General features: G+C 40.6%; 8 protein-coding genes across 13 annotated transcripts; 2 read left to right on the forward strand and 6 right to left on the reverse strand.

Annotated features, from left to right (window-relative positions):
- Positions 1-1,003: 1,003 nt before the first annotated feature.
- On the reverse strand, positions 1,004-11,028 carry LOC119741793 (3-oxo-5-alpha-steroid 4-dehydrogenase 1-like). Its single transcript, XM_038217689.1, has 6 exons — positions 10,745-11,028; positions 9,088-9,261; positions 6,490-6,656; positions 5,542-5,643; positions 3,411-3,564; positions 1,004-2,566 (listed from the first exon to the last, which is right to left on the reverse strand). Exons 1-6 carry the CDS (start codon positions 10,897-10,899, stop codon positions 2,500-2,502), a joined length of 819 nt encoding a protein of 272 aa, XP_038073617.1. The 5' UTR covers positions 10,900-11,028; the 3' UTR covers positions 1,004-2,499.
- Positions 11,029-14,417: 3,389 nt separating this feature from the next.
- On the forward strand, positions 14,418-31,333 carry LOC119741867. Its single transcript, XM_038217789.1, has 5 exons — positions 14,418-14,738; positions 17,493-17,775; positions 19,549-19,761; positions 28,295-28,515; positions 30,460-31,333. Exons 1-5 carry the CDS (start codon positions 14,544-14,546, stop codon positions 30,703-30,705), a joined length of 1,158 nt encoding a protein of 385 aa, XP_038073717.1. The 5' UTR covers positions 14,418-14,543; the 3' UTR covers positions 30,706-31,333.
- Positions 31,334-45,513: 14,180 nt separating this feature from the next.
- LOC119740387 (metabotropic glutamate receptor-like) lies at positions 45,514-58,134 on the reverse strand. Its single transcript, XM_038215663.1, has 5 exons — positions 57,326-58,134; positions 55,482-56,468; positions 54,296-54,661; positions 53,763-53,873; positions 45,514-48,218 (listed from the first exon to the last, which is right to left on the reverse strand). The coding sequence occupies exons 1-5, from the start codon at positions 57,866-57,868 to the stop codon at positions 47,718-47,720; spliced, it is 2,508 nt and encodes an 835-aa protein (XP_038071591.1). The 5' UTR covers positions 57,869-58,134; the 3' UTR covers positions 45,514-47,717.
- Positions 58,135-62,789: 4,655 nt separating this feature from the next.
- LOC119740483 (metabotropic glutamate receptor-like) lies at positions 62,790-80,895 on the reverse strand. Its single transcript, XM_038215807.1, has 5 exons — positions 80,142-80,895; positions 78,329-79,315; positions 70,783-71,148; positions 70,255-70,365; positions 62,790-63,404 (listed from the first exon to the last, which is right to left on the reverse strand). Exons 1-5 carry the CDS (start codon positions 80,682-80,684, stop codon positions 62,904-62,906), a joined length of 2,508 nt encoding a protein of 835 aa, XP_038071735.1. The 5' UTR covers positions 80,685-80,895; the 3' UTR covers positions 62,790-62,903.
- Positions 80,896-82,356: 1,461 nt separating this feature from the next.
- Positions 82,357-88,482, reverse strand: LOC119741571 (cytochrome P450 2J6-like). 4 transcript variants are annotated; one of them, XM_038217377.1, is made up of 7 exons: positions 88,263-88,480; positions 87,219-87,422; positions 86,449-86,677; positions 85,930-86,075; positions 84,354-85,167; positions 83,963-84,120; positions 82,357-83,339 (listed from the first exon to the last, which is right to left on the reverse strand). In XM_038217377.1, exons 3-7 carry the CDS (start codon positions 86,649-86,651, stop codon positions 83,155-83,157), a joined length of 1,506 nt encoding a protein of 501 aa, XP_038073305.1. In that variant the 5' UTR covers positions 86,652-86,677; positions 87,219-87,422; positions 88,263-88,480; the 3' UTR covers positions 82,357-83,154. The 4 variants fall into 4 exon arrangements, with proteins under 4 accessions (XP_038073305.1, XP_038073303.1, XP_038073302.1 ...); XM_038217375.1 differs by lacking the exon at positions 87,219-87,422 and having other exon boundaries at positions 86,449-86,670; positions 88,263-88,482; XM_038217374.1 differs by lacking the exon at positions 87,219-87,422 and having other exon boundaries at positions 86,449-86,674; positions 88,264-88,480.
- A 3,310-nt stretch (positions 88,483-91,792) lies between these two features.
- Positions 91,793-97,012, reverse strand: LOC119741572 (cytochrome P450 2J6-like). The gene is made up of 6 exons (XM_038217379.1): positions 96,868-97,012; positions 95,726-95,954; positions 95,212-95,357; positions 93,792-94,605; positions 93,383-93,540; positions 91,793-92,676 (listed from the first exon to the last, which is right to left on the reverse strand). Exons 2-6 carry the CDS (start codon positions 95,938-95,940, stop codon positions 92,492-92,494), a joined length of 1,518 nt encoding a protein of 505 aa, XP_038073307.1. The 5' UTR covers positions 95,941-95,954; positions 96,868-97,012; the 3' UTR covers positions 91,793-92,491.
- Positions 97,013-98,913: 1,901 nt separating this feature from the next.
- Positions 98,914-105,814, reverse strand: LOC119740340 (cytochrome P450 2J6-like). 3 transcript variants are annotated; one of them, XM_038215602.1, is made up of 6 exons: positions 105,632-105,814; positions 103,596-103,820; positions 103,088-103,233; positions 101,663-102,476; positions 101,262-101,419; positions 98,914-100,384 (listed from the first exon to the last, which is right to left on the reverse strand). In XM_038215602.1, the coding sequence occupies exons 2-6, from the start codon at positions 103,808-103,810 to the stop codon at positions 100,200-100,202; spliced, it is 1,518 nt and encodes a 505-aa protein (XP_038071530.1). In that variant the 5' UTR covers positions 103,811-103,820; positions 105,632-105,814; the 3' UTR covers positions 98,914-100,199. The 3 variants fall into 3 exon arrangements, with proteins under 3 accessions (XP_038071530.1, XP_038071531.1, XP_038071532.1); XM_038215603.1 differs by having other exon boundaries at positions 103,596-103,824; XM_038215604.1 differs by lacking the exon at positions 105,632-105,814 and adding an exon at positions 103,949-103,978.
- A 26,088-nt stretch (positions 105,815-131,902) lies between these two features.
- LOC119740713 (cell division control protein 42 homolog) lies at positions 131,903-141,971 on the forward strand. Its single transcript, XM_038216095.1, has 3 exons — positions 131,903-132,736; positions 135,124-135,182; positions 139,518-141,971. The coding sequence occupies exons 1-3, from the start codon at positions 132,361-132,363 to the stop codon at positions 140,004-140,006; spliced, it is 924 nt and encodes a 307-aa protein (XP_038072023.1). The 5' UTR covers positions 131,903-132,360; the 3' UTR covers positions 140,007-141,971.
- The last annotated feature ends 2,208 nt before the right edge of the window (positions 141,972-144,179 follow it).

Raw genomic sequence — 144,179 nt, forward strand, 5'->3', positions numbered from 1 at the left:
GTTCTTTCAGCAAAACGAAAACAATTCACACACATCCCTATGTGATTTGTTTTTGTTTTGCTGAAAGAACACTGAACTTTTTTGTGATCCGTGGACAGAACCTTAAAACGGTGGTTGCGTTTAAAATTCCGTAACTTGAAAGTACGTGAGTGATTCCAATGATTTTTAAACTGAAACCAAGCTTATGAATTGAGCTTTCATATCCTAGATTTTGCAAGTGCTACATGCAGAACTTCACTTAAACAATGGTCCCGACATGTGGGTTTCCTGTTTTCTGACTCACCCTGTATTCGCCATTAAAGAGGGCCTATGTACATGAGTGTACAGTGTAGGTTATTATGGCTGAGTAGTTAAAAGAGGGTCCTGGATGAGTCCCAATCCCTCTAAAGTCTTTTTTTTGGGGGGGGGGGAGGTATTAATGCATGCCTTCAGTCATGTTCTGTATAATGTTTGATGTAATGTCTTAAGTACCAACAATCCATTTACGCAATCATTAACTCTCTACTGCGGAGCGTCTTTGTATAATTTTTAAATTGTTTTTAATTTTTAACTGGTTCATTTTTCTTTTAAGCGCCTTGATTTTCCGTAAATTTTGACGGATTTAGCGCCATACAAGAATTATTATTATAATTATTATTATTATTATACGTTTAAAGGTATCACCAAGGAGACACGTTATCGTAATTTCTTCGCACGATGGGAAACATCGGTCTGAAGGGAGACATTTTCATGTCTCCCTAATGTCAGAGCCCCCCTTTAGAGGCACATTTTTGCTGTCGCAATTAATTTATTAATTTATAATTGTTGCTCGTGATCTAATTTGTAAACATACCGAAATTCGTGGGAAAAGGACAAGGAAACAAATTTGTGCACAGGTCTAAGGGAATATCTCCCAAAATTAATGTCCAATCCAGGGTAATCACTATTATTACTACAGATTTTCACGAACAGCACAGCTGTGTTGACTTTATACAGAAAATGTATACATCCAAATCCACCTGATTCTCCATGTTTCCTTTTAAAACCTGTTAACGAGGCCGTTCTGCTGCGATTTCAGTCTAAATAATATTTTTGGAGGGAAGGGGTGTCAAGAAAAGAAGTTATTAACGGAATCCGTTTTACAGTGGTGGTAGGAAAACAACATTTAATCAAATAATTACTTATGTGCTAAACTCTTGTAACTTTCAATCAATCCTGCACGATTGTAATCATTTTTTTAAAGTGTTGAAAGCGCCGTGATATTTCAAACGTGTCGATCCATCGATTGAAATTTTAAAAACTCGTTATGAGTTACACCATGAATGTAATTCATTTCTCGCTTGCTTTAGAATTGCATACATTCCGTAATTAACATTTAATGCAATGTAATTGAAATAACACTCTAACGTTGTGTACAGTACCCAACTCTGATCTCAAACTTGTTACTGCAGTACGACGATAGTGTGAAGTAATTACATCTGGGGTACACATTTTGGTGGCTCAAAGTACAATATAGTCATGTCTTTGTATTATTGGCCTACGGTTCCACTGCACTAAATACGTGCTAATAGGAAACAACGCAAAATCTGACACAAAGAGCGCCGCCTTGTGAAGCTCAGGAGCAAGGCGGCAACCTTTTTTTTTAAACTGGAAATTAAAGATTACTACTTCTAGAACGATTTTCTGTACAATTATACCAGAGGTAGCTCGTCATATTTTTTTATATTCCCTCTCCCAAAACCAACCCTAAAACGGTTGCCTATCCTGGGCCCAGGCCTAAGTAAGCCCCCCCCCCCCACCTTTATGCGAAATACACCCGTAAGTTGGGCTTTATTCGAGCAAAACTATATACCCGAGTTAGAAGCCACGAGTCACAAAGTAATGCCTGATCTCTATAAATATTTGTGCAATCAATATCCCAATATAGGCCGCAAGGCCCTTTTAATCAAAATTATCTGTGGGATTACAAAATATTTTTGAGCTCGCGCGCAGGAATTTACAGCTACATCGTGTACTTACTTGCGTGCAGCCTTAGGTTTAAAAAAGTACTTTTTAACTGATTGCTGATGGACATGCAAATTTGACATCAGATGAGAGGAAATGGTTTTAAATATAATACTTAATATTTCGAAGAAAAAAATGTTACTTGGGTTTTCACCAGAAATGTTATGGATTTCTGATTACGAATTTTATCAACATCGATGAAACATAACTAAAATTAAATAGCTATAGAAGGATATGACAAAGTAGCATACCTCTTTCTGATAGAAGATTAGGATGCTTTCATGCAGTATTTAAATTCACCATTTCGGGAGTTTAGGGAAAATACGTTGAGGAACAGCTAATCTCCACTTTTTTTCGCTTTCGTTTTTCAGATTCCACATTAGAATTAATTTTCAATAACATGCGTAAGTATAGCCTAAGAATTTAATCCATTTGACAACCAGTAGAAGCCGTAACGTTTCTGTCAAACGTCATGCCATGTGTTGATCCAGCTAGAAGTGAATATCTCCGGCACGGTCAAAGAAGGAACGGAATGAGGACCTTTCTGTTCTTAGGGTAATCTTCAAATTTGTCCAGGTACCATCTGCAATTAGACACAACAAAATAAGGAAAATGAACGTATAGATATCAACCGATCGAGGTCTTTGAAATTTGCTGCTGCGTTCAGCTTTGGTTGTGGTTTTTGTTTTGGCTTTTGGATTTGCTTTGCATTTCGCTTTTCTTTGGTTATGGCTGAGGGGTTTGATTTGGATTTGGATTTGCCTTTTGATTTCAATTTGGCTTCGGACTTTGATTTGAATTGAGATTTGGCTCTGGCTCTGTGTTTGGCTATGGATTTGGCTTTGGTTATGGGTTTGGCTTTGAGTTTGGATTTCAATTTGGCTTTGATTTGGATTTGGATTTGGCTCTGACTTTGGCTTTGTGTTTGGCATTGTGATTGGCTATGTGTTTGGTTATAGACTTGGCTTTGAATTTGGCTTTGACTTTGTATTTCAATTTGGCTTCCGACTTTGATTTTCATTTGGATTTGGCTCTGACTCCAGCTCTGTGTTGAGCTATGTGTTTGTTTATGGATTTGGCTTTGAATTTGACTTTAGATTTCAATTGGGCTTCGGACTTTGATTTGGATTTGGATTTGGCTCTGACTCTGGCTTTTGCTTAGCTAAGAGTTTGGTTATGGCTTTGGCTGTGTGTTTGGTTATGGATTTGGCTCCTGATTTCACTTTTGATTTAACTTTGCCTTTGGCTTTATCTTTTGCTTTAACTGTGACTTTGACTTAACTTTGGGCTCAGGTTTTTTATAATTTCGTTTTGCCATCAATGACTTTGCCTTTGGTGTTGGTTGATATATTTTGAAAAAGGCTTGCATTAAAAAAGGATCGGACCTTGTATTTTCAATTTCATATTTTTTTTTATTACACTCTTACCGATGATGAGCAAACGCCTTGATCAGCCCGATGTAGCCAGCCGTGAAGAAGGCGAACGCCACGCTATGCAGTGTCCAACAGGCTAAGGCGAAGCCGCTCCACTCCACAATCTCACCGAAGTAATTGGCTCCTGAGACATACTCGAACAATCCGCCTACAGGGACGGTAATGCATCAAATTAATTGGCTTGTGAACTATAGAGGCGCTTAAAGGGAAGATACAACATTTGCTAACGTCAAAAAACGAAGTAATCAAATTATCACGAAATATCTTACTGGATTGTTAGGGAAATACATTCTTAAGCAACCTGTATAATCGTGGCTCCTGGTGTGCTGACATTTTCAAGAAAAAAATGTATTTTCCAACGCTGGTCGGCCGAACAGCGTTGGAGAAAGCTGTTTTTTTTTCTCAAAAAGTGCCCTTAATTTTTCATAATTAGTTTTTCCGCATTTTCTTTGCAATTGATTACACAGTTATTGTGAAGGGGTATAAGCCTGCCGGACTGATTCTCTAACCTTACAATTCCCCCAAGTAGACAAACTGCTCCGTTTCATCTTAAGTGAGGTCAGGGAACCAGACTACAAGAACATGATGTTTTCCTTGGTTTTTCCAGCATCTTCAAGCCCAAAACGTGAAACAAGTCAGTTTAACAATATTTGCTATGATATTCTAATTCTTCAAATCCATTTACTTTTGAAAATTTCAGCAAGAGCAAAATGTTGTACATTCACTTTAACTTGATTTCTTAAAATGTGCATAACTTTTGTTATATAGTTTTACTTCAGATTCAATCTTTGAATAATATATGGTCGGGAGCTCAAAAGGCTTATGACCTCTCAACTCAAAACTGCTGTTTTATAACCACACAAAAGCTGCCTTATAATATTCATTAAGGGATCATTTCCCCTGTGTAATTTATTACGTGGCTGTCAATGAAAGAAAAAAAAATTGTCTCTTGGGTGCTATCCTGGGAGGCCAATGACGTCCAGAAATCTATCTTACTATCTAATTGATGTGTATGAAAGCCGTGCAGGATAAAGGACATAAAAATATACACAATGTAAAATTTAAAGTTGACATTAAATCTTATTAATGATAGCAAAATATTTCATCGAATCAGGACCCGTATTTTTTTTAAATCAAATTGAACTCAGCTGTATCAAAATACAGCTGAGCTTTTGGCTTTAGATTTGGCTTTTTACTCGCAAGTCACTTCATTTGGTTGGAATATCTGCCTTTAAATTTGAGTTAAATTGACAAACAATTTTCAAGGTGCACTCAAAGTGACGAGAGGAGTCACAGCATTTGTTTGATTTTTTTCGTCGAGAAATTTGTCGAGACGTTCACATCTCTTGTAATGTCATTCAGGTGCGCAAAAATAAGGCGCCAGATTATTATCGGGGCCAGGCGTGTTTTACGGAAGATTTTTTTTTTTCGCGGCTGGGAATATTTCGAACAGCGAGGTGTCCTGTTAAGATTGCATCGGTGTTCAAGGTGAGGATTTGATTAAGAAAACACTTGGCCAAAGGCATGAGTGTTTCGTAGCTGATCTTACGTGGAGATGTTTTCACGGGGTTGTCCTAAACGAATTGAGTGATTAGGTTGGGATATTTTTGAAACATCCAAGAAATGCTGACTTCGGTATTGTATAATTTGTGTATAGGTTGTCTCTTTTAATGGAAAGAAAATGATAAAAACGTTGGGGCAGTGGTCTGGAGCAATTTTCCTTCTAAAATGCAAATAATTATGTTCACATTATGTATTTTTAACTCGTTCTCCGTTCTTTATATAAACATTTATTTGCTGAAATTTTGCCTTCATTTCTGTATTTCTATATTTCATTTTATTTATCGGCCAACTTAAGTTGTTTGGGCTTTTAGATCCAAGTCTAGCTAATCAAAGTATTGTTGCCTGAACGAGCATGACAAACGTTTAGCCACATTACAATCAATCATTAGGATGTATACTATGGCTACTTTTCACTGATAAGGTAAAACTAGCTTGAAATTTCTCCAATTGTGCCAGGCAATGATGCCTAATATTCTGCAAATATTCACATAAAAGAAAGATTAATTCCCGCCGAATCTAAGACATATCTGTTTTAAAATCAACAGCTGAGACATGGGCTTACCCCTTGGTATTTTGTAGCCCGTCTCTCCAGGTTTCCTTAGATTCCTCAGGATATGATCAGAATGAACGTTGATGGCCATACCGGTGAAGAATAGAACCACACCTGTCAAAATTAGGATAGTGTCTAAATTAATATACCTCACCTGTTGTCTTGGGGTGGTTTCGGTAGCATTGAAGGACAATTAACAGAATGTGCCCAAAGTAAAATAAGTGTCTTGAGGCAAGGCATTTCCGGTGTATCTCACAAAAGAACATTAGACCATCACTCAAGAAAAAAAAAAACTTTTGATATTTCTCATCGGCTAATGATAATTTGATAACGCATTAGGCACGTGGAAGACTTTACGAAAGCTGCTCTGAGTTAAATAATGAAACAGCCGTCATTTCATTGAATAACGTCCACAATGTGAAATAAATGTTTGAAATATACCCCAATAACCTTTACAAGTAAGCAGTGCTGTTATAGGATCCGTATTTTCTTTGGGGAAGGGTATATTTTTGGGGGGAGGTGGTGGGCGGGGTTAGTTTTTTTTTGGATATTGGACTCAATGGCAGTCTCTCTCTTGTTTGTCTTCTCCGAAATCCGAGGGGGCAGGGGGAACGTGGGGGGAAGGAGGAGGGGCCGGGCTAAGGTCTCGAATGGAGAGCCTTGCATCCAGTGGCTCCCCTTAATTACGCCATTTGATGTAAGGATGCATCCTTTATGCACCCTTCTCCTTTCCTGTTTTTATCAACTGAACATGAACATTACGAAGTAAAAAAAACTAGTTCTTTTAAAATAACTTGAGAATAATACTTGAAAACACGGCCTCTTTTTTTTTTGCTTCCCTTTTATAAAGCACCCATGTGACACACAACTGGTAGCAGTGAAGGTAAAGAACATTAACGACGAAACCAAATCTCAGTTTCCGAGGGCTTAAAAGGTACCAATCAGATACTCAATTCTTACCAATGATAAATCGTGGGCCCGTCAACCAATTGGCGTCGTACACTGCGTATTCAGTGTGGTAACGGCCAATCATGTAGCCATTCAAGGCACAAAAGGTGGCCGACATCCGCAACACATGGGCCGGGATTTTGCTGTTGCCCTTTATCATTAAGCCGTAGATAAATGTCCTAAAATATAAAAGAAATGAAGCTTTCGTGCAATCAGACAAAAACAATTACACCGTTAACAAGATAGGGTGTTAAGACTTGCCAAAGTGTCTAACTTGTACAATATTCACTCGATTTTAAAGGTTTACCCCCAAAAAGCTAATTGCTAACAATGTTTCAGAAACAACGAAGAACGTGTGAGAAATAGAGAATTGGGAGTATTTTTGTGTTTCGATAATCTGTCGAAAGTTGGGACTGGCAAACAAGTTCTCTGCGCACAAAAGAAAATCAAACGCTCTCTAAATTCCAAAGAGTGAAATTAAGGACTAGACGTTTTAGAGTGAAAATCACTCTCATTTTCGATTGACATAGTCTGAAAAATGAAACACTTCCGTCGAAGCTCGAGTGAAACCTCGATCTTTACGATTGAAGACATTTCACTCTAAAACGTCTAGTCCCTAGTTTCCGACTGTGGGAGTAAATCTTCACTCGAATGAAGTGAATTTTTACTCTTTAGAATTAAGGCCAAAAAAAAAAGTCTCCGGTTTTTGGTATGCGCGCGCGTCGCCGTAGCCATGCGCGTCGGCAAAATGAAAAGTTTTTTTTTCAATAAAAGATGATGTCTCAAAACCGCCGAACTAACTGGTTTGAGTGGAATCCTGCTGCTGCACAGTTTTAACATGTTTTTAGATGGGGTTATGATCGAGAATAAGCTTTATGTGGCCTCTCTGGACTCCCATATATTTGCACTAAGTGTAGTCGGGCACCATTTGCAGTCATCAGCCGACATTTGAAGCAAAAAAAAACAGGTAAAAAAAAAGCCGCGTCGCCGCACCACTTTTTGGGCAAGCTCCATACCAGAAACCGGATACTTTTTTTAGGCCTAAGAGAGCGAAAAACAAAAAATTAACATAAAGTTTAGAGGGTATTTCAGTATAAATTTGATGTGAATTAATACAGGGGGAAAAATATGTCCTTTGTGCCCCGCTCACCCAAAAAATCCCTCTGTCTGTTACTTCATCGGCAAAAAAACCCACATGACATTGAAACCCGTACGTATCCGTACTGATGTACAAAACTCATTAGGTTTACGTTTGCAGGGGCGTTGCGAGCTTTTTGCCGATGAGTCCACAGAAGAAAGGAGTGTTTTTTACGCGTACTCGTGCCATCCATTTGTAGCATTTTCATATTTCTTTTTTGTCTGTAAACCTTGAAAGATCGTACACTTTGTGTTTATTGACTAGAGCTGAATCAGCAGAAGCAAGTTTTAATCGGATTCACTTCTGTTAGGATTCTTACGGACATGGCCCAAATTGAGATCCGTTATTTTGCTCGGGGCTTGAACCACCGTTCCATGGACATTGCCGTTGATGTTTAATCAGGCACCATCTGGGAAATTAGAAACTTCGTGTCCTTGGGCAAGGCAATTTGTAGCAACTTGTCATTCAAGGCGGCAGCAAACATCCTGGAATTTTATCTGAAGCGATCGAAGCGATGAGAACTACCTTTTGCGTAATGAACTAACAACCTATACTCGGACTAAGGTCTCGGGGACAAGTATATGGGCCGTCTTCAGCGCGGGGTAAGATGTGAGTGTTGACGACTGGGAAAGATGTAAAAAAAATCCTGACTTTTCCAGGCGTTAAGCCCGGTTCATACTCGGCGCGAAATCGAAAGCGAACGTGAATTATTTTGTGACGTCATGGCAAGTATTCGCGCTGCGAATTCGTAAAAGTTTAACTTATTTCAACTCGTTTCATGACGTCAAATTCGCTTCGCATTCGCATGAAGTATGAACCGGGCTTTATGATTCAAAAGGCGAAAGAGGGATAGGACGCAATTCGATACAGGGTGGCGCTGTTCATCATAGAAACTTGCATGCGCCCTTCACGTTCATTTCCATCAGTTAAGGGTTTCAGCTTTGCAGTAATTATGTAAAACATAGCAAGTTTGTAATCTGGTATATAATAAGCCAGATTCAAACATTACCTTCAACATTGTGTTCTAATGTGATACAATCATAACGCTTCAGTCAAATTAAAGTACAGGTCTTTAATCTGTGTCTTGAACCAGAAATCATCAGTAGCAAATACTTGCTGTAACGCCATAACCTTTGCTGCGAGATTTCCATTGAAAATTGGGTAATAAATGTAATGTGGTTTGGACGAATGGATTGCCATGGTAACTTCAGTAGTTGGAGTAATTGTAGACGAGACTGTGTACAATGCTTTGATATAGAATTTTGGGAATTTCTTCTTGCCTAATGATTATTGGAACCACTGTAATCCGTGTGTTAGTTTTCCATTACTTTTTGGGCCATAATCGAACATAATCACACATTACAATGTCTAATTGCATCGCATCTGGCTTGTATGTTGAAGTGTCACATGCAATGTCTTCTCCCTACCCTATATAACGGTGAGCAGGCTCTTGGGAAATTGCTCCGCCTTACCTTTGTAAATAATGGATGACCATCAATGAGACGAGTACGATGTTAACACGCGAGGCGTTCCTACTGACGTACATGCAGTAGCATGGAATGAGGAACGCATAGGGATATGTCAGCAGGGCGGCTAGCTTGTTGCTGATGAGTCGCTTTTTGGGACCAGTACTGGAAGCTAGATATCTGGGGGGAAAAATCAGAAGCTGGTAGATTTACGTGAATTGTATAACGGCTTTAGAAGGCATATACAGGATCATTTGCTTTTCATGCATTTTGTTCGTTTCCAACACCACTTAAAATCCGAAGAATGTGCGAAACCTATTAAAACACGTTAAAGTTTCAGCTCAGTGGATATGGCTATGCACAAACGTTTGATCACGAAACACGAATTCGTATATATATATATTAAAGAGGTTGTGGAATGCTGAAAGTCGTTTTGTTTTTTTATATTTTCTTATTGTAGAGTAGACCCATATATGTCATAATGACAAAGTCCCATTCTTTTGTAATGTGCTTTCATATGTTTATACACCTGAAATTCATCGAGTAATTTGTTGGTCGGCGAGCGCATAATTGAAATCAACAGTCGTCGGGTTCTTCGTAAAATGAGAAAAATCGTGACGAAATGAACAGGACTCGTTTATACTACGCTGTATCGGGAGTCCTGTTTACTACGTCACGATTTACTATGTTTTGTTTGCTGCCCCCAGCGACGACACAAATTGCACGTTCGGGTCGAAACAGGACCTGAAAAAACAGCTCTCAAAAGTATACCTTTTGTACTCATTTCATGACAGACACAATAGTCGTTTTTATTTCATCACACCTTAGGCTACATATACTCGAAAAATGACGGAAATGTCTTCCAGCATTCCACAACCTCTTAAAAAAAAACCAGTCAATTAACTGATCGTTGGAAATCACCTACATTTATTGGTTTCTTCCAAATGAATGCAGGCCAGACGGAATAATTTCACGGAGTGTTTAGTACCAGTACGATCTTTAGAAAAACAAGTAAGCTTTTTGATAATAATTTGGTAGGTTAATATTGGGATAAATGCAAATGATCCTACGTGCCTTTGAATTTTCTCTCATCTAATTATAATTGACATGAAGTCATTTCGCTTGCACTGGTCTATTCCTGTTTAGGAAAAACAACGCAACGTGGATTTACTGGGAAGTCAATCACACACGAATAACTTTATCAAATCATTTGAACCGTGCCGAAATACGAGCTCCGGCGTTTCCCGGATACCGCCGCATACAGCTGGATGTTGTAAGATTTTGTTCGTGCTCTAACAACATTTGAAAATCTAAATTGTTGAGTGTGCATATATCAATACACCACGTGAAAAAAATGACTGGACTTCGGACTTAGAAAGGGTAAAGAATATACCTGTAGTTGTTGCAAAGTTGTATGTAATTCTAACTTGTAAGCCATAACTACCCTTACAAAAAAGTCCTATAGGAATCCTATACGAACATTTAACATGTCAACCAGCACTCCGGACATATTCACATATTGTATATTACATGTATACTTTTGAATACCTGAATTGCGTACGGATGGAGACCAAACAGCACACGAACTGTTTACATCGTGTTCACATACGTACGCATACAATCCTTAACCACATTTCCTATACGGTTACAGTTTCAACCTTACCTCGGACATTCTGGTGTTCTGTTCTCTAGGGTAGTGTATATACCAAGGGCCACCATTATAATGGCAATGGCACCCAAAATCCCTCTCTCGTAGCCTCCAATCCAGCCTAGAATTTCTCCGACAACACCTCCCAAATCTGCTAGTACCTCCGTCATGATGTCTTGTGAATGTATCAAATCAAATGAAAAGAATGAATCTCTGAAACAGGTCCTTCGACTGGCTCACACTAATCGTTTCCATGCAGATTTCAACGTGCTGTTTTCGAACTGTGTTAAAACCAGGGTTAGTCAGTGACGACAGTGCCTGATCTTTGTCCTAACATAGCTCCCAATATAGCTGGTAATCTTTACAATCTTTGAACTTTATTAGGTGAATTGACCCAGGATCTATTTTGTTTTTTAGGAGAGGTGCTTATTTGCAAGTCTATACATGTGCATGCATTTAACGGACTGCTCAGTTTGACCTGTTCAAAGTTTGAAGTATAAAAGGTCAAAGGCCAAGGGAGTATTGATTTGTGTCTTTCACTAAACTTGTGCAATAAACTGTTTTGAAACCGCATCGAACCGTGATAAAAGATATCTGCGATTTTCGGGAGTGATGTACGGAAGACGGATAGTGCCACTCAATAAGTGTATATATTTTTTTGTACGTGTGCAAATATTTTTTTGTACAGCGGCCGCCACTTATTATGTGGCGGCCGCATGTGGCGGCCGCCAGATAATAAGTGGCGGCCACTGTACAAAAAAATATTTTCACACGTACAAAAAATATATTCACACTTACTGAGTGGCACTATCCGTCTTCCGTAGTGATGACCTGTCACATAATTAAAAAAAAAAATCCTCAACACTGTTTTTGTAAAATCCCTCTTTCTACGGCTTACCGGAAGTGACAGTAAACATGCATCATGCATACCACCAGAAATCGTCTGGAAGTCAATGGACTGGGACAACTTAAGCTAACGTTGAACTATCCTAGGTATATTACGTCAGGGGAACATTTCTGAACTATACATGTTGGAATTTAATTTTATATACTGTTCATGGCCGTGTTTCAAGGGGGAAACATATTGAAACTCTGCCAAGTGTTTATTTTTTGTTCATTGGACTTAATTTTGTATTAGGCAGCTGATGGTTATACGGTATGACTGCCAAAACTGTGCACCGCGTTGAGTTTTGGGTATCACAATCAACTTATTATGACGATCTGAATAAAATAGAGCCAACATTTTGTACTAAGAACCATGCGAAACTGTGTGATTTTAACTATTCATAAGATGGAATTTGCGTTGGGTGATGTAAATTTAAAATTAGGTTTTTTGCCCTTCAGCGACGTTAAATCACTGTATACTCAGTGTGTCACCTCCTGAGAGAAAGTTGGAATGATTTTATTGGCTGTGTGATTTTACTTTTGAAAAAGACAAAGATCATTCTGCAATGAAAGTGGAGATAAAGATGGTCTACTGATCTTAAGCACTTCGCACATTTTAGACACAGGAGAGTTCTTTATTTACAGTTTTTATGCGTTACAGTTGAGAAAGTTGGTTTATTATTGGATACAATACTTAGTAATGCAACATTTGTAGCGATGGTGTCCAATGTAAAGAGTAGTACGTCCATGAAAGTGAAAGAAAGAAACGCAAGGTAATGAATTAAACAAAACTCAAGTGATTTGTAAACATCAGGCGTCACCTAATGGATGGGCTTGAGTTTCCTCGAGACTGATTCTAACGACAAGAGGGCAAAGTTCTTATTTGATTTTCTCTTGAGAGTCGTCTCAATGTTAAATGTAAAAAAAATACGATTTTTTTTCCTTTCCCTTTTACATTTTGATGTAACTGTTTCTATTGATGTTTTGCATTTTTCATTGGCATTTATATATATCTTTTTCAGTTTTATTCCATTACCCATTTCCAATTTAACACGATTTTTTATCATTTTATCGCAAAATACCTTACTGAATTGTTAGGGAATGACAGTCTAAAGCATTCTGTAACATCGTGGCTCCTGGTGTGCTGACATTTTCAACAAAGTTGATATTTTGGAGAAAACTGGCTCTTTTTTTTAAATGCTTCTATTTGTTCATAATTAGTTATTCCGCAATTTCTGTGTCATTGATTACACAACTGTGAAGGGGTACAAGCCTGCTACACTGATTCTTTGACCTTATAGAATTCCCCAAAGTCTATAAATTGCTCCATTTCATCTTAAGTGGGGTCAGGGAACCAGACTACAAGAACTGGATTGCTTTTCTTGGTTTTTCCAGCATCTACCAGCCCAAAACGTGAAACAAGTCAGTGTAACAATATACGCTATAACATACTAATCCTCCAAATCCATATATTTCTGAAAATTGCAGCTAATGCAAATGTTGTATATTTCCTTTAAGGTATGCGATTGCCAAGTGAACGTATTGTCAACATGAATGTACTGTTTTACCTCTTTTAAATTAGGTCAAGCCATTACTGTTACAATCGATCCATGTATTAATGTAATCATGTAATGAATTAATCAGAATTTCACTGAAGAAAAAAAAACTCATAAGATGACGTCATTGATATTTTCTGCGTCACTTATGCTGTACAGGGTGAGTCAAAAAAAGCAAAACCCAAATGTCGGGACCATTGTTTTAGTGAAGCACTTTCAAAATCTCGGATATGAAAGCCCAATTCATAAGCTTTGTTTTAGTACAAAAGTCATTCAAATCACTTATGTGCTTTTAAAGTTACGGAATTTTAAACACAACCACTGTTTTAAAGTTTTCTCCACGGATCACAAGAAGATAAGTGTTCTTTCAGCAAAACGAAAACAAATCACATAGCGATGTGTGAAAAATTGCGTTCGTTTTGCTAAAAAGAATGCACACCTTTTTTGTGATCCGTGGACAGAACTTTAAAACGGTGGTTGTGTTTAAAATTCCGTAACTATAAAAGTACATAAGTGATTTGAATGATTCTTGTACTAAAAGAAAGCTTATGAATGGGGCTTTCATGTCCTAGATGTACAAAGTGCTACATGCAGAACTACACTTAAACAGCAGTCCCGACATTCTAGTTACGCTTTTTTTACTTACCCTGTACACTGTTGTAAAGTCGATAGGCTTATACAATGCGATCATAATAAGTAAAACATGCCATCAAAATAAATACAAAAAGTTTATATATATAGAATACCGCCCTGCATATTATAGGTCAGGCTACCGCTCAACTCACTGCATCAGACAAATTTTATAGATAAATAATAAATCGATTAAGAAAATCCCATAACATGACGTCATTGTAATCTTCTGCGTCACAATGCCGTACACTGTTGCAATGAATGCATACGTTTATGATTTAGTCTGTAAAAGGCTTATAAGACTACGTGTATTACAATGCTGTCATAATAAGAACATAAAATAATACCAAGTATATTATAGGACTGGCTAGCGCCCAATTCAATGAACCAGACAAATTTGAAATATAAATAATAAATCAATAAACAGAATCAATAACCGAGGGAGTAATTCGTTTGTCTTTGGAAAACAGTTCAATTGATTGATGCGCTCGTGAAATGGCCTTCACACAAGTCACAGGTGTTACCATTGTTTGCTAACCATGAAACGCAGGCCTCGCAATTACCAGAAATCGCTTATATTGACAATAAAACAGAACCACTTAGGTTTTTGTCTGGACAGTAAAATATCGGTGTCGATGATTAAGTGCGGTCTGATCGTGTTAAATTGATGTTGAATTTACCAGCGATTTTGTGCTGGTCCAGGGAGCAAAGCTTACTCTGATTTTTGTGTAACATCGGACAAAATGTCTGTGCCGTCGGGGTTTCGACCAAACCGCCATGCGTCTATCGCGGAGAGCCGTGGATCCGTGGCCAGTGACCGGCCGATTCCCCTGTCCAGGCTAGCCGAAGGGAGCAATCACTCGGTTAATGTTGACACTATGTCCATGGGAACAGACGGAGGAAGGAGGCAGGAAGGCCCGCAGCCTGACTCAAGCCCAGTGAGTATCCCAAACATTTCCTGTAATATCTTTCATAGATTTGAATACCCTACCATGGCTCAGCGTCTTGTTCAACGTTGGTCGGAATTTCCCTTTTTTGGCAAGTTCTTCCTAAAAGCAGTTACATATCTTCTCGACTTAGGCATCATCTGAGAAAGATTTATACCAATCGGGTGTAGTCTAATTGACTCGACCAACAGTTTTCCCCGCACTTTTGTTTAAAACTTAAGTGACCAGGAACCCCGATTTTGCTCCTTGTGAATTCGTTAATAAACACAAGTTTATGAGAAATGTCGGTGTTCGGGCACCGTTTAGTCCTTCCTTTTCAGTTATTTATTAACGGAAAACCGAAGTTTGCCACAGTTGTTTAAAAATCATAGCCTGGAACACTAACCGATCAGATACGAACTTGAATGAATCTCCAATGAAACATGTCTAGAGAGTCACACATCCAAAGATACGGTTATTTCTATATACCCCTTCCGGATTATAACTCATAGTTGGATAGTATAGGGTCCAGTTTGCGGAAGGCATGGGGGCTCATTTGGTGTCAAATACTAAAAAAAAATCTCTTTTCTCGTTCCAAATTCTAAGGGGGCTGAAGGGGCTCGAACGAATGGTTTACCAAGTGGCGTAAATCCGTGTCGGCGAGTGGGCGTAGGGGGATGGGGGATGACCAAAAATCTAAGGTGGCATGATAAGATGTACATCTTATGCAACCGCGCTTACGTCCCTTTATCTCTATGATGCATTTACAGGTTTCGTACTGTTTGTTCTCAGATTTTCTGAACCATGTAATATCGGAAAATACAAGGTCACCTTCAATCTGCATTTCTTTGTTTCTCATCACAAAATGAGAGGGAGGGGTGACCATATCCCCCTGGTTAATTAGTAGGGAGGGGCTAAATCTTTCTCACCCCCACCCCCTGCCCCCCCCCCCCTCGCTACCAATAAAGCCCATGGCTCCTAAAATGAAAAGATGCCTATGCTTTTATAACTCGTTCGTCTTCTGCATAGAAATCTAAAAAGGAGGTTTGCAAGGAGTGTATTGTTCGGTGTGGACTGGAAATCCAATTGAATGAATTGGAATTAAGGTCGAAGCCATTAAGTATACTTGCAGCGTCAATAGAAGAAACATGTCTTACGCAAATTTGTGCCATACGAATCAAACACAACATTTATTTGATGTAAGAATCACTCAATCAAATCAAGTGCTTGTGGTAAAGTCATGTTGTTCACCAGCTCTGCGCGAACCACTTTGTTCTTGTCGGTGACATTTATCGACCTACATGCAACATGCCTCAAATCAAACACAGACAATGCAAGAACCACTTATGGTCGGGGTTAAATTACTAGAATGAATACAAGGACACGTCTCAATTTCGGTCCAAGCAAACATGTAAACAGAATTCGCACGATGCCCTACTAAAAAAATTTCCCTGTAATTTTTTGGTTGCCCCATTTTCTTTTCGTCTGGCATTCATGAGAAGCGATCTGTTGAAAAAGCCGGTACATATAGCTCCCTCCACATACACATAAAAGAAAACGCTACGAGGAGTTGCTGGCAATGTCTTGATAATAATGTATTTTAATTTTCACATTGACATGCATTCTGGATTTCACAAGCACGTACCAATTTAATTACTATTGCGCAATAAAGCACTTTGTCCATATTCATGGGAACAGCAATCCCATTCTGCCTGATAACTATAACATCTTACTAATAGAGGGTCCACGGTTTGACATTGTTATGGTCCCTGTTACCTTGGTACTTCTGTAATTTATCACTAAAGTAAGTATTAAGAATTACTTTAAACGATGTTTTAAGTATTGAGAAGGTTTTTTTTTTATTCATTATCACTCTTGGAGGATGACTGCATTAGCGAGTGCATCGGAACTATGAAACCATACATGTCAGAGACAGGGACAGGGACAGGACAAAGGGACCCCAAAATCCATAAACATGATCATGGCAAGCGAGGAACCCACAATGCCTTGCGACGTCTGCGTTTCCTAGTGGGTCTACCCAATGTTTCCCAATACTTGTGTTCCCCAATACCTATCCTAAGTGTTAGGGTTAGGGTTAGGGTTGTGGTTCGTGTTAGATGGTTAGGGGTAGTCTTAGGGTTGGGAACATAGGTATTGGGGAAAATAGGTATGCACCCAAAGGATAGATAGGTGCGAGCGAGAAACGAATCCTGACTAGGCCTACTTTTCAAACCTTGACATAAAGCCTTTGTTTAGAAATCATGCACCAGCGGCATCTGTTCATTGGTTGGGATTCCCCTAACCGCGATGTTAAAATTGTGGGTTTTTAAAGTTTTTTTATAGGATCATTAATTTGCTGTGTATTTTGTTTTCGTTTGAAGCAACAAAATACCTGTTTTAGCAGAGTAGCATATACTGCACATTCATTTGGGTCTCGTAACTACATCTCAATGCAAAGTGAACCCACATGCACACTTTTTTTAACCGCCTTCAATGACTTTTATCTTTGGAACAAAATCATTTCGTGTGGAATATTTTCATATAATCTTATCGTCCCATTGAGCTCGGTTCTTCTCGCTTAAGCGGTAGGTAATATCCAATTTTCCCAGTACAGACCTTTAAACCACTCCTGAAATCCACCTTTTTAATTACACACTGGACTGTGAATAAGAGAGAAATAAAGGGTTCACAATAAGGTATTAATCAATTTCCACACCATTTGATTCCCACATTGCAAAAATGACACTTTCTCCGATTGCGCTCAAGGCTGTGGTAGCAACACAAATGACCCGCACACCGAAAATAGACCGATGGCAGGTTTCCACGACGCCATCTGCGGTGGTCAACCGCCAACCGGCCCCACCCTCATGGATACCGCCCCAGCTGGACCCCGTCTCCAAGGATGTGTTCGAGGAGATTGTTTGCACACACAACAGCAACGGCAAGCTCAAGTTCGCGGTCACCAGGGAGATTGAGAGGGGCTCCAAGGAGTTGGAACGTGACCAGAGCTGGCTACCGGAGACGGTGTCGTACGGAGAATTTCTCACAGGTAAACAGTCAGTACACCATTAGAGCAAGTTCGAGCTTTAAAAGGAGTGTACAACATTTGCTTTTGCTGCGATTTTCTGAAATAAATGGATTTTATAGCAAATATTGTTACACTGACTTGTCTCACGTTTTGGGTTCGTAGATGCTGGAAAAACCAAGAAAACCAATCATATTCATGTAGTCTGGTTCCCTGACCCCACTCAAGATGAAACGGAGCAATTTATAAACCTTAGGGAACTGTAAGATCAGAGAATCATTCTAGCAGGCTTGTAGTCTTCACAGGTGTGTAATCAATTGCAAAGAAAATGCCGACGAACTAAATATTAACATTTAAGAGCATTTTTTTGTAAAAAAAAAGCCAGTTTTCTCCAACGCTGGTCGGCCAATACAGTTTTTCTTGAAACTGTCAGCACACCAGGAGCCACAACTTTACAGGATGCTTTAGACTGTCATTCCCTAACAATTCAGTAAGATATTTCGGGATAATTTGATCATTTCGAGGTTTGGGGTTTTTTTTTATGTCTGCAAATGTTGTATTTTCCCTTGAACTATAGTGATTCAAAGTTTGACCGTCTAAAATTGACACTTTGGAACTGAACCCCACGCAAAGTAATTGTGCGTTTTTTACGACAACCGGCGAGACACGAGTGGCGAAAACGTGGGTGATAATGTGCAGGTTGTACGGTTGCCCGATGACGACACTTCTGATGACAAAACACGTACATACGAAGTTATGTACATAAATACTACTATAATATGACCATAGTAAGTTTGCGCAGTCTTTCACTTCGCATGGTCATTGGTAAAAAGGAACTGACTAATGATGGAACCATATTCTCGTATTCGAAATTGCTCCTTGCACACTTTCAAAAGAGCTTGTCAATTTGTCGAGTGAATGAAAACCTGTATTTTAAACTAAGCAGCTTGTTTCGGGGCGAATTTCTCGGACCTGGCTCCATGCTACATTGTAGTTTTCGGGAAATACAAACTTCTTCTAATCAGCAAAACGGGTTTCAACATTGATAATCTGTAAAATATCGTTTAGAGACACAAATAAGCTAACTTTTGTTTTTAAAGGTACAGTCCAATATTTGCAGCTATCTAAAAAGTAACTGACGTAATTATTATGGAAAAACATACTTGGTTTAAAGATAGTAATGGGACTAAACTCCTTGTGAATTCCTTCTGGCATGCTGTCATTTTTAAGAAATCAATGAAAGAAGGCCACTGCTTTGTTGAACAAAAATCACAAATTACAAATGATGGACGCAACTCTCTAAATTCCAAAGAGTGAAAATTCACTCCATTCGAGTGAAGATTCACGCCCATAGTCGGAAACTAGGGACTAGACGTTTCAGAGTGAAATTTCTTCAACCGTAAAGATCGAGTTTTCACTCGAGCTTCGACTGAAGTGGTTCTTTTTTTCAGACTATTTCAATCGAAAATGAGAGTAGTTTTCACTCTAAAACGTCTAGTCCCTTATTTCACTCTTTTGAATTTAGAAAGAACATTTAAAGCAAGTTCATATCAATGAGTCCGTTAGTTATTTGCCTGCTTTAATATTACTTTATCCTTTCATTTCTTGGGGGAAAAAAAAAAAACCACCCCTCTCCCCCCCCCCAAAAAAAAATTCCCCGCTAAATGACTCCTACTTAGTTAAGATGTCTCCGAGTTTAGTCTGACACTTGACACTGACACTTTAGTTTGATACATTTTGTTATTTTTTAAAATATTTTTCTACATTGTTTGTGTCATGCTATTTTCTGTAATGTAGACCTGCTCTACCCTGACGAATCCTTCCTGCTCCACGGCCAGTCGTTACCGTTCACCAATGTTAACTTCCACGTGTGCGAGGAGTGGGTACCGGAGCCCCACCGCTGGGGCACCCATAAGGCCCTCAGACCCCCAGCAAAGGCACCCATGCTAACCGGAAGGGCGTTTCTGACCAATCACCGACTTATTCTCTTCTCGGCTGAGAAGCAAAGAGGTGAGCAATGGTGTACAAAATGCAAGGACATTTATCCCTTGCGCTTTACTGACATGTACAGGGTGAGTAAAAAAACAACCCGAAACCCAAATATCGGGACTATTGTTTTAGTAGAGTTCTGCCTGTAGCACTTTCAAAAACTAGGATATAAACGCCCAATTCATAAGCTTTTTTCTAGTATGAGAATCATTCAAATCACTCACGTACTTTTTAAAGTACGGAATTTTAAACACGACCACCGTTTTAAAGTTCTGTCCACGGATCACAAAAAAGGCGTACGTTCTTTCAGCAAAACGAAAACCATTCACACGTAACCTTTGTGATTTGTTTTGGTTTGGCTGAAAGAACACTTCCCTTTTTGTGATCAGTGGAAAGAAATTTACAACGGTGGTTGCGTTTAAATTTCCGTAATTTAAAAAGTACATGAGTGATTTGAATGATTCTTGTACTGAAAGAAAGCTTATGAATGGGACTCTCATATCTGATATTTTGAAAGTGCTACATGCACAAGGGCGGATCCAGAACACAATTTTGGGGGGCCCAAAAAAAATTTGGTCCTCCAAAACAGTGGGTCAAAAAAATTACGGCGTGGGGTTCGGGGCCCGCTTAAGGGCCCCGAAAAATTTTTGGATTCTAGATGCTCTGTGGTGCGATTTGAGGCAATTTCTGACCACTTTAACCTATGTTTTTTTGAGGAAAAGATGGTGGTGTACTCATTGCCTGCCTTTTTTGCGATGTCACATAAAAAAAAAAAAAATTGGTTTCGTTTTGGGGGGGGGGGGCATGGCCCCCTTTGGGCCCCCCCCCCCCTGGATCCGCCCTTGTACATGCAGAACTTCACTAAAACAATGGGTCTCGACATGTGGGTTTCGTGTTTTTGGACTCTTATATTTTGAAAGTGCTACATGCAGAACTTCACTAAAACACTGTGTCCCGACATATGGATTTTGTGTTTTTTTTACTCACCTTGTATGTAATTAAATTAATACTTAGGCCTACACGCTAGTAAAAGCGCATGTGGTAGCCCACCAGAATCTCCATCTTATTATTATTATTTTTTTGGGTGGGGAGGAATATTGCATTTAGGTTTCCTTGATTTTGTCAATCATTTTATATTTATCTAATCTTCTATTGGGTTTTGCCATTTGCCGGCGTACTTTATCGTCGGCGAAGGGCAGGACAACAAAAAAATCATATCTCTCCGACGCAAATTCCGTCTTAAAAAAGTACCTTATTACATTTAAAATATACGTTTGATGCAAGATTCCGGACAGCATCCCAATGAGCATCCCCAAAATTAAACACGTGTGCTCTAGATGTACAGCGTGCTATTCTGAAAATAAAAATGATGATACGTGACTTCCAGGCACTGTCGCGTATAATTGGTTTGAATGAGCGCACCATTTTACATATTCTTCCATTGCATGATGCGCACAAATTATGTGTATTAGATATAAGCGCGTGATTCAGCCCGTGGACCATAGATATAGAATTTAAAAAACTAGATCGGTAGCGCATCCACACGCGCCAATTTACTTCGTCCCCAGTGCTTACTTTATTCCAAACTCGTTTCCAATAGTAAGCCCTGGATAGGAAAGTTCTTCCTGTATCCTGATTCGATACCGCAATCAGGCCCGGATTAAGTGTTTCGTAGGCCCTAGGCACCAGTGTTCCAAAGAATGGAGAAGGAAGGGGAAAGGAAGAGGGAATAAGAACAAAGTGGAGAATGTAAATAATAAACACCGCTGTTCAAAACTCCATCCACGAAGCTAAAATCCGGTTCTGAAACCCATGTCAAAAGATTGTACATTCTGTCATGTCGGCACAAGCTGCCGCGCGAAGTCGCTTCATATACGGGGGCTGACAGCTACAGCTGTGCATATAAAAAATATAAAAATATAAAAATGTCCACTACAGGATTTAAAGACCCCCCCCCCCCTGCAGTCTGGGAACAGGGAACAGGCCTGAACAAGGTATGCGCAAAGGTACTGAGCATGTACATGCAGTTTTCCGACAATGAAATAAAAATATTATAGGTGCATTGAATTGGGTATTTTCGAGCATTTTAAAAATTACTTTCGAACGATTAGAGTACAAGTTCTCAATCATTCTTGCAATTGTCATCCGATAGAAAAGAAATAAAATAAAACAAAAAGTTATGTGGCGATGGCCAAGTCTTCAGGAGTCGGACTTATGACCCTAACTCAATGAGCCCCTTACCGACTTCCATATAGAACTCTTCCGGGACTCGGTACCCGGCCCACCACACCTCCTTCCCTGTCCATCCATGTAACTCGAAAGTCAGGCACCATAAAGGGAGGAAACGAGGTGGCACCCTAAGCCTTGCTGCCGAGTCAGCAAAAGAACCCCGTACCTATACGCAGACGCCAACCTGGACTTCGCAGACAGTCCCAACTTGTGAGTCAGCTTACCGACCGACCGAGCTAACTGCTGTTGGTAAATGACGACGGGAAATTAATACTCTTAAATGACAGAATTAACCGCGGGCATCGAAAACCAAAAGTGACACCAAGCGGGTTCGAACCCCTAACCCTGAGTTCGCTGTCAGACAGCTTAACAACTAGGCTGTTTCAGTAGGTGCTTTTCTCTATGCGTTTTAAAAGATAATCCTTCTTTCCGCAATGGGAGAGTTACCTTTTGTTTCATAGCTGCACCAAAGATGCATCAGCATCGTGCTATACACATGAATGCTGTTACGTAACTCTTTTCTACAATCATTCTTATGTACCGAGCAGTTGACTATTCAGAGTCACTACGAGCAATTAACCTTACCAAGCTCGTCCTTTTTCTGTCTCATCAATTATTGTTTCGCGTCGCACGTCTTTCGGCCGGCACTGACATGTCACTATGATTGAGAGAAATTCTAGCAAGTTTCCCCTACTTCATTACATTTATATCAAATTACTGACCTGTTTATCAATTATGTATACTCGCGCTTACATTTTTAAAAGCTTTTGTACTTTGTTTATCCACTTTCCAGTGCTATTGAATACATTTTAGTTGCTGGGACGTTCGGAAAATACCTCAAAATCCTCATTTTTTTTTCTCATCACAAAAAAAGCTGGGGATGATTCAATACCCCATCCCCCGGTCAAAAAGTGTGGGGGTATATACCCCCACCTCACACCCACCCCGGGAATTACGCCCCTGATGACGGCGCATGGTCTTTTTTTGTGTCCGGGTTGCCATACGCCTTGACTCAAGTCTACGGTCATGAAAAGGCCTTTGAGATGGAACAAAGCAAATCGATGAACCTTTGGCGACTGAACGATCTAAATTTGGGTCGTATTGTGTACTTACCAAGCAAGTACAATTTTTTACTAACACCTGCACATGTAATACGCCAATCGGCGGCGGCGGAACGCTTTTAAAACTGGGGGCATCACCAAAAAAGAGGCATTTGCTCAGAAAAAAGGCAACTTTCGTCGGTGTGAAAGAGGAGAAAATTGTGAAACTATTTTCGTTCACATTGCAAGGAATACATGTTACCCAGAGCAAAATTTACTTCCAACATTGATATACACTTTTAAAAGTGTTTTAAAAGCGTTAGCAGCACTTTTATTTCTTTACAGGCCAGTTTTCCATTTTGAGAGGGGCACAATTTTTTATTGCGAGAGGGGTCATTCGTGTTTTCGAGGGATAGTTTTCCATCTCGAGAGGGTTCACAATCTTGTTTTATGCGCGAGGGGTATTTTGTGTTTTTGAGGGGCACTTTAGCATTACAAGAGAGGAGATCATTTTTAAACGCGATCATAATGCTTTCATGTGCGTTTAAGGGCAGTTTTATTTTTATCTCGAGGGGGCTATTTTGTGACCTAATGTGGCAAAATGAGGAATGTCTCCTTAAACCATGTTATGAGTAATCAACGCCTGAAGTTGGATACACTAGGAAAATCATGTAATAAGAACCGGAAATGTCCCTGTCTATTCTGCATTTTCATTGGTCAATTCACAAAGGGTCATGCATTATGCATGTCTACCAAATCGGTAGACAAATGTAAAGAAAAACATAAGCGTTCTCCACGAGATGGTAAAGGCCCTCGCGGCTTCGCCGCTCGTGCTAGTCTTTTTACGTGTCAGCATCCGGGGAGCGTCACGTGTCCCCCCCGTTCCCCACCGATCGACGCCCATGGTTGGCACCGTGCTTCAGAACGACAGACTTTACACGTACATTTTATACGTAGGGCCAATGCATACATGCTGTACAGCGTCAGTTAGTGAAATCGAAAATTCGGAGAGAGACCTTAAACCTTTTTTGAAAACTTTTCTCTGCGCGTGTGGGTGTGTGTGGGTCATAGATATCTTACTATAATTCCGGAATCTCTGTCTGTCTGTCTGTCCGTCGATTATCTCCAGAACCGGGCACCGTATGAAGTTGAAAATCGGCGGGGGTATTTCTCGGGGCCACAGAATTTGCAGTGCCAAGTTTGAAGTGGTTTGGACTGCAAAATAGCAGTATTTTCGGAGGCAAACGTGGCAGCTTAGAACATAACACCACGCACTGCCATTCTTTTCAATTGTTTACGTCATGTTTAAGCTAAAGCGTGCGTGCTCAATATGACGCAAACAATGCAAAAAGGACGGGCACGCGCACGTGCATTGTAGGGCGATACATTGTCCAGTATTATAATGGGTGATCGTGAATAGCACTGCATACCATGTTTCCGTATGTACACGGGCACATTATTTTTGCAGTCGACTGAGCGGCCATTGTAGGTGGTCGAACTTCAAGCTTGGCGCAAACTTTGACGTAAGTGTGCGTTCAACCTGTGAAAACAACACCATTGAATAGCGTGCGTTGTTTGCACGAGCAGTTCTCAAAAACTCTGCAAGTATGCAACCTACACCAGCGGCAAAGCAATTTGCGTTTCCCGAACATGCACATTTTAGACGGGCACTGCACTAGTAGAATTAAAAGACTAGATCGGCAGCGCGTGCATACGCGCGGCCTTGCATGGAGGGTCACGCGCTGGAGGAAAGACACAAATTGCGCTAGACGTGACGAACGCAACGCCGTTTACACGCACATTGCGAGTTTATTTTTTGTTACTTGAGACCTTCACTGCTAATAATTATACACAAGAGAATAAATAAGATAACATCGTTCCCATAATGTTGAAACCCCAGTCTACTCTTGTATATTTCAATCAGTATCTCTTGAACATGGATGCTTATGATTATGACTAGGGCCTTCTTAGCAAAATTGGTTGTCTTAAAACAGGTTTACTTTGCAGAAAATAAACTGATTATATGAAAAGCGGAACGCCAACGTGTTAATACTCGGTGCGCATTTCTAGCTTCGTGCGCGTTGAGCTAGGTCACGTGCTGGAGGAAAGATACATTTAGCTCCATTACTCTACGTAAATTTGTTGCGCGTCCACGAGAGACAACAAAAATGGCGGAGATTTATCGCACTGTGAATGGGCGCGTGTGGACGCGCTGCCGATCAAGTCTTTTTATTCTATATCTATGGTGTGGGTAGGCCTATATGTGTTTTATGGTACAGTGCGGTATTTTTGTCGCCCCCCCCCCCCCCAAGTTTTCGTAGGCCCCCAAATTTTTCGTATGCCCTAGGCACAGTGCCTACTGTGCCTATTGGGTAATCCGGGCCTGACCGCAATTATTGGTTAGCAATGGATTTATGTCTTGTAGTTCGTGTTGTTATTTCCAACGTGCATTACGTTTTTTCACGATCATTGCAATTATAACGTCCACGCTTTCTCAAAAATACTCTTTCCTTTCCAATTTGTTCATATTAATATGAAATGAGATATTGCATATTGGCGGGATAAGATTGTAACATTTTAACTTCGAAAACAATCGTGTTTTTGTAACTCACGGCGCGACGAATTGATTGTGTTTTACCCAAGACACTGCATACAAAAACAAACGCTAATGTGACGTACAGGCGGGTACCAGACTATTCCTCATTTGCATACATGTGCAAAAATGTTGCACATGCAAATGACCCAATACCAGGGTGAGAGAGCAGGTAGTGGTGGGCGCGTAGTGCTCGACACCCTGGGGACGAGGTTGGAGCTAAATGTTATTGTCCTCCTGCACGTGACCTAGCTGAACGCTCGTGGAGCTAGAAATGCGCACCATGTATTTACGCGCTGCGCTCACGTTCGCTCGCTGTTTGATTGAAATAAACAAGAGTTGACTGGGGTTTCAACATAATGAGAACAGTTTTATCTTATTTTATTCTCTTATAATTATTAGCATTGAAGGTCTCAAGTAGCAGAAATAAACACGCATTGTGCGCACAAATGGCGTTGCATTCGTCACGTCTAGCGCGCAATTTGTATTTGTCCTCCGGCAGCAAGTGATCCTCGATGCAAGGCCGCGCGTATGCACGTGCTGCCGATCTAGTCTTTTTATTCTATATTTTTGCCGTGAACCAACACGTGCGCGTACTCCATTCGTTTACACTACACTTTCTGGTTCTAAATGACGTGTAAAGCTGATGCACCACCCTTTGAGATGAAATTGCTTTAAACCAGTGTTCAAGTCCGTAACTTTCACACAAACTGACACATTATTTTCGGATTTTATTTTTGACAACTTCCATATAAAAGCGTTGGTTTGCGTCCATCACTCATAAAGGTTTTGCATTGTATACACGGCGACTGCCGATATTTCATGATCTCGCTCGCTCATGCGGTACCACATTTAATGTGCATGTTTCATTGGCGTACATTCGGTGGCGTAAATCCATGCCGGTGAGTAGGGGGGGGGGGGTACCAAACTCGCCCGGTCGAGGAAATTCTGAAGGGGGGGGGGAAGGTAATTCAATATTTGGTTTTGCTCTTCACTGACGTATATTTTTAATTAAAACAATAGGTCGGTTTACAAAATTCGTCGGTGAAGGGCAGGCCCTATATTGACCCCTGAATGCTTGGTCAACACCATGGGTTTGTGGTTTCTCTATTTATATCAAATCCTGCATTAAAAACAACCCAGACAATGTCTTATTTAGGCTTATGTATCTATATGTATTTAAATAGAGTGTGTATCAAAGCAGAGGCTTATTTAGATATGTTGAATCGCAGACTTCAAATTATTCCAAATATTCGATTCAATTAAATATTTAGCTTCAAACCGGAAAACTGATCATGTACTATAATGAATTTTTATTTTAATTCGCCAGCTCCTGCTACCTGTGCTTTCGCATAATTACCCATTTTTTAATCAACAGTTGATATCTTAAATGAAACGAATCCAGAACATCTGTAGTGCATCTGTAAAGTTTCAATTGAACCTGTTAAAATGTTTCGTTGTCATAGTTATTTAAAATCGGCACTCTCACGCGCCCTCCGATGTACGTTTTACGTGCTCCATGTAATAGAAACGTGCCTATACCTGTTGTGGTATTTGAAAATTTTGGACGAAGTTATGCCCTATTTTTATAAATTTGGTGTCAAAATAACTTCAAGACATCAGAACAGCTGCCAGAGAATCCTGGAAGAATTTGATATGTGCAAAACGTCAATGGGGGGGGGGGGTGCGGCCCCGCCCCCTCCAAGCTGTTCGCGCCGCTCTTATGTTAATTAGTCTGACCAAAAAGAACTCTTAAGCTTTATTGTCATGTTCCCACATGTGCGAAGGCATCAATCAAAATGGTTTCATTTTCCCAATTTAAATTTTGTAGTACATTTGCACAGTTTCAATTCGATCCGTTAGTCGGCACTCTCATGCACGCTTCCATGTGCATGTACTTTTCAATGGGAAAACGTTAACATAACTGTGTTGAAAAATGGACAGTTTGTGACGAAGTTATGGCCCTTTTTCATAAAGTTTGTTTCAAAATAACTGCAAGAAATCAGAACAACTGTCAAAGATACTTGGCAGGATTAAAAAAAAAAGCCTTGCGACGATAGGAGCCAAAATGTACATGGTGGGGGGTTGTGGTCCCGCCCCTCAGCGCTTTTCCCGCCGCTTAATTAGTCTGACCTAAAATCACTCTTAACTTATATTTTCTTTTTCCATCAGTGCTAAAGAATCAATACAAACTGTTTCCTTTTCTCATCTACCGTTGCGTTGCAACGGTATCAGCGATAAGGAAATAGAGGGGGTGACGGCCACGCCCACCCTCTGCGCTTTTCGGGCCGTTCTTAAGTTAATTAGTCTGATCTAAAATCATGTAATTCTTAATAATCTACCTGTTCCAAGCTATCAAATGATACTGGTTTCGTTCTTGTTCTCAAATTTTGATTAAATGTAAAATTGGTCCCATGAGGCATGCTGCCAGTGGGCCTTAGTCTGATCTAGAGAAACTTAAAGATGGGCTTCTGTGATCAGGGTCGATGATACTATGCTTTAAGACAATCAGGGGATTTGTTCCCAAAATTTTGATTGAACAGTATCCAGCTCTCCGTCTAATACAGCCAAGCGGCTGCGAGAATTGGACATTCCCGTGTGATTTAGCTACGGCAGCATCATACGAACGACGACGACCGTAAAAGTTAGCAATGATTTTCAAATTTACGATTTTCCAATTTTCGATATTCAGCGACATCTTTGAAGAAGCTAACAACGCGGACGTCGGGTTCTGATTCGTCCAAGCCTGCCGGGTACCAGTTGAGAACGACCAACCAGGACACCGTGCACTTCCAGACGGTTCCACTAACGCATTTCCGAAACGTAGAGCTCCTAGCTACCGTGGGAACCAGCTCCGTCGCCAACATCTTAGGTCAAAGGTTATTCTGCTGTCTCCCGTTAACATGCTGTAGGGTAAGAATCCATATAAGGGGGCTTTTTGTCTTAGGGACAATTATCGCATGGCGTTGCAATTATTTTGGGTCGAAAATTCATAATGGATAATAATAAAGAGCTTTGCAAAATAAAAGATAACACAAAAGTTAGTTCAGCAAAAAAGGAGCAAAAGTGAACTACTGAGAGAAAAATAATAAGCAACTAGAGGGAAGGCGTTTGTACGTAAGCAATAAATAAAACTATTAAAACATCATACGTGACATTTGGCTTTTTAAATCCGACTTGTCTGAAGAAAACTTTAACACGTCCGCGGTGTTTGTAAGATTCTCTTAGTTTAATAAATATGATTGGAAAAAAAATAGCCATAACTATTGTACTTTCTCCCACGCACATACAAAACACTATTAAGAAATGTGGGGTCTTTGAGGAGGACATTGCTTTGATTGGATTCATCTCGTACGTGTTTGCAGAGAAAAATAGAACGACCTTAATTTCTCAGAAGGATAATTTGATAATTTTGTCACAAAACAACTTTTGCCAAAAGGGAGGCACATCCTTTGAAAGAAATGACGAGAACGGCACAGCCTTGGGGCTATTATTTGCGTAACGTAGACGAGAAACATTGATATAGTTATCAAGATGTATTCTTAAGTATTCCTAGCTAAGAGGCTACCCCCAAAGCTGCCGAAGAATGAGATTACTTTGTTAAAAAAAGTCCTTAACGTTTCCTGTTTTGCTCACGGCGTTTTTCGTTTACGTAAATTTCACACTATTACGAAAATGTTAGGTAAAGAAACAAACAAAGATAATACTCTACTGCTTGTTTTCCTTTTTTTCTTTTATAAAGAATTATATTGTTGTAAAAGCTCTCCCGGTTTTAAGTGTGTCGTACTTGGACGAGATATAAAAGGTAAAGGATTAACGATTTTGGCTTCGGGAGAATTTAAAACCCTTGCCTTTTGCGGCTCTGGCTAGATACTGTTCCATGTTTAACTTCATGATTATCAAATCATGTTATAAAATGCTATCAACGGTTGGAAAATGTCCATTTTGTTGTCACGTGAAAAGCTAAGTTTATTCAATGATTCATGAGTCAGGGATGGGTTGAACTGGACACGTAGCCTAGCTTTGGAACTTCAGCAAAGAGTCAGTTGGGGTGACTTCTCACTGTTGGTAAGAGGACATGAACATACAAAGATAAAGTTGCGCTTCATGGAAAATAATTTCTATTATCCCAGCAAGACAATGTCGGTTATTTATTTTAAAATGAGACATCGAGCGAAAATAAATCTGCCCACTTAATGGAATATTACTTGTGTGAATTTCGAATTACTTGCGATCAAACAAGTTCAGGCGGATCTCTGTGTGCTTTAGAGCCGTTTCAGAGGGTTGAACTCGCCAAAAATAAAATTACGAAGTTGTTATTTTTTTTCTTTGAAATCAAACATAGAAATGGAAAATATGTTAGGAAAAAATTGCAATGTTCAATCTGGAAACTAGCTGGCTCTTTTGCTGCGCTTATGGTCTCCACCTCATGAAAATTTATAAAGATATCATACGTGCAGCAGAAGCATCACCAGTAACAATTATTGTATCAGCTTATGCTTGAATTATTTCCCTTCACCTCATTGTCAATACATTGCTTGGGCTGTTGTGTCTTCCCTTTTCTAGGTCTTAGCACCACTTTCGAGCACGAAGTTCGGAAAATGAACAATGTGAAATTCTTTTCCAATACACCATTCTGTTTATGGAAATCCCATGAGGATGAACGAGTTCCAATTGCGTTTCCTTTTATCCCTCTTCTTTGGGGGCAAATAAAAATTGAGTAACACGAGAAAAAATGGAGGGAGAAGGGGGGGGGGTTAGGAGCGTGAGTCTTAATGCCGTGTCAAATATTTGTGGCACATGTTCGGATTAAATCTGATCTGTAAATTTGTTTTTGCTCTGTGATTTTCCCCCAAGGTATGCTATGAAGATGACATGTGCTCCAAGTACTGGTACCCACGTGACCAACTGACCTTTGGCACCAATACCCGGATGTTGTCCATGGGCGTGGTCATGCCGCCGTGGGGGAACCGCAGCCTGCTTGAGGTGCACGTGTGTGCAGACGTCCCCCTGTCTCTGATGAGGGGGTTTATGGTGGAGCTTCAGCGGTACTCGCCAGGGTTGAGATCGACTGCCCAAAAGCCGCAGGAGTATGGCACTTAAGACTCGCATTCACAGACTTTGCTTTAACAGGCAATTGGGACCGGATCCAACAAGACGACATTTTCTTTTTTAGTCGTTATTTGTTTTTGCGTCGGGGTGATGTAAATCAATATTTTGGTTTTGCCCTTCACCGACGTATAGACACTGTACATACTTAGTCTAAGTATACAGTGTCTATACGTCGATGTAGGCCAAAACCCAATCAAAACCTGTTCATATTTACGGAAGATCAGTAAAAACCATACGATTCATTCATTCAGCGTATATAATGTGATAATTATTTGGGGAAATCGTTGACGACTTGTACTGATTTATATTTTACAGGATTTCTGTAAGAGGGTTTGAACTCAATATTGCTCTGGCGACTTCAAGCACATTTTGTTAGGTGGGACACGTTTTTCGTACAGCACTGCTTTGTGTGTGTGTTTATTAAATTCTTTGTCAAATTATGTGGGGTTTTTTTAAATATAAATATACCTTGATTCTTTTAGCGAATGTTCAAAAGGAATATTAGTGACCTGCTCCGTGATGGTATCTCTTTAGCTTGTACGCGTACACGAAATGTAGGTGTAAATATCTTTCATTTAAACTCCCTCTGGCTATCAAATCATCTCCATCCATCACAACATTTAAGACAAACATAAAATCTCACCTGTACAAACAAGCTTTACTCTCACAATACACAATCCTAACTTGACTTTCTCCTCGAGCGCCATGGCGGATACCGGCGCTTTACAAATGTTCTTTTATTATTATGTTCTTTTATGTTTATCCCCGGGTTTTTTTTACCTCATTTTTCTACCCTCATTTTTACCCTCGGGACATGGGCGTCGCGAGGGGGGGGGGGCATACCTGGAAAAATAAAAAACAGAAAAAAGGGGGGGGGGGGAAGAGGTGCGAAGCCATATTGCTGTTAATTTGATGGGAGGGGGTAGGGCAAATGCTCCGCTGCTCACGCTCGAAAAAATGATAAATTGAGAATATAATGAAAAAGTTATGGAATTTTGGGGGCAAATTTGCTTTGCCCCCCCCCCGGGAAAAATCCTGGCGACGCCCATGCCCCGGGATTTATTAAAGAGTAATATTACCGATAATGGTACCGTAGGGAGACATTCCCATGGACTTGGGCACAGACAAACAAAATCCAATAACACCATTTGTAAATTACCACCACCCCCTTCCCCCTCCCCAAATGTTTTTAACTGTAATATTCTCGAGCTACTAAAATTAGGTAGTTAAAAGCTTAGGGAGACATTAAAATGTCTGCATACTCTTAAATAATTTAATAGAAAGTGTCTTCCTGTGGTACATAGTTGTTAATATTCCTTTACTTTTTAGTAGTTTAAGTTGTTTATTCAGTGTTTTTAAAGAGAGTGATGGGTACTTTCATACCTTTGTAAATTATTTTTGATACATTGTTTTGCATTGACTGGTGTTAAAAGAAATTTGGATCCCTATGAAATCGGTTTTTTTTATACGGACTCAATACGGACTTTTCCTGTTCCAAATTGTGTCCACTGAGGCATGCGCAATACACCCGAAGAGTCCGTTTTTCATGGAGTCAACATGTCACACAATACCGATTTCTGAGAAATGAGATCAGTTTTCGCACGGTCCCAATAGGCTGGTAATGCATCCGAAATTACATGTTAACATTCTTTTGTAATGATTTTCTATGTGGTCCATTGTGTTTGTTACCATTTTTTGAATCATTTAAATGTCATATCATTTTGATGTATAGTTTCAATTATCTTTTTTTTTGTGGAGTAGGCCTAAGCCTATCTGAAGATTGACCTTTTACTAGCAGGGTCTCCCCATGTCGTCATAGAATTTAAAAAAAAAGATTCAAGTTAAATGTCGATAAACGCAATGTTTTGGAGCCCGATGTATTGTTTCCCTTTCATAGATTTTGATATTTTTGTTGACAGCATTTTCCTAAAATTTGCATCCTTCCACTTTAAAAATAATGTTTTTTAATCATAACAAATAAAACATATATCATGCATTTACATCATTGCCAAAGGCAATGCGATTTAATATATGCGTGTGGACTATACTAACCGATGTTTGCATGCCAAATGCATTAATTATGCCTCATTACAGAAAACAAACATTTTTTATTAAAAGTTGCAACTCATAATTCCAAGGAAAAATAACTCAAATTACTAAATAATTAATAAGTAACTCAAATTAAGGGTCAGCGAAACATGGTGTCAAAAACTGGAGTGGAATTGGGACATTGGAGTAGGCCTAAGCCTCATTACAGAAAGCAAATATTTTATGAAAAGTTGCAACAATGAATAAAATAACTCAAGTTAACAAGGCAACAATTTAAAAGGGTCAGCGAATATGTTGTCAAAACCTGCATTGGAATTGGGACATTTTCCCGTAGTTTTTCTTTTGTTCCAGATACATCGGTTGCCCTTCACCATGTTGTCAAAATGTCAATTGAGGCTTTGCATGTCAATTATCTATGAATTCTAGACCCTTGGATATTACACCCCTGGTCTGTTTTAACTTCTTGGGAGAAACAGTTATATTTTTAAGCTCTATTGTTAATTGACAAATTATTACTTCAATTTCCACGATGAAGAAAATGTAAAACTGGGTGAGTTTCGTAGAAACAATGCAGCAGTAGGCACAAGCTAAGCTTTCTTTGAATTAGTTGTTTTTTCATTTGCAACAGAAAGAGTGCACAGCCCATTCTCCACTTTGAAAACTGTAATATACGTAAAATATTTTGTAAAAGTGTTTGTTGTTCTTATTGATGTTCAATCCTAAAAGATATCTCATAAAGGCCTGTTAATACTCAAAGCTAGCTCGATCTACTTGTGACTCAATTTGTTTTGGGCCGTTGATGGAATAAAGTAAAAAATAACAGCCCCCAATGATGCGGGATTTGCTGAAGTCATTTGAATTTTTCAAATATCTTTATCTATTTTCTTTTACTAGCGGGGTGCCGCGCGAAGCTAGGTGGAGTCATGTACTAATGTGTTACTTTGACCTCAATTTGCATGTTGACCCCAAGTGGGCGTGTTAAATCTTGGTGAAGCAATTTTGCCACATTTTTCATCATCAGCATTATGCTTTGCCAAAAATGCAAAACAAAGCAAAGAAATCATTTGTTTCACGTGCCAACCGTGATTTCAGAGGACAGTGAAATCGAAGCATAGGACTTATATACACAGACATCAGACAGACAGACAGACAGACATCGGACGGACAGTGTACGATCTTTACATACAGGATAATTAAACTGTAGGTATGAGGAAAGCAAGCAATTGCTCACGCTATAAGTCAGCTCTGGAAGCATATGCGAAGACCTACTTACTTTTTGAATATGTTAAACTTACTATGTCCTTGCGATGTGCATAAAAACAGGCTGAATCGTAGTTAAGGTTCATTGTTCGACTAGTTAATGGTTGTACAGCTGTATACGAAACTGTTTGTCATGTACATGTAGGTTGTCTGTTCGTTTGCAAAGACTTGCAATTTTCCTTATTTCCTTCGAGGCTTCCGTGTTTGGGTCCTACCCTGACTCTGGTTTCCCTGTGAGGAAAAAGTAATCAGGAAATGCACGCTAGAAATAAAAGCTTGAATAGCAGACTGCAATCAATCGGCAATATCAGATCGTGTAGCTCAGGAGTGCACTCGGATGATATAAAGGACAGAGCCTAATTAAAAAACCACTAACAAAAGGATGTATAGCACAATGATGTTCATCACTTCAACGATTTCATTCAAAACTGTTTCGTTCGCAAGGGAGTGTAATGTAATATTTCACCACGTTTCATGGAAACTCATTTTTGGATGTATTCCTTTGATCGGCAGCGAATTTTCCATTAACATGGTATGGGATGAGACGACCAAAACTAATTACAAAACCACGATTTAAAGGATGACAAGCATAATGATGTTCTTCACTTCAACAACTTCATTTAAAACTGTTTCGTTAACAAGTGAGTGTAATGCAATATTTCACCAAGGAAAATTTTATGGAAACTCATTTTTGGATGCACTCCTTAGGCTCTCTAGCAAATTTACCATATATATCGTAGCAACGTGGTCTTTTGGACAATAATACATTATACAATATTTAAGAGATGTTCTGTTTCCGTGAGCCTGCAACACTGTATTCGTTTTGAGTGCACTTTTCGGTCTTGTGTTTGATGTTTAACAGACCAGGAAAAATGGAACAAGAGAGAACAATTGAGAGAAAAATCGGGGCCGTATCATAAGTCCGACGCCTCATAGGTCCGACGCCTCATAAGTCCGACATTTCGGACTAATGAGGCGTCGGACTTATGAGGCATAACATTTATTTATTCCGCCTCATAGGTCCGACGCCTCATAAGTCCGACGCCTCATAAGTCCGACAACGGAAAAACGAGGCGTTTAATTTGTCGGACTTACGAGGTGTCGGAGCTATGAGGCGTCGGACCTATGAGGCGTCGGACTTATGAGGCGTCGGACCTATGAGGCGTCGGACTTATGGGCCTTTATTTGGTTAGGGGATACGATTTTGTCGGACTTATGAGGCGTCGGACCTATGAGGCGTCGGACTAATGAGCGGACCCCGAAAAATCAATAAGCAACTAGAGGTACGGAAATGGCTCCGTGCTCGGGAATCCAAAACATTGCCGGAGGCAATGTCTACCACAACCAAAAAAATGGGAACGCTACGCAATTCATTTTTAAAAAAAATTTAAAATTCAAATTTTGACCTGAAAGGGAAGATACAACATTTGCAAACATCAAAAAACGAAATGATCAAATTATCACGAAATACCTTACTGAATTGTTAGGGACTGACAGTCTCAAGCATCCTTGAAAATCGTGGCTACTGGTGTGCTGACATTTTCAAGAAAAATTTTATTTTTCCAACGCTGGTCGGCCGACCAGCGTTGGAGAAAACTGGCTTTTTTCAAAATTTGTTCCTAAATTTTCATATGAGTTATTCTTACTTTTCTTTGCAATTGATTACTCACTGTGAAGGGGTACAAGCCTGCTAGACCGATTCTCTGACTTTACAATGTAGGAGGCGAACTGTGAGCTCTGGTGTTGCAACTCCGGAAATGAGCTCCGGAAATAGGCCTTATAAATAAACTGCTTAAGTGGGTTACTTTTTTTAAGGCTGGGGGGGGGGGGGTGTTCAGTTACGCGGGACGGGTTTGGCTTGACGCCAGGGCGGGTTAAATGTTATACATTGTATAAATGTTGTTAACTCTATTTTACGTTGTTAGCCAGAGAGCAGACGAGAGACTGAGTTCAGTGAGCAAGCACTGACAAAAATTGCTGTTCCTGAAGCTCAATAAATCAGTGTGTTTTATATTGCACGAAATTGAGTGCGTTTGTTTTCTACATGCGTTTTTCCGACGGAATAAACAAGGACCCGGCGTGGGCGCACGTCGTGTTTGCTGAGGAACACAAATTAGACATAACCTTAATTTCGCAAAAGGGCAGTTTAATTATTGAGGCACAAAACAGCTTTTGCCAAAAGGGAGGTTCATCCTTTAAAAGTACATGACGAGTATGGCACAGCCTTGGGGATATTATTTGCGTAACGTAGACGAAAAAAAAATGATTATAAATCAAGATGTATTCTCGAGTATTCCTAGCTGAGAGGCTATCCCAAAGCCTTCGAAGATAATAATCTACTTGTATTTTTTTAAGCCTAAAAATTTGATATTTTTTTTGTAAAACCTCTTCCGGTTTGAAGTGTGTCGTACTTGGACGATGTATTCTCGAGTATTCCTAGCTGAGAGGCTATCCCAAAGCTGGCGAAGATAATAATCTACTTGTATTTTTTTTAAGCCTAAAAATTTGAATTTTTTTTGTAAAACCTCTCCCGGTTTGAAGTGTGTCGTACTTGGATGAGATATAACAGTTAATATACAGGGGGATATACGATTTTGGCTTCGGGAGAATTTAATGCCCCTAACCTTGGGGCTCAGTGTAGATATAGTTCTGAGTTTCACTTCAGGATTACCAAAATGCTGTCAAAGGTTGGAGGATTTCCAAAGTTTTCCAATGGTTCTTGAGCCAAGGTTGGGTTGAACTGGAGACATAGCTTCGTTTTGGAAATTCCGCATACAGTCAGTTTGGAAAGACATTTCAGACCCTGCATCCAATGTTCAGACTTTTTAATTAACAATCTCATCCCTGGATATAAAACAGGCTGAAGCGTAGCTAGGCTTTTATTCTTCAGCTATAGTTAGGTTGTGCAGCTGTATACGAAACTCGGTGTTGGTCATGTAGGTTGTCTGTTCGTTTGCATAGGCTGCAATTCTCCTTATTTTCCTTCGAGGCTTCTGAAGAATGTTAAGCCTCTGACCTTTGGGGTTCTGGCTAGATATAGTTCCAAGTTTTTCCTCAGGATTATCGAATCAGTTTATAAAATGTTATCAAAGGTTGGGGGTATTTTCAAAGCTTTGCAATGATCCTTGAGCCAAGGATGGGTTGAACTGGACACGTAGCCTAGTTTGGGGAATTCCGCATACATTCAGTCTGGGGAGACTTGTCAGTGTTGGAACAAAGGCATTTACATGAAAAGTTAAAGTTGCTCTTGACGAAAAACAAATTGTTAACATTGCTACACTCCCTGCAATTAATTCAATGCCTGTTATTCAGTTTAAAATGAGACATCGAGCGAAAAATAATAACTTAATAGTTGTGTACATTTCGAACTGTTCGCGGCGAACTAATGATTCAGCTGATATTTGTGTGCGTTAACCCTAAAGGGGCCGGGTTATTTTGACCATCTCTCAGCCGGGGGGGGGGCGGATTCCGCCCCCCCCCCTAAGATCTCGGCCATCGAGTGACGAAAAATTTTGAAACTCCACACATGCATAGAGCAACTCTTCCTAAACATGCCCAAGAAATTTCATGACTATAGGTCAAAGGGTTTTGGAATTATGGCTAATTAATTATTCATATGTATGAATGGCAATTCTGCTCGATGTACACGATGTATATGCGAAAATTCAGTTTTCACGGCGCGTAGCGCCGGAAAATTTTTCGCTACGGGCCAACCCGTGGTCCGATTTTTATGTTTTTGGTATCAAAAGATGCGCAAAGCTCGAGGCTAAAAAGTCATAACAGCTTGGGTCGCGAAAAAAATTTTTTTAGAAGCTATCGCGGAAAATGTTGAGGGGGGGGCGGATTCCGCCCCCCCGGCCCTTTTAGGGTTAAAGCCTTTTTAGAGGATTGAAGTCGCCAGAAAAATATAAAATTTGGAGTTATTTCTTCTTTGAAATCAAAAATGGAAATGGCAACTTGTCAGCAGAAAAAAATGCAATGTTTACTCTCTAAATTCCAAAGAGTGAAATTAGGGACTAGACGTTTTAGAGTGAAAACACTCTCATTTTCAATTGAAAAAGTCTGAAAAATGAACCACTTCAGTCGAAGCTCGAGTGAAAAACCGATCTTTACGATTGAAGAAATTTCACTCTGAAACGTAGTCCCTAGTTTCCGACTGTGGGAGTGAATCTTCACTCGAATGGAGTGAATTTTCACTCTTTGGAATTTAGAGAGTAATCTAGAAACTAGCAGGCTCTGTCGCTGCGCTCATGGTCTCCATCTCATTAAAATTAATGTAGATATATCCTACGTGCAGCAGCTGTAGCACCACCAGAAACAATCAGCGTAATAGCTTGTGCCTGCATTCTTCCCCTTCACATCATTTTTGTCTATTTCCATCAGTGTTTGGGCTGTTGCGTCTTCCCCTTTCTATGTCTTTGTCTAACTTTCAATCTCGTTAAAAATATGGCACAAGCACGAAGAATCAACAAATTGAAATCTTTCCCAAATACACCATTCTGTTTATGGACATCCCACGACGATCCTTTTTATCCCTCTTCATTCTGGGGCAAATAAAAAGTGAGTAACAAGAGAGAAAATGGAAGTGGGGCGGTTCAGGAGCGCGAGTCTTAATGCTGTGTCAACTATTTGTGGTGCGTGTTCGGATTAACTTATCTCACCTCTTTCAACTCCATGTTTTCCACAAGGTATGCTTTGAAGATGACATGTGCTCCTAGTACTGGTATAAACGTGACTTGATCACTAATACCCGGATGTTGTCCTTAAGCGTGGTCTTGCCGCCGTGGGGGAACCGCAGCCTGCTTGAGGTGCACGTGTGTGCAGACGTCCCCCTGTCTCTGATGAGGGGGTTTATGGTGGAGCTTCAGCGGTACTCGCCAGGGTTGAGATCGACTGCCCAAAAGCCTCAGGAGTATGGCACTTAAGACTCGCATTCACAGACTTCGGGACTGGATCCAAGAAGACGCATTTTAAGACAAATTTCTTGTAGTCCTTTTTCACATGGATCGTAAAAACCATACAAGGCTCTTCATTATGATTTACATGCGGTGAATAATGTGATCGTTATGTGGGTAAAAAAACTTTGGCAATTTCTACTGATTTATATTGTGCAATATTTCTAAAGAATTTCGAACTCAATATTGCTCTGTTTTCTCAGATGAAATAAAGGATAAAATAACAGAAATTTGTCTGAGGGAAGACATTTGAATATCTTTTTTTTATGTCTTATTTATCACCGGCCAATCATGTAAAACAGCCTTTGAGCATGAGTTTTGTATCCTGTATATAGATTTTGAAATAAATAAATAAAATTATGAACATATATTTTCTTTTATAATTAAATAGTAGGAACGGGGAATGCATGCAGTTGCTGGTATTATAAATCAGTTCTGGAAGCACATGCGGAAGCCAAAATATGCTTATTTTTTAACATGATAAACTAAGTATTTCCATACGGTGAGCATTCTTCGACTGGTTAGGGTTGTGCAGCTGTACATGTATACGAAAGTCGGTGTATTTCGTGTAGATTGTCTCTTCGTTTGTGAAGGCTTCACTTTTTTTATTTCCTTCGGCCTGTCATGTCCATGTCATGAGCCCTAATACCTTGACTCTGGTTTCCCTGCGAATAAAGTAATTATGGAAGGACGCCCAGAAAATTTGATAACCGTTTCTTTCCAATGTCAATTTCGAACTGTATTCACTTATCATGCCAGTTTCAATTGTAAATGCCAAGGCTTTCGGGGCAAAAGCATCTCAGGAATACAAAGTAGAAGTCTGATTATGGAACCCATTGAAAGTACGAATAGAAGCCTTTGAACTAACATGTTACGTCCGCCAAGGGTATAGAGAAACTGTTGAAGGTCGTTTCGGAGTGCACTTCTTGTTTATGTTGGATGATAGACCAGAAGCTTATAATTACAAAACCATTAACGAGGAAGAAAAGACTAATTGATATTCTTCAGTAAGTGGAAATAAAGGGCCTACTTTATTTTGCTGTCGTCCACAAAATCTATGTAATATTTCACGTAGAGATGTTATATCGACGCTCATCTGTGCATGCCAGCAATTCCCGTGACAGCAGATTTTCATTTAAATGGAAGAAACAACAGCTCTTGGCAGTTGAATTAAAAGTGTGCGATAACAACGGAGCCAGTGCGGTTCTTTTTTTCCAGACAATATACATTAGATGTTTCCGTCCAAAAAGGGTAGATATGCTATATTGAAAGTCATTTTGGATTCCATTCCATGCTTCTCAGGATGTCGTACCAGACCAGAAACCAACAAAACCAATAATAAGAGGAAGAAAAGGAAAAGTGATATTCTTCGTAAGCTGTAATAAAGTGTCTTCTTAATGTTGCTTTCGTTCACAAAAAAGGGAGTGTAATTTTTTTCACGAAGAGATGTTACTGTGCAGCTCATCTGTGAACGCCAGCAATTCGCATGACAGCAAATTTCCATTTCATGGTAGGAACAAGAGCCCTTGGCATTTAAATTGAAAGTGTGCCATATAGCAATGGAGCAATAGATGCATGTTCCATGTTTCCGTCTGAAAAGGGTAGAGATGGTGTATTGAAGGTCGTTTTGGAGTGCACTCCTTGCTTATGTTTGGTTGGGTTAATAGATCAGAAACCAATTGCAAAACCACTTACATGAGGAAGAACAGACAAGTAAAGGGAGTGTAACACATGTATAATACCTCACCAAGAGATGTTATAGTACAGGGTGTCCTGAAAATAATGGTGCATGTAAACCCCGCCATTTTCGCCAATTTACAACCGGAATTTAATGCAAATATTTACACGATCTTCAAGGTTACAGATTTAGCTTGAGAATACCGTTCGTTTAGTTGAGATTGCTTTTGTAAATCCAGAGATATGTTTGAATAACCGCAAAGCCAAAAAAAAATTCTGTGCCACTTTTAGAAAGCGAGTGCTTCAAAAGATCAGACAATGCCAGTATGGCTCTTTTGATAAGATTATAGGTAAAACATAGGTATTGGGTAACATAGGTACGCACCCCAAATTTTCATTCACATAGCAAGAACGGCAGCTCTTGGCATTTGAACAGCAGGTGTGTTATTAAAATTGAACCGTGCGGGTTTTTTTTACAGGCAGTACACATTACACAATTAATATACAAGGGATGTTCTATTAAAATAATCCGGTGTCCGCAGAGTATATAGAGATGAGATATTGAAGGTCGTTTGGGGTGCACTCCTTCTAATGTTGATATTAACAGAGCAGAAACCAATTACAAAAACAGTAACTTGACAGAGAAAACATGATGGAACCAAATTGATTTTCTTCAGTCCTTTTACATGTAGGGCCAACATAAAGCTGATTTTATCCGCAAGGGAATGTAACGCAATATTTGCCACTTTTACTTGTCGTCCCTCCTAGTTTGTTTTGCTTGTATGATATTCATAATTTTTATGATTGCTGAAAATGGTGCGTTAATAGGGAGACATTCCAATAGAATTGTGCACAAACAAAAATCGTCTAATTCAACCAAATTCTTTTGTAAATCCCATCTCATCAAACCTTTTAACTGTACTATTCTTGACCTAAGGGATGGTATTAAGCAACTTGCGACAATTTAAAAAAAATCATAAAGGTAGTTGAAGAATTAGGGAGACACTATAATGTCTCCCTAATGTGAGATAAGTTCCTAGAAAGTGTCTCCCTACGGTACTATCTCTTGTAGTAATACTGCTTTTAATTTGCGACGGTAAAATTCGTATAATGTAGTTAAAACAAGAGGGAGACTGTCCCCCTAACGTATAATAATCTATAAGAAAGTGTCTCCCAAAGGAACCATTTGGTGTAATAATACTACATACTTTTTTCCTCTTTTTAATCAAGGATGTTCTTTATTTGATTAACGGAAAGGGCCCATTAAAGGGAATGTACAACATTTGCTTTTGCTGCAATTTTCCGACATAAATGGATTTGGAGGATTAGTATGTTATAGAAAATATTGTTAAACTGACTTGTTTCACGTTTTGGGCTTGTAGATGCTGGAAAAACCAAGAAAACCAATCATGTTCTTGTAGTCTGGTTCCCTGACCCCACTTAAGATGAAACAGAGCAATTTATAGACTTGGGGGAATTGTAAGATCAGAGAATCAGTCTAGCTGGCTTGTATCCTTTTCAAAAGTGTGTCATCCATTTCAAAGAAAATGCGAAATATCTAAATATGAAAATGTAGAAGCAGATTTTTGAAAAAAGCCAGTTTTCTCCAACGCTGGTCGGCCGAGCAGTGTTGGAAAAATACAAATTTTCTTGAAAATGTGAGCACACCAAGAGCCACCATTTTACAAGATGCTTTAGACTGTCATTCCCTTACAATCAAGTAAGGTATTTTGTGACAATTTGCTCATTTCGTTTTTTTAGTGTTTGCAAATGTTGTATCTTCCCTTTAACATACAAATGAACAAACGGTGATGGTATCGTCTGTTATGTGGGTGTCTTACAAAATGCAGTTTAAAGCCAAATTTCAATATTTTTGAATAATTGTCTTTGTAAGATATAGAACCAGAACTGAGTAGATCTCTTTTAAATAGGCCTAAACAAAACATTGTAATCAACTTTGGTCTTGTATGTATTAGTTTGTACTATAATAGTCAACAAACATAAAACGTCGGTGTTGTACAGAGGAGTCAGTTTCTGATCCCAACATTAAGATGGCGTTGTACCAATTTAAGACACATGAGTGGTTAATGCAGCCTGAATACTCGAGCTTCTGGCCATGGTACATGAATCTGAGCCTCAGGACAAAACATGTCCTGTGTGGGGAAAATGTTTCCATTAACTAATTCTTCTATAAAAGTATCGGATTACAGTTTAACCAAAATCACTTAATGTGTCTTCTTATTATGGGGTGAGATGGCCTAGCGGTTAAGAACACTTGACTCATGCTCTGGTATTTCAGAGGCAACAGTGGCGTGGGTTCAAGCCCGGGCCCGGGTGCCCTTGAGCAAGGCACTTAACCATTATTGCTTCGTCCTTCGGATGGGACGTAAAGCTGTAGGTCCCGTGTGTTGTATAAATGCACGTACCCAGCAAACACTTATCGCTAAGAGAACGGGTTCGCCCCGGTGTTTCGGGCAGTTATCCTCATACATACACCATGAGGCTGTACGCGATAGCCACACCAGGCGTTTGTACAGAAGCTAACAGATACAGATACAGATATTAACAGTTAAAGGAAAATTACATTGTTTGGTGTACTCATTGTTAACCTTGTTTTCAAAGATCAATACAAACAAAAAAGTTACAATGACTTCGACGTATTCCCTTCCTTTGGTATGAGGCTTGTGTTCCAGCTTTGAAATAAAAACGATGAATCAAATATAAGGCCAAAAAAAAAAAATAGTCGGTCTCTGGTCAGACCGAAGTTCCGGAATTGATGCGGCGACGCTTTTTTTTGGGGGGGGGGGGGTGGCTTTTTTTTTAAAGCTTGAATTGTACAGACCAGGTGGGTACTATTTTGCTTTTTTGTGTCCTCACTATACATTGGTGTCCTCCATAATTTGCCTTGGTGCCCTTTATCATTTGCCTTGGTGCAATTTCCCCAATGCCATTCCTTGGTGCTCCTTGGTACAACAATTTGAGGAGGTGCGGCAATAGAGGGCGCTGTTGTAGCTTCCGTGTTAATTTGAAGGGAAAAAAAGGTTGACGCGCATGATTAAAATCGACGCGCGCGCTGACCAGAGACCGAGCATTTTTTATTTTTTGGCCAAATGACGTGGCGCCCAATGGACCGGGCTCACCTCCCTCGATCGTTGACCAAGCGCAGAGGCAAAACCATTCAATAAAAAGGAGAGAAAAACATATTAAAGTTGTGTTTTATAAAGCGCGCGTATTCACTACTTGTTGCTGCTCAGGGTGCAATATTATCAACATCACCCCTGCTCACTGGGCCAGTGAAACATTCCAAAGACATCTGAGCTCCCAGGACACTATCCAGCTCGATGCAGCCATTTCGGCGCAAAAAAAACATATCTCTGCCGTCATAAGGTGCAAGAGGGAAGTCAGCTACCCGAGCCTAATATATATGAGATTTGCCAGGTAGACATAAGATTGCGGCAGAAAGTAATGATGCCATACTGTGTACTAAAATAAAATAAAAAAAATAATGATCGTGTCTCGTCAATATCACCTTCAAATCACAAAGCACCTTCATTGATTGCTACAAACTCATAATGAGTTATGAAGTCCATAAATAGACTGGCTGATTCTCATTTGTTTGGAATCTATCCCCAGCCTATGTTGGTAATGGAGAGGGCCTTCAAGTATATGAAAACATAACGTCACTCGATAGAATACACGGAGATCGAGATATCTTTAATTCACAGCTCCACTTCAATTATTGACACACCACAGGTTGCATTACACATCATAACCGTTACAACCAATTTACGGGCATCGAACAACCAATTTAACGGGCATCTTTGAGTTTTTTGTTTACAATGTACCTACATCTTGAGTGTATTATTGAAAGTAATTGATTTAAACAATCCTCCTATGATGTGTGGGTTTTTTATGCTTGATTCTATTGTAAAGTGCCATGATCATCAGTTTGGAGTAAATCCTCTTGGGGTTGATAACCGCATCTCACACGAGCAAGGGTAATGCCTATGTCACTTTATTAGCACGGTTGAAATTTCAAGGAGCAATTTAGAGGCAAGCAAACTACAAATAAAACAGATGTATACTGTGTGTGCTGCTACTCAACACTTACATTATGGGACGGGGGTTTGCTTGAACTCAGTACTAACTCCGGGGGAACGTCTCGCACAAACACAAACAAGATGCTTAAGGCAATACAAAATTGTCACAACAATAAAGAAAAAACTTGTCAGAACCACAAGCTTTTCCAAAATAATGTTTGGAAAAACCACCTCAAAATGTGTTGCTATACTTAACGCAAAGTCCTAGTAATTAAACAAGTGCGAGTGCACAATAAGCTCTGGCCGTCTTGCATGAAAGTCTTGCATGAAATCTATTAAAATTATCCCTGCCAGAGCTTAAAAATGCGACGCCAAAAAAATGCGAAGCCGATGCATGGCAAATATTAAACACCGTACTTTATATTTATACCTAGATTTATGCGGTTCGTTAGTGTGACGTCGTGTCAACTTAACCATGCGTACTTCACACGATGTAGCGTAGCACGAATTGAACCGGAAGTTAACGCAACTTGAGTTTTTAGCAAATGGGCGCTTGGTACGGGCGCGTGTATAACGAAGTCACCAACGAACCGGATAGCGATTTGTGATAAATAACAACTGACTATCAGTTAACATCACTGCACATATTTTGCCTTTATTTACAATTTTTTCATAAACATCTGTCCGAATTGTTACAAAAAGTTTTTGTTAAGTATTTAAAATTATTTTGTGTGCTTTTTTTGAAAATTAAAATTTGGAAGTTATATTTTATGGGAAACTTAGGGGGATTATTTTGGTCAATTTTCGGGGGCAGACATATGCAAAATAAACGCGCATGCGCATTAATTGAAACAAAATCGGTGTTCCGGAAACCGTGAGCAAAAGTGTATTATGACGACGGCATGGCATTTCATCAATTAGTCAATTATTTTTGGTCAACTTAGGGGGCTTATTTTGGTCCATTGTTTGGTCAATCTTCGGGGACAGACAGACCGACCGACCGACCACCATGTATAAGCTCCTGCTGGAGCTCAAAAAGACCAATAACTTAAAAGGTGAATTTAATGGATTTGGGGGGCACTGAGTTTCCATCCGATTTGTTGTTGATTCTGGATGCTGTTGATGTGAATTCAAATGTACAAAACGGTTCTCCAGACAAAACATAACGTAAAACTACATATCTCTGGTTTACTGTTGTGTAGAAAGGGAGGAAAGTACAAACAGCAAATATCACTAAGTGCTTTTTTCTCTCTCTCTTGCTCTCGGAAACAACATTATGTCCATTACCGCGTTGAAAGCCATTTTAAATCCATTAGAGCCTATATTGTCTTATCCGTCCTCGTCCGTACCGTACATCAGTCCCGTGTCTTCGCTCATCCCCATCCCCCTATAACCAAGGGGGTTGGCGACAGCGACCTCCCTTTGGCAAAACCTTGAGAAGGAAACACAAAGCATTGTGGGAACGTCACTCGCCAATCCTACATGAATCATTGAACCTATAGAGATCCCCAGCTCCCTTGGATAGGGCGGTTCCGAGGTTTCTTGTCTGTGCTGTCTTGTCCCTGGATAAGGTAATTATACAAAATGTGTGCTGTATCTCTTTGCTTCAGGTTGTCATCATTGTCATGTTTACTCGTAGTGGTAAATTTACTTCTCGAGCCATGGGCGGCGATGCTGGGGAAGGACGGGGAGGGGACATGTCCCCCCTGGCCCTCCGATTAATATTTGTTCAGGGACGCCAATGGTGATGTCTCCCAGTAACTTATACCTGTGCGTACAGATTTCAAACAAATGTTTGAACAGCACCCCTTGAGACAGATGGAGTCAAGCTCCCCACCCTCTAGTCCCCCTCCTCGCTTGTATTATTGACTGGTCCCCCGTCCCCCAATATTGACAAGAAATCGCTGTTCCTGTCCCGTCGAGCTCTTGTAATTTTCGTATATTCTGTTTATGAAATACATAGGCATAGGCCCTATATATAGTAAATCTAGTGTCTGTGTGAAGTCACAAAGGATGTCGAGGTGGAGGAAGCTGTTTATTTGAATTGTTAGACCGTTGATTTTCTTTTCATTGAATTGTTTTAAGGCCCCCAAAAAATTACATAATTCAAGATTGGGTTAAAAGTTGTTCATTTAAATCAAAAACTGTAATAGTGAGCTTCTATCTGCAATGTGAACCGTGACAAATTGTAAGGCAGACATTTTTAAAATGCATAATCGCATATGCTATGCAGACAACGTATAGACAGATATTATATATACATTATATATCACAAATGAAAGACTATTAGTTGAGTTATAATATGAGATGGATGTGATAATATGTAGTGAGTAGTAAATAGACTACAACTTTTCATGAAATCAACTATTTTAAATCACAAATCATTATACAATTGTTGCCTGTTGTGATGGGGTCCATCGTGTTTTGTACACCCGAGGGTGCAAATGACACTGAGGCGAAAAAAATGTTTTGTTATACCATGGTAATAGATTCCAAGCGTCTGAAATTGTGGATTTCCTCCAGTTGCCGTGTAGTAATAGCGGAAGTACTATTTTGAAAAGATCCGTGATTACTGCACCGTGAATATTCGCACATTTTTGCACTGCACAGAAACACAAATTTATTTACCTTTTTACTGAATAGACTAATCCATTACCCCCTGCCCCGTTACGAGCCAATCACAGCTGCGACCATGTTCTATGCGCGCGCGTCCATCCGACATGTGTACGCGCGTGTGCACGCTGTCTGAAGCCTCTAACCCGGTCTATTTCTATTATTACAAGGCGATACAACACTTCAATAGTTCACCAGTGGGGACATTCAACAGTGGGGACGATCAAGGTAATGTACCCCGTGGGGTGCATCACTTATGTACCACGGGGTGTACCCTGACATGATACATACGTGTTTGTGGCACATCACATGCTCGGTTCTCGACCAATAAAACATCACGATCTATTACCGAGGTATAACAAAATGTTTTGTTTCATTTTCACCGTGCTATTTCGCTCCCTCCTTTGTTTCACGCCGTGGGGTCATTGGTTCCCGATGTGGACGGTGTGATTTTGTTGGATGACATAACCGTCCTGCCAAAAGCACCGGTGCCTCTCCAGTCGCTGGTAGTCGTGTCGTCGCTCCCCACGAACTTTACGGCGTAGAACTTGGGCAGGTAGAGGCAGACCAGGGTCAGGTAGGCGTTGAGAATGACCGCGTAGCAGACGGTGGCCACCTTGTGCAGCGCGGCCACGGCCGTAGCGTAGACGGGCACCGCGGCCAGGCACAACACCAGGGTGGAATAGACGCTGACCGCGATGAACTTGGATTCGTTGTAGTTGCTGGGGACCTTGCGGGCCTTAAAGGCGAAGAAGCAACAAGCTAGGATCAGGAGGAGGTTGTAGGCACAGGAGGCGATAAAGCCAGGCCCGAAGGAGCAGAAGAGTTCCAGGTACAGTCCCCCAACTTGACTGATCAACTCGACGGGTGTGGATGGCGCCAGGATAGCCGACAGAATGGACAACATCACCTGCGTGTAGCAATTCAAAGAATGACAATATTTTCCCATGAAAATTAGGCACACCTCTCAAGTTACTATTTTTTCCTCAGAAATTCCTTCTTTTTTTAAACTCGAGAACTGTTGACAAACTTTCATTTTACAGGAGTATATAATCATGGTCGTCGCGAAGGGGGGGGGTCAAGGGGGCGGTTGCCCCCCCCCCTCCCCCTCTGGAAAAGCGGAGGGGGAGGGGAAGAGAAAAAAAGGGGAAAGAAAGAAGGGAAAGAGGCACGAAGTCATATTCCTCTTAATGTAATGGGTTGGGAGGCAAATGACCCTGCCCACCCTCGAAAATTATAAATCGAGAATATGCTGGAAAAGTACATGTTTTTCGGGGGGAAATATTGTGCTTTGACCCCCCTCGAGAAAAAATCCTGGCGACGCCCATGTATAAAATGGTATTCCGAAAATAATGTGTTTGTGTGTAAGTTATGAACTTAAACACTGTCAACTCGGTTCATCACAAGGTTGGTTCACCAGCTTTCCATTGATACCTTAATTGCATTTCTACCGTCACGGATGACCAAGCACTATCGATATCAAAACAAGGGCCCCAAACCACGGTTTACTAGGGGGCCTTCTACACTACCGAAAATCTCCGTGTTGGACCTGGCCGGGCCCAACATAAGAAGAATATCCACGCACGGCTTAAACAAAATGGTATTTCCATATTCTAACGTACATGTATTATGTTAAGAATGTAAACATTAGAATATGTTAAGCCGTGCGTGTTTTTCCCCAGCCAGGTTCATCGATTCCTGAAGTACTCAACCTCGTCCCCATGACATCGAGCAGTTCGGTCCCACTAGGTGCTCTCTCACACTGGTACTGGATCATTTGCACGTTTAAAATCTCGCACGTTATCATTTGATACGTTATCATTTGCTGACAATCAGTGTTTGTCTTTTGCATGCGGTGTCCAGGGTTCAGACCGAATCAATCTGTCAGTCTTAGCGTTAGATCGGAAAATACACGATCTGTTTCCAAAGTTGTCATGTTGTAATCTTACCCAACCATTGAACGTTAGAGAATAACCATGTATACCTTATAAATGGGCCTTATTCACAAGTTTGCCATTTTTGTCAAGTCCCCTGAAAGTATTTCATTAATTGTTATTTGTTGAATGGGATGGCGCCAGACTATTTATGCAGGCACAATGCTGCCTTATTTTATTGTCATTTTTTTTTTAAATCTGGCTCTAAACATTAGGGAACGTTTAATTACAAATTGGAAATTATTCAGTAAAGCAGACTGGAATTAATTAGTAATTAACTTGCTTTCATTTCTCTACACAAGTTCAAAATATCAAGATTTTACCTCACTCTCAATCCAATGTGGCCGACTCGTGAATAAGGCCCATTGATTACTTGGTACTGCGGGATCGAATCAGATTACAGGAAGCAAGTTTCCCTCCCCAGTGTCTCGAGGATGAAAAAGTACACCTTGGGAATGCGGTTGCGAAGTACTATCATTGTTCTGCATGATCATATTTTATTGCACTTTTTTTTTGGCCGTCCTGGGAATCTTTTCTCATGACAATGATGAGGTTGATTATTCATCCAAAGCCGAGGAGGGCCGATGCACACAAGAATTACATGAAATGGGGAAAATAATTCCCATTGATTTGATTAATTCGACTCTTGAAAACAGCGACGTCTGGGGATTATTATAGTTTCATTGCATCAATTCGTCCCTGTGGACTCACTATTCACCATCGTGATTAATTGTGTCGTGACTTGAACAGGCAGAAAAAAACTTTGTTGATCAAGAGTCTTCAATGCCTGAAGGGTTTACAAATCCTGAAAGGGCAAGGTTGGGCTAAAAGAAACGTTGCACTGGCATGTCTTTGGTAATTTGAAAGGATTTTTACGTATTGGCTCCATCAACTGCGCGAACGAGATATTGTTGACGTGTGCATCCTTCCTATACGAAATCCCGTGCGAGGAGCTGCCACAATGGCATGATCTACCGTACGGACATTTTGATTGAAGAGGCCATTAGCTAATAAGAATACTCCCCTGACTTCAGTAACACGTCACAGGTTAAGTTTCCTCAGCATAACCTGGATTGATCTATCAAAGTAAATGAAATTTGGAGTGAAACCTGCCCCCACTTGGACATTTCAAGGCATTTATACTTCGGGATCATACAATCTTACGCGAATGGCGTCCAATCTTTCAGTGTAGCAAGATATCTCTCAACTTTAAAATAAGTGGGTAATTAAAGATATAGTCCATCATTTTTAATTTGTGCATTTTGTTCGTTTCAAGCAACAAAAGGGCTCAAGATCTAAACAAGGGTGCTGAACAACTAACCTGATGAAGTTTCAGCTCAGCTTCAGCTGTATATTCCGAGAAAAACAGCATTCTAGGATCTCAATTTCAAATCAAAACTTACTGAATCATGTTTTGAATTGTTTTGAATTGCAGCTATACACGACGTCGCGCACTGATCAGACGAATTATAGCAGCCGCGCGCGTGTGCGTCGTGCCAATGCTTGTGCGCGCGCTTCGCCGAATAACAAAACGAACTACTAATTAAAATTTTCCTACGGTGCGTCTTAAGACGCACCGTTTGAAAGGCCGTCTTTCGTTGATTACTTCAAAATGACAGCTTCCCAGAAAGAATAATTTCACAGGGAGTTTAGTTCCCTTACTATCTTTCAACCAAGTTTGTTTTTCAACAACAATTACGCCAGTTACTTTTCGGATGGCTGCAAATGATGGACTATAGCTTTAAACACTATAGCAGACAATGTTATGTTCCCAAAATTTGCGTGAAATTGATTTAATTAAAAGTTGATTCGGGTAATGACATCACTTTTTTGGGAAAATTTGCCCAAATGTGTACACTGTTGGTATGTTCACCAACATTTGGCCCAAAAAACCCCCCATTTGTCCAACGTTTTTGAGTGTCCCCTACAGAAGAGATGTGCAATTGCCTCTCCACACAGTGCTCCTCTTCCATAATAACGCTATTCCTGCATGGCGTAAAGTCGTTCCATCACTGGCTCTCCCCCTTGACAGTGTCTATAGTTGCAGTCAGCGTTGCTACGAAAACTGTCCGTCTCCCATGGTCGCTCAGTATATTCGCTACGGTCTGCAGCCAATCTTTTTTCCCCCCTCAGATTTACACTCTATGTCACACCTGACACAGTTTTGGAGGAGACAAGGTGGGAACTGTCGTGTCTTTTCCAGTTAATGCATAACTATAACGCGATCTGTTTTGACTGATGTTTGCTCTTAAGTCATCATTCCCTTCGATACAATCATCAAGGTAACGAGTGTCGTGTGAGGGATTGTCTTCTGAACAAGAGCATTATTAATCTTTTGTAGCTCGGCAAATAATTATGTCTGAGGTGATTTTTTCTCTCGTTTTGTTTCCGGTCTTATACTCCATTTCCCAAGTTATAACCAATCATACTGATGTTGCCTCAATGTTGGGTGTTTATAACTTAAATTATCTGCTTATGTGAAATCGTGTTTACTCATGTTCATGTTCACTACAATTCACTTCAGTTCAAGTTACTGTTTTTGGTCGTTATTTTCATATCACGTTAATATAATAATACTATTTTCATTGCAGAGGCATAAACCGTATAGTCACGACGACACGGTATAGGCCTATTACTAGTTCCAAGTTTCCAGCGAAACAAAAACATAAGCTAAGTTACGAGTAGCGTCCTATCGGCGGTAAGGTGCGAAAGGCTTTTCCAGCCATTTTTGTGACTTGTAATATGAAGATGTCCTACAGCAACCTCGTCCCCAGGGTGTCGAACAGTACGCGCCCATCACTACCTGCTCTCTCACCCTGGTATTGGATCATTTGCATGTGCAAGATTTTTGAACACGTATGCAAATGAGGAACAGTCTGGTGCCTGGATATGCGTTACATTAGCGGTGTCTGGGGTAAAAAAAAAACAGAGTCAATTCGTCGCAGCGCGAGCACGGCGTAAGTTACGAAAACACGATTTTTTTGAATTAAACAGTTACGATCTTATATCGAGACAACATGCAGTATCACATTTCATATTGAGATGAGCAATTTGGAAAGGAAATTAGGATTTTCGAGAAGGCGTGGACGAATGATCGCGAAAACACGTACTGCACGTTGTGAATAATAGCACCAAGTACACGATAAAAATCCATTACTAGCCAATTACGGTAACGAATCAGGATTCAGGAAGAAGGTTTCCTATCCAGGGCTTACTATTGGAAACTAGGTTGGAAATAAAGTGAGCACTGGGGACGAGGTTGGTCCTACAGTGGCTTAGCACTGGATGGCTCAGCCTGGATACTAAACTTAAAATTCGTCCGTACTGAATTTTGAAAAATCTGCAAAAATAGATCTCAGTATGCAATTATGTCCCACAACTACAAATCAGAGAATTCATCGCAGATTCCAGGCCGTGAGATTGTCAGCAGTATTCTTGAGATACACAGGAGGGGGAAGGTAAACGTATTTTAAGCGTCGAGAGTGGGTCAAGTTAACAAACCCGTGCCCGGCGTAGTTTTCATGTGACCCCGCAAAAGAGCATTTTCGGTTTTGGTTTACTGGACAAACATTTTGCATGAGTAGCGTATTTGCTACCTGTGAATGCTGCAGTCTGCTGAACTGGGTATATCAAAAAAGGCAATCCATAGCTAATGGATTAGTATGTTAAATTTATGAACTGGAACACTACCAATGTGGTTTGACGTGAAAGCGTGGTTTAACAGCTTTCCATTGATACCTCACCTGCACCCCTGAAGGCAAGGTTGATTAAAAAATATCATTGATTTGGAAACACAAAGTAAAAAACCATCTTTTGCCAAGTCGTCTAATTCTGAGCAGTCAGTGAGATGAGCTGTGTTGAAATCGGATATAACCACACAATTCACACAGCTGAAATGCGCACCGTTTCGCCAGCTCATGCACCACCAAATCAGCCCAACTTAGCACAAAAAGGGTTTCTTATTATTCTGTTTGTAAACCAACACTGACAAATTGCCTGGGTTAATTTTCCCCTATCAAGGGTGAAAACTGCAACTACCCACAATTGGGTTGTGCTTTACCCAATTGTTTGGGTTAGAATTTGTGTTAAATTCAACCAAAATCTGTGTGTCATACGAGACCAAATTAGATTTAGTCTGGTATGACTGCAAGTTTTGGTTGAATTTAACAAAATTTCTAACCTTAACAATATTGGGTTAAAGGACAACCCAATTTTGGGTAGTTGCAGTTTTCAACCTTGCTTGGGTAAAATATTAACCCGGGCAATTTTTCAGTGAACAGTGAATAGTCCTCCGTGACTGCAGAGTAATGTAATAATGGAAGCATATAAACCATCCTTGAAGACAAAACCAATCTGGCAATGTTCAATATATTTTCACGAATCCATTATTACCCTGTGCATTTGCCCTGTACAGCAACATGGTGGTAAGTTTACAAGGGTGTGTCAGTGGTCATGCACAAACTCAGTTTACGGTCATGATAAGGTCAAAACGGAGAGGATTCTGAAAGCAAGGAACGTACCTGGATTGCGAGGAGAGTCAGACAAGCGATGACCTGATGCTTAGGGCTTATGAACTTGGGCCTCTGGGTCGACTTGCGGGCTTTTCGAAAGATGCGAAAGATCCGAATCACCTGCAAGCGGGCATTTAGTGATTAATTAACAGCTATTCATTCAAAGCAAGGAGACTTTTTGATCTCTCGTCCAGTTGGCCAAAACCAAGCAGATGTAAAGGGGGACATGGTAGTGATACTGTCCTTGCTACCGGATTTAGTTCACATTAACGGGGAGTTTGGCCAGGATCGATTTTGGTTAGGTTTAGTTTTGGTTTGGTCAAATTTGAAGGGAAAAAAGGTCATCTGGGTCGAAAACGCGTAGAAAAGAACCGTCATGGTTCCATGTTGATTAAAAAAAAATCTAATTACGGAATTCTGCGCTTTGTTTCAACATGTATCAGAAATCACACCTCTGAACATTTCGTGCACTATAAGGGTGTGGTTAAAACTTGGTATAAAGTGTCTTTCGAAACTGATTCTAATTCGAAACACAGTTTTACCTTCAGCAAGGTGGGCGCGTAGATCAGCGTGCTGCACAGAGCAAGCACAAGTTCCACAGTAATGCAAGAAGCACGGGTGGGCTTTACCAGCAGCACCACGCAGGTCAGGAACGTCAGGGTGAGACCAGCCACGTTAATGCTAGACAGCTCCCGACTACTGGCCTTGATCAGAGGGTGCTTTCCGTACACGAACAGGCCAGTGATGGTCAGCGAGCACAGGACGACTCCAAACCCGGACAGCACCAGGATGATCAGGACCGGCGTCTCCGTCCAGCTGATGGTGGAGGGAATGATGGGCAGGCAATAGGTCCGGTTGGCGTCCGGCCTCTCCTTGGTTGGACACCGGTAGCACTGTGTGCGATTGACCTGTTCGACAGAGAATCGAAAGCATGAGCTACCAAGTCGGGCATGGGCAACCAGTCAGCTATAACTACGAATTGACAGAGACACAAAAATGAGCAATCGTACAATATTATGCACTGAAATGAGCATCCTTCCTGTCTCCTGTCTTGGGTGATTGTAGAAAAAAACAAGAATCCCTTAAATGTAACATTGAAGACAGCACAGCTCACTGCAACGTTAACCATTTTGGTGGTCAACACAACCACAATTTGACCAGAGTAGTCATAGGCTTAACCCGATTTCTTTTAGTTTTGTAGTAGAGCAAAGTTTCAGAAAATAGACCCCATTTTAGCACAATATGCCACACATAAAACGTCAGTCCTTTAAAAAAAATTAAAAAAAAGTGACAAATGACTATCATTAAAAACCAATATTAATGTAGTCCTATACAACCAGACCGTCTGGCCTTAAGTCACTCTTAACTACATGCGAACCTCTGTTTCAGACTAGCGTTCTAGAGTCGGAACCAATTTATTCCAGATAGATTTGACGTCTGAAACGGTACGGAGCCACTTCACGCCTCATGTTCACCTGTCTGGAAACCAAAATCTATAATTGTCGAGACGTGTGTTGATCTAAAGACCTTTTAGTTTATTTGCGACACTGAAACCCATGTTGGATGATGATGGTATTGCGATGTACACCAATATCGAACCGATATGGCTTTCGCCGCATCCACTAATTTAAATTATAATATGAAACAAAGCTGGCTACGTCATCTCAATGTATGGGTTCTGTTATATAATGTTTGGCACCTCGTGTTGGTAAAGTAGTGTTAACTTACCACGATTTCATTCGGTGAACACGCCTTACATCCCCAGCAACATTTGTCTTCCAACGGCACAACCACATACCCAGCTCTACACTCCTCGACGCAGATCGAGGCGGGCCGACTCCAGCTCTTGTTGAGGAATCGAATCTTATCCTGCTTGATCTCCAGGCGTTCGCCGACCGTCTCGGGAGCCGAATGCCACAGTCCGACCTCGTGCTCTCCGCTGTCTTCCCTCAGGTTCGTGATGGTGAACTTGCCTCCGGAGTTGCCCGAGCTGTCGAAATGGACGGCTTCTCCGTCTACTGCGGTGAAATTGACAGCCAGGAGTTTCTGCAGAAACTCCTCCTCCGTAACGATATCACCGACTTGACAATCGCTGACATTGGCGCAGCTTTCCATCATCACGTTATGGAAGGCAAACGCGATGGCGTGCACGCTGTCGACAACCGGCGCTCCCGAGTCACCAACGCGCAGAGGGCAGTCTGTTATGTTGATGCAGTTGTTGTCCTGCATCCAATTCAGGGCCAAGTCTTTATACCAAGGGGAGACGTAGGGCTCGACTGGTTCTTTGGCCTTGGCAAATGCCTCAAAGCCCGCCACGGGCACACTGTAGCTTCTGACGAAGATGGCTCCGTCGGCGATATCAGCTAGTCCCTCCTCTTTCATCAGGTAACCCCATCGAGACCCACCGATCCATTGGTACCGGCCAACCATCCCGGCCTTCTGACCGGCTCGCATGACTTTCTGGCCGGTGAATTTGTCTCCAATGACTACCACTACTTTGGCCTTGGGGTACCGGTCCAAGTTGGCCACGATTTGGTTCACTTCCTCGTCGTCTGCCGTCGTCCTGATGGCTGCTGAGTAGGCCACGCAGATTTCATAGTCTGCTGCTATCTCTTGAAATCGGAGCGCACTAAGAAGATAATCCGACTCGACGGAATGGAGTAGCGACACGTAGACCCAACCAAGGGTGTAAATGATATCTAGCATTGCCTCAACCTGTAACACACAAAAGTGGGTTGATTTGTAATTTCTGTGTACAATTATCATTCAAGTTAGTCATTTAACGTGCCACCTTACTTTGCCATTTCATTCTGCCTGACTAACACGGCTGCCCACCACTTTTCATTCTGAGACAGTACAGTTTATTTATTGTGACATAACATTTGCCAAATTTCATCAGTGAAAGTTAGATTCAAGATATTAAGTCTCTGGATCGGAATGTTTTAAAGGGCATATTCATTTTAAAAGACCAATTTACGTTTACAGTTGCGAAACTACGGTCTAATGTCCAGGAGGGCACCAGGAGGGCCTCGATTTCTGGAGGTGGTACATGTACTCAGTTTCAAACAAAAGCGGAGGGCACAAGAGAAAGGCTACTAAGATGAACAAAAACTATGCTTTCGGTGCAACGCCACGGTAGGAATTCCGGGACCACTAACATCCAATTTAATTAGAGAGAACTGTGGTCGTCGCTGCCAAATGATGTTATTTAGGAATTTGTCTATTCGTTATTGAACATCGGGCATTTACAAAGAGAACATACAGAAATGGCTTTACGTAAAAGATATAACACAGGGAGAAGCAAAATGTTCCTTAAGTTTAAATCGTATTAAATAGACAATGGAACCATTGTATAAGAGATTATAGCATCTCAAAATAGTAGTCGATGACTTTCCTCTATTCATAATTTGTTCCTGTCACCTGCGTCGGACACCGCAGGCTATTTATTATTATGTTCAAGCTTCTACCCAGGCCTACCGGCCAACCCCCGTGATACTTTGCCAATCCTATACATTTTAATCTGATTTTCTTATGTTTAGTGAGAGCCTGAGTGAATGCTACATTGAACCCACCTGCAAGGGGTTTTCGGGCACAGTTCGAAGGAAATATGGAAATCGGAAGTTGTCTCCCAACTCGTCACCGGCGGCGGCATAGGAGACCAGTGGCACTTTATACATGGCGGCCGCCTTGGTGACTACGATGCTTGTATCGGTTTCTGACGTACCGACGATGCCCAAGACTTTGGCCCCGTGCTGTGCCTGACACAACCCCGACGTCTCGTTGGGATTCAAGGCGTTGACGAGCGCTAAGGCGTGCCACAGGGCTACGTCGTCGGAACGACAATCATCCCTGATGTCGTAGCCCAGCGTGACATTCGGCAGGACATCCTCCCGCCGGTTGATCTGTTCTACGGCGTAGATCATGGCTTCGGAGAGCATGGTCCCCCATCGCGATTGACGGTCCGTACACTGCCCCGGCCCGGCCACGTAATGGATAGGAAACAATCCGCCAATGACGACATCCCCTGGCTTGGAGTAAGATACACATCTCCGGGCCAGGCAGTCGCAACTTGGCAGTAATAAAATTAATACAAAACATGCTTGCACCAAGTACATCTCTGAGAACAATAAAGATGAGCTTACTTGATATGAAGAAGCATCCGTATCAATAATCGCCTAACATTATCTGAAAGCGTCACATGAATTCCTAACAGCGACAACTTGTTAATACCAAAGTGATCTCGCACTTTCTTTCAAGAAAATATCCGTTTTCGAATATTCTTCCACGACGTTTCACAAAAGTACTGAGTACTATGTCGAATGTCTGCAATTTTGTGCGTTTGGTTATTATGTTTGGTTCCTTGCGGCGAATCGAGTGTATATGTCCGGAAAGAGACAAAATAATGTGAATATCTGGTCACCGCATCGGGTGGGAATTTCCATTCAGACGAGAGGGGTGATAGCAATTGCTGGTGGCAATGTGCATTTACAAATGAAAAGTTTGTTGGAAAATGAACGAAACTGATTTTTGTTTTCGCAGTTCAAAGCTCAATCAAATCACATACATGAATTAACAATGCTAAAATAGAACACGTCTTTTGTTGACGTTTTTCACTCACAGTAAGATAATATGCAATGAAATTATGTTATACATTTTGTCATTTTGTCATTAGATACGTCACTTAGTTGAATGGCATTATTTTAACCAGCAACATGTCCTGTTCTCATGTTATGCATCACTCCGTGCCAGAAAATAATAGAAACGCGCAAAAATAAAACACTTGTGGGGCTCCAGATGCACTTATTTGAGTCTTAACTGGTAACCATACAGAGAATTATGCTAGAGGGCGCTGTAATGAGGTAACGGGATTATGCAATAATTTAATGTTTAAAACAACTTAGTTTTGCGAGTCACTAGCTGTAGTCTAGTGGGTACTGGACGGTGCATCCATAGTGATCATGAGTTCGAATCCCACCGGGTGTGATTATTTTTCTACATTTTGTTTGTGTTAAAAAGGTTTTTATAGTCATTTGGAACATTTTTATTTTGCTAATTTATGCTTTGGAAGTTTTTTTTAAGAAAAAAATATTGTCCGAGAACCTAACTTGCAACTCAAAGTGATTCGATGTACGCCCATAGCGCCTGTGTAATATGGCGGTCCGCAAGGCAATTGTAGATTAGAGGCTTTACGGCATCAACAATGGAAGGGAAGGTTTCGTTTCTGATTGGTGCCCGGTTATACGGGAGCAACTGTCGGCAGATCAGGTAGGAAGGACAGAGCAAGGTCGGTGATAGCTTTCATCCATTCTTCAGGAAACAAACACCTGAGCCCGATGATAGTTGATAGATGAGGAAAATTTCAAAAGTAACGATGTGGATAATGATATCAAACAGGCTGCCCAATTTATATGATGGAACTGGCTTTTTATTTCGTTTCCCAACACATTATCAGGATGATGTGACGTCACCTCAATATGCCCTTATATATAAGGTAACATAGACACTTGGCGCCCAGTATTCCTTATGCGAAAAAGGCATGTCAAATGACGCTAAAACTTAAGTACATAAGTGATGAGAAGTAAGAGCTATAGTGCTGATCCTCGTAACACTATACTAATCAGACAGGAGGCAATTTCTTGCCAGCATTGGGGGGGGGGGGGGGAGGGGCTAGCAGCTTGGAAGTTCGAAAAGCGGGGGTACGGGGGAAGGAGGGAGACGCCATCGGGGAATAGAGGGCGCTGTTCCGCTGTTCAATGAGCAGGACAACATCGGACTATAGAAGGCGCTGTTCGTATACAAAGCACATTTTACGCCTTTAACGTGAGATTTCAGTGAAAAGGGTGTTGCACAATCACAACCTTATACAGCAGGACTTTAACAAATTTCTGTGAAATTCATGCAGATTTCTTTAATAATATAAACTCCGCATAATGGCATAACCAAATACTCGAAAGTGCGGTTCTTCGGAGATCCATTGACGCCATTTTTTCCAACTGTCAATTGAGAACCTCAAAAAAATAACTTTTACAATCACTAACAACCAACAAAGTTACGATCTGTTTTACTGAGGTTATTATATGATGATTGTAACATCCAATATTACTATATCCTCTTATAATACTTATTTCAATACGCTTCTTTCTTGCTTTTGGTCCTTGCTTTAGCTCGTTCAGGTTAAACATTTTAAAACCCCAACGGAGCTTTCTTTCTAAATAGGCAAAATTTCTTACAAATACAAACGCTGCTAATTATCTCGCGGACTCGCACAGATTTCAAACGGAGCGGGCGCATGCGTGATTCCGTGACACGCCTTGAAGGCTACAGGTTCGGCGCCCTCTGGCTCTGGCTTTTCCAAAATAATGTTTGGAAAAACCACCTCAAAATGTGTTGCTATACTTAACGCAAAGTCCTAGTAATTAAACAAGTGCGAGTGCACAATAAGCTCTGGCCGTCTTGCATCAAAGTCTTGCATGAAATATATCAAAATGATCCCTGCCAGAGCTGAAAAATGCGACGCCGAAAAATGCGACGCCGAAAAATGCGACGCCGATGGCACATTTTGAACACCGTACTTTATATTTATACCTAGATTTTTCCGGTTCGTTAGTGTGACGTCATCTCAACTTAACCATGCGTGCTTCACACGGTGTAGCATAGCACGAATGGAACCGAAGGTTAACGCAACTTTTTAGCAAATGGGCGCTTGGTGCGGGCGCGTGTATAACGAAGTCACCAACGAACCGGATAGCAATTTGTGATAAATAACAAGTGACTATAACATCACTGCACATATTTCGCCTCCATTTACAATCTTTTCATAAACATCTTTCCGAATTGTTACAAACAGTTTTTGTTAAGTATTTAAAATTATTTTGTGTGCTTTTTTTTTTGAAAATTGAAATTTGGAAGTTATATTATATGGGAAAGTTAGGGGGCTTATTTTGGTCAATTTTCGGGGGCAGACATATGCAAAATAAACGCGCATGCGCATTAATTGAAACAAAATCGGTGTTCCGAAAACCGTGAGCAAAAGTGTATTATGACGACGGCATGGCATTTCATTAGTCAATTATTTTTGGTCAACTTAGGGAGCTTATTTTGGTCCATTAATTGGTCAATCTTCGGGGACAGACAGACCGACCGACCGACCACCATGTTTAAGCTCCTGCTAGAGCTCAAAAAGACCAATAACTTGAAAGGTGAATTTAATGGATTTGGGGGGGGGGGCGCACTGAGTTTCCATCCGATTTGTTGTTGATTCTGGATGCTGTTGATGTGAATTCAAATGTAGAAAACGGTTCTCCAGACTAAACATGGCGTAAAACTACATATCACTGGTTTCCTGTTGTGTAGAAAGGGAGGAAAATACAAATAGCAAATATCACTAAGTGCCTTTTTCTCTCTCTCTTGCTCTCGGAAACAACATTATGTCCATTACCGCGTTGAAAGCCATTTTAAATCCATTAGAGCCTATATTGTCTAATCCGTCCTCGTCCGTACTGTACATCAGTCCCGTGTCTTCGCTCATCGCCACCGCCCTATATTCAAGGAGGTTGGCGACCGCGACCTCCCTTTGGCAAACCTTGAGAAGGAAATGCAAAGCATTGCCAATCCTACATGAACTGAACCTACAGATCACCAGCTCCCTTGGATAGGGCGGTTCCGAGGTTTCTTGTCTGTGTTGTCTTGTCCCAGGATAAGGTAATTATTACAAGTTCTGCTGTATCTTTTTGCTTCAGGTTGTCACTATTATCATGTTTACTCGTAGTGGTAAATATACTCCTCGAGCCATGGGCGGCGATGGTGGGGAAGGATGGGGAGGGGACATGTCCCCCCTGGCCCCCCGATTGATATTTGTTCAGGGACGCCAATGGTGATGTTCTCCCAATAACTTATACCTGTGCGTACAGATTTCAAACAAATGTTTGAACAGCACCCCTTGAGTCAGATGGAGTCAAGCTCCCCACCCTTTAGTCCCCCTCCTCCCTTGTATTATTGACTGGTCCCCCGTCCTCCAATATTGACAAGAAATCGCTGCTCCTGTCCCGAGCTCTTGTAATTTTCGTATATTCTGTTTATGAAATACATAGACATAGGCCCTACCTATAGCAAATCTAGTGTCTGTGTGAAGTCACAACGGATGTCGAGGTGGAGGTAGCTGTTTATTTGAATTGTTAGACCGTTGTGTTTTTCTTCTCATTTAATTGTTTTAAGGCCCAGAAAAAAATTACATAATTCAAGATTGAAGTTAAAAGTTGTTCATTTAAATCAAAAACTGTAATAGTGAGCTTTTATCTACAATGTGAACCGTGACACATTGTAAGGCAGACATTTTTAAAATGCATAATCGCATATGCTATGAAGACAACGTAGACAGATATTATATATACATATATATCACAAATGAAAGACTATTAGTTGAGTTATAATATGAGATGGATGTGATAATATGTAGTAAGTAGTAAATAGACTACAACTTTTCATGAAATCAACTAATTTAAATCACAAATCATTATACAATTGTTGCCTGTTGTGATGGGGTCCATCGTGTTTTGTACACCCGAGGGTGCAAATGGCACCGAGGCGAAAACAATGTTTTGTTATACCATGGTAATAGATTCCAAGCGTCTGAAATTGTGGATTTCCTCCAGTTGCCGTGTAGTAATAGCGGAAGTACTATTTTGAAAAGATCCGTGATTACTGCACTATGAATATTCGCACATTTTTTCACTGCACAGAAACACAAATTTATTTACCTTTTTACTAAATAGAATAATCCATCACCCCCTGCCCCGTTACGAGCCAATCACAGCTGCGACCATGTTCTATGCACGCGCGTCCATCCGACATGTGTACGCGCGTGTGCACGCTGTCTGAAGCCTCTAACCCGGTCTATTTCTATTATTACAAGGCGATACAACACTTGAACAGTTCACCAGTGGGGACATTCAACAGTGGGGACGATCAAGGTAATGTACCCCGTGGGATGCATCACTTATGTACCACGGGGTGTACCCTGACATGATACATACGTGTTTGTGGCACATCACATGCTCGGTTCTCGACCAATAAAACATCACGATCTATTACCGAGGTATAACAAAATGTTTTGTTCCATTTTCACCGTGCTATTTCGCTCCCTCCTTTGTTTCACGCCGTGGGGTCGTTGGTTCCCGATGTGGACGGTGCGATTTTGTTGGATGACATAACCGTCCTGCCAAAAGCACCGGTGCCTCTCCAGTCGCTGGTAGTCGTGTCATCGCTCCCCACGAACTTTACGGCGTAGAACTTGGGCAGGTAGAGGCAGACCAGGGTCAGGTAGGCGTTGAGAATGACCGCGTAGCAGACGGTGGCCACCTTGTGCAGCGCGGCCACGGCCGTGGCGTAGACGGGCACCGCGGCCAGGCACAGCACCAGGGTGGAATAGACGCTGACCGCGATGAACTTGGACTCGTTGTAGTTGCTGGGCACCTTGCGGGCCTTAAAGGCGAAGAAGCAACAGGCTAGGATCAGGAGGAGGTTGTAGGCACAGGAGGCGATGAAGCCAGGCCCGAAGGAGCAGAAGAGTTCCAGGTACAGTTCCCCAACTTGACTGATCAACTCGACGGGTGTGGATGGCGCCAGGATAGCCGACAGAATGGACAACATCACCTGTGTGTAGCAATTGAAAGAATGACAATTAGGCGTTCCTCTCACTATGAACTTGAATAACTTCAACGTGGTTCATCTCAAAGGGTGGTTCACGCAGCTTTCCATTAATACCGTATTTGCATCTCTACCATCACGGATGACCTAGTACTATTGATATCAAAACAAGGGCCCCAAACCACGGTTTACTATAGAGGGCATATTACACTACCCACAATCTCCGAATTGGACCAGGGCCAACATAAGAAGAATATCCACGCATGGCTTAAACACATTAAGTCCATATTCTTAACATAGGCCTACATGTGTTATGTTAAGAATATGAACATTAGAATTTGTTAAGTCGTGCGTGTTTTTTCCCCCGCCGCGCCGGGTTCATCGATTCCCGAAGTACTCAACCTCGTCCCTATGACATCGAGCAGTTCGGTCCCACTAGGTGCTCTTTCACACTGGTACTGGATCATTTGCACGTTTAAAATCTTGCACGTTATCATTTGATACGTTATCATTTGCTTTCAATCAGTGTTTGTCTTTTGCATGCGGTGTCCAGGGTGCAGACCGAATCAATCTGTCAGTCTTAGCGTTAGATCGGAAAATACACGATCTGTTTCCAAAGTTGTCATGTTGTAATCTTACCCAACCATTGGACGTTAGAGAATACCCATGTATACCTTATAAATGGGCCTTATTCACAAGTTTGCCATTTTTGTCAAGTCCCCTGAAAGTATTTCATTAATTGTTATTTGTTGAATGGGATGGCGCCAGACTATTTATGCAGGCCAGTGTTGTAGGTCTCGAGACCGGTCTCGGTCTCGGTCTCGGTCTCGAGACCACTTTTTGCCGGTCTCGGTCTCGGTCTCGGTCTCGGGAGCTGTGGTCTCGGTCTTGGTCTCGGTCTCGGTCCCCTTTGGTCTCGATATTTTGGCTGGTCTCGAGTCGAGACCAGCCAAAAAGTTAGGGGGCGGATTCCGCCCCCGGCCCTTTTAGGGTTAAGTAAAGAATCAGTTTAGGGCAAGTGTGATGCTAATGGACATGTCTCTCATCACTTCCTAGTGAGTGAGGCATAGTCCAATAACCATTGCTCCTCTTCTTATTTCTCGTTTTTATTGTGGGACGATCTGTTGAAACAAGCACTTTATAGCCATCCTCATTGATTCCAAATACAACTGAGATTTAAATCTTATGAATCAAGACTGAAACATTATTTTTACCGTCAGATTTTGTATTTTGAATATGGGGAACAATTCAACTCTTTTCCCCTAGAAATATTGGTGATTTTTTTCTATTTTCCTTTTCAATTTTTCCTTTATTCGTGGAGGCGGGAAAACATTGTTTTTTTTTCATTATATTTATTAATGGATATTCATCAATTCGTAGACCGTTAAATTGGTATTAGTGGTGGACAGCTGAATTTTGTGATCTCTTTATTAAAATAGACACGACTTGAAAATAGAGTATGCAAATTACGTGAAATGTTCACAGTTACTACTCAATAACATGTTCTTTATCCCAATTGTATTTTTTTACAAAATGGAGCGTGCCATTTTTTTTTTTTCATACAGTCACTTTTTTTTGACTCGCCATGTATTCATCTTTTCATCTGTGATAAACACAAATTGAGCTACTGCCATAGTCACACAAAAATAGAGTCTAACTGCCTGCCTCGTCTCCTTCCTAAATGTCAATTGCATTTGCATGAGTCGAGAAGAATTGTGTTCCATTAATCGCTATATGCTGTTTACGGCCATCACAATAAACTATTAATATATTGGCAATATGTCGTACTTGTTAATCACTAAAATATTCAAGTAAATCGCCCGGCAAAGTAGCCGATGCAGGCGATACGCTGGCACGGTTCAAAACACGGAGAGGCGTGCACACTGAGCCATGAATCCCAAAAGTACATCTCGCCCACCACATTCAGTTTGTGACAGCGCCCTTCTATTGTGTCGGCCATATTCTCAAATAGGCTAATGGTGATGATGACGGCGGGCTGAATAACAGAAGATAGATCAGGCAAATATGGTTCATCAATCTTCTATAGTATATGTAACGTTATTGACATTAAACAAAAATAAAGTGGCATTACATTTCAGCCTTAGCCAGGCCTTCTTCAGAGGTAAATGACAGATGAACAAGAAACAAACATGTAGGGGACACACAAACATGCAGGGTTGGAAGGAGAATCACAAAGAGGGATGTGGGGGGGGGAGGGGGGCAGACCAATCCATATCTGGCCACCATCTCTCATTTTTTTTGTCTACATGTACAAATCTATATTCCATGACTGAAATAAATCAATATTTTCTTGCTCCAAATTTTTTTCGAATCAGGTTTACAAGGAGGTCCAATGTAAAATTAAAGTTGCATTTAAATATCCGTTAGTGGTCATTGCTGAAACCAAGGAGGGGCTGTGGAGTTTAGGGTCCGAGTTCCCATAACAGATGAAACATCCACCTTTAACTTTTTTACTTTTGTCAAGTTTCAACATGTTCAAGTTTTGCAAAAACTAGTACAAATTGTCGTACTCTTAAGTTAGAGTTTCTTCATCAGATTTACACTTTATAGTAGTTAAACAATAATTGTAAAAAAAACAAAAAATTAAAGTGGCAAAAATATATGGAGTTCATCAAATAAGGTTTTCCCCTTCTTTAAATTAGGTTGCTTCCAATTTTTTTAATTGATTGTGACAAAAACAAATTCTGTTGCCATGTTGTAATTAATGGCATGAAGCAAACACGAAGAGCACGCGCATGACACAATTAAGCAGGTACAAGTGATTCCTAACTTTCAATCACTTCCTTCACATCCCCATGAACATCAACATCTCAAGGACAGACTGTTCAGCTGTAATTAGTGTCTTGTTGTTTATTTAGATTATTGTTATTTATTATCCGCGGTCTCGGTCTCGGTCTCGGTCTCGGACCATTTCGGTCTCGGTCTCGGTCCGCCTTGAAGGGGCTGGTCTCGGTCTCGGTCTCGGTCTCGCAACTTCAGGTCTCGGTCTTGGTCTCGGTCTCGGACTATCCGGTCTCGACTACAACACTGATGCAGGCACAATGCTGCCTTATTTTATTGTAATTTTTTTTTAAATCTGGCTCTAAACATTAGGGAACGTTTAATTACAAATTTAAAATTATTAAGTAAAGCAGACTGGAATTAATTAAGGGAATAAATGTGTGCTCCGGAGGTTTTTATCACTCGTTTAATACCGCTTAGAGTCTGGGTGCTGATAATTACCCGAGCCGGAGGCGAGGGTAATTATTCGCACCCAGACTCTAAGCGGTATTAAACAGAGTGATAAATACCGACCGAGCACATATTTATTCCCATTCATAAATACCTTATCCGTAAAAAAATATCAAATAATTCGTTCAAAAAATCCCGATTTTGTTCAACAAGTTCACTTCATGCTTTTTGAAACATCCCTCTAGCAAAATAATGGAGTGTTCAGCTGGCGAGTAAGATGTAAACAACCCTTTTATGGAGATTGGCGCGCGCGTAACATGTTCTGCGCGATGTCACGCAGAACGCACCTGGGGCGTTGCGTTTTGAATTTAGAACTATACAATTCTGACTCGCTTGTAGTGTTGCGCATGCCTACGTGAGGATTGTGAACGTTCAACCAATGAAACGGTAAGAGGCACTGGATTTTTAGGAGTCCACATTTTATTGTGACACTGGAAAAGTGTTTAAGACCAGCTAGCCATGTCTTTATCATCCGTTTAAGACCGGCCACGTGACGGGCTCTCGACCAATAGGAATAGCTAAACTGTCTGAGGTATTTATGAATAGTAATTAACTTGCTTTCATTTCTCTACACAAGTTCAAAATATCAAGATTTTACCTCACTCTCAATCCAATATGGCCGACTCGTGAATAAGGCCAATTGATTACTTGGTACTGCGGGATCGAATCAGATTACAGGAAGCAAGTTTCCCTCCCCAGTGTCTCGAAAGGCCGTCTTTCGTTGATTACTTCAAAATGACAGCTTCCCAGAAAGAATAATTTCACAGGGAGTTTAGTTCCCTTACTATCTTTCAACCAAGTTTGTTTTTCAACAACAATTACGCCAGTTACTTTTCGGATGGCTGCAAATGATGGACTATAGCTTTAAACACTATAGCAGACAATGTTATGTGCCCAGAATTTGCATGAAATTGATTTAATTAAAAGTTGATTCGGGTAATGACATCACTTTTTTGGGAAAATTTGCCCAAATGTGTACACTGTTGGTATGTTCACCAACATTTGGCCCAAAAAAAACCCCATTTGTCCAACGTTTTTGAGTGTCCCCTACCGAGGAGATGTGCAATTGCCTCTCCACACAGTGCTCCTCTTCCATAATAACGCTATTCCTGCATGGCGTAAAGTCGTTCCATCACTGGCTCTCCCCCTTGACAGTGTCTATAGTTGCAGTCAGCGTTGCTACGAAAACTGTCCGTCTCCCATGGTCGCTCAGTATAGTCGCTACGGTCTGCAGCCAATCTTTTTCCCCCCTCTCAGATTTACACTCTATGTCACACCTGACACAGTTTTGGAGGAGACAAGGTGGGAACTGTCGTGTCTTTTCCAGTTAATGCATAACTATAACGCGATCTGTTTTGACTGATGTTTGCTCTTAAGTCATCATTCCCTTCGATACAATCATCAAGGTAACGAGTGTCGTGTGAGGGATTGTCTTCTGAACAAGAGCATTATTAATCTTTTGTAGCTCGGCAAATAATTATGTCTGAGGTGATTTTTTCTCTCGTTTTGTTTCCGGTCTTATACTCCATTTCCCAAGTTATAACCAATAATACTGATGTTGCCTCAATGTTGGGTGTTTATAACTTAAATTATCTGCTTATGTGAAATCGTGTTTACTCATGTTCATGTTCACTACAATTCACTTCATTCAAGTTACTGTTTTTGGTCGTTATTTTCATATCACGTTAATATAATAATACTATTTTCATTGCAGAGGCATAAACCGTATAGTCACGACGACACGGTATAGGCCTATTACTAGTTCCAAGTTTCCAGCGAAACAAAAACATAAGCTAAGTTACGAGTAGCGTCCTATCGGCGGTAAGGTGCGAAAGGCTTTTCCAGCCATTTTTGTGACTTGTAATATGAAGATGTCCTACAGCAACCTCGTCCCCAGGGTGTCGAACAGTACGCGCCCATCACTACCTGCTCTCTCACCCTGGTATTGGATCATTTGCATGTGCAAGATTTTTGAACACGTATGCAAATGAGGAACAGTCTGGTGCCTGGATATGCGTTACATTAGCGTTTGTTTTTGTATGCGATGTCTGGGGTAAAAAAAAAAAAACAGAGTCAATTCGTCGCAGCGCGAGCACGGCGTAAGTTACGAAAACACGATTTTTTGAATTAAACAGTTACGATCTTATATCGAGACAACATGCAGTATCACATTTCATATTGAGATGAGCAATTTGGAAAGGAAATTAGGATTTTCGAGAAGGCGTGGACGAATGATCGCGAAAACACGTACTGCACGTTGTGAATAATAGCACCAAGTGAACGATAAAAATCCATTACTAGCCAATTGCGGTAACGAATCAGGATTCAGGAAGAAGGTTTCCTATCCAGGGCTTACTATTGGAAACTAGGTTGGAAATAAAGTGAGTACTAGGGACGAGGTTGGTCCTACAGTGGCTTAGCACTGGATGGCTCAGCCTGGATACTAAACTTAAAATTCGTCCGTATTGAATTTTGAAAAATCTGCAAAAATAGATCTCAGTATGCAATTACGTCCCACAATTACAAATTAGAGAATTCATCGCAGATTCCAGGCCGTGAGATTGTCAGCAGTATTGTTGAGATACACAGGAGGGGGAAGGTAAACGTATTTTAAGCGTCGAGAGTGGGTCAAGTTAACAAACCCGTGCCCAGCGTAGTTTTCATGTGACCATGCAAAAGAGCATTTTCGGTTTTGGTTACTGGACAAACATTATGCATGAGTAGCGTAGTTGCTTATTGTGAATGCTGCAGTCTGCTGAACTGGGTATATCAAAAAAGGCAATCCGAAGCTCATGGATTAGTATGTTAAATTTATAAACTGGAACACTACCAATGTGGTTTGACGTGAAAGCGTGGTTTAACAGCTTTCCATTGATACCTCACCTGCACCCCTGAAGGCATGGTTGATTACAAAATATCATTGATTTGGAAACAGAAGGTAAAAACCATCTTTTGCCAAGTCGTCTAATTCTGAGCAGTCAGTGAGATGAGCTGTGTTGAAAGCGAATACCCACACAATTCACACAGCTGAAATGCGCACTTTTTTGCCAGCTCATGCACCACTAAATCAGCCCAACTTAGCACAAAAAGGGTTTCTTATTCTTCTGTTTGTAAACCAACACTGAAAAATTGCCTGGGTTAATTTTGCCCTACCAAGGGTGAAAAAAGCAACTACCCAAGATTGGTTTGTGCTTGACCAAACTTGACCAAATTAGATTTAGTCTGGTATGACTGCAAGTTTTGGTTGAATTTAACAAAATTTCTAACCTTAACAATATTGGGTAAAGGACAACCCAATTTTGGGTAGTTGCAGTTTTCACCCTTGCTTGGGTAAAATTAACCCGGGCAATTTTTCAGTGAACAGTGATCAGTCCTCCGTGACTGCAGAGTAAGGTAATAATGGAAGCATATAAACCATCCTTGAAGACAAAACCAATCTGGCAATGTTCAATATATTTTCACGAATCCATTATTACCCTGTGCATTTGCCCTGTACAGCAACATGGTGGTAAGTTTACAAGGGTGTGTCAGTGGTCATGCACAAACTCAGTTTACGGTCATGATAAGGTCAAAACGGAGAAGATTCTGAAAGCAAGGAACGTACCTGGATTGCGAGGAGAGTCAGACAAGCGATGACTTGATGCTTAGGGCTGATGAACTTGGGCCTCTGGGTCGACTTGCGGGCTTTTCGAAAGATGCGAAAGATCCGAATCACCTGCAAGCGGGCATTAAGTGATTAATTAACAGCTATTAATTCAAAGCAAGGATACTTTTTTTATCTCTCGTCCAGTTGGCCAAAACCAAGCAGATGGAATGGGTGACATGGTAGTGATACTGTCCTTGATACCGGATTTAGTTCACATTAACGGGGAGATTGGCCAGGATCGATTTTGGTTAGGTTTAGTTTTGGTTTGGTCAAATTTGAAGAAAAAAATGGTCATCTGGGTCGAAAACGCGCAGAAAAGAACCGTCATGGTTGATTATTTTTTAAAAATCCAATTACGGAAATCTGCGCTTTGTTTCAACATGTATCAGAAATCACACCTCTGAACATTTCGTGCACTAAGGGTGTGGTTAAAACTTGGTATAAAGTGTCTTTCAAAACTGATTCTAATTCAAAACACTGTTTTACCTTCAGCAAGGTGGGCGCGTAGATCAGCGTGCTGCACAGAGCAAGCACAAGTTCCACAGTAATGCAAGAAGCACGGGTGGGCTTTACCAGCAGCACCACGCAGGTCAGGAACGTCAGGGTGAGACCAGCCACGTTAATGCTAGACAGCTCCCGACTACTGGCCTTGATCAGAGGGTGCTTTCCGTACACGAACAGGCCAGTGATGGTCAGCGAGCACAGGACGATTCCAAACCCGGACAGCACCAGGATGATCAGGACCGGCGTCTCCGTCCAGCTGATGGTGGAGGGAATGATGGGCAGGCAATAGGTCCGGTTGGCGTCCGGCCTCTCCTTGGTTGGACACCGGTAGCACTGTGTGTGATTGACCTGTTCGACAGAGAATCGAAAGCACGAGCTACCAAGTCGGGCATGGGCAACCAGTCAGCTATAACTACGAATTGACAGAGACACAAAAATGAGCAATCGTACAATATTATGCACTGAAATGAGCATCCTTCCTGTCTCCTGTCTTGGGTGATTGCAGAAAAAAAACAAGAATCCCTTACATGTAACATTGAAGACAGCACAGCTCACTTATGGCACGCCAAAGCGGAATTTATTCTACCCTGCACGGCAACTGCCAACATGATGAAATACATCACAACTTTTTTGAAAAGTATGTCAACATTGTAAAATATATGTCAACATTTTTAAAAAGTATGTCAACATTGTAAACAATATGTCAACATTTTAAAAAAGTATGTCAACATTGTAAACAATATGTCAACATTTCAAAAACGTATGTCAACATTTAAAAAATATATGTCAGCATTTTAAAAAATATATGTCAACATTTTAAAAACTTATGTCAACATTTAAAAAATATATGTAAACATTTTTTAAAAATATGTCAAAATTTAAAAAAAAATATGTCAACATTTTAAAAAATATGTCAACATTGTAAACAATATGTCAACATTTAAAAAATATATGTCAACATTTAAAAAAATATATGTCAACATTTCAAAAACTTATGTCAACATTTAAAAAATATATGTCAACATTTTTTTAAAATATGTCAACATTTAAAAAAAAATTATGTCAATATTTTTTAAAATATGTCAACATTGTTAACAATATGTCAACATTTCAAAAACGTATGTCAACATTTAAAAAATATATGTCAACATTTCAAAAATATATGTCAACATTTTAAAAAAATATGTCAACATTAAACAAAAATTATGTCAACATTTTAAAAAAATCTATGAATACAAGCTATATCAAGATTCACGGACCAACGAGTTCGATTACCTCCAGCTCTCGGCGGAATGAGGTTGCAGCAGCTTTAGTCTGGTTCCAAAAATTCCCTTAGGGGCAGTGTTGTAGTCGAGACCGGATAGTCCGAGACCGAGACCAAGACCGAGACCTGAAGTTGCGAGACCGAGACCGAGACCGAGACCAGCCCCTCAAGGCGGACCGAGACCGAGACCGAAATGGTCCGAGACCGAGACCGAGACCGAGACCGCGGATAATAAATAACAATAATCTAAATAAACAACAAGACACTAATTACAGCTGAACAGTCTGTCCTTGAGATGTTGATGTTCATGGGGATGTGAAGGAAGTGATTGAAAGTTAGGAATCACTTGTACCTGCTTAATTGTGTCATGCGAGTGCTCTTCGTGTTTGCTTCATGCCATTAATTACAACATGGCAACAGAATTTGTTTTTGTCACAATCAATTAAAAAAATTGGAAGCAACCTAATTTAAAGAAGGGGAAAACCTTATTTGATGAACTCCATATATTTTTGCCACTTTAATTTTTTGTTTTTTTTACAATTATTGTTTAACTACTATAAAGTGTAAATCTGATGAAGAAACTCTAACTTAAGAGTACGACAATTTGTACTAGTTTTTGCAAAACTTGAACATGTTGAAACTTGACAAAAGTAAAAAAGTTAAAGGTGGATGTTTCATCTGTTATGGGAACTCGGACCCTAAACTCCACAGCCACTCCTTGGTTTCAGCAATGACCACTAACGGATATTTAAATGCAACTTTAATTTTACATTGGACCTCCTTGTAAACCTGATTCGAAAAAAAATTGGAGCAAGAAAATATTGATTTATTTCAGTCATGGAATATAGATTTGTACATGTAGACAAAAAAAATGAGAGATGGTGGCCAGATATGGATTGGTCTGCCCCCCTCCCCCCCACATCCCTCTTTGTGATTCTCCTTCCAACCCTGCATGTTTGTGTGTCCCCTACATGTTTGTTTCTTGTTCATCTGTCATTTACCTCTGAAGAAGGCCTGGCTAAGGCTGAAATGTAATGCCACTTTATTTTTGTTTAATGTCAATAACGTTACATATACTATAGAAGATTGATGAACCATATTTGCCTGATCTATCTTCTGTTATTCAGCCCGCCGTCATCATCACCATTAGCCTATTTGAGAATATGGCCGACACAATAGAAGGGCGCTGTCACAAACTGAATGTGGTGGGCGAGATGTACTTTTGGGATTCATGGCTCAGTGCGCACGCCTCTCCGTGTTTTGAACCGTGTCAGCGTATCGCCTGCATCGGCTACTTTGCCGGGCGATTTACTTGAATATTTTAGTGATTAACAAGTACGACATATTGCCAATATATTAATAGTTTATTGTGATGGCCGTAAACAGCATATAGCGATTAATGGAACACAATTCTTCTCGACTCATGCAAATGCAATTGACATTTAGGAAGGAGACGAGGCAGGCAGTTAGACTCTATTTTTGTGTGACTATGGCAGTAGCTCAATTTGTGTTTATCACAGATGAAAAGATGAATACATGGCGAGTCAAAAAAAAGTGACTGTATAAAAAAAAAAAATGGCACGCTCCATTTTGTAAAAAAATACAATTGGGATAAAGAACATGTTATTGAGTAGTAACTGTGAACATTTCACGTAATTTGCATACTCTATTTTCAAGTCGTGTCTATTTTAATAAAGAGATCACAAAATTCAGCTGTCCACCACTAATACCAATTTAACGGTCTACGAATTGATGAATATCCATTAATAAATATAATGAAAAAAAACAACGTTTTCCCGCCTCCACGAATAAAGGAAAAATTGAAAAGGAAAATAGAAAAAAATCACCAATATTTCTAGGGGAAAAGAGTTGAATTTGTTCCCCATATTCAAAATACAAAATCTGACGGTAAAAATAATGTTTCAGTCTTGATTCATAAGATTTAAATCTCAGTTGTATTTGGAATCAATGAGGATGGCTATAAAGTGCTTGTTTCAACAGATCGTCCCACAATAAAAACGAGAAATAAGAAGAGGAGCAATGGTTACTGGACTATGCCTCACTCACTAGGAAGTGATGAGAGACATGTCCATTAGCATCACACTGCAGTCACATTTGCCCTAAACTGATTCTTTACTTAACCCTAAAAGGGCCGGGGGCGGAATCCGCCCCCTAACTTTTTGGCTGGTCTCGACTCGAGACCAGCCAAAATATCGAGACCAAAGGGGACCGAGACCGAGACCAAGACCGAGACCACAGCTCCCGAGACCGAGACCGAGACCGAGACCGGCAAAAAGTGGTCTCGAGACCGAGACCGAGACCGAGACCGGTCTCGAGACCTACAACACTGATACTAAGAGTAATACAAGAAAAGTTTGCGGTAGCACCATGTGAATAACATTCTCTTGACGACGGGCAGAGCATACTGTTCGAAACGTTGAGTCACTCGGTTCTTTTCAGAACCACACATACAAAAGAGATTTATTCACATGGTGCTACCGCAAACTTATCTTGTTTTAGACATAACGCGGGAATAAAGTATGCAAATGACATGAAATTTTCACAGTTAAAAGTCAATAAGATGTACTTTATCATTTTTTCATAATAAAATTGAGCAAGCCGAATATTTTTTAATATTTTCAAATTCATCATTTTCTTTTTTGACTCCCCTGCAAGGAGAAGCCGGCAGAAAGCCTTGCGAATCGGTATCGGTTGAGCACCGCATACACGGTAGCCTCATCAGTAACCTGTACTCTGAAACCGACCGACCACTCGCATGGCGGTTTGCTTCATGTCCTATTAACCAATATATTCGGCTTTTCCAAAAAGAGAGACTGACAACAACATTCCAAATGGAAAACGTTCCTTTTGCGCAACTTACAGGCAGGTGTGATAAAAGTATAATATTGTCGAATTAGCCGGTTATGCTGTAAAATATGACCGGCGTTTGCATGGTGATAAAGGAAGGATATTAAAAAACATGCTGACATATATTTACAGTTATAATTCTTTTTCATTTCTTGAAAAAAAGGTAAAACATACCGGTACTATCAGTGGCGTAACTGGGTTGTGCCCCCCCCCCACAACAAATGTCCGTGCCATACCCCCCCCCCCCCCCCCCCGCCCGGCGCTCCCCGTTTAAAATCTTGAAATGAACAAAAAACTGTCATTTGCCTTCAGTGCCCCATTAAAAATTGTGTGCACCCATGTGCCCCACCCCACCCACCCACCGGAATTAGGTTAAACCTCAAGCCACTGACTGTTAATACCTATGAACAAAAAAGTACTCTCTTTTAGCGTTTTCCACCTGGTGTCTTTCGTCAATGAGGAAAGTATCATTAACTTATTAATAGGGAAATTGTTTAGGTTCTTGGGAATTTGAATTACATGTGTGACAAAATTTCATTCTTCCCGAGGGATTTTCTCAGCCTTAACGATTTAGGTCAATTTGTGATTTAAAATCGCTTGTAATTTCATACTTCATGACATCAGAATAACGTCACAGTAATATTGAGGCCGATGCCTCATTTTAAAAGTGAACAACTTCTATATTGCTAGGAACAGAACTTTATCATAATGTGATGATCACAGTGTGATTTTAGTGTGCTAAGGCTAATCATAAGCTAATGTCCTATATAAAACATTGACTTAGTGTTGACAATAAGAGTGTTTATAGTGATATCTTTATCAAATCATTTCTCGTAATATATCAGACAAGAGTTTTGCTAAATTTCCAATATACCAATTTAAGCCATGAGAGTCGTTTTATCATAATATGATCTAAATATGATTAAAAGCAAATCTTGAATTTGTTAGTGTCATTTAAGAAAGCAACAAGTTTTATGTAACCTGTCAATAAACACATTTTTTTAAATTTATGATTGTTAATGTTTAACGTGAAGTGAATTACTTTTCAACGGGATAAATAGGGGAAAACAAGGCAGAGGTGGGATTTCCTACGAAGCTTGGGGGAGTAATTTAAAACAAGATGAAAATAAAAAAACACAAATCAACTTCGACCCAGATCAAATCAATACCCTACAGTTTATCTCTTGTTCCTCTGCCAGTTTATTGTTCATATAAGAACGGGTGGGGAAAACCTCAAATGCACCGACGAACAAGAAAGAATCCACGACAATGCTTCAAAAAACGGGATATCCATGCAGAACGAGATTTTTGCATGTCATCATCTTCACATCGTAAGTCGACTTGGCAAGATAATCTACCTCGACAAGTTGTCATCTCGACTTCAGGAAGTCGACTTAGCGAGATATTTCATCTGGACAAGTCGTCATCTCGACTTCGAGAAGTCAACTTGGCGAGATAATACATCTGGACAAGTCGTCATCTCGACTTCGGAAAGTCGACTTGACGAAATAATACATCTGGACAAGTCGTCATGTCGACTTATGGAAGACGACTTGGAGAGAAAATGAGATAATGCCTCTGGAAAAATCGTCATGTCGACTTCTGGAAGTCGACTTGGAGAGATAATGCATTTGGACAAGTCGACTTCGGTAAGTCGACTGGGCGATACAATTATGTGATTAAATCGCCTTACTCTCGGCGATATGTCAACATGACGTGATGAATTATCTGAGTAAATAAAGAAGTGGATGGCACTCATGAAGCGCCGTACAAAATCACCTCCCGAAAAGTCCTAGTTCCCAAGCCTGCATGTAGCCGTTTTACAAGTGGCATCCTTCCACTTTCTCAGGCAAATCGGACCCATTTTTCAACCGTAATTTTATCAAGCCTGCCCTCAGATGGAAGCCCCAAAACCAGAGAGTTGATCCTTGGCTACATTTACACAATTCCACCGTTTTTTTAAGCCAAACGGTCTCCGTTTTCAAAAGAAACTGTGGGGTCACTTTTTATGCTAATCAGCTCGCGTAGAAATTTTCACTTGAATTAGTTCACTGCACCCTCTTGGGTGGATTTGGTAGACTCCATAGCACCGCCCGAGGAAAAGTAAGCACAGCGGACACATGAGCATGTATCGTGCTCATGTAACGTGCACTGTAACGTGCTCAATTATCCGCTGCATTCACCCGGAGAATCCAGCACGCCGGAGAAGTGAGACCGTGACACCGGGTGCTAGCGCAGCATACTTCGCGCATGTACTCCGTCGTGGCGGTCACGTGAATGTTGGCATATATTTTTCATCGGGTAGTGTTGACACATATTCTTGGACGAAATGTTGACATGTATTTTAAGTGAACTTTGTCGCAGGATGGGTTGACACATATATTTGTCAACAAGTAGTAGGTAGTTTTGGCAAATGTTGACATGTAATTTCTAGTTAATTAATCAGAACAATTTTTTTTTTTTTAAATGTTGACATATTGTTTTAAAATGTTGACATATATTTTTTAAATGTTGACATATATTTTTTAAATGTTGACATACGTTTTTGAAATGTTGACATATATTTTTTAAATGTTGACATACGTTTTTGAAATGTTGACATATTGTTTACAATGTTGACATATTTTTTTAAAATGTTGACATAATTTTTTTTTAAATGTTGACATATTTTTTTAAATGTTGACATATATTTTTGAAATGTTGACATATATTTTTAAAATGTTGACATACGTTTTTGAAATGTTGACAAATATTTTTTAAATGTTGACATAAGTTTTTGGAATGTTGACATATTGTTTACAATGTTGACATATTTTTTAAAATGTTGACATATTTTTTACAATGTTGACATACTTTTTAAAAAAGGTTGTGATGTATTTTATAATGTTGGCAGCTGCCGAGCAGGGTTGAATAAATTCCGCTTTGGCGTGCCATACTCACTGCAACGTTAACCATTTTGGTGGTCAACACAACCACAATTTGACCAGAGTAGTCATAGGCTTAACCCGATTTCTTTTAGTTTTGTTTTAGAGCAAGGTTTCAGCAAATAGACCCAGTTTAGCACAATATGCCACACATAAAACGTCAGTCCTTTAAAAAAAAAAGTGACAAATGACTTTCGTTAAAAACCAATATTAATGTAGTCCTTCAACCAAACCGTCTGGCCTTAAGTCACTCTTAAGTACATGCGAACCTCTGTTTCTTTTAATTTGTTGCGACACTGAAACCCATGTTGGATGATGATGGTATTGCGATATACACCAATATCGAACCGGCATGGCTTTCGCCGCATCCACTAAATTATAATATGAAACAAAGCTGGCTACGTCATCTCAATGTATGGGTTCTGTTATATAATGTTTGGCACCTCCTGTTGGTAAAGTAGTGTTAACTTACCACGATTTCATTCGGTGAACACGCCTTACATCCCCAGCAACATTTGTCTTCCAACGGCACAACCACATACCCAGCTCTACACTCCTCGACGCAGATCGAGGCGGGCCGACTCCAGCTCTTGTTGAGGAATCGAATCTTATCCTGCTTGATCTCCAGGCGTTCGCCGACCGTCTTGGGAGCCGAATGCCACAGTCCGACCTGGTGCTCTCCGCTGTCTTCCCTCAGGTTTGTGACGTTGAACTTGCCACCGGAGTTGCCCGAGCTGTCGAAATGGACGGCTTCTCCGTCTACTGCGGTGAAATTGACAGCCAGGAGTTTCTGCAGAAACTCCTCCTCCGTAGCGATATCACCGACTTGACAATCGCTGACATTGGCGCAGCTTTCCATCATCACGTTATGGAAGGCAAACGCGATGGCGTGCACGCTGTCGACGACCTGCGCTCCCGAGTCACCAACGTGCAGAGGGCAATCTGTTATGTTGATGCAGTTGTTGTCCTGCATCCAATTCACGGCCAAGTCTTTATACCAAGGGGAGACGTAGGGCTCGAATGGCTCTTTGGCCCGGGCAAATGCCTCAAAGCCCGCCACGGGCACACTGTAGCTTCTGACGAAGATGGCTCCGTCGGAGATATCAGCTAGTCCCTCCTCTTTCATCAGGTAACCCCATCGAGACCCACCGATCCATTGGTACCGGCCAACCATCCCGGCCTTCTGACCGGCTCGCATGACTTTCTGGCCGGTGAATTTGTCTCCAATGACAACCACTACTTTGGCCTTGGGGTACCGGTCCAAGTTGGCCACGATTTGGTTCACTTCCTTGTCATCTGCCGTCGTCCTGATGGCTGCTGAGTAGGCCACACAGATCTTATAGTCTGCTGCTATCTCTTGAAATCGGAGCGCACTAAGAAGATAATCCGACTCGACAGAATGGAGCAGCGACACATAGACCCAACCAAGGGTGTAAATGATATCTAGCATTGCCCGAACCTGTCACACACAAAAGTGGGTTGATGTGTGAGTTCTGTGTACAATTATCATTCAAGTTAGTCATTTAACGTGCTAAATTCTGCCTGACTAACACGGCTGCCCACCACTTTTCATTCTGAGACAGTACAGCTTATTTAAGTGACTAATAACATTTGCCAAATTTCATCAGTGAAAGTTAGGTTCAAGATATAAAGTCTCTGGATCGGAATGTTTTAAAGGGCATATACATTTTAAAAGACCAATTTACGTGTACAGTTGCGAAACTACGGTCCAATGTCCAGGAGGGCACCAGGAGGGCCCCGATTTCTGGAGGTGGTACATGTACTCAGTTTCAAACAAAAGCGGAGGGCACAAGAGAAAGGCTACTAAGATGAACAAAAACTATGCTTTTGGTGCAACGCCACGGTAGGAATTCTGGGACCACTCACATCCAATTTAATTAGAGAAAACTGTGGATGTTATTTAGGAATTTGTCTATTCGTTATTGAACATTGGGCATTTACATAGAGAACATACAGAAATGGCTTTACGTAAAAGATATAACACAGAGAGAAGCAAATCTTCCTTTAGTTTAAAATCGTATTAAATAGACAATGGAACCATTGTATAAGAGATTATAGCATCTCAAAATAGTAGTCGATGACTTTCCTCTATGCATAATTTGTTCCTGTCACCTGCGTCGGACACCGCAGGCTATTTATTATTATGTGCAAGCTCCTACCCAGGCCTACCGGCCGACCCCCGTGATATTTTGCCAATCCTATACATTTTAATCTGATTTCCTTATGTTTAGTGAGAGCCTGAGTGAATGCTACATTGAACCCACCTGCAAAGAGTTTTCCGGCACAGTTCGAAGGAAATATGGAAATCGGAAGTTGTCTCCCAACTCGTCACCGGCGGCGGCATAGGAGACCAGTGGCACTTTGTACATGGCGGCCGCCTTGGTGACTACGATGCTTGTATCGGTTTCTGACGTACCGACGATGCCCAAGACTTTGGCCCCGTGCTGTGCCTGACACAACCCCGACGTCTCGTTGGGATTCAAGGCGTTGACAAGCGCTAAGGCGTGCCACAGGGCTACGTCGTCGGAACGACAATCATCCCTGATGTCGTAGCCCAGCGTGACATTCGGCAGGACATCCTCCCGCCGGTTGATCTGTTCTACGGCGTAGATCATGGCTTCGGAGAGCATGGTCCCCCATCGCGATTGACGGTCCGTACACTGCCCCGGCCCGGCCACGTAATGGATAGGAAACAATCCGCCAATGACGACATCCCCTGGCTTGGAGTAAGATACACATCTCCGGGCCAGGCAGTCGCAACTTGGCAGTAATAAAATTAATACAAAACATGCTTGCACCAAGTACATCTCTGAGAACAATAAAGATGAGCTTACTTGATATGAAGAAGCATCCGTATCAATAATCGCCTAACATTATCTGAAAGCGTCACATGAATTCCTAACAGCGACAACTTGTTAATACCAAAGTGATCTCGCACTTTCTTTCAAGAAAATATCCGTTTTCGAATATTCTTCCACGACGTTTCACAAAAGTACTGAGTACTATGTCGAATGTCTGCAATTTTGTGCGTTTGGTTGTTATGTTTGGTTCCTTGCGGCGAATCGAGTGTATATGTCCGGAAAGAGACAAAATAATGTGAATATCTGGTCACCGCATCGGGTGGGAATTTCCATTCCGACGAGAGGGGTGATAGCAATTGCTGGTGGCAATGTGCATTTACAAATGAAAAGTTTGCTGGAAAATGAACGAAACTGATTTTTGTTTTCGCAGTTCAAAGCTCAATCAAATCACATACATGAATTAACAATGCTAATATAGAACACGTCTTTTGTAGACGTTTTTCACTCACAGTAAGATAATATGCACTGAAATTATGTTATACATTTTGTCATTTCCCCATTAGATGCGTCACTTAGTTGATGGCATTATTTTAACCAGCAACATGTCCTGTTCTCATGTTATGCATCACTCGGTGCCAGAAAATAATAGAAACGCGCAAAAAAAAAAACACTTGTGGGGCTCCAGATGCACTTATTTGAAGTCTTAACTGGTAACCATACAGAGAATTATGCTAGAGGGCGCTGTAATGAGGTTAAGCGATTATGCAATAATTTAATGTTTAAAACAACTTAGTTTTGTGAGTCACTAGCTGTAGTCTAGTGGGTACTGGACGGTGCATCCACAGTGATCATGAGTTCGAATCCCACCGGGTGTGATTATTTTTCTACATCTTTTTTTGTGTAAAAAAAAGGTTTGGAAGTCATTTGGAACGGTTTTCCTTTGCTTATCAATGCTTTGGATGATTTTTTTTTTTCAAATGAAATATAAAGACCGAGTACCTAACTTGTAACTTAAAGTGATTCGATGTACGCCCATAGCGCCTTTGTAATATGGCGGTCCGCAAGGCAATTGTCCATTAGAGGCTTTACGGCATCAACAATGGAAGGGAAGGTTTCGTGTCTGATTGGTGCCCGGTTATACGGGAGAAACTGTCGGCAGATCAGGTAGGAAGGACAGAGCAAGGTCGGTGATAGCTTTCCTCCATTCTTCAGGAAACAAACACCTGAGCCCGATGATAGATGTATGATAGATGAGGAAAATTTCAAAAGTAAAGATGTGGATAATGATATCAAACATGCTGCCTAATATAATGGAACTGGCTTTTTATTTCGTTTCCCAACACATTATCAGGATGATGTGACGTCACCAAAATATGCCTTAATATATAAGGTAACATGGACGCTTGGCGCCCAGTATTCCTAATGCAAAAAAGACATGTCAAATGACGCTAAAACTTAAGTAAATAAGTGATGAGAAGTTAGAGCTATAGTCCTGATCCTCATAACATTATACTAATCAGACAGGCGGCCATTTCTTGCCAGCATTGGGGGGGGGGGGGCTAGCAGCTTGGAAGTTCGAAAAGCGGGGGTGGGGGAAGGAGGGAGATGCCATCGGGGAATAGAGGGCGCTGTTCCGCTGTTCCATGAGCAGGACAACATCGGCCTATAGAAAGCGCTGTTCGTATACAAAGCACATTTTACGCCTTTAATGTGCGATTTCAGTGAAAGGGGTGTTGTTACACAATCACAGTCTTATACAGCAATACGTCATTGGGCAAAATACAAAGTAACTTTGGATCGAATGGGCTAAAAAAATCATTAAAGCTATTAAATTATAATAGTAACCATGTAGCCCAGAAGTTTGTTTCGTTATTTTATGTTTATATGTTTCATTTTGTGTCGCCTTTTTACATTGTGGCGCTCTTCGTCGCGACAATTTGCCGAGGGACACAATTATACCAAAAATACGATGATTTTGTAGACACTAACGATTCATAATGGGAATGGCACATCCCCACACCCCCTCTAGAGACGCCCGTGTTAATATTGTTCAATTTAAAAAAAAAAGTGAACCTTCTGTGTATAGGAAGAGGATAAATAAATGAGGAATTTAACAAATTTCTGTGAAACTAATTCAGATTTCTTTAATATTTTAAACTCCGAATTATGGCATAACCAAATACTCGAAAGCGCGGTTCTTCGGAGATCCATTGTCGCCATTTTTTTCCAGCTGTCAATTGAGAACCTAAAAAAAAAATAACTTTTACAATCACTCACAACCAAGTTACGATCTGTTTTACTGAGGTTATTATATGATGATTGTAACATCCAATATTACTATATCCTCTTATAATACTGATTTCAATACTCTTCTTTCTTGCTTTTGGTCCTTGCTTTAGCTCGTTCAGGTTAAACGTTTTAAAATCCCAACGAAACTTTCTTTCCAAATAGGCAAATTCCTTATATACAAACGCCGCTAATTATCTCGCGGATTCGCGCAGATTTCAAACGGAGCGGGCGCATGCGTGATTCCGTGACACGCCTTGAAGGCTACAGGTTCGGCGCCCTCTGGCGTCCGGAAGGTGAACTGATGCATGAGGCATGTGAAGATGATGTAGAGTTCCATCCGTGCAAGCTGTTCCCCAAGACACACGCGCCTACCTGTGAAGAGAACAGATTGTTCTTCTATCAGACCAGCAAGGACTGGAACGACCTCCCTCAGCACATTACTGGCATAGGAGACACCAATCAAATTAGTGATACCCTAAGATCCCTCAGCACTCGTCAATAGCATGTCCACCCCTTCCAAGCTGAATGAAGTTCCTATATGAGCTTATCAGCTATATCAATCAAGATCTATATTAAGTCTTATAGTAGAAGCTTCGAATATTTACATTTGGGTCAATGAAATGAAAGGTTTCTGAATTATTCCTATACAAGAAGCCAGAGAAGCCACAGTCGAAGCCGAGGTTTCGAAAACCCTTGTAACTGACACACATGCAGGTGTTCAAATCTTATCCGGGAATGACTAAGAGCACTATTCGACTACATTTTCCTGAACAAAAATATGGGTACTTCAATTGCAGTCGTTCAAAAACTATTTGTTACAAGTTAGAGAAATTATATTGAAAGAAACACCAGGTGAGATGTTCCATCTTCCATGCCATCTTCCATCTTCCGAAGAGGACTCCCCTTGCATCAAGTAAAAGAATACTCTTGGGCTAAGAAAAGATCTATGGGAACCGACAAAAGGGGGAAATCGGTTGAGATGCACAAGTTCTTACCTATTCCAAACGGGATTAGCTTTTCCCGCCGAACAAGCTTGCCATCTTCGTCCAGGAATCGCTCCGGTCTAAACTCGCTGGGATTGGGCCACTCGGACGGGTCACTGTGAACGCACCACATGTTGGCCACGATGAGGGCGCCCTTTGGGATGTGATACCTGGATAGATGCATCACAGCACATAAAAATGCAAATTCAAATTAAGAACAGGTAAAGCAAAATTACCTGCTTAATTTGGATTAATGTGAATGCGTAATACAAAATAACCGCCACCGAAAGTGTGCTGTACATTACTGATGATGCAGTTCTGAGCTTAATTTACGGTATTTTATTGCACTCTTTATGCACTACTACTGAAGAAAACGCTACTGCGCCTCTATCCTAGAACATACCCTCGCAGAGTTGTGTCTTCGGTGCATTTATGAGGTACTCCCAGAGGCGCAATGTTCCCCAAGCGTTGAACCTCGCTGATGACCGCTTCCACGTAGGGTAGCTCGGGTTTGTCAGACAGCCTGGGTAGCCTATTACGTCCAACCACTCTGTCTATGTCCTTCTGTACCCGAGTCTGGATTTCAGGGTATCCGACCATGAACAGCAAGGTCCAGCGGAGTGTTGTCGAAGTAGTCTCCGTTCCGGCCCCAAACAGGTCTCCAAACGTGTAGTGCATACTCGCTGGGGTCAGATACGTTTGGACACCTTGCTTCTCCTTGTCATCCATCTCCTTCATAAACGCTCCCGCGAAATCTCGCGGGTCCTCGTTGAAGTCCAACTCTCCCTGGTCCACGTTCCTGCTGTAAAGCAGCTGGTAGAGAATCTCGTCGAAGCTGATGTTGGTGTGGATGAGTTCCTTCACGATGGGTAGGAACTGCATCTTGGCGAATATGGGTACGAACTGGACCACTCCACCTGCCCCAATGAGCTCAAACATCTTACTGAGGACCCCCAAGAGCCTTTTGAATTTCGTATCCGTGTACTCGAACCGCCTTCCAAAGATTACAGAGCAAATGACATTAGACACAGCGTTCTCTACGACGTGTTTTGGGTTGAGAATCTCCCCCTTGGTTTTGCGGATTTCCTCCATCAGACACTTGGTCTCCGTGGTGATGTGTTCCTCGAAGCTTGACTTGCCCACTCCGAGGCCTCGTAGGGTTGTGACCGAGAACCGACGGAGTTCAACCCAAGGCTCACCAGACGCTGAGAGGACGCCTGTTAGATTTGTGACGAGAAAACAAAGGGAGCAAATGTTGCTGGACATTATAGGCCATCAGCCTCGGTCCAAAATTTTGGCCATCGGTATCAAATGAGGGGAATAATCGTCATAGCGATTTAAGGCAAGGCATACACCTCCAGAGTTGGAAAATATGTGATAGCATTGCAGCGGTGGCAGCTTTTTGGGTGTTATCACCCTTTTTTTTCAAAATGTCCATCAAAATGCTTGTTACCACTCTAGGGCGGTATACCTTGCTCATGCGCACTATTATCATTTTTGCCCTGATTTGGTACTTGCCAAACCCCCAGGCTGATGGCCTATTATGTTCTGAACTCTACTAAACCGTTGAAAGCATTGGTATAGGCCTCTCTTTGCAACCCCACCCTTAAGACGCTAGTCCTCCATGGGCAGAATCGTTTCGTTAATTATAATTATGTTGTACAAGACAGTCCTGCTTCTACGAAAATCATTATCATGGCATCAAGGTTTTGCATCGAAAATCAAACTCGTGTGGTTAATTTCTAGCTATAAAGTTTTTAAAAAACGAGCATCCATTACAAAACCAAGTTTCAAGTAAAGATGAAATTATTTGTAGCGCCACGAAAGAGCCAGATATGACCTGGCCTACACAACGCCCTCTGTCATATTCTTCATAGAGGTTCAGTACATCTGTGTTCGAAAAGGGGGATGCCTGGAGGTTGTGCGAGAACCTGCACCAAATTTCCAAATAAGCGATTTGATCTCGGCTTAAGGCTCACCGTAACCAGGCAGAGTTATCTGACTGATCTCCAATCTCGGCCGTCCACTCAACTCATGCTGGGCAAATGCTTCTTTCATGACGTCATAATCTTGCAGGACCACGATGAGCTGATTGGCCACTGAAAAGCTCACGAGGCTTCCGTATCTATACAAAAAAAATGTTATAACTTTAGAGGACTGAATACACTTTGAATCAAGTGCAATAAACAGACAAACCACCAAGCACAAGGAACAGAAGGAAAAAGGAACACCATTTTAGGTGTATGTAATACCCATCATGGCAGTCGCGGTGATCGAAAATATTTATTTTGCAAATCATTTTCTGAAGGAGCAGAGCATAATATTCCAGTGAAGTTAGACTGGTTTGACTGTTCCACACCGTTTTACAACCTATAGGTATAAGGACTGTACACTGACAAACTTCTAGTACAAAACATTTTTTTTTTAAATAAGACCACATGCAACTAGATATATTTTTAAAGCTTTCGTTGTGAGTTGCTCATGGTTCCTACCCGTACCTATGAGACAGGTCTCCCAATGCCTCGTGGATAGGCCCTTTAATCATGGCTAGTTGCGGTAGGTAACCCAGCAGCGGCCATCCCCTAGGGCCGGGAGGGAGGTTCCTTGGCCGTCTGAAGACCCAGAAGAGGATCGTGAAAAGCGTAAAACCAAGAAGGGCTGTGCGGACGTTGATGTGGTTCCATACATCGTAAAGATCCATGCTTGCAGGCAAAAGAAAACTACGACCTCAAATCATAAAAAGAATAACAAATTCATACAGATATTTTCTGTTCTTTGGATATAAACGACTTCGGGCACTAATATATCTGAACAACAGGCTTTCGCCATTGAAGGGGGCCTTCGTGATAGAATTGATAACGTGCCCGGATTAGTCTTTTGGTGAATATTTTAATCAATTGAATGATAATTCAAGAGTTTGTGTGACCAACTTTGCCAAAAAAGAAAAAAAATGAACAGGCTTTTGTCTAAAAAAAAAAATAAAAACGCTTTCTTGGGCCGTAGTTTTTGCCAGTGAATAATTAACAACTTTCGTATTTATCTACAGAGGACAAATGAAAGAAATCACATGGGTTATAAGAGTAAATAAAATTATGAAAATAAATAAAGTTCCTGCAAACTGCTGTCTCACTTTATTGACCTGAAATATACAAATTACCACACAAAAAATAAGGCCGGGCCTGATGTACTTTACCAGATCTTCTTCGTAGGCAAAATAAATATACATAAACAATTAATATAATTATGTGGGACGTCAACCGTGGCTTACCGATTAGCTGTATACTACTGCCAAATCTGGTTCACCACGGCGACGAAACAAGAATTCACAGTAAATGATCGCGGTAAACAATATAGTACGGTGCAGGATAATTCTTGCTGCCCGTAGCGAAGTTCACGCAGAACTGAGGGTCTGATATGCCTGCAACAACTGCAGGAAAAGACACGCTTGGCTACTCCCGTTGCGTAACTGCAGCTGCCAATAATAATAAAAGGAATACCAGGCTACCATTTATACACAATTCTGCAAAGAAATTTAATGTCGTATAAATGCATGTATATTATATCAGAGTCGGTAAATTAAAAAGGTTTACACCACTCGTTATCAGTTTTCTGCTGACGTGAACGCAGACAGTTTTTTGTAATCATGCAGCAAGGAGACGTGTTCCTAAATCAAAGAATAATTAACCCTTGACTGGGCTGATAACCATCACGTGATTAGGCCTACAGGCTACAATCTTCTCGAACTGTAGCATGATTTGAGGGCAATGAACTTGCAAGATTGCAATGCGAATTGAGACATTGAGTTGGGGTCTCGGAATGGATGTTGTGCGTTGCACCATTGCACAAACAATGTGCCGTTGTCGGGTGTCTGACGAGGGCTGAATGACCATTCAAAACAGCTCATTTCATGGGATATAGTTTGTTTAGAGTCGGAGTTCAGAAACGTTTGGAATTGTATCTACAGATACAATTTCGACTTGAATGATACCCTCGAAAATTACACAATTCTTACCACTTATCGTTGGCCTAAGTCATGAGACTTTACTTGATGGCGTGCAAGTCTATGCCCCGGCGCACAGATTCTTTGGTACAGTCAGTGATGACACTGTGCAAGCAGTCTAGTCGTAGTGGTATTACGCACGACAATGATATATCATACTCTCATAAAATGTTAATAAAAGTGCAGCCTGCACTTGTGTGATTTTAACAGGCAATCGTATCGTGGAGGAATAGGAAGGTTCCTCCACGATCGTGCACGAAGATGATACACCCTACAGTAGCATGTACAGGGGAACCTGCATTTGTGACTAACCTGTTTTGTCCCGTCACCTTACGCGTCAGCTGCAGACAGAAATGCACGCGATTGATCATGGAGCTATCAACTGAATTATGGACCTTTGAACCAGAAGAGGTCATTTGCCTCTGCAGTCACATGAGGCGAACATGATTATTTAGTGGGCTCACAGTTGTCGCAGCACAAAAGGAACTTTTGATCTTGGAGCTTTAAGTGATATGAATTTTGGGCGCTGTAAGTTCGTCGAGGCAACAGGTTGCGAGGGTTATTGATTTAGTTTTTGTTTTCGTTAATTCCCTTTCGTTAATATAGGTTTTCCCGGCTATTTTAAAACGTGTACCATTCGAATGCACCGTTTTTGATATTCCATTTCGTCCATCAACATCGATTTAGAACACCTCCAATGTTTAATTTCGTCTTTTGTCGGACAATTTCAAATTCAGTTCAATCAAATTCAAACAATGATACGAGCACACGTTTTCGTCGTGGAGTATTCGATTTCGTCTACTCTACGCCAAACCTTGTTATTCAGAAATTAAATTCGTCTATTATTGATTCATATAAAGACGACTTCGATCTCTGAATGATGCCATTCGGCAACAACTTAGACGAAATTTGATCTCTAATGATTATCGACCCGGTGACTAAAGATGGTGACCAAACTTTGAAATTGAATGGTAAATGACAAAATTGGTTTTGTTAAAAGCGTTTGAAATTTTTCTCGGACGAAATTGAATGTTAGAGTTGGTGAATTTGAATGCAAACATTTCAAATAGCCGGAAAAAGCTACAGCAGATTACGAAGAAAGCATTTGTAGTTTGCTGTCTTAAATCGTGATCGCGGAAGCAGACTGGCTATTTTGTCAACATCTGCAAGGCGTCTGCTGGTGATCGTCATTCGTTGTTTCGTAAAAAACAGTCTTGTAAGAAATCGTCTGGTTGGAGGCTGGTTGGTGAAGCGATACTTTACTCGCCTTCCACCGCTGTGACCTGCGTTCGATTTCTACCTGGGCCATTATGTGGATTGGCTTTCCAGTCCGAGCCTGATTCCGTGGGTTTTCCACAGAGTATTATTCGGGGGATTTCCTTCACATTGTCCTCTCTTTAATCCGCCCCATGGTAGCCCAGTGAATTCCATCGAATGGGCTACCCACAATAAAAGAAATAAGAGGCTCAGGTTTTGCATCTCCTATGCATCCGCCAAGAATTTATGTTACAAGACACCTCTCAAAAGGCTGGTTTAAAAGTATAGGCCCCCTATATAAAACGGCATGGTGAATATTTAACGTTAAAAAGATGCAAAGGTTTTGTGTGGAGAGTGAGGGATGTAGGGGAAAGGAAGCGAGACCGATGTGTCACTCTATGATTGTTCAGAGGGTGGTGCCGATGAAGAGGTGTTAGTTAGAGAAGGGCTTGTGGGTGGTCTGAGCAGCATCAATACCCAGAAACATCTTCTCACCAAAGATGGTGTCACCTTCAAAGCAGCCATGGACTTGGCCAAAACCCTTGAAACAGCTACCAATTAAGGACGTGCTTGATTTAATAAGAGCAGCCCTAGCGCCGACACAGCATCAGTTCACGCACTACACAAAAATGCCAAGCAACACTTACTGTACTACAAAAAAAACACCCCACAGACGCGTACCAATCTCAAAAAGGAGGGAAGAGATGTAGTCGATGCGGCAGAGACAAAGTGTCTGACCCCACTCCCTACGTCAATAATTTGTACGATTATTTATTTCTGGCTTAAAACATTTTTATACTGAGGCCTGAGGCTCAAACACTGAAGTTTACTCATCTTCAACAGATCTGTGAGAGTGAACGACACAGAATATCGTCGGAACAGACGCCATAATCCGGGTGCCACAACCACCATCTGAGCCAGACTTCGAGATCCAACTGAAGGATCCAGTTCAACATAATCCCTGATGCTCAGCAACAGGGAGTGAGACAGTCTCAGCGATTCAGGAAATCACTAGCATGGCAGCAGGATTACGTATACCATCCTCACATAATCACTCATACTCGGTTTAAATCAATCAATCTTGCATTATTTCGCACTCATCTCTGAATTGCATACTCATTCTGATTTAATTCAAGAACTATAGTATACAAGATAGTTAAAAGAGGACAGCCTGCTAATATCGAGTTTAACAGTTACGTGCGGTATAAGCTCCGTGGCTGAGGTCCTATTTACCGGGGAACACTTGAGGGTGGGGGCTCATTTCTGAAGAGGGGCACTCAGTGTCATTTAAGCAATAATAAAAAGCTGATTTGCTTTCCTCAAAATCTGAGCGATTAGGGAGGTGGGGCAAAAGGGGAGGGGCAATGGGGGCACGGGCCTAGAGCGGGGGCGTACCTCCATACCTCTCCTATACTCTAAATTCCAAAGAGTGAAATAAGGGACTAGACGTTGAAGAGTGAAAATCACTCTCATTTTCGATTGACATGAACCACTTCAGTCGAAGCTCGAGTGAAACCTCGATCTTTACGATTGAAGAAATTTCACTCTAAAACGTCTGGTCCCTAGTTTCCGACTGTGGGAGTGAATCTTCACTCGAATGGAGTGAATTTTCATTCTTTAAATAGAGAGAGTGCTCCTTGGTTAATTTATGCCACTGGTTCCTACAATTTTAAGATTAGCTGGGCCACAATGTGATGTCCAGGTATAAGCCCATCACCGACAGTAATGTCTAGTTGATCTTTGACCAGGAGCGTAGCGAAACCATAGGGGAGGGAGGTTGACATTTGCTGATAGACCATCCGTACTGGTAGGTAGCCTGGATTTTTTTTGCCGGTCACCAGGCCGCAGCATATAATAAAAGAAAACAGGGGTGGACACCATCTAACCCGTAGGGGGGCACTGTTCAAAGCAGACTTTTTTAACACTATCGGACAACAATATGGCTGTATGGCTCCCACCCTCTCTCCCCCCCCCCCCCCCACCTGTAAATAGGACCCCAGCCACGAAGCTTATACCGCGGCATATTTTCCGATAGACACGGCATATTTGCCGACATTAACGATGATGGCGGTGTCACATTCCCACAACCCCCTCTAGAGACGTCCGTGTCAATATTGGTCAGTCTAAATACTGGTCCCTCAGTGTAGAAAGGGGTTAAATAAATGCATAATTTTACATATTTCTGTGATATTAATTCAGAATTTTTTATCTTTAAGCTCGAATAATGACATAACGAAATACTCAAAAGCGCATTTCTTCGGAGGTCTATCACCTCTAAAATAATTTCCAGCTGTAAATAAGGCCCCCTTAAAAATAATACATTAATACTTTTACAATCACTCAAGACCAAAAACAGTCAATCTGTTTCACTGAGGCAATTATCATGATGATTGTGACATCAAATATTATACAAATACAGCATGGTTTGAGGGGAAGTAGTGGGAATTACTATAGTCCTTCGGTGTAGGTCACTTGACTACCTCCCGACGCGAAGCGGAGGGAGGTAGTCAAGCTGACCTACACCGAGGGACCAGTAATTCCAGAAATAAACCAATAAACTTTCCAGAAATAAACTATGCTGTATTTGTTTTACTACACCTCATCAATAATATTTAGTAGCCTCACTGTCTTTTTAGTAGCCTGAAGACTGCCTTATTGATAGCGGCCTTCGTAGAATTTGCATCTTTATTCAGCACAATTCATATTCTTCGTCACAGCATACATGAAATAGTATCGTGCCAACACTCTTTAATATGTTTTTACTGCAGTAGTAACAAGTATTGCAACAACAGACTGGTTTCGTAAAGATAACATGCCATAGACTACATGTCTACGAGGCGGGTTCCAGAGGGAATTTTTGGTGCTACCAGAAAAAACTACCCCACGGCAGCGAGCGACACCGGGATGACGTCACCTGGGCGTGTATCATTTTCACTTCCCGGACGTGCGGCGGAATCGACCAATGACGCGCTCCGATTTGATCATGAATCTATATGCGGTGTAGTTATGCTATATCCTCTTATAATACTTATTTCATTACTCTTCTTCCTTGCTTTTGGTCCTTGCAATACCTCGTTCAGGTTTAACCATAAAAAAAAATTAACGGAACTTTCTTTCTTGATAGGTTTACCTTTCTTGATAGGTTTACCTTATTTACCTTTATATCACACTTTATATACATTACCCCGACGCAAAATTCGACCTTATGAATTATATCACACTGTTATGACACATAATTATACGCGAAATACGAAGAGAGACCCTTTTACGAGCTACAAACACGGCTAATTATCTCGCGGATTCGCGCAGATTTCAAACGGCGCGGGAGCAAGCGTAATTCCTTGACACGCCTTGAAGCCTAGAGGTGCGGCGCCCTCTGGTGTCTGGAAGGTGAACTGATGCAGGAGGCAGGAGAAGATGATGTAGAGTTTCATCCGTGCAAGCTGTTCCCCCAGACACACACGCCTACCTGTGAAGAGAAAAGAATGTCCAATACAGCCTCAGTGGTTTATCGAAAACTCGGCTGGACTTTGCTTGCGTGTCTGAAAACCAACAGGCCTCTAACTTGTGACACTCCGGTTCATTGTGGGTACATTTTTCACTTCAGCACCATCAAGTCTTATGGTTAAGGTTTTGAATATTTGCATTTTGGTCAAGGCAATTCACGTCTCCGTCCATTTGAAGTCATGCCAGAATATTCAACATGTGTGTCAAAAATGTTTTGTGTTCGTCAGTGCAGTAGAACAAATGTACACCTGTTTATGCGTCACCTACTCCTACCAAGATGATCTGTGTTAGAATAAAAAGTATAGGCACTCCAATTAGACATCTGGCTGCTGTAAAGTCTGAGTACTGTATTGTAGGAACAACAGACCCCGGTCCCATCCCCTTCTCCTGTGCCCCCACAACCCCTATAGTTTAGTGTCGAGTAAAACCTCGTTGTGTGGACTGAACCAGCTGCGACCTCCTAGCAGAAGGCCTGGGTCCCAAAACGAACCTGTCATCCTGGCCTTCTCTACAGCCACTCGTTGGGTCGGCTGAGGGCAAGCCTAGGCACCGTCGATCGAGACCGCCACAGTATCCTGAATACTTAGTCTAAGAAAAGACCTATGGGAACTAAAAGAAATGGTTCGAGACAGAGATACAATCCTAGAATTTCATGCACACATTCTTACCTATTCCAAACGGGATGAGCTTTTCCCGCCGAACAAACTTGCCATCTTCGTCCAGGAATCGGTCCGGTCTGAACTCGCTCGGATTGGGCCACTCGGACGGGTCACTGTGAACGCTCCACAAGTTGGCCACGATGGTGGCACCCTTTGGGATATGATACCTGGATGGATGCAGCACAAGACATAAAAATGCAAAGTAAGATCAAGAACAGAATAACAATTGCTTGCTTTTCCAAACTGTACTTGCTTTGATTCATAATTGTGAATACGCAATACAAAATAGGCCTATCCGCCACCGAATGTGTGCAGTTACATATACTTCGTGGTGCAGAAGCCGTACAGTATTTGTACTGCACTCTTTACTGCACTCTTTACTGCAGAAATGTTACTGCGCCCAATTTATAGAACATACCCTCGCAGAGTTGTGTCTTCGATGCATTTATGAGGTACTCCCAGAGGCACAGTGTTCCCCAAGCGTTGAACCTCGCTTATGACCGCTTCCACGTAGGGTAGCTCGGGTTTGTCAGACAGCCTGGGTAGCCTATTACGTCCAACAACTCTGTCTATATCCTTCTGTACCCGGGTCTGGATTTCAGGGTATCCGACCATAAAATGCAAAGCCCAGAGGAGTGTTGTCGAAGTAGTCTCCGTTCCGGCCCCAAACAGGTCTCCAAGCGTGTATTGCATACTCGCTGGGGTCAGATACGTGTGGACACCTTGCTCCTCCTTGTCATCCATCGCCTTCATGAACGCTCCCGCGAAATCTCGCGGGTTCTCGTTGTATTCCACCTCTCCTTGTTGCACGTTCCTTCTGAACAACAGCTGGTAGAGAATCTCGTCGAAGCTGAGATTGGTGTGGATGATCTTCTTCACGAAGGGTAGGAACTGCATCTTGGCAAATATTGGTACGAACTGGATCACTCCACCTGCCCCAATGAGTTCAAATATATTATTAAGCGCCTCCAAGAGCCTTTTGAATTGCGTATCCGTGTACTCGAACCGCCTTCCAAAGACCACAGAGCAGATGACATTAGACACAGCGTTCTGTACGAAGTGTCTTGGGTTGAGAATCTCCCCTTTGGTTTTGCGGATTTCCTCCATCAGACACTTGGTCTCCGTGGTGATGTGTTCCTCGAAGCTTGACTTGCCCACTCCGAGGCCTCGTAGGGTTGTGATTGAGAACCGACGGAGCTCAACCCAAGGCTCACCACACGCTGTGACGACGCCTGTTATTTTTTTTCAAGAGGAAAGGAGAGGAAATGTTGTTTTAAATGATTTTCTGTACTGTACTAACCATCCATTAAAAACTTTCAGTGACAAGACGGTAGTCATGCATGGGCAGAATCGCCTTGCTGATTATTTTGTACTCGTCATGTTTTTACGAAATTCGCTTTCACGGCCTCAAGCTTTTCCACGAAAAATGAAACTCGTGTGGTTAATTTCTAACTAGTTTTTAAGAACGACCATCCATTACAGAACAAGTTTCAAGTATATGATTTCCTTGGTACAACATGTGCTACCAACAACGAACACGGCGGAAATCGTCTCAGGAAATTTCGTACAACAGTGTCTTTTTGTCTTTCCAGCTTCATATCCCAACCTGTACTAGTAGAATACGTAAAGAGAAATTCACATGGAATACGAAATTTTATTTGTATCGCCACGAAAGAGCCAGATATGACCTACATAGCGCAGCAATTCCTTTACAGAGGGTCATTGTGACTTTGTTTGAAATTGGTGTTTAGAACAACACGTCTGCGTCTATAAATGCATGAGAAGTTTATACTGATGAAGACCCATAATAAACTATTTGATCCTGGCTTAAGGCTCACCGTAGCCAGGCAGAGTCAACTGACTGAGCTCCAATGTCGGCCGTCCACTCAACTCATGCTGGGCAAATGCTTCTTTCATGACGTCATAATCTTGCAGGAGTACGACGAGGTGATTGGCCACTGAAAAGCTCACCAGACTTCCGTATCTATGCAAACAATTTATCATGCACTGAATACACTTTGAATCAAGTGCAATAAAAAAGGAAACCACGGAGCACTATATAGGGAACGTAAAAAGAAGGAACGCCATTTTCAGGTAACAACTATCATGACGATCGCGTCGATTGCAAATAATTATTTTGCAAATCATTTTCTGAACAGAGATATGTAACTTCTAGAACATAATCCAGTGAATTTAGAGTGGTTTGACTGTATCGCAACGTACATGTATATAAGGTTTGTCTTAAAGTCTACACTTACGAAATAACACCACATAGTCTACAAATCAACTAGAAACGTAATCCGATACTTTTTTAAAGTTTTCTTTCTGAGCTAAATCAGGTTCATACCGTACCTTTGGGACAGCTCTCCCAATGCCTCGTGGATAGGCCCTTTAATCATGGCTAGTTGCGGTAGGTAGCCCAGCAGCGGCCATCCCCTAGGGCCGGGAGGGAGGTTCCTAGGCCGTCTGAAGACCCAGAAGAGGATCATGAAGAGAGTCACACCAAGAAGGGCTGTGCGGACGTTGATGTGGTTCCATACATCGTAAAGATCCATGCTTGCAGGCATAAGAAACCTACGACCTCAAATGATAAAAAGAACAAAGGGGTACATTGTTGGTTTTTGTTCATTATGCAAGATGTGCCCCTTTTTTATGCAAAAAATGTGACACGCCCCCAAAGGGGGGAAAAAAAGGTTTATGATTTGACACGTAAACTTTCTGTCCACCCCCGTTCACTATACTGGATGGTAAAAATTGCCCCCACTTTCATAAATTGTGGTCCAATCCCCAAAAGATGCCAAATTCTGGATATGTTTTATCCTCGAGATGCGTAGCACTTGAGTGAGCTGTGCATAATCGAAAAAGAAAAGTGAAATTATCTGAATCGCTTTTTTGGGCGCTCGAAGCCCCGCCCCCCCCCCCCTCACTTTTTAATGTCATGGCCCGGCCCATAAAAGGTCAGAATAAAAAGTGTATGAACCCCAGAAGCCCACTGACTAAAGCTTGTAATGTGACGGGTTCATCTGAACAGCTAGTATAGTTTCAGTGCCCATTCAAAACAGCTCCTTTATATTGATATAGTTTGTTCTGAGAAAAGTTTGGAATTAAATATCTATAAAATTTGGACGTGAATTGTGCCCTCAAATTTTACACATTTTACAATTTATCGTTTGTCTTAAGTCATTGACTTTCAAGTTTTGCGCAAGCATATGACCCGGGCCGGTAGCTCCTTTTTTGCTTATTTTGGCGTACGGATTTTGTAAAGTTAATCATGGCATCCTAAATGCAGTCATAGTGGTATTACGCACGACAAAACGCACTCATAACATAATGTATCACTGGTACAACATGCACACGTGTAATTTTTACAGACGATTCTATCATAAGCATAACAAGGTTCCTCCATGATCGTAGATCCGATGGAAGGCCTATAACACGTGTGTGTTACATGTACATGTCCAAGGGCACCTGTAAAGTAACTATTTGAGACTAACCTGTTTGTCCCGTCACTGTAGGCCTACTCAGTCGTCAGCTGCAGACAGAACTAAATGCATGTTGATCGTGGAGCTGTACCTAAAAACTGCATTTGTTATTGAAGTTTGAACCAGAGGAGTTTATTTGCCTCTGCAGTCATATGCAGCGAACATGTTTATTTAGTGGGCTCGTATCCCTAGTTTGGCTTTTTGTTTTTGTCGCTGCACAGGCAAAACGAACTAATGATCTCTGATCTCTACTGATATGCAGTTGGGGCTCCATGGAAAAGTTCATCGGGGCTAAAGGTTGCGACGGTCATCAATATAATTTTGTTTTCATTTCCTTACGCTTATAGTAGAATACGAAGAAAACATTTTAGTTTTCTTGAATAATGATCGTGATATTACATTGGCTATCTGTCAACATGTAAGGCGTCCGTTTGTGATCATCATTCATTGTCACATTAAATTTCTCGTAAGAAATTGTCTGGGTGGGGTTGTGCGGCTCCTGTGCATCCGTCCAGGTCATTTATGTTACAAGACACCTCAAAGGCTGTGTAAAAAGTGTGAGCGATGACTTCTGTCACGCTTATTTAGATAGGTGATTGGGGAACGACCACTGGATAAATTGGATGATGGAGAGGAGTGATCGCGTTCACGACTCATAAGGGTCCGCTCATAAGTCCGACACCTCAAAGGTCCGACGCCTCATAAGTCCGATAAAATCGCATCCCCTAACCAATTAAAGACCCATAAGTCCGACGCCTCATAGGTCCGACGCCTCACTAGAAGTCCGACGCCTCACTAGAAGTCCGACGCCTCATAACTCCGACGCCTCATAGCTCCGAGCCTCGTAAGTCCGACAAATTAAACGCCTCGTTTTTCCAACGTCGGACTTACGAGGCGTCGGACTTATGAGGCCTCGGACCTATGAGGCGGAATAAATAAATGTTATGCTTCATAAGTTCGACGCCTCATAATTCCGAAATTTCGGACTTATGAGGCGTCGGACCTATGAGGCGTCGGACTTATGATACGGCCCCATTTAGATTACTTGGTATCAAATTGGTGGGGTTTGCCACCGAAATGGACTTCGTGCGACATTTGAGTCCAAATTTATTATGCAAATAAGTCGAAAATGCCGGCGGCCATTTTAAAATATCCAAGATGGCTGCCATCCATTTGGAGTACACCATAAACAATAATGCATTCGGGTTCCTTGGTATCAAAAACATGGGGTTTGCCACCACAATGAACTTCATATGACAATCAGGTCCGAAGTTATGAATTAGGTCACAAATGGCGGCCATTTTGAAATCCAAGATGGCCGCCACACGGTAGATGGAAACAAATGTTACCAATGGATTTCCGGCTTAGGAAGGTAAACTCTATTCAAATACGACAAAAATTCCTTCTTTAGCAAAAAAAATGCAAAAGGATATAACAGCCTATACTACAATGACGCGCTCCAATTTGATCATGAATATTTATGAGGTGTAGTAATACCATATCATCTAATAATACTTTTTTCCCCCTTTTTTCTCAGGGGAAACTTATTTCATTCAAACACATTTATTTCCTCTTATATTATAGGTATTGAACAAAATATAAAGGCCACTAGAGGTGGCAAAACCTTGAAAGCATGTATCAGGCATGCCATTACACAAAAACAGACGAATTATAACAGAAAAAAAAAAATTACACACATGACACTGTATACTTCTAAGCAGTAAACAAAGTTATGAAAACTAATGGGCTACGAGTAGGATCGTCGTGCATAAAAAGTCCAAGGGCAGAGACACATTACATATAAAATATATCACATTACATAAGGTACAATTTAAGTTTGCGTTTAAAAATATTATATTGAACATCTAAAAGAGAATGGTACATTATTCCATTATTAAGATTCGGAGTATTTAATGTTGTATTGAACGGCAGATGTTCTATGTTGCGATATGTGGAAATGAAAGTTATTAGACACACGAGTGTAGTATGTAATTTACAGTTAAGAGTACAAACAGGTTTGAATAGGAAATTGGCAGTCAGTTATTTTTTATACTTGTACATAAATAGTGCTTGTTTGTATTTATTAAGGTTTGTTATGCTTAAATATTTTAGCTCACGTAAAAGAGGCTGCCTCTGGGCCCTATTATGGTGAAATGGTAATAATTCGAACACTTTTTTTCCACAACTTTATTAGAAGAAGCGTTTCTCTTGCGTTTTACAATAAGTATAAACAAATAAAAAATTAATCATTACATAAAAGAGAGAATGGGTCCCATTTCGCATTAAATTTAGCAAGATTACAATTTGTAGCAAATACGAATTTTTATAATATTTATACATAGTATCGTTTTAGCTCATTCTTAAATACTAAAAGAGACGGTTTGCTACCATTCATCTTCATTTTGTAAATATGGTAACGGCACATAGGAGAAGACTTAAGTTAAGGGCGCTCCAGTTTTTGTTAAGTATGCCAAAAAAAATTATCTCCTAATCTACAAACACAATAATATTCAAGGTCTTCTTAATCCAATCACTAATTTGGGTCCAGAACGATAAAGAAATCTCACAAGTACAAAATAAGTGAATCAGAGTTTCATTTTCTACATGACAGAAGGACCTCAAGTCGTTCTGCCCTTTACCAATCTTTACCAAATAAGAATTGACGCCTGTATGACCATCGTAATTTAGTATCATAAGAAATCGCAAAGGGCATACTGCAGAAAACCAACCATTTAGTTGCAGGGAAATTGATGCTCAATTTTGTTTCCCATTTATCAATGAATTTACTTGCAACCTTTGTTTTCACTGAAGTAAAATATGATAGATACGGGCAAAACCTTTTTTATCTAACACAAGTATCTCAAAATTAAATGGGATAAAAGGAAAGCAAATATTTGACTTAACATCTTTAAGGAAATTACAAAAAGAATTGTTGGCGGCCTTGACGACACCACCATACTCTAGAAAGTTAGTTCTAATACTGAATTTTAACATAAAGCACTCCAAGCTCAAAAAAGCACCTTTGTCGTCGAGTAGGTCAGACACAAAATTATCCCCTTTGTTTGCCCAGTGTTTGTAAAAAAAAAAAAAGATTGTTACCAACCGTAATTCTGTGGTCCTACCACAAAACATTGCAAAGAGGATTATCTTATAATACTTATTTCAATACTCTTCTTTCTTGCTATTGTTCCTTGCATACCTCGATCAGGTTTAACTTTAAAAACAAATTAACGGAACTTTCTTTCTTGGTACTTTGGTAGGTTTACCTTATTTACCTTATCACATTGTTATGACATATATATGCGAAATACGAAGCGAGAATCTTTTACGAACTACAAACACAGCTAGGTATCTCGCGGATTCGCGCAGATTTCAAACGGCGCGGGAGCAAGCGTAATTCCTTGACACGCCTTGAAGGCTAGAGGTGCGGCGCCCTCTGGTGTCTGGAAGGTGAACTGATGCAGGAGGCAGGAGAAGATGATGTAGAGTTTCATCCGTGCAAGCTGTTCCCCCAGACACACACGCCTACCTGTGAAGAGAACAGAATGTCCAATACAGTCTCAGTGGTTTATCGAAAACTCGGCTGGACTTTGCTTGCGTGTCTGAAAACCAACAGGCTTCTAACGTGTGACACTCCAGTTCACTAAGGGTACATTTTTCACTTCAGCACCATCAAGTCTTATAGTTAAGGTTTGAAAAATTTACATTTTGGTAAAGGCAATTCACGTCTCCGTCCATTTGAAGTCATGCCAGAATTCCCCACCAGCAGTCCTATCACACGTTAATTATCAGTCGTCAATGTCTAATCCAGTAAATTTATAAACCGTGTGAGTAGCATCGTCCAGTCCGACTTATCCGAAGAAGAATCAGATCACAGTCAGTTAAGTCCAAAGTGAGTAGGAGTCTAGGAGAATCATCGAAATTCTGAATATTCAACATGTGTGTCGAAATGTTTTGTGTTCGTCAGTGCAGTAGAACAAATGTACACCTGTTTAGGCGTCACCTACTCCTACCAAGATGATCTGTGTTAGAATAAAAAGTATAGGCACTCCAATTAGACATAAAAGCTGTAAAGTCTGAGTACTGTATTGTAGGAACATCAGACCCCGGTCCTATCCCCTTCTCCTGTGCCCCCACAACCTCTATAGTTTAGTGTCGAGTAAAACCTCGTTGTGTGGACTGAACCAGCTGCGACCTCCTAGCGGAAGGCCTGGGTCCCAAAACGAACCTGTCATCCTGGCCTTCTCTACAGCCACTCGTTGGGTCGGCCGAGGGCAAGCCTAGGCACCGTCTATCGAGACCGCCACAGTATCCTGAATTCTTAGTCTAAGAAAAGACCTATGGGAACTAAAAGAAATGGTTCGAGACAGAGATACAATCCTAGAATTTCTTGCACACTTTCTTACCTATTCCAAACGGGATGAGCTTTTCCCGCCGAACAAACTTGCCATCTTCGTCCAGGAATCGGTCCGGTCTGAACTCGCTGGGATTGGACCACTCGATCGGGTCATTGTGAACGCGCCACAAGTTGGCCACGATGGTGGCACCCTTTGGGATATGATACCTGGATGGATGCAGCACAAGACATAAAAATACAAAGTAAGATCACGAACAGAAAAACAATTGCTTGCTTTTCAAAACTGCACTTGCTTTGATTCATAATTGTGAATACACAATACAAAAATAGGCCTATCCGCCACAGTTTGTGTGCAAGTTCGTGGTGCAGAAGCCTTACAGTATTTGTACTGCACTCTTTACTACACTCTTTACTGCAGAAATGTTACTGCGCCCAATTTATAGAACATACCCTCGCAGAGTTGTGTCTTCGATGCATTTATGAGGTACTCCCAGAGGCACGGTGTTCCCCAAGCGTTGAACCTCGCTGATGACCGCTTCCACGTAGGGTAGCTCGGGTTTGTCAGACAGCCTGGGTAGCCTATTACGTCCAACAACTCTGTCTATATCCTTCTGTACCCGGGTCTGGATTTCAGGGTATACGACCATAAAATGCAAAGCCCAGAGGAGTGTTGTCGAAGTAGTCTCCGTTCCGGCCCCAAACAGGTCTCCAAGCGTGTATTGCATACTCGCTGGGGTCAGATACGTGTGGACACCTTGCTCCTCCTTGTCATCCATCGCCTTCATAAACGCTCCCGCGAAATCTCGCGGGTTCTCGTTGTATTCCACCTCTCCTTGTTGCACGTTCCTTCTGAACAACAGCTGGTAGAGAATCTCGTCGAAGCTGAGGTTGGTGTGGATGATCTTCTTCACGAAGGGTAGGAACTGCAACTTGGCAAATATGGGTACGAACTGGACCACTCCACCTGCTCCAATGATTTCAAATATATTATTAAGGGCCTCCAAGAGCCTTTTGAATTGCGTATCCGTGTACTCGAACCGCCTTCCAAAGACCACAGAGCAGATGACATTAGACACAGCGTTCTCTACATAGTGTCTTGGGTTGAGAATCTCCCCCTTGGTTTTGCGGATTTCCTCCATCAGACACTTGGTCTCCGTAGTGATGTGTTCCTCGAAGCTTGACTTGCCCACTCCGAAGCCTCGTAGGGTTGTGATTGAGAACCGACGAAGCTCAAGCCAGGGCTCACCAGACGCTGTGAGGACGCCTGTTATTTTTTAGGAGAGGAAAAGTTGCTTTAAAAGTTATGTTCTGTACTGTAGGCCTACTAGCCATCAATTAAAAACCTACCATTTTCAGTGGTACGGTCTTGCATGGGCAGAATCGCCTTGTTGATTATTTTGTACTCGTCCTGTTTTTACGAAATTCACTTTCACTGCCTCAAGCTTTTCCACCAAAAATTAAACTCGTGCGGTTAATTTCTAACTAGTTTTTAAGAACGACCATCCATAACTTAACCAAATTTCAAATAATGTGATTTCCTTGGTACAACATGTGCTACCAACAACGAACACGGCGGAAATCGTCTCAGGAAATGTCGTACAACAGTGTCTTTTTGTCTTTCCAGCTTCATATCCCAACCTGTACTAGTAGAATACGTAGAGGGAAATTCACATGGAATACGAGATAATTTGTATCGCCACGTAAGAGCCAGATATGACCTACATAGCGCAGCAATTCCTTTACAGAGGGTCACTGAGACTGTGTTTGAAATTGGCGTTTAGAACAACACGTCCGCGTCTATTATCAGCTTATGTCTGGAAAGTTTATACTGATGAAGACCCATAATAAACTATTTGATACTGGCTGAAGGCTCACCGTAGCCAGGCAGAGTTAACTGACTGAGCTCCAATGTCGGCCGTCCACTCAACTCATGCTGGGCAAATGCTTCTTTCATGACGTCATAATCTTGCAGGAGTACGACGAGGTGATTGCCCACTGAAAAGCTCACCAGACTTCCGTATCTATGCAAACAATTTATTATGCACTGAATACACTTTGAATCAAGTGCAACAAAAAGGGAAACCACGAAACGTAAAAAGAAGGAACGCCATTTTCAGGTAATAACTATCATGACGATCGCGGCGATTGCAAATCATTATTTTGCAAATCATTTTCTGAACAGAGATATGTAACTTCTGAAACATAATCCAGTGAATTTAGAGTGGTGTGACTGTGTCACAACGTACATGTATATAAAGTTTGTCTTAAAGTGTACACTTACGAACTTCGAGTAAATAACGCCACAAACTCTACAAATCAACTAGAAACTTAACGGACACTTTTTAAAGTTTTGTTTCTGAGCTAAATCAGGTTCCTACCATACCTATGAGAAAGCTCCCCCAAAGCCTCGTGGATAGGCCCTTTAATCATGGCTAGTTGCGGTAGGTAACCCAGCAGCGGCCATCCCCTAGGGCCGGGAGGGAGGTTCCTGGGCCGTCTGAAGACCCAGAAGAGGATCGTGAAAAGCGTAAAACCAAGAAGGGCTGTGCGGACGTTGATGTGGTTCCATACATCGTAAAGATCCATGCTTGCAGGCATAAGAAACCTACTACCTCAAATCATAAAAAGAACAAAGGGATACATTGTTGGTTTCTTGTTCATATGCAATATTTGCCCCCTTTTTATGAAAAATAATGTGACACGCCCCGAAAGGGAAATAAAAGTTTATGATTTTACCTGTTAACGTTCTGTCCACCCTCGTTCACTTTACTGGATGGTAAAAAAAACACAATTAAGCACAATTATTTAAAAAAAAAACCACAAAGATTGTTCGTTACAACTACATTTTCTGTTAACATCATTGCCCCCACTTTTATAGAAAAAAATGTGGCCCAATCCCCAAAAGATGCTAAATTCTGGAATATTTTTTCATCCTCGAGATGTAGAATTTGTGAGCTGTGCAAATGCGAAAAGGAAAATTAAAATTATCTGAATCGTTCTTGCGCTCGAAGCCCTCCCCCTACACACACACACACACTTTTAATGTCATGGCCCGGCCCATAAAAGGGTCAGAAAAATGGCATAAAGTGGTGTTGAACTAATTGAGGTACCGTTAAGTGATCCTGAGAGTTTCAAATATTGCACCCAAAAATACATAGTGTATGAACCCTATGTCCACTGACAATAGCTTGTGACGGATTCATCTGAAAAACAGCTAGTATGGTATGATATTATGCTTTCGCCATTTGAAGGGTCTTTCGTAATAAAATTGATAGCGTGCCCGGATTGGTCTATCCGCTCCGTTCACAGGTACCCCCTCACCGGCAAAGAAAGTACAGTTGGGGTGACCGAACGACGCCATCTTGCCTGACTGCAATATTTTGCCGCGAAGCGCGGCCACTGCGTGTACATAGTACAAATCCCCTGGTGTACGTGCGTCACACACAAGGAACGGTGCGTGTCAACCAGCTAAATGTCTTGCGCCCATGGGACGTCGTTGCTAGGTAAAAGGGCGCCCTCTTTGTTGGCGTACGGAGCCCATACACAATTCTCAAACTAATACAACGTTAATGTCGTACTGTGCGTGAGTCACAGATATTGAATCCAGAGATAAATCAATCAGAGTATGTTGAATATCAAAAATAAAAAAAATACAATAAAAAAACCAAGGTGTTTAGGCCTACCACTCGTTATCAGATTCTGCAGATAGTATCATGTAGCAAAGGAGACGTATTCCTAAATAATAGAGTAAGCCCTTGACCGGGCTGATATAGCACGATTACTGGTCTACAATTCTCGAATAATAGAATGATTTGAGGCCAACGAACTTGCAAGATTGCAATGCAAATTCAGGCGTTGCCCGTGAGTTTGGGGCCTTTGCGGGATGGATTTTGTACTGTGTTGCCGTTGTCGGGTTTCTGAGGAGGGCTCGGTGACCATTCAAAACAGCTCCTGAAAAGGGATGGTTTGTTTTTATGGATAAGGAGCTGAGAAACGTTTGGAATTAATTATCTATAAAATTTTGACGTGAATTGTACCCTCCAATTAATTTTACACTTTTACAAATTATCGTTTGACTTAAGTCATACACTTTATTTTGCACAACCCTATAATTATGACCCGGGCCGGTAGCTCCTTTTTTTCGCTTATTTTGGCGTACCGGGATTTTGGTAAAGTCAATCATGACATCTTAATGCAGTCGTGGTGTTACGCACGACAATGATAACTCATGCAGTCATAACATAATGTATCATTGGTACAACATGCACTCGTGCAAGTTTTACAGACGATCGTATCATAAGGGATTAAGAAGGTTCCTCTATGATCGTAGATCCGATGGAAGGCCTATAACACCGTGTGTGTTACATGTACATGTACAACTACAAGGGTAGTCCTGTAAGGTAACCATTTGTAACTAACCTGTTTGTCCCGTCACTGTACTCGTCACTGCCGAGAGACCTAAATGCACGCGATTGATCGTGGAGCTAGCTATACACTGAATTCGTTATTGAAGTTTGAACCCGAGGCGTTCATTTGCCTCTGCAATCATATGCAGCTGATCGAACATGTTGATTTAGTGGGCTCGTATCCCTAGTTTTGGCTTTTTGTTTTTGTCGCTGCCAAAAAACGAACTATTGACCTTGGATCTACTGATATGCAGTTTGGGGCTCTGTGTCAAAGTTTGTCGGGGCTGAAGGTTGCGACGGAGGGTCATCAATATAATTTTGTTTTTCTTGCGCTAATATAGGTTTTCCCAGCCAATTTAATGAAATGTTCATTCACTTCTGAAAATCGGTCATTCGTTTTTCGTCTGAATTTGAATGCACGTCTTTAATGCTCAATTCAACGAAAGTTCAATCGTTTTCATATTGTCCGTGCATTCGGTTTTGAGAAACAGACAGCCAATTACGTTACCTGTGCATTCGTTTACGCAAGCAGATCTTTTTAAAATTGATTTCATATTCACAGCTAATTTGATTGACGGTTAATGAAAAAGAAACCCCTAATTGTATCCGGTACCGATGGCATTAAACTAAAAGCGAAATATAGAATGGTGAATGTTGTAAATCGCCCTTTAAAAGCGAAAAAGAGTCTTGTAAACAAGTCTGCAAGGACATAAACGAAAGGTGCTGCTCAATTACTTAATTGATTGAACTGAAATGGAATCTAACGCTCTTGTAGCGAAAATAAATCGCGTGTTCAGAGCGATTCTCAAATTCAGACGAAAATTAATGACCAATTTTCAGAAGTGAATGAACACTTTCAATTGGCCGAAAAAAAACCTATGGTTAGAAAGCATTTTTAGTTTTCTTAAATTATGATCGTAATATTACACAGGATATCTGTCAACCACTGGCGGCGGGACCGGGGGGCCAGCTCCCCCCCCCCCCACCACTTTTTCCACTGGGGAGGGAGGATGCCCCTCACTCTTGGTAGGTCCCACAATAGCGTACTCTTGGAAAAGGGCGCCCCTATTGAAGATGAGGTTTAGCCCCCCCCCCCCGCTGGCACTGGCGGTGCTTTGCCCCCCCCCCCCAACACACACACACACACACACCCACACACACTTTCAAAATTGTTCCGCCACCGTTGCTGTCAACAAAATTAATGTAAGGCGTCTGTTTGTGATCATTTATTGTTCCATTCAAATTACATTCTCGTAAGAAATTGTCCGGGTGGGGTTGTGCATCTCTTGTGCATCCGCCCAGATAATTTATGTTACAAGACACCTCTCAAAGGCTGTGTAAAAAAAAGCCAGTATTTACATTGTCATGTAGTATCAAAGTACAGGCATACAGGCCAAAAACATGCAGGTGAATCTTCAACGATAAGAGAAACAAAGGCTTTGGGCGGAGATATCGAGAGAGTGAGAGATATGGGGGAGGAGTGAGACCGATGCGTAACAAGAGTGTTCAGAGGGTCGGGCCACTGTTCGAAGAGGTGTTAGTTAGAGAAGGGCATTCAAACTAGTTCAATTTTTCCTGCTTTTGGGATGAAGGTTTCGGGAGTCAGGTGTGAATGTTAATCGTCGGGCATTTGGGGTAGGTGAGTGACGATTACTGTCACGCTTATTAGATCGGTGCTTGGGGAACGACCACTTGATGGATTGGATGATGGAGAGGAGTGATCACATTCACAATTATGTGAACGGTCATAGCGGTCGAGGCTAATCAAGATAATCACGGCGATCACGACTGTCAGAACGAGGAAGATGATCACGGTAATCACGGAAATCATAGCCTTGTTCAATGCGGTCTCTCGGCTTTTTGTCGAAGGGAGATAATCGGGCCCTAGCACCCACAATCAACGCGGTTACGTGCGTGTACCACCGACCCTTGTCCGTGCGTGTACCACCGACCCTTGTCCGTACGAACGGTTCGGTACTAACACAACCAGCAAGCACACACACGTGAGTACGGACTGTACGCATGGTGTAATAAGGCAGTAAACGTAGGCCTACTATGTTCTGCGTGTGGGTGTACGTACGTACGTACAGTGTACGTGTGGGGGATATACGCGCCGCGTGGCCTGTCGAACGACCGCCTTGTTGGGTCTGCAACTTCCGGGTTTAATGTCTTTCTTTACTTTTTCGTCCAGTTTTGGAAAAAAATGGGCGGGCTTCAGGTATGCGGGTATGCCGTGATGATTATGTAGGTCGTCTTGGACCAATCACATGAAACAACCTTCCCAATAGTATGATTAATTCATTTTTAAGCTGACCAATCGTAAGCTTCACAAGAATCATGTGACGTTGCGCGGCATGCATAATGCATTAGTCATCATGGCGTCTTCCATGTCTTTTTAGCGAGAGCGAAATGTTCGTCACTTTTTCAACAATTTGACATTGATTCGAGTTTTTCGGCTCGTGTAATGAATCCATTTGAGTGGGCAACGATCGTCTAATGACAGCATTACCTGCAGAATTCGTTGGAGCCTTCAATACTGCTTCGGACAGACTGGGACTGAACGACTTTCACCCACAGCAACGGGCCGCCATTGCAGCGTTTCTTCGCGGATGCGACGTGTTTGGCCGTGTCCGAAACGGGCTTCCAGAGCTACGGCTACGTCTATTGTCAGCGCGTCCCCGCGTATTTTCAATGAGCGCAGACCTAGACCTAGCTCTAGACAACGGATTCGGATGCAGCCTTAGTTAGCCTATCGCGGGCTGACCAATGAGAATTCAGTATATACGCGGGGGTGGTACCTCATTACCTCAATAGGTTTTGCTGGGTCAACTCAAAACCATCAAGGCGTTGGGTTACGCGGACAAGCTCATGCATGTACATGTACATGGCTGTTGTACGAGTTCGTGTGTGATGTACGTGCGTACGTACTGTACATGTACATGTACAAGCATAGCCTTGCTGTATGGTACAAGTTACTTTCTCGCAAGCAGCGTACGGGCATCGATATGTGCACGCAATTATGCCTTGCCAAGTTGATTAGGGATTTTCTTATCGGCGATTTTTTTTTTATCGGCGAATCGATAAGCCCAACGCCTTGGTCAAGGCTACGGAAATCACGACTCCCGACCCGTTCCCGTCCTACCAAGCGTGAGAGTCGTGATGGTTATAATAGGAATAACGATGAGAGCGGGGAAAGGGGCTGTTTGATCGACGCTGATATCCACGAGATGGGGAGCTTAGTGCGTGGTCTATAGGAAGAGTACTGTGGCAGAAAGTGTAAGGATATAGGGTCAATTTATTTCTTAATGTGTTTCCATTGCATGCACTATGAGCGTGCAAGAATTATGTTCGTGACTGGGCGGAGCTTAGCGTGCATGGCATTGGGTGACTTAGGAGCATGCGTGTTAGGCAGACACGTGATGCGGTGAACGTTGTAGTTATACTTGAGTTGAGCTGCGGACAGCGAGGAGACAAGAAGTAGGTTGATTACTTGTGCTCTGCGTTTGTGCAGTGCTTAAGCGCGGTCTGTACACAGTTGTATGAGCTGTACCGAGGTATGCTGGCATGCATAGCTGATTTGTTGCAAGTATAAGGCTGTCATAATTATTTGGCTTGCATGTTTGATGCTTATGTTTGATGTTGTACATTGCTTATGCTGCTGTAAATTGCTGATGATGTTGTACAATGCTGATGATGCGCATTATTGACATTGTGGTGCTTGAGGTTACCGACAATACATTTGTCAAGTGTCAATTGTTACAGGTGTATGTGTTATTAGCACAGAGTTTACAATTAGTCACATCTAGTGACTAATAGTTGTAAGACCAGTCGACGCGCGAAGGGCATCAGTTCAGCAAAGAAAGTGGACAGCGCTCGTCAGTGGGTCCATGTCCTCTCAAAGGAGAATCACGTGTCTGTGGTGACGGATGTGGGTCAGAAGCAAGTTTGGGGCGACCTAGTCGCCGGCCAGACATAACTCCTCATCAATACAGTGGGAAAGTGCTCTGGAAGGTACGTACTGCCGCTATTTCGAGTCATGTCGTGAGGTTAACCAGCGGACTGAGGGGCAATCTGCGAGGTGGTCAGCAGCAAGCTCGCAAGGGGGTGATCTGCGAGGGTCGCAGTGGAGAAAGGGGGTTCAAACAAGGGGATGTTGGACAAGTTGCAAACGGGACTTTGGCATGCGGTCTGCCATTCATGGGACTTGCAACTACGTGAGCCAGCAACGACACTCTGCACAGGGGCAGAGTACACCCTTGACGGCACTACAGCCACGAAGGATCCAGGATCATCGTCTCGGGTGAACAAATATCTGTCCGGTGTAACAGGTGACTGGAGTTATGGTCAGCATCTCTTATGAGAAGCTTCAAACTTGATAGCATTGATCGAGGAGGATAGGATGTGGCTCGAGATCTACGGAGTTATCTTGGGCTAGTTTCCTCAAGCGACCTCTGACTCGAATCACTTTTATGGCCTAATCCAGCTCTGGTGCAAGTTCTGGTAGACGGCTGTCTCTGGGGATCTTCTGTCCTGCTTCAGGTGCAGCATTCTCGGTATGGAAGCTCTCCATCTGAGCTCGTCTGGGGGAGTTGGAGCCCTGCTTCACAGATATGTTGAGGAGTAAGGGCACCTGCCACTTGCTGGTTATCTGGAAACAGCTGGCGACCTAGAGCTTCCACTAGGTCTGTTCAACTCGCATACGCATTCAGATCAAGAACGCTGCACAGGCCTGTCAGCCCACTTCTTTATTTCACTGGTATCAGTTGAGGAGGTTGCTCGGTTCTGAGCCAAGACGGAGGCAATTTTACTTTGCTATTCATGTTGTGGTTCCAAGAGCCATGGGGTCCCTTTCAATCCACCGAGAACCCTTTCTACACTGTGACACTGCCAGACCACGCGTGATGTCGTCAGCTGGATTGTCAGAACTCCACACATATCGCATGTTATATTGCTTTCAGTTAGAGTCTGAATTTCGGAGATTCGAGTACCCACGAATATTCTGAATGTACATGATTCAGACAAGATCCAGGTGAGGACCGTGGTTGACTCACTCCACATGATAGTGCAATGTAAGTTGACATCGAGGGCTTTCGTGACTTCGGCAAGCTGGGAACCCCAGAGAGCTACCATCAACTCGAGTCGGGTCATTTAAAGTTAGACGTTTAGGAGCCACTCAACGTTTGGCGAGGGTAAACTCAGAAAGACGGTATACGCAACAGCACCATACACTCCGCTGTGATGCATCAGATAGTGAAATTCTCGCCCCAGGCCCTTCTTTCTTGAGCTTCGTCATAGTCCCTGCAGTGCTCTCATTACCGGCACAATCTCGCAAAAACGGGTTCGGCCAGCTCTCTATACAAAACCTCATTGGCTCTAGACGTGAAATCAAGTCTGTAATGAGTGGTTTTAATCGCATCCGCCGCGCGCGATTGCCAAGCTCTGTGCCGGGGGTACGACGTACCGCATGCTGTCCTAGTAGCGGGGACGCTACGTACATTTTTGACACCATGAGTGTGCGATCCCATGCGTGTGCTCTGTGCATGCATTACAGACTTGAATAACTCGTTGTCAGTTTGTGCACAGGCAATGAGACTTGCTCCCAAAATTGGACGGAGCAGTCTGATTGGTTAAGAATCAAGAAAATATGAATATTCAACAGGCATCTCTTAGCCGACGCGTTTTGGCTTGCACGACGACACACACAAGTTTACATACACGTACACACCTGATTATCGCAGCATGTTAGTGTCTTCACCAAACATTCTCAATCGCTTACATCAAATTTCTTCGGATTTCCTATCGCCCAATGTTAAAATGGAGGTGTTGGAAGCTAGCACCGACAGGTATAGAGGTTCCATTGACCATGGGTTGCGAAAACTGGGGATTTCCAGTGCTCTGAAACCCCAACAAACCGTGAGGCAATCACAAGTTTTCTTGACGGCAACAACACCCTCGTGAATCTACCCACCGGGTACGGGAAATCCCTGATATACCAGCTAGCCCCTTTCTGTATCGACTTTATAAATATCACGTAATGTAGGCATACTTTTCTCACTCACGAAGCTTTCAAGCTTGAGTAGAATACCACCACAATATAATTACACAAGATTCAACTAATTAAACCAACATGATGAACTAGGGCCATCGATCAGTGCACTACCGTGCGCAACTAAACGATCGTTACCCTGAATCTCCAACAAGTACAACTCCTTCTCCTAGTAAAGTAATTCAGTTCCGTACAGTACTTGTGCATTTGATCATCATAACGAAGGGTATTCCTTACTCCTTCTAAACCTCATTGTGTGCATCGGGCATTTTGTCATTGCGGTTCTGTAACCTTAAAAATGGGCACAAACCGCGAACGAGTTCGTTTTCAGGGTGATTAGTTAAACTACAACAAACCACATGGGCCAAAAGGAGCTTACGTTTACAGTCGGAGCGCACTTCATTTTATGAAGGGGATTTACAATTATTCGTAACAGTTTCAACTTCCATAATAACTTAAATATTACTCCTTTTTATTCAAAGACATTTGCAAAGGTACTAATATTATCTACAATGTTATAGTTTTTTTACTGTTATTTTAAAAATAGGACTGCCAAATCAATTGGAAACTTGAAAATGATCGTGTAACAATTACCCTCATATTTATTATGGATGTTTCTTCGAAAGCCAGATGGGCTACCATTGGCTCTCGCTATGGAAACGTCATGCATATGCATTGAAGTGGATGCATATATGAATATTCGCTTGAACACGTCTTAGTCAAGTCGTTAGACACAGACTGACCATGCCGCGCGGTAGTACATGACTTTTGCATGAATGGTTGCAGCGCTCACGTTGCATGAACGGCGGTGGTCTGCAGATTTTGGCGCTGATCGATGACGGACATAAACCACTATAGTCTAACAACTTTCATCAAGTCTACATTGGCTCGTGGTTTTGTGCGTAAACCTTTTTAGTCTAGGGGCTAGACGCTGTTCTTGTTTGCTACGCCGCGCCGATAACCCGCCACCGCGATAACCGGCCACCGCGAGAGGGCGCTATCACGACCAACCAATATCACCCACGAACCTGACATAAACTGAGTGAGACCGTGACACCGGAGGGTACACACCTGTACATCGATCCGCCAAGCTCATGAATAAAAGTTATACCCTCAAAATATTCTATATTAGAGAGTTCTGAGCGCCGTAAAATTGGGGAATTGAAGAGATATGGTAGTGAACCTCTAGCCCGGACTTGGGGCTTCCAATTCTGAGCATTTTGGATGCTATTGGGCTCGAAAGTGGCGCTATTTTGCCATGTTGTGGAGGGATCGTTTTTCAAGATGGCTACTTTTCCGCTTTGGGGAAAATAGGTGTCGTCTTCTTTGCGTGAAAATATCTCGAAAAGTCAATGGTCAACCCACCATAAATTGAAAAGAAAATGAAAGATGACACATTGATCATCATTTTTCTGTGCAGCTTGAATACCTGTGAGAGTTTTGAGTATTTTTAAAAGAATTTTGAAGTACGGGCATTTAGCACTAGTGTCTATGGGAGTTTATTTGCAGGTATGCACCCTATAAGAATCACAAAGATGGCCGTTTCGCGCATGCGCTGTGCCGCGGCAGTGGTCTTTTCAGTGGGCGGAACCTACGGGGAGGGGGAAAAAGTGTTTTAAAGGTATCAACAAGGGTTTTTTGCCGTAACGGATGCTTCCAAATCATTAGGGAGCAGTAGGCTATCACCCGATTACAACAATTGATACTTGAAAAGGGGGGGGGGGCATTTTGAGCTTAAAAGTAGCTGGAACTCAATTTATTGTCGCTGGGGGCGCTCTACAGCTTAGCAGGGGCAAAACAATCACTATTTTCGGGCTTAATATCTACCTCGGATAATATTTTTCTTTCATTTTTTTTTTCAAAATATTGACTTTGGAGATATTCTGCTTGTCCTGAATGCGATTTTGTGTTAAAATTTAAAAGTTGCCTGCTATTACAGGGTACACACCTGTAAATCGATCCGCCAAGCTCATGAATAAAAGTTATACCCTCAAAATATTCTATATTAGAGAGTTCTGAGCGCCGTAAAATTGGGGAATTGAAGAGATATGGTAGTGAACCTCTAGCCCGGACTTGGGGCTTCCAATTCTGAGCATTTTGGATGCTATTGGGCTCGAAAGTGGCGCTATTTTGCCATGTTGTGGAGGGATCGTTTTTCAAGATGGCTACTTTTCCGCTTTGGGGAAAATAGGTGTCGTCTTCTTTGCGTGAAAATATCTCGAAAAGTCAATGGTCAACCCACCATAAATTGAAAAGAAAATGAAAGATGACACATTGATCATCATTTTTCTGTGCAGCTTGAATACCTGTGAGAGTTTTGAGTATTTTTAAAAGAATTTTGAAGTACGGGCATTTAGCACTAGTGTCTATGGGAGTTTATTTGCAGGTATGCACCCTATAAGAATCACAAAGATGGCCGTTTCGCGCATGCGCTGTGCCGCGGCAGTGGTCTTTTCAGTGGGCGGAACCTACGGGGAGGGGGAAAAAGTGTTTTAAAGGTATCAACAAGGGTTTTTTGCCGTAACGGATGCTTCCAAATCATTAGGGAGCAGTAGGCTATCACCCGATTACAACAATTGATACTTGAAAAGGGGGGGGGGGGCATTTTGAGCTTAAAAGTAGCTGGAACTCAATTTATTGTCGCTGGGGGCGCTCTACAGCTTAGCAGGGGCAAAACAATCACTATTTTCGGGCTTAATATCTACCTCGGATAATATTTTTCTTTCATTTTTTTTTTCAAAATATTGACTTTGGAGATATTCTGCTTGTCCTGAATGCGATTTTGTGTTAAAATTTAAAAGTTGCCTGCTATTACAAAGAATCACAAAGATGGCCGTTTCGCGCATGCGCTGTGCCGCGGCAGTGGTCTTTTCAGTGGGCGGAACCTACGGGGAGGGGGAAAAAGTGTTTTAAAGGTATCAACAAGGGTTTTTTGCCGTAACGGATGCTTCCAAATCATTAGGGAGCAGTAGGCTATCACCCGATTACAACAATTGATACTTGAAAAGGGGGGGGGGGGCATTTTGAGCTTAAAAGTAGCTGGGACTCAATTTATTGTCGCTGGGGGCGCTCTACAGCTTAGCAGGGGCAAAACAATCACTATTTTCGGGCTTAATATCTACCTCGGATAATATTTTTCTTTCATTTTTTTTTTCAAAATATTGACTTTGGAGATATTCTGCTTGTCCTGAATGCGATTTTGTGTTAAAATTTAAAAGTTGCCTGCTATTACAGGGTACACACCTGTAAATCGATCCGCCAAGCTCATGAATAAAAGTTATACCCTCAAAATATTCTATATTAGAGAGTTCTGAGCGCCGTAAAATTGGGGAATTGAAGAGATATGGTAGTGAACCTCTAGCCCGGACTTGGGGCTTCCAATTCTGAGCATTTTGGATGCTATTGGGCTCGAAAGTGGCGCTATTTTGCCATGTTGTGGAGGGATCGTTTTTCAAGATGGCTACTTTTCCGCTTTGGGGAAAATAGGTGTCGTCTTCTTTGCGTGAAAATATCTCGAAAAGTCAATGGTCAACCCACCATAAATTGAAAAGAAAATGAAAGATGACACATTGATCATCATTTTTCTGTGCAGCTTGAATACCTGTGAGAGTTTTGAGTATTTTTAAAAGAATTTTGAAGTACGGGCATTTAGCACTAGTGTCTATGGGAGTTTATTTGCAGGTATGCACCCCGGAGCAACAACATAGACATTTAAGGGCGCCCTCTCTTACTCCCTGAATGCGTCAGATCCAACACGGAAAACCATCTATTTATATTTCCAGTATATCATGAGGATTGCGGTACGAAGGTTCTTCTATAATGGAATATGCCCTTGCATAGCAAGGGTCTGTGATATATGCGTGCAGATTCGGTGATTAATTGTACGAAACAAGACTGCGTCTTCTACCGCGAGATTCCATTCAGCGGGCTATGGCGTGTCAAACGTTGCAATATTCAATATTTTGCAATGATATATGTTGGATGTTCAATATCTTTTACATTTATGTGCGATGTTCAATATAAGTGTGCGATGTTTTTCATTATTTGCGCAATGTTTAATATATTTGTGCGATGTTTTACAATATATGTGGGATGTTCAATATGTGTGTGCGATGATTTACATTTATATGCGATTTTCAATTTATTTGTGCGATGTTTTTGACGATATATATGTGCGATGTTTTCAATATTATGTTCGATTTTTTGCATTAAATGTGCGATGTTTTTCGATACAATAATGTGTTGTTTTACAATATATTTGCGATATTCTCAAATATGTGAGCAATGTTTTACACATGTTTGACATTTCGAGCTATTTGTATTCGATGTTTCATCGGTATGTTTGCATTCGATCTTTTGCAATATGCATTTGATGTTTCCCTTTTCATTCGATGTTTTGTTAAGAGTCAAAGTCTGGTTACTAGACCGCGAAAGTCTGACTATTTTGCCTAAAGTCAGTGTATGAGACGTCAATGGATCGCGTAAAGTGATAAGATCCAGACCTAAACGGTAAAAACCGGAATTGTGGGTAATTCTTTAAGCATACGCAATGCGTTCATCATTGTACCCCCAGCTGTGCCTGTACTACCCATAGTGTTATGTGCATCATCTATGCATTGAGGAGTGCATGACACATGGTCTGAGCTCCAAGGCCGATGTGCACCTGTCCCGTTTAATGATCCAGTTAACTGATAATTTGTTAGCATAAGCTGATGTAAAATTGGGCAAAATTAGATGTTTATGAAACAAAATTAAATTGTAAGGGGTTAACCTTGCATATTTTTTTTAGCAAAATCGGGAAAAATCAGATGTTTCTGGAAAATTGCAGATTGTATGGGGTTAGATGTTTATGAAACATTTCAAATTGTAAGGGGTGAACATTGCATATTTTAGTGAAATTTGGCAAAGTTAGATGTTACGAAAAATTTCAAATTGAAAGGGGTTAACCTCGCATTTTTTTAAAGCGAAAATGGGAAAAAAAATCAAATGTTTCTGGAAAATTGCAGATTGTAAGGGGTTAACCTTGCTTTTTGAATAAGATTGGGAAAAATTAGATGTTCATGAAAAAAATTCAAATTGTAAGGGGTAAACCTTGCATTTTTTTTTAGCAAAATAGGACACAATCAGATGATTCTGGAAAATTGCAGATTGTTAGGGCTTAACCTTGTATTTCTAGCAAAATTGGGCAAAAAGAAATGTTTATGAAAAATTTTAAATTGTAAGAGGTGTACCTTGTATGTTTAGTAAAATTTGGCAAAATCAGATTTGTATGAAAAATCTAAAATGGTAAGGGGTTAACCTTGCTTTTTTAGCAAAATTTGGAACATATTTTACTAAAATTGGGCAAAATCAGATGCTTCTAAAAAATCCAGATGTAAAGTTTCCGCAAAAACAGCTGTTGAAAAAGAGCCCAATGTTGAACTTAACTGAGTCTGAGGTCTATCGAGGGGACGATCCTTATTTCAACTCCCAGAGATTCGCTGACAGTCTCTATTTTTCTTTTTAAGAAAGTCCAAATAGCTGAAGAGGGAGGTGAGAATTTATATTTGCCCAGATACAAAGAGTAGAAATCTACGCGTCTGCCTTTTGAAAATACACAATTGCGGTGTTCATTGTTGCGTAATGATCCGCCTAGCACACGACTGTTTTGCACATTAGGCTGTGTTATGCAGCTTCTTAACAAACCAAACACACTGTGCTCATTATATCGACTTGTTTTTACCCATTAAGGTAAAGCAAATGGACCCAGTAATCTTCCTGGCGCGTTTGCTCACCTATAAAGACAACTTTTCTCAGTTTAAGGAAAATTCTAAGGTAACGAAATGGCCGAGTGGTTACGATTCGTCGTCCACGGTTAGCGGGGTCCCGGGTTCGAATCCCGCTGGTGTCTTTTTGGTTTTTAACGTATGAGTTTAATTATTCACTATAAGAGATTTAATTTCCCGTCGTAAAGTACCAACAGTACCTTAGCTTAATCGGTAAGCACTGCTGCTGGTACTGTCCGCGAGTTCCAGGTTGGCGCCTTCGTACAGGTTCAGGGCATGTGGTCCACTCGGAGGATCAGGGCTTAGGGGCCGCCCTGTTCCTCCCTTAGCTCTTTGCTTTTACATGGTGCCTGGCCCTCCGGGGTTAAATGGATGGATAGGGAAGGAAGTGTGTATTGGTCGGGGACGCCGAGACCCCGGAAGAGAACTAAGGGATCGGCTGGGGCATTGTTATGGCTCAGACCGATCCCTGAAAGCTTGACTAGCACATAACTTTTTGATTTTTGTACCCTCTATATTTTATACTTTGGTTTAGTTTGATATCTACAGCTGCTCGGCAGGTCTACGGGTAGTATCAAAATTGAAACAAAGGTGTATGCCAATCAATGAATATTTCATAATTGACTATAATCAAAACGGAGTTTCGTTTGATCAATTTGACTATCATTATATAATGACGCGATTGCCAATTGACGTAAGAAACGCCATAAATTATACCGGGAAAGAATAAAGATGTACATTGTAATATAAATATTATTTATACATCTTTCAAATAACGTGTCTTTAAGTGTGAGCATTCCAAACAATACAGTACTTTGCATTCAATACGAATGAGTTAATCGCAAAATATCGCAACAACAAAAGAGAAAGGAAAAAGAGAAAATTCCTTTACCCTAAAAACTGGAAAAATAATTTGTTTTAAAAAAGTCAAATGGGACACTTCATGTATTGATTTAACAGTTTGCAAGGAGTTAGCCTTACATTTTAGCAAAATTGGGAAAAATCAGATGTTTCTGGAATATTGCAGCTTGTAAGGGGTTAACCTTGCATTTTTAGTAAAATTTAAATGTTTATGAAAAATTTCAAATTGTCAGTGGTTAACCTTGCATTTTTTAGCAAAATAGGGCAAAATCAGGTGTTTATGGAAAATTTCAGATTGTAAGGGGTTACTTTTGCATTTTTAGCAAAATTGGGCAAAATCAGATTTGTATGAAAAATCAAAAATTGTTAGAGGTTAACCTTGCCAAATAAGGGCAAAATCAGATGTTTCTGGAAAATTGCAGATTAAAAGGGGTTAACCTTGCTTTTTTAAGCGAAATTGGGAAAAATCAGATGTTTCTTGAAAATTGCAGATTGTAAGGGGTTAACTTGGCATTTTTAGCATAACTGGGCAATATCAGAGTTATATGAAAAATCTCAAATTGTAAGGTGTGAACCTTGTATTTTTATTGAAATTGGGCAAAATCAGATGTTTCTGGAAAATTGCAGATTGAAAGGGGTTAACCTTGCTTTTTTAAGCGAAATTGGGAAAAATCAAAAGTTTCTTGAAAATTGCAGATTGAAAGGGGTTAACTTGGCATTTTTAGCATAACTGGGCAATATCAGATTTATATGAAAAATCTCAAATACAAGGTGTGAACCTTGTATTTTTAGTGAAATTGGGCAAAATCAGATCTTTCTGCAAAATTTCAGATTGTAAGGGGTTAACCTAGCTTTTTTTAGTGATATTTGGCAAAATAAGATGTGAATGTAAAATTTCAAATTGTAAGGGGTTAACCTTGCTTTTTTAGTAAAATTGGGCAAATTTAAATGTTTATGAAAAATCTCAAATTGTAAGGGGTGAACCTTGCATTTTTTAGCAAAATGGGGCAAAATCAGGTGTTTATGGAAAATGTCAAATTGTAAGGGGTTCACCTTGCATTTTTAGCAAAATTGGGAAAAATCAGATTTGTATGATAAATCAAATATTGTAAGAGGCAAACCTTTGCCCAATTAGGGCAAAATCAGATGTTTCTGGAAAATTGCAGATTGAAAAGGGGTTAACCTTGCATTTTTAGCAAAACTGGGCAATATCAGATTTTAATGAAAAATCTCAAATTGTAAGGGGTGAACCTTGCATTTTTAGCAAAATTGGGGAAAATCAGATGTTTCTGAAAAATTTCAGATGTAAGGGGGTTAACCTTGCTTTTTTAGTAAAATTTGGCAAATTTTAATGTGCATGAAAAAATTCAAATTGTTAGGGGTTAACCTTGCATTTTTGAGCAAAATACGGCAAAACCAGGTGTTCATGAAAAATTTCAGATTGTAAAGGGTTCACCTTGCATTTTGAGCAAAATTGGGAAAAATCAGATTTGTATGAAAAATCAAAAATTGTAAGGGGTTAACCTTTGCCAAATTAGGGCAAAATCAGATGTTTCTGGAAAATTGCAGACTGAAAGGGGTTAACCTTGCATTTAAAGCAAAATTGGGCAAAATGAGATTTTTATGAAAAATCTCAAATTGTAAGGGGTGAACCTTGCATATATTAGCAAAATTGGGCAAAATCAGATGTTTCTGAAAAAAATTCCGATGTAAGGAATTAACCTTACTTTTTTTTTAGTGAAATTTGGTAAAAATTAGATGTTTATGAAACATTTCAAATTGTAAGGGGTTAACCTTGTATTTTAGCAAAATTGGGCAAAATCAGATGTTTCTGGAAAATTTCAGATGTAAGGGATTATCCTGGCTTTTTTAGTGAAATTTGGCAAAGTTAGATGTTATGAAAAATTTCAAATTATAAGGGGTTAACCATGCATTTTTTTAGCGAAATTGGGGGAAAAAATCTGATGTTTCTGGAAAATTGAAGACTGTAAGGGGTTAACTTTCTTTTTGAATAAGATTGGGAAAAAATTAGATGTTTATGAAAAAATTCACATTGTAAGGGGTTAACCTTGCATTTTCCTTTTTAGCAAAATAGGGCACAATCAGATGTTAAGTAAGATTTGAGGCTTTGCATGGTGAAGATACTAAATAATGAAAGGTTTGCGGAAACACCATGTGCGAATAATTTCTCAACTAAGAGAATGGTTCTGAAAAGAACCAGAAGTATAAACTCGACGTTTCCGCAAACCATTCATTACTTAGTATCTTCACCATGCAAAGCCTCAAATCTTACGTATCTTCGCTCTACGGGGAGCTGGAAACCAACCAGGTTAGGTTGTATGAACGGACGTCAATTCGGCGTTCTAAACTCATCAACAACTTAACCTTCCTCAAGCGATGCCGCGACTCTAAGATAACTCCCGCCGGTCTGCGTATCCGCGATCCCATACGCAATAATTCACTTTCTTAGAGTTTAGGCACTCTTCTGAAGATGGTCAGAGCATACTGACCGGAAAGTCGAGTGTATACCTCTGGTTCTTTTCAGAACCATTCTCTTAGTTGAGAAATTATTCGCACATGGTGTTTCCGCAAACCTTTCATTATTTACAATCAGATGTTTCTGGAAAATTGCAGATTGTGAGGGTGAACCTTCTATATTTAGCAAAATTTGTCAAAATCAGATTTGTATGAAAAATCTAAAATTGTAAGGGATTAACCTTGCTTTTTAAGCAAAATTTGGTGCATATTTTACTAAAATTGGGCAAAATCAGATGCTTCTGGGCAAATTAGATGTTTATGAAAAAAAATCAAATCGCAAGGGGTTAACCTTGCATTTTTTTGCAAAATCAGGAAAAATCAGATGTTTCTGGAAAATTGCAGATTGTATAGGTTTAGATGTTTATGAAACATTTCAAATTGTAAGGGGTGAACATTGCATATTTTAGCGAAATTGGGCAAAATCAGATGTTTCCGAAAAATTTCAGATGTAAGGGATTAACCTTGCTTTTTTAGTTAAATTTTGCAAAGTTAGATGTTACGAAAAATTTCAAATTAAAAGGGGTTAACCTCGCATTTTTTTAAAGCGAAAATGGCAAAAAAAACAAATGTTTCTGGAAAATTGCAGATTGTAAGGGGTTAACCTTGCTTTTTGAATAATATTGGGAAATATTAGATGTTCATGAAAAATATTCAAATTGTAAGGGGTTAACCTTGCATTTTTTTTTAGCAAAATAGGACACAATCAGATGATTCTGGAAAATTGCAGATTGTTAGGGCTAAACCTTGTATTTCTAGCAAAATTGGGCAAAAAGAAATGTTTATGAAAAATTTTAAATTGTAAGAGGTGTACCTTGTATATTTAGTAAAATTTGGCAAAATCAGATTTGTATGAAAAATCTAAAATGGTAAGGGGTTAACCCTGCTTTTTTAGCAAAATATGGAGAATATTTTACTAAAATTGGGCAAAATCAGATGCTTCTAAAAAATCCAGATGTAAAGTTTCCGCAAAAACAGCTGTTGAAAAAGAGCCCAATGTTGAACTTTACTGAGTCTGAGGTCTATCGAGGGGACGATCCTTATTTCAACTCCCGGAGATTCGCTGACAGTCTCTATTTTTCTTTTAAGAAAGTCGAAATAGCTGAAGAGGGAGGTGAGAATCTATATGTGCCCAGATACAAAGAGTAGAAATCTACGCGTCTGCCTTTTGAAAATACACAATTGCGGTGTTCATTGTTGCGTAATGATCCGCCTAGCACACGACTGTTTTGCACATTAGGCTGTGTTATGCAGCTTCCTAACAAACCAAACACACTGGGCTCATTATATCGACTTGTTTTTACCCATTAAGGTAAAGCAAATGGACCCAGTAATCTTCCTGGCGCGTTTGCTCACCAATAAAGACAACTTTTCTCAGTTTAAGGAAAATTCTAAGGTAACGAAATGGCCGAGTGGTTACGATTCGTCATCCACAGTTAGCGGGGTCCCGGGTTCAAATCCCGCTGGTGTCTTTTTGGTTTTTAACGTATGAGTTTAATTAATCACTATAAGAGATTTAATTTCCCGTCGTAAAGTACCAACAGTACCTTAGCTTAATCGGTAAGCACTGCTGCTGGTACTGTCTGCGAGTTCCAGGTTGGCGCCTTTGTACAGGTTCAGGGCATGTGGTCCACTCGGAGGATCAGGGCTTAGGGGCCGCCCTGTTCCTCCCTTAGCTCTTTGCTTTTACATGGTGCCTGGCCCTCCGGGGTTATATGGATGGATAGGGAAGGAAGTGTGTATTGGTCGGGGACGCCGAGACCCCGGAAGAGAACTAAGGGATCGGCTGGGGCATTGTTATGGCTCAGACCGATCCCTGAAAGCTTGACTAGCACATAACTTTTTGATTGTTTTTACCCTCTATCTTTTATACTTTGGTTTAGTTTGATATCTACAGCTGCTCGGCAGGTCTACGGGTAGTATCAAAATTGAAACAATGGTGTATGTCATAAATCAATGAATATTTCATAATTGACTATAATCAAAACGGAGTTTCGTTTGATCAATTTGACTATCATTATATAATGACGCGATTGCCAATTGACGTAAGAAACGCCATAAATTATACCGGGAAAGAATAAAGATGTACATTGTAATATAAATATTATTTATACATCTTTCAAATAACGTGTCTTTAATTGTGAGCATTCCAAACGATACACGATCAATGCGTCTCTATTAAATTTAAAAAAATATAATTTAGGCCCCTATGTATGAAATATTCTTTGATTGACTATGAGCATTCAATACGAATGAGTTAATCGCAAAATATAGCAACAACAAAAGAGAAAGGAAAAAGAGAAAATTCCTTTACCCTAAAAACTGGAAATATAATTTGTTTTTAAAAAGTCAAATGGGACACTTCAAGTATTGATTTAACAGTTTGCAAGGAGTTAGCCTTACATTTTTAGCAAAATTGGGAAAAATCAGATTTTTCTGGAAAATTGCAGCTTGTAAGGGGTTAACCTTGCATATTTAGTAAAATTTAGATGTTTATGAAGCATTTCAAATTGTAAGGGGTTAACCTTGCATTTTTCAGCGAAATTGGGCAAAATCAGATCTTTTGGGAACATTTCAAATTGTAAGGTGTTAACCTTGCTTTTTTAGTAAAATTTGGCAAATTTAAATGTTTATGAAAAATTTCAAATTGTCAGTGGTTAACCTTGCATTTTTTAGCAAAATAGGGCAAAATCAGATTTGTATGAAAAATCAAAAATTGTAAGGGGTTAACCTTGCCAAATTAGGGCAAAATCAGATGTTTCTGGAAAATTGCAGATTAAAAGGGGTTAACTTGGCATTTTGAGCATAACTGGGCAATATCAGATTATATGAAAAATCTCAAATTGTAAGGGGTGAACCTTGCATTTTTAGCGGAAACTTTACATCTGGATTTTTTAGAAGCCTCTGATTTTGCCCAATTTTAGTAAAATATGCTCCAAATTTTGCTAAAAAAGCAAGGCTAACCCCTTACCATTTTAGATTTTTCATACAAATCTGATTTTGCCAAATTTTACTAAATATACAAGGTACACCTCTTACAATTAAAAATTTTTCATAAACATTTCTTTTTGCCCAATTTTCCTAGAAATACAAGGTAAAGCCCTAACAATCTGCAATTTTCCAGAATCATCTGATTGTGTCCTAATTTGCTAAAAAAATGCAAGGTTAACCCCTTACAATTTGAATTTTTTTCATGAACATCTAATTTTTCCCAATCTTATTCAAAAGCAAGGTTAACCCATTACAATCTGCAATTTTCCAGAAACATCAGATTTTTTTCCCAATTTCGCTTAAAAAATGCAAGGTTAACCCCTTATAATTTGAAATTTTTCATCAACATCTAACTTTGCCAAATTTCACTAAAAAAGCAAGGATAATCCCTTACATCTGAAATTTTCCAGAAACATCTGATTTTGCCCAATTTTGCTAAAATGCAAGGTTAACCCCTTACAATTTGAAATTTTCCTTAAACATCTGACTTTGCCCTATTTTGCTAAAAAAAATGCAATCTGAACCCCTTACAATTTGAAATTTTTCATAAACATGTAATTTTTACCAAATTTTACCCAAAAAAGTAAGGTTAATTCCTTACATCGGAATTTTTTTCAGAAACATCTGATTTTGCCTAAGTTTGCTAATATATGCAAGGTTCACCCCTTACAATATGAGATTTTTCATAAAAATCTCATTTTGCCCAATTTTGCTTGAAATGCAAGGTTAACCCCTTTCAGTCTGCAATTTTCCAGAAACATCTGATTTTGCCCTAATTTGGCAAAGGTTAACCCCTTACAATTTTTGATTTTTCATACAAATCTGATTTTTTCCCAATTTTGCTCAAAATGCAAGGTAAACCCTTTACAATCTAAAATTTTTCATGAACACCTGGTTTTGCCGTATTTTGCTAAAAAATGCAAGGTTAACCCCTAAAAATTTGAAATTTTTCATGCACATTACAATTTGCCCAATTTTACTAAAAAAGCACGGTTAACCCCCTTACAATTTGAAATTTTTCATACACATCTTATTTTGCAAAATTTTACTACAAAAGCAAGGTTAACCCCCTTACATCTGAAATTTTTCAGAAACATCTGATTTTGCCCATTTTTGCTAAAAATGCAAGGTTCACCCCTTACAATTTGAGATTTTTCATAAAATCTTATATTGCCCAGTTTTGCTAAAAATGCAAGGTTAACCACTTTCAATCTGCAATTTTCCAGAAACATCTGATTTTGCCCTAATTTGGCAAGGTTAACCTCTTACAATTTTTCATTTTTCATACAAATCTGATTTTGCCCAATTTTGCTAAAAATGCAAAGTTAACCCCTTACAATCTGAAATTTTCCATAAACACCTGATTTTGCCCTATTTTGCTAAAAAATGCAAGGTTAACCACTGACAATTTGAAATTTTTCATAAACATTTAAATTTGCCAAATTTTACTAAAAAAGCAAGGTTAACACCTTACAATTTGAAATTTTCCCGAAAGATCTGATTTTGCCCAATTTCGCTGAAAAATGCAAGGTTCACCCCTTACAATTTGAAATGTTTCATAAACATCTAAATTTTACTAAAAATGCAAGGTTAACCCCTTACAAGCTGCAATTTTCCAGAAAAATCTGATTTTTCCCAATTTTGCTAAAAATGTAAGGCTAACTCCTTGCAAACTGTTAAATCAATACTTGAAGTGTCCCATTTGACTTTTTAAAAACAAATTATATTTCCAGTTTTTAGGGTAAAGGAATTTTCTCTTTTTCCTTTCTCTTTTGTTGTTGCTATATTTTGCGATTAACTCATTCGTATTGAATGCTCATAGTCAATCAAAGAATATTTCATACATAGGGGCCTAAATTATATTTTTTTAAATTTAATAGAGACGCATTGATCGTGTATCGTTTGGAATGCTCACAATTAAAGACACGTTATTTGAAAGATGTATAAATAATATTTATATTACAATGTACATCTTTATTCTTTCCCGGTATAATTTATGGCGTTTCTTACGTCAATTGGCAATCGCGTCATTATATAATGATAGTCAAATTGATCAAACGAAACTCCGTTTTGATTATAGTCAATTATGAAATATTCATTGATTTATGACATACACCATTGTTTCAATTTTGATACTACCCGTAGACCTGCCGAGCAGCTGTAGATATCAAACTAAACCAAAGTATAAAAGATAGAGGGTAAAAACAATCAAAAAGTTATGTGCTAGTCAAGCTTTCAGGGATCGGTCTGAGCCATAACAATGCCCCAGCCGATCCCTTAGTTCTCTTCCGGGGTCTCGGCGTCCCCGACCAATACACACTTCCTTCCCTATCCATCCATATAACCCCGGAGGGCCAGGCACCATGTAAAAGCAAAGAGCTAAGGGAGGAACAGGGCGGCCCCTAAGCCCTGATCCTCCGAGTGGACCACATGCCCTGAACCTGTACGAAGGCGCCAACCTGGAACTCGCGGACAGTACCAGCAGCAGTGCTTACCGATTAAGCTAAGGTACTGTTGGAACTTTACGACGGGAAATTAAATCTCTTATAGTGAATAATTAAACTCATACGTTAAAAACCAAAAAGACACCAGCGGGATTCGAACCCGGGACCCCGCTAACCGTGGATGACGAATCGTAACCACTCGGCCATTTCGTTGCCTTAGAATTTTCCTTAAACTGAGAAAAGTTGTCTTTATTGGTGAGCAAACGCGCCAGGAAGATTACTGGGTCCATTTGCTTTACCTTAATGGGTAAAAACAAGTCAATATAATGAGCCCAGTGTGTTTGGTTTGTTAGGAAGCTGCATAACACAGCCTAATGTGCAAAACAGTCGTGTGCTAGGCGGATCATTACGCAACAATGAACACCGCAATTGTATTTTCCAAAGGCAGACGCGTAGATTTCTACTCTTTGTATCTGGGCACATATAGATTCTCACCTCCCTCTTCAGCTATTTCGACTTTCTTAAAAAGAAAAATAGAGACTGTCAGCGAATCTCCGGGAGTTGAAATAAGGATCGTCCCTCGATAGACCTCAGACTCAGTAAAGTTCAACATTGGGCTCTTTTTCAACAGCTGTTTTTGCGGAAACTTTACTTCTGGATTTTTTAGAAGCATCTGATTTTGCCAAATTTTAGTAAAATATGCTCCAAATTTTGCTAAAAAAGCAAGATTAACCCTTTACCATTTTAGATTTTTCATACAAATCTGATTTTGCCAAATTTTACTAAATATACAAGGTACACCTCTTACAATTTAAAATTTTTCATAAACATTTCTTTTTGCCCAATTTTGCAAGAAATACAAGGTTAAGCCCTAACAATCTGCAATTTTCCAGAATCATCTGATTGTGTCCTATTTTGCTTAAAAGAAATGCAAGGTTAACCCCTTACAATTTGAATTTTTTTCATGAACATCTAATTTTTCCCAATCTTATTCAAAATTCAATGTTAACCCCTTACAATCTGCAATTTTCCAGAAACATTTGATTTTTTCCCATTTTCGCTTTAAAAAATGCGAGGTTAACCCCTTTCAATTTGAAATTTTTCGTAACATCTAACTTTGCAAAATTTAACTAAAAATGCAAGGTTAATACCTTACATCTGAAATTTTTCGGAAACATCTGATTTTGCCCAATTTCGCTAAAATATGCAATGTTCACCCCTTACAATTTGAAATGTTTCATAAACATCTAACCCCATACAATCTGCAATTTTCCAGAAACATCTTATTTTTCCCGATTTTGCTAAAAAAAATGCAAGGTTAACCCCTTACAATTTGATTTTTTTTCATAAACATCTAATTTTGCCCAATTTTACATCAGCTTAATTATGCTAACAAATTATCAGGTAACTGGATCATTAAACGGGACAGGTGCACATCGGCCTTGGACTGAGCTCAGACCATGTGTCATGCACTCCTCAATGCATCGATGATGCACATAACACTATGGGTAGTACAGGCACAGCTGGGGGTACTGTCTAAACAATGATGAACGCATTGCGTATGCTTAAAGAATTACCCACAATTCCGGTTTTTACCGTTTAGGTCTGGCTCTAATCACTTTACGCGATCCCCTGACGTCTCATACACTGACTTTAGGCAAAATAGTCAGACTTTCGCGGTCTAGTAACCAGACTTTGACACTTAACGAAACATCGAATGACAAGGGAAACATCAAGCATATAATGCTTATAATCTTTTGCAATATGCATTTTTGCAATATGCATTTAATGCATATTGCAAAAGATCGAATGCAAACATACCGATGAAACATCGAATACAAATAGCTCGAAATGTCAAACATATGTGTAAAACATTGCTCACATATTTGAGAATATCGCAGATATATTGTAAAACAACACACACAATTGTATCGAAAAACATCGCACATTTAATGCAAAAAATCGAACATAATATTGAAAACATCGCACATATATATATATCGTCAAAAACATCGCACATATAAATTGAAAATCGCATATAAATGTAAAACATCGCACACATATATTGAACATCGCGCATATATTGTAAAACATCGCACAAATATATTAAACATCGCGCAAATAATGAAAAAACATCGCACACTTATATTGAACATCGCACATAAATATAAAAGATAACAAACGCATACTGAACATCCAACATATATATTGCAAAATATTGAATATTGCAAAGTTTGACACGCCATAGCGGGCGCCCTTTTCTTTATGGGTGCACTGAATTACATATTGAGAATTTCTAACACCCCCTCCCCCCCCCCCAACCTCTTTTGAAAACGAGACCGTCTGGCTTTAAAAACGGTGAAATTGTGTAAATAAACCCGAGGATCAACTCCCTGTTTTGGGGTTTCCATCATGAGGGCAGGCTTGATAAAATCACGGTTATCAAGCCTGAGAAGGAAACTTGCACCTTGGAGAATCGAGGTAGCTCGGGCTGGATAGCTTATGCCTATGTCGCGCCTGGAACCGGGTCCAGGATCCTGTCACTTTCTTCTCTCCCCTCCTAAGGAGGAGAGAGGGGAGAACGACAGAAGTGGGTAAACAGGTCAAGGACCTATAAAGGATCAAGAAAAGTGTCATTTTGACCCCGAAGTGTCATTTTACTATAGGGTTGCAGACCAGTAAATCGGTCCGAAATTGCCTACGCCGGCCAAATCATGATTTGCATATGCCCTGAAAATCTTCAGTATTTGAGCATGCTGTGGGCCATGAACTGGAGGGTTTGTAAAAAAGAAAATATGGTTGGAAGCCGTGAACAGGACTGTGAGCTTGTAGTTCCGTTCAATTTGGATGAAACTGGGGCCCTTAAAGCGCTCTATTTTGCAATGGAGTGTATAGGCATCGTTTTTCATAATGGCGATGGGCTTCAGGACTATTTTCAGGGGTGATCATCTTCGGATGGAAATTTCTCCTAAAAGTCATCAGTTGACCCCCCGAAAATTAAAAAGAAAAGAAAAGATGATGAAATAAACTTTAATTTGACGTGTGTCTCGAACACCTTGGAGAGTTGTGAGTATTTTCCCCGAATTTCTGAAGTGGGAGCATTTACCATTGGGGTCTATAGAAGTTTATTTACTGGTCTGCAACCATAGAGCAGCATCTCTGATGCTTTATTGGTCGACCATCACGCCCAAAGTCACGCCTGTTGAAGAATGCTGCTGCCCTCTGTTGACCAAATTGAATTTCCCCATTTATCGTGGCATCGTGTGTCGAGCCATAATATAATACTATCCAACGCTTGTAATGAGTCGGTGGTATCTACTTTGCAACCCATATTATTAGATCAAACATTTAGCCTGAACGTTTTGGAAAGCAAAATAAGCCCAAAAATAACCTCTACACGCAACGTTTTACATGCACTTAAATTTTAGTAAGCCAATTTTGTAATTTTGGGGTTTTCGCATAAGGGTTTGTTAAAAACAATAATAATAAAACAAAATCCGGGAAATTTGAATGAATGTAACTGAATCGGACCTGGTCTTTGCTCAAATTTGCAATGAAGATAAGAGGATCAGTTTTAAAATGGCGATGAAGTTCGTCGCTTCGCGTAACGGGGGTAATTTATCTTTCAGAAGAAAATACAACCCCAAAGTCGGGGGAATTTATAACCTTTAACAACTTGGACACAAGAGTGAGATGATAAGAAATCATGAACTTTAATTGGATGCATGTTATTTTATATTTTATATTTTAAACACCCTTGGAGAGTAGTGAGTATACCGTGATACTTGGCGAAGTGCATGAGAATATATTTAACGTTATCTTTGCCTTTTATATTAATCATATCACTGTCCTGCGGCCCAAATAAGCCGACAACGCTCGTCGTTTTTTTTTCTTTTTCGGAGGGACCACCTACCCAGGCTCAACCTCGGACGGAGATCCCGTGGACAAAACCCAACAGGAGATTAGAACCATGAGGATCTCCACGAAAGAGAAGGAATTGAAGTCATCTGGCAAAGGCACAGCGTATTATCAGGCTTATGGTTTTATAATGCAGGCTGGTTTTTGTGTGTATGGGGCGATTAGCATTATCGACCCACGACTCTAATCCGGTGGTAATCTTATAGAAAGCTTCCTATTTTGGGTCTCACACAAAAGTCCAAAGCCGGTAAAAGGTCTCTCTGGTCTTAGTAGCCTACGCTCATCCTCTATCATAGACTATCAATACATTGTTTCGACCCGGTACCGGTATAACAGCATACTGAGCTACACGCTGTCAATAATTCATGAAATGTTGCGATCATGGTTTGTATTCCCTAGCTCAAATGTTATTTTTCTGTGAATAGCCTCTGGAAAATGTATTTCCTTTCTGCACGATCATCTATATAACGACACAGGATCATAACACTATTTTCAAGTTCGACCCCCTATAGCGTTTGACAACAATTTTGGTTGCAAAGTCGTACTTTAGCCATGATGACGAAGAGGACTCGAGAGTAATGACATACTCAGCAGATGGGTTTGATTTATTGATTTTCGATTCAACGTGTCAACTGTTTAGTTTTTATGGTCGTCAAGAAAGTACTCCAGGTCATTTTTAATCCTGTCCCAGAAATAAAATCAATAAATAACGGATGGTGTAAATAACCCATAGGGCAGACCACTATATTCAAATGAATTTACGATCAAGAAACATTTCCCTTAACTTAGGCTACCTTGCGTTCATTCCATCAAATGACAAACGTGAAAGATAAACAAACCATACATACACTGTAAAAAGGTTGGATAACACACTGTTGGGCAATGTAATTTACACAGCATTGGTATGAAATCACCTCGTATTGGGTTGAATTGGGTAAAAACTGTCAAACTATTGGGAAGATTTGGCCCATTGCAAGAGTGTAGGCAGTTAATAATTCGACCAGCATTGGTCGAATTATCAACCCATTTTCCTCAATTTTTTTTTTACAGTGTAGTAGCTAGGTTTCATAGCCGGAATAATCTCTATTAGTTCTTTCTTCAAATTTCAACCATTCTTCAGACCAATGGTCAAATAGTATAATATCAAACAATAAAACACACGCACCGTTATTTTGGTGTATAATCCTTGGCTATGTATTTCTGAAATACTTCCGGAATACGTATTGAGATAAGCTAGGCTATGCCTATCAAAACCTCAATAACTACACTCAGTTCTCTAAATGACGAATAACATGCACCCATAATACATTTTGAATTTAGATTAGAAAACTTATGTTTCAGCTACAATTATCTCGAACGGAAAAGAGATCATGCATAATCCTGTCTGTCGCAAAAAGTCAATAGATGGCGCTCATTATTTTGATATACAGACAATTTTTACCAATGAGTTTAGATCCCATGGAGCTAGGAACAGAGGCCATAACTCTAGTGGGAAAAACGTCAAACAACCTGCGTTTTAGAATCAAGGCAGATATCTCAGGTATTTAAGTTTCTTTCATTGCATGATATTTTATCTCGAAAACGCGGGAATTTTCTCCCCCTCGTAAAAATAAATCAACTGAATAAAGGTTCGACCACAGGTCCGACTCGATTACGCGCAAGCGCAGTATGGTACACGGTGGCTGATCGATGACGTATTATAAGCTCAGCGGCAAGTACAGTAGGCACGTCACTGCATGCAGCATGTGCATGTAGGCCAGCTGTGTACGTACGTGTACGTTCGTACTCTATGCATACTGTACATATCCGTATAAATACAATTTGAAATCGCCGTTGCGATAACACTCGGATAGAACCGAATGCAGGCTTAGCACGTGCGATCACTCTGGTAAAAGCAAAGACGGCCCTACAATTTTCCGAAGGGATATTTTACCGAATGTTGCCATTTCTGATGTGGAAATATTTCAGTGGCGCAGTCTGAAGCTCCCAAGAATATGCCAAACTCCTCAAGGATGCTTTACGCCTCGATTTTGGTCGTCACACGAATGGAGCGGATGTAGTGAAATTCCTCCATCATCGTCACTTCAGCAGCTGGAACTTCGTGGAAGCTAAGCCGGAAGCCGTTCGAGTAGGCCTACTTGTTTTTGGAAACTCTTCTGGCGAGATATTCTGGATCCTGCAAATGGTACTCACGGGTTTCACCAAAGAGTACCGCGATCTGGAGACCTTCCAACCCTACAATCCGACCGCGTCTAGTGCAATCATGCCTCCCCAGGCTCAATCCCCTACCGCCCATCATCACCATCATCATCACCACCGGGACCACCAACACTCGCCCGCCGTGACGGTCGGCATGGGTTCCCCGCCAAAGACGGCGCGGGCCCCGACAACTTCCAACATTTTTAGAACCGATTCGGCGAACGAGGAAGACATTGATACCAAAGTCAAGTGTGTTTTAATTGGTGATGGAGCAGTGGGCAAGACTAGTCTAGTGGTCAGCTATACAACAAATGGATACCCCTTGCAATATGTTCCAACAGCATTTGATAATTATTCAGGTGAGATAGCCTAATTTTTTTTTTTAGATATTCAACTTTTTTTTGGCTTAACACCTCTGCAATTTATGTTTTTTGACACTTGGGGTGCGGTGTATTTTAGATGTCTTTTGTAAACGTTTTAATTTTTATTGACTTGTATCTTTTTGAGAATGTATGTATGTAGGCATTAGTTTAGGCCCTATACAGTTTATCATGTTTGTGTTCAGACTTCATTTTTTTAACCTCCCAGAAATTATATAAATGTTAGTTAATTGGTGTTTGTCCAGCTACTTTTAGTCAAATATTCCTTACACAAGCAAGTTTTTAAAACTGCATCCTGCTTATTTCATAGTTTTAAACCAAATGGTAAGTACACGTATATAAATCATGTAACGCCTTCATCAATTAACACTAGATTGAGTTTGAGACAAATGCAATTCAGTACAAATTGCCAAAAAAGGTGAAGCTCAAAATACTATCCTACAAAAAGTATACAACACTCTCAATTATTTAACTGTGGAGAATTCATTATTCAAAACAAAATTAATGTTCTGTAACTTCAAAATAATATGTCGTCTGGGCAAGATTACCATATGCGAAGTTCACTAATTTTCCTCTGTATTGACTAACAAGCCCCCAGATAGCAATTTCATGTCATCAAAGTCAATTTGAGCAGTGAGAAAATACAAGCATTTTCTTAGAAAATACTTAGAATTTTTCAGTCCAATCTCATAGGGTTTGTACACGGGGTGTTGAGTGAATATGGAAATCTTTCTGTAGTCTGTACAGTACTTAAAATTGCCCATAGAATATGGGAACTTTCTCATTTTTGGAGTGAATGACCTCTCTACTGATTATGAAACATCTCCCACTGTGTGGTTCTCATCAAGAAGGATATCCTGTCTCCCAAACCACGACTGATAATCCCCTATGCATCAGCGGGCTCATTACCACTAACTTCATAATGAAGGCAGCAGTTAAAGCTAAGAAAAGAAAAGATTGTCAGTCACCCTTTGATGTGGTGTAGGTGGTTCAAGGGAATTGTGACTCACATTGTGTGCGCCATTCAAAGAGGGTTTCCCATGAATTCTGAACCAATGCAACTGGCACTGAATCACCTGTTGTAATCCAGGTTGAATTGTGGTTTTGTTCTGTTTTGAAAGAGCACTGTTTACATTGAGTCATCTTCAAAACTCTGAAAGAAGAAATCTGAAAGATTGGTTAACAATGGATGTCCCATGGCCAACAACCATGTTTTGTTTTCCAACTCAAAGTCCCATTTGGGATTTGAATTGTACCTACATTTTATAATACTAATAAGTTAGTGGTTTATGCTGTAGTGGTGGATAAGATTCGTTACCATCAGTAAATGTACAACCTTCCAGTACAATTTCATGTACAACACAATTGTACAACCCTGATATTTTACAAATTTGAGTATTTTTAAGGAAAACTCGCCCACGTTCATCTAATACCAAAAGAGAGCATTTTTCTATGCTCATGGATTGACTTGCCAAATTGTCAAACTATGGTAAATTGGAAAACACCGAAAAGTCCATAGGGCCTTAAGGGCTATAAATGAATGTATGCCTACTGATGAGTTTGTATGGCGCCAGTACATGTACATGTCTACATGTTGCTGGTTCATATTGCTTGCACTTTGCAGTACCTACAACAAGGCCCATGTTTGTTATTCATAGCAGCCCATTGGTGGGCCCCTCCAATGTGTATTGTTGACATTTGAAATTCTATAGAGTTGGGGCCCTTGAGTCATACTCATAGTACAGCGGGTTGCTGCTGCTTACTAATAGTGTGTGGGCTGTATTGCAGAAAGGTGTGGAATAAGTCCTGAATATATCACGGCAACAATGTTGGGAATTTGATAAAGCAATGGGGAATATGTACACGACATGTGTTTCTGTGTATCAAGTATACTGGCTGCACAATTAAGGCTACATACATGTAGGATCATTTGAAAGTGTAATTGGAAAAGCACCTACAAATTTAATAACAGAAACTTTGCTCAAAGCGAATATAGGTCTGATATCAAATACCCTGTGTAATTATTCCACCTGAAATGGTGTGGTTATTAGAAGAAAACAAACATTGGAGGTTGTTTTAACATACGGTGCCACTTGTAGTGTGCTAGCAGCAGAGAAATAAACAAGTTGTGCAAAAGTTTTCTCAGTTTTCTCAAAATGAACACCGAGCTGAAACTGCAATGCGTCACATACAACTTTGTAAATGCATTCCACTTACGATTTTGAACAATCTTGTTGCTTCAAAGACAAAAAGGCACAAAATGATTGAATGGTTTGGAAGTTCAATATTCATTAATACATGTAATTAAGTTTAATACTTTGGAAAAAACGATAAATAATGTGCATTCTTTCTGCCTTATATCGCAGTTGTGGTAAGAGTGGATCGAAAGCCCATCAAGATACAGATATGCGACACAGCTGGTCAAGTAAGTATCTCGCTGCATTCCTAGTGTGCCTTACTTTAAAAGTCAAGGTCATTTTGTCTCTTAAACCTGAAGACACTTTCGCTCTTCAGTCTGGCAAAGTTGAGCAATTTGAGAAATGTGGCGCAAGTTCAAACAGGCTTTATTATAATCGCATTGATAATAGATATCCGATGACTCTCTCAAATTTGCTTTTGCGGTGTTAACCCTTCCCCCAGAATGATAAAACATGGATATTACCTGCCGATAATGCCTGTGATCCACCCTATAATCCGTAATCCAACGATTACAGCGATAAGTAACATTTTTTTTCCTGTCCTGGGTAAACTTTGTAGAGAGTTCGAACACGAAAGCTCTTTCAGAACATTTCCCATTCTCTATATTGCTTTGACTTACAAGTTTACGGGTCTCGGGTTACTTCAATAGACCATTATCATGTTGCAGCCATTTGATTTTTTTCCCATTCAGATCAGTGAAACCAAAGCGAGGCTGGAAGGAAAAATAGTCTGGTTCCTTTTTGCACAATATCATTAGCATTCAGTACTGTTATTGGATACAGGGAATATGACTGAAATGGTGGCAGCATGATAAAGGTCTATACACAGGCATGCAACTTTTCCTCGGTTCAGCTGATTTCCTCTTTTTTTTACTTCCCATGTGTGCCATTGAAAATAGAAAAACACTGTACAAAGTCTGGGGAAAATGTGAATTTCCTCTTTTTTTGTGATTTCCCAGTTGCATGCCTGTATACAGCAGCATTTTAACAGATTCAAACTGGGCAGAGCATAATGTCCGTCTGAAACGTTGAGTTTCCCCCATTTTTTCCCCCCATGTGTCGCAACAGCAAGTTCATTGTTCCTGACTTGAAGTTACTTCACCATGCAAACCTTCAAGTATCATGAAACGCGCTAATTAAACATACAGCCTGGACCAGACCCTGCATACATGCGACTGTTTGTGCCACATAAATCATTGGCAAATTCAACAGATAATCACTGCGACACTTGGCTTGTGCCAAATTCCACTTGTGGGGTGATTGGATATTAATCGTTGTAAATTGGGTGGGGAATGAACTTTGGCCTATTGCTTGAATGAAGTGATACTAGTACACACATTGGTTGCATGCTAGAATTTATAGTTTGGTGTAGCACAGATACATGTACTTGTAGTTCACAGAAAATATGGTTCGGTCATACATCATTTATGGTGTAGAAGTCACAGTGGATCTTCACCTCTGTCCCCTACCGACTTCACTAGTAATTCATCATAAATGGACGGGACGGATCTCCGGCGCGAAATTACCCGCAAGCCATAAATTGTCCATTTGAGATATGTAACTCAGTCTGCTTTGATTCAGAAGTGAAACCGTTACCGCATCAATCCAGTTTTTGGTGGAGATGTCTCGAGGCTGACCTGACGTGAAGAATGCATGTTAAGCATTTTAGTATTGCTCAGTACAAAACAGGAGGCAGGGGTAAAAATAATACCCGGTTAGATGTACATGTGTGTACATGTACCTGTCTCAGATTTGGCACTTTTTGTTTCATCTTCACCTGAGGGAAAAGGGAAAGCATTACGAACAATTGTCTGCATAAGCTTATTTTGTACTTAAGCCTTATTGATAGACAATCATTATTTCCTGTGCAGCACTTTCATTCTTTTTTTGGTACTTTTTTTTTTTTTTTAATCCTGCGGGACTTCAAATAGAACAGGCCAAAGAAAAGACATTGAAAGTATTGCCCGAAGGCAAAATGGTCAGACATAATGGTGCAAAGCAGCACAATAGCGAGATGCTAGGCTTCATTCATTGGGTCTGTAGGGGATTCACAGCCGATTCTTTTGTGGGAGTTGCTTCGGTCTGAACCAAACTGCCAAAGCGTGCTGCGTCCTATTGTCAAAATCAATAGGTACGGCGTTAAGCCTCGCCTTGATATAATCAAGAGTCTTATAAAAAGAGAGCAGAGGGCAGAGACCCCAAAAGTAGGTTCATTCTAGAGGTTGCCAAATGGAAAATTAGAAGTAGATTATTGCCAAATTAGAAGTAGATTATTGTGAAGGAGGGGAAGATTACAGACATCGGAGAAAAGTTGAAGATGACTAGCTTCAGCAAATGCATTGGGGGAAAAACAAATCTTATTTCCTATTTCAATATAATGCATGTTTTAATAGGCCTATATTGTAACCTGTTGAAAATATTTCTTCAAATTGGCCAATTCCAATTATTCCCTTGGAGTACTATTCTCTAAGAAATCAAAACTCTTTGTGACATCGGCTGGCTTTTCTTAAAATTCTGAGTGATACCCACTGAACTCCTCCACAACCTTCTGGTGAATTCAGAGTGTGTGGGAGGGTTCGGGTTGAAAAGAGAGTCACACATGTGTGGTTCATAGAAAAGACTGTCTGTAGCTGGCCTGATTTTTTAGCAGAGGTTCACAGATACATGTGAAGGTATGACGAAACCATGTTATGAAAGTAAATCTAGTTTTGTTGTAGTGGAATGTAGGCCTATTAGTATTCACTTGATCCTGCATAGTGTGCTTAGTCGTCCTCCCCAAAACCCTTCACTTTCACTTCCTTGCTTGTTCGTTTAATCCCACTGGGGATCCATCTACTGATGTAACCATTCTTGTGTTAGGTTGATGGGCCCTTTCCTGCCTCTATTGTCATTCCAGAATCACTCAATCACCCCGGTTTACTTTAAGGCATCTTTGTGGGGCCTCACCTACTTCGCTTGCCAAGTGGTATTGTGGGATGAAGTACATGTAGAATGCTCCCTTTGGAAGCAGAAATGGGACTTTAGACCTTTTTGGCATTGGTACGGTATGATCGATTACAGCAGACTTGCAGAAAACCATTTCAATCGACCTTTAGCCCTGGTTGCTTGTCACTTTTTTTTTTTATACAGACATTGATGACGGGTATACCTAATTAACAGTCACACTCTACTTTAGATGATACCCCTCAACTCACTCAAAATACAGATGTGTTGGCCCGTAGTACATGTACATGTACATACTTCAAGGTCTACATGTATTTACCATTATTCAGTGTCATGCTGTATTGCACAGCTAGAAATATGTGCAATATGTTTGTTGCAGCATACACTGATGTACTTAACACATAGGCCCTAGTACGTACAGTACAGGTTGTTGTATAAACACCTCGTGTTGTGACACTGGCTTTAAAGTGTTTCTGTCCCAATTACTTACTTCACCTGAAAACCTGAATTCCACTTGTAGTTGTACTGAGAACAGCCTCCACCAGTTAGTAATGCCCTAGAGGAATCCAAAGGTCTCTCTAACTAAGCTTGGACTCCCAAGGGAGATACAAACTGCAAATCTTGTTGCAACAAGATGTGGTTGGTCCCTGCTGTGTGTACACAGTTGAGGTTAGCTGCTGTAATGAGCTAACCAGACATGTTGACCTTAGCCAGGACAAACCCTTGCTCCCTCTTTTACATGTACATGGACACTGTATATTATGTATTTTAGGGAGGTTTGCAAAAATTGTGAGCAAAATCCTGCTAATTTCCATTTTTTTTATGTTAAGTAGGCTTATACGTACTTGTTGTTTTCAAAACTTGTCTGACATTCGCTGACTGAGAAAAGACCTGTTTGTGTTCGTGTACACATTCCTTTTGAGGCATGTCACACAAAAGTGTAAACATTTCAACGGAAAATAATCACAGAAAAATTCAGAGTAGACATAGTGCATTCCTCAGTGAAGTCCGTTTTTGACTGTAGATTGAAAAATTTACTTCTTCCCATGCATATTTTACTAAGTTGTACCGATTTTCCCAGCATGAGGTCATATTTTTTGGGCTCCATTGTGGCCATGCTGTGGATTACACAAACAAGGAGCAACTAGAAGATAATACCCTGTAACGAAAAGTTCCCCCAAATGAAAACAACATTGAGAGATTACATCCTCCACAACAATTGTCCAAACAAATTTTGCAGTTGGCTATCCCAAGAAGTTTTCTACACAGTCCTACAAATGTACATGTATGTACATGTACTTTCCAGCTGGGGCATTTGGAAAGAGGCGTGTCTGCATTTTTGGAGTTTTGCCAAGACTGGATTTAGACCTGGAATTACATGCATGCATATCAGTACTGCCAGTAAATGGCTGTCTACTGTAATATATTCTTCTTAACCCTGTGGTCCTACAAGTTGTAAACAAGATGTTGAGGATCAAGTTCATCTAGAGGGAATGCATACACCCACCTTGACATACCAATTGGCTTGTCTCATGATATGTTTGCAACCTAAATTTTGTTTCATACTTGAGTACCATATTAAAGGAAAAATGTCCTCTTTTTTGTCTTTCTTTATTTAGGATGATTTTGATTCACTACGCCCGCTGTGCTACCCGCAGACAGACGTGTTTCTGCTGTGCTTCAGCGTGGTCTCGCCCACGTCCTTCCACAACACTTTGGAGAAGTGGCTGCCGGAGGTACGACGACACAACCCCAAGACCCCCATCATCCTTGTGGGCACGCAGTGTGACCTACGGACTGACGTCAACGTTCTAATCGATCTGGCCAAGTACCACGAGAGGCCCATCACAGAGGAGGAGGCTGTTTACAGAGCCCAGCGAATCAACGCCGTCAGCTACGTGGAATGCTCGGCCTTGACACAGCACAATCTCAAGGATGTCTTTGACACTGTTATCCTGACCGCCCTGCAGTTCACGGGACCCCCCAAGGGCAAAGGGAGCTCCAAATCCAAGGGGTCCAAGAAAAAGTCCACCAAAACCAAGAAAGAAAAGCCGCTACCATCCAAACCCAAATCCTCCATCTGGAAGAAACTGTGTTGTATCGTCTGAGGAAATCTGCTCATTCTCCCTGTAGCCGTTGTCTTTCCCCCCACTTGTTTTGGACTGTCAAGTCCTTCGTGAGACAAGAAAGCTTGCAGACTGTGAATTTCCGTTTAAAAATTCACACACAAAATCCTAATCTTCAGGACTTATAATGTGAAGATGGAGGTATGCTTGCAATAGTTTTTGGGAAACTCCTGTCTTCTTGTTGTCAGTTGGCTGCATCCTTGATTCTATCCGGAACTGGTGCCAGTTTGATGCAAATAGTTGCTTATCCTCAGGAACAGATACATACATGTTTGCAGGGTTTGGAGTTAACTAGCAAAAAAACTGCAGTGAACGTTGAACAGTCACTAAAGCAATGGCAAGCACGGTTTACGTTTTCCATACATATGCCATGTTGCCTAATTAACATAGTTCTCAGAGCGTGTATCATAATTATCAAGCAAAACGTATATATTGTATTCCCATTTTAATTTATTGTAACAAGCGCATAAAGTACTGTTTTTTCCAGAACATATTAAAGTTTATTTAAAAACACAGCATAGGAATATTCATGACATACACATCCAAGAAAAATCATCCTCCTTTGGTGTATTTAGGCTTTTTGAAATTCACATCTAGCCATGAAGCCACACAGATTGAAAACAAATTGACTAAGACAAAAAAAAGTTGAAGCGTTGTATTTCACTTGCTGCAAAAGTTTTACTATACATAGCATTAATAACTTTAGCAAATTTATGTGGTAAGCACAAAATCAGCGGATTACCAGTCAGAACCGATACACTTTTAATGACATTTTGGCTGGTAGGCTGTTTTTGCTAAACAAATTCCTTTCTAAGCTTAGCATATTTGTGTGCTTAGCAGCTCCGCGAAATTGGCCTTTGATTTTGTGTCATTTTAATTGTTGCATGAACGGGTTTTTGTTTTTGGCAATCTTTGTGCAAGTGGAAATAAAACCCAATTTAATGCCATTTTTATTTCGTTGCGGTTCATGCCCGTTTCAAATGTTTTAAATTTAGTTCCCTCTAGAAGCATTTTTAGCAGAATGGCTTTAGTGCATTTACGTCCATGAGATTTCGCAATGCAGCCTGCATCTTTGCCTGATATTGGTGATAACAGTATCAACATTAATATCTTGATACCGAAGGCAGTGGAAAATTACCAGAATTTAAAAAGAATAATTTCGTCATATTCTTATGTAACCCTGCATAATATTTTCAAATTTGAAGTCTTTTATAATCCTTCAGTGGTGTTTTGATCCATTTGAGAAAAGGACAGGCCAAGTCATGAGATGGAAAACAAAAAAGGCTGCCTGAAGATTAGGCCTACTTGTGTATCTGTACTTTAAGCGTGAATTTGAAGCACATGCATTTTCTGAACATTTGCAACTTTTGGTTTTGTATGTTCTTGAGATATTTTTAATTTATTGTCAAGAGTTTCGATATTTGAAATAAATGAGTCTCAAAAAGTGTCTGTCTGGTGAAAGCTCATGGTAACTACTTCTGGCAAGTCAGTGTTTGCATGTTATACCAAGCCATTTTAATATAAGGATGGTCAGTACATGTAGTTAAAAGAAAATAGGACGGACTAATTGAAATCTGTAAGTTAACAAGGAAAACAAACATGCATTCGGACACTAGAGCAGTAAAGATCTTTTCTTTGAGTGAAATTATATTGCATGGCCAGCCTTCCATTGCAACTTTAATACGCTTACATGTAAGTTCATTCACTGTTGAGAATACTTCCTTTAAAGATACTTCTTCTTTTTTGGTATTTTTAAAAGAAAAACATTTAAGTTCAAAGCTGTGGAAATGTTTTGTGAATAATGGGACAGCCGCTTTTGGTATTGTTTTATTTTATGCTGTTTTTGAGGATGTAAGGAGCATCTGATGATTGTTTTTTTTTCCTTTATTTGTTGTAAATACAGTTTTGTAATATTGTGAAATAAAAGAGAGCAATTATTGAGTAAAACTGGAGTCCCGTATAAATTTTCTCTATTGAAAGAGTTACCGGTACTTAGAACAAAACTAACACTGAAGCATTTCGTCTTACTGTCGGCAAATGCTCAATCAATCGAAATTGCCAAATTTGACAGAATGTGGTTGTATCCTCAACCCCAAATTTTAACTGAACAGTAAACTGGTGTCAAAATGAAGTTAATAAGTCCTAAACATATGACTAATCATGACATTATTTTGAATAGTTTTCTTTGCTTAAATTTCTTGGGGAACGTAGATGAATGAGACCTCCCTGATGGACAATTCCAGAAATCCAGAAATCAGAAGACTTATCAGAACCCCTCGTCTGAAGGAACTCGACAAGCCCAATGTTGAACAATTACCATTATGAGTCCTAGGACATGAATGTCAGTTCATCTAAAGGTGTGGCAAATACAACCGTGTCTTGAATGTTAGTTCATCCAAAGGTGTGGTAAATACAACCGTGTATTTTAGGCCCAGATTAAAGACGTGTGATAAATGCTTACAGGAAGGAACCCACCAAAAAAGAAATCTTTAATCCCCTTTTGTGAACCCCGTCTGTTAAGCCTCTTCATGCTGTCCAGGATGAGTGAATATTACTAAGGCGTTACAATAGGGGACAATGGATCGCACAGGAAGTCCCAGGCTTTCTATAGAAGGATCTAGCCAAGGCAGAGCAAGCAGGGAAGACCTGAATCTTAAGGTGTGATACCCTGATAAAAAGAAGCACCAAGTCAACAGAAAGGGATAATCGTTCTATTCAGCGATTTGGAGCTCTCTTTGCTTGAATTGCTAGGGATCAGTTTTCTTTTCCTCGTGGATTATTGACTGGAACAATCGAGACCCTGTCTGATGGTGGTTTCCATGTGATGCAGAGATGTCAAGAGAGTAACAAAATAACATGAATGCAACATTGAGATCACCATTGCTAAAATTGAAATGGGGCAGGTACAAAACTTAAAGGGAATGCAACTACATTTGCTTTTGCTGCAATTTTCAGAAATAAATGGATTTGGAGGATTACTATGTTATAGCAAATATTGTTACACTGACTTGTTTCACGTTTTGGGTTCGTAGATGCTAAAAAACCAAGAAAACCAATCATATTCTTGTAGGCTAGTTGTTGTATGGTTCCCTGACCCTACTTAAGATGAAATGGAGCAATTTATAGACTTTGGGGAATTGTAAGATCAGAGAATCAGTCTAACAGGATTGTACCTCTTCACTAGGTGTGTAATCTATTGCAAAGAAAATGCAGGCGAACTAAATATGAAAACTTAGGAGCACTTTTTGAAAAAAAGCCAGTTTTCTCCAATGCTGGTCGGCCGACCAGCGTTGGAAAAACACAATTTTTCTTGAAAATGTCAGCACACCAGGAGCCACAACTTTACAGGATGCTTTAGACTGTCATTCTCTATCAATCCAGTAAGGTATTTCGTGATCATTTGAACATTTCGTTTTTTGATGTTTGCAAATGTTGTATCTTCCCTTTAATAAATTCATTCATCCGTTTGGAAAATGCACACACTGTACATTTACAAACATGTACATTTTTAGTTTACCCTGATTTGTTCAGTGGTATGGTATTAGGTTGCACTGTGGTACATTGTATTCAGTGGTATTAAGGAAGGGAAAAAGCCAGGACCATCTCTCGTGGGACGTGTTAAAACACTCAAGGGGTTTAGGTTTCACATCTACTGGACTATTAAAATCTATTAAAGTTGTGGACTTTGGTATTAAAAGGAAAACAAGCACCAGACGAATTTCACATTGGCATTAATAATGTCAAGGCTCACACTTGGACCTTGTCAATCCTTGCAATCAATGGGGCACAGGAGGCCTTGGCTTCGTGCAAATCTGATTTTATTTTTAAAGGAAAATGAGACCCAACCTCAGATAAACTGAGATTATGTAAAGGGTACAAACATGCAGACCCCTTTGCAATTGTTTGAAATGAGTAACTTTAATGTATTGTGGAAGTAAATGAACTAGAATTTTGATAGTTTCAAAAGTAACTTGATTTTCGTTTCCAAGTTTTTTTTCCCACACCCAATGTCCCACTTTAGTCGGTTTTAACATTTTCTTAAAAGTTTTTTCCCCAAAAAATAAAATTACTAACTCCTGTTCAGGGTTAGTCATTTCAGATCCATAAGTGAACATTCCCCAACTTGTACTTACGTCACATTTCTTCAAGAGTTAA

This window comes from Patiria miniata, unplaced genomic scaffold (genome assembly GCF_015706575.1).
Source record: "Patiria miniata isolate m_02_andy unplaced genomic scaffold, ASM1570657v1 HiC_scaffold_5, whole genome shotgun sequence".
Classification (NCBI taxonomy): domain Eukaryota; kingdom Metazoa; phylum Echinodermata; class Asteroidea; order Valvatida; family Asterinidae; genus Patiria; species Patiria miniata.

Bases quoted from the DNA above. Each gene is read 5' to 3' on its own strand.
- LOC119740387 (XM_038215663.1), bottom strand. From the start codon at position 57,868: ATGTACTTGGTGCAAGCATGTTTTGTATTAATTTTATTACTGCCAAGT. The intron at 56,469-57,325 runs GTGGGTTCAATG...TGTGTGTTACAG, and splicing joins TGCCCGAAAACCCCTTGCAG to GTTGAGGCAATGCTAGATAT. The intron at 48,219-53,762 runs GTACGTTCCTTG...TGCTACACGCAG, and splicing joins TGACTCTCCTCGCAATCCAG to GTGATGTTGTCCATTCTGTC.
- LOC119740483 (XM_038215807.1), bottom strand. From the start codon at position 80,684: ATGTACTTGGTGCAAGCATGTTTTGTATTAATTTTATTACTGCCAAGT. The intron at 79,316-80,141 runs GTGGGTTCAATG...TGTGTGTGACAG, and splicing joins TGCCGGAAAACTCTTTGCAG to GTTCGGGCAATGCTAGATAT. The intron at 63,405-70,254 runs GTACGTTCCTTG...TGCTACACACAG, and splicing joins TGACTCTCCTCGCAATCCAG to GTGATGTTGTCCATTCTGTC.
- LOC119740713 (XM_038216095.1), top strand. From the start codon at position 132,361: ATGGTACTCACGGGTTTCACCAAAGAGTACCGCGATCTGGAGACCTTC. The intron at 132,737-135,123 runs GTGAGATAGCCT...CTTATATCGCAG, and splicing joins AGCATTTGATAATTATTCAG to TTGTGGTAAGAGTGGATCGA. The intron at 135,183-139,517 runs GTAAGTATCTCG...TTCTTTATTTAG, and splicing joins TATGCGACACAGCTGGTCAA to GATGATTTTGATTCACTACG.
- LOC119741793 (XM_038217689.1), bottom strand. From the start codon at position 10,899: ATGACGGAGGTACTAGCAGATTTGGGAGGTGTTGTCGGAGAAATTCTA. The intron at 5,644-6,489 runs GTAAGAATTGAG...TAATTTTGACAG, and splicing joins GGGCCCACGATTTATCATTG to GTGTGGTTCTATTCTTCACC. The intron at 3,565-5,541 runs GTAAGCCCATGT...CCGTCCCTGTAG, and splicing joins GGGCTACAAAATACCAAGGG to GCGGATTGTTCGAGTATGTC.
- LOC119741572 (XM_038217379.1), bottom strand. From the start codon at position 95,940: ATGCCTGCAAGCATGGATCTTTACGATGTATGGAACCACATCAACGTC. The intron at 94,606-95,211 runs GTGAGCCTTAAG...AAAAAATAACAG, and splicing joins GTTGACTCTGCCTGGCTACG to GCGTCGTCACAGCGTGTGGT. The intron at 92,677-93,382 runs GTAAGAATGTGT...TTCTCTTCACAG, and splicing joins GCTCATCCCGTTTGGAATAG to GTAGGCGTGTGTGTCTGGGG.
- LOC119740340 (XM_038215602.1), bottom strand. From the start codon at position 103,810: ATGCCTGCAAGCATGGATCTTTACGATGTATGGAACCACATCAACGTC. The intron at 103,234-103,595 runs GTATGGTAGGAA...TTGTTTGCATAG, and splicing joins TTGGGGGAGCTTTCTCATAG to ATACGGAAGTCTGGTGAGCT. The intron at 102,477-103,087 runs GTGAGCCTTCAG...AAAAAATAACAG, and splicing joins GTTAACTCTGCCTGGCTACG to GCGTCCTCACAGCGTCTGGT.
- LOC119741571 (XM_038217374.1), bottom strand. From the start codon at position 88,366: ATGACCTCTTCTGGTTCAAAGGTCCATAATTCAGTTGATAGCTCCATG. The intron at 85,168-85,929 runs GTGAGCCTTAAG...CAAATCTAACAG, and splicing joins GATAACTCTGCCTGGTTACG to GCGTCCTCTCAGCGTCTGGT. The intron at 84,121-84,353 runs GTATGTTCTAGG...GCATCTATCCAG, and splicing joins GAAGACACAACTCTGCGAGG to GTATCACATCCCAAAGGGCG.
- LOC119741867 (XM_038217789.1), top strand. From the start codon at position 14,544: ATGTCTGTGCCGTCGGGGTTTCGACCAAACCGCCATGCGTCTATCGCG. The intron at 14,739-17,492 runs GTGAGTATCCCA...ATTGCGCTCAAG, and splicing joins CGCAGCCTGACTCAAGCCCA to GCTGTGGTAGCAACACAAAT. The intron at 19,762-28,294 runs GTGAGCAATGGT...TTCGATATTCAG, and splicing joins CTCGGCTGAGAAGCAAAGAG to CGACATCTTTGAAGAAGCTA.